Here is a 144,179-nt window from a genome sequence, read left to right on the forward strand (position 1 = left end):
GTCGAAATATTTTTCTATTCAGTTACGCATAGCTTGCCGCCAGCGGCCGGCAGATGACGATAGTAGTTGTAGTCCACGAAACCTGGACTTCAGATCTGGAGAGTGCATTCGTGTTGCAGGCAGCGTTTTTATCCTGGGTTGTTGCAGTCGTGTGAGCTCCACGTCTGTTGCTCCCCTCTTTTGCAGTCAGACTCGGATCCCCAAGCCGTGTGCCCAGAGCCCCTGCCTGTTAGTACAAGGGTTCCGGGGTACATTAGACGAATGTGTTCAATCCTCTCGAGATTGATTACTGCGTTCCTTGGTCTTGCATAGACTGACACTAATATTAGCGGTGTTCATCTGGGCGCCTGTGTACAGCAACGACTTCCTGCTCACTGTTACCCCACCTGCACAAATCAATATGTGTTTGAGAAATGTTGGCCCCTATATGTACAGCAGCTCTGACTGGCGTGTCCGTGTCTGCCCTTACTCGTTGATCAGGAATGGAAGGACACTGGTACTCAATATATCCTGCTAGGGCAAGCAACCGATTATGTTTATTTATTTATTTAGAGCGCACTGCAGGCCAAGTGAAGAGCCCTGGCATGGGGGGCACTAAAAGCACGAAACAAAAAGTACAAAGCAACACATGAACAAAAACAACAATCCAATGAACGGCATGTTTTAAGACATCAATGTAAGCTGCAGATGATGAATGGCGCGGGGTAAACAAAAAGTTGAATATATTTGCTCTGGGTATGTAGGCTTTTAACGATTCAGTGTACCTGTTTCTTGTGGACCTGGACGTTACCGGTTGAAGGTACAAACCGGTAGCCCCCCATTGACAATTCCTTCATACTATTAGAAAGATAAATTTTAACCTTTGTATTCTTTGGCAAGTTTGAAGGGACTGTCTATTGTGATAAACTATTAGAGCAGATGGTGAGTCAGTGGTGCGATATTTCGAAACTATAAACCGAATAGCTTGGCGCTGAATTCTTTCTGGGCTTTAATGTTAGTCTTTTCGTGAGGACCTCAGCAGAGCATGCATACTAAAGCTTTGGTCTAATCATGGTTTATATGCCAACTGCTTAAAGTTAGGATGAGCTTGTTTTAACTTGCGCCTTAGAAAAAGGATTACGAAACTAAGAAGGGCATACGTTGTCAGTATATTTATTGCAGCTAAGGGTATTTCTTAGTGTTACTCTTAGGTACTTGTATTCTCGCGTACTTGTAAAGGTGCCGGGTGGAAAAAGTTTGTGAAAAGGATCGACTGTATCTTTAAATAGCGATCTTCACAAATGCTGTCTTGTCAGCATTTTGTTTCATCCCCCATTTAACGGACCATTCATTAATATTATATAGGTTACAGTTAACTAAGCTCTGATCACCTGGTCGCTGGCCTTAAACGGCTAACGCATAAAACATGAAGGACGTCGCGTAGACAATACCAAGTTCGAAGTCAACAGCGCCATAGAGCAGTAAATTTTAGTGAGGGAAACATCGCAGAAGACAAGGACGTGACACTTTAACACAGGCGCTGAACTAACAACTCAGATTTATTGTCAGACAAGAAAGGTTTATAGGTCACACAAAACAGAAACAAAAGTGCGCCAGTCCGGCTACTATCAGCTGATAAAGAGCATGAAGGGAACCTTAAACGTGTCAGATAGCGTAGGAAACAGGTCCTTCTTTAGAACACAAGTGTGACACATGGACTGCAACCGGGAGTAAAATGGTAGTGCGCTGTGCGTCGTGCAATGACTTTCTTAGACCGGCGCAGCACAATAAGAACTTACAAAGAAAAGCGTACACGTGAGATATACGAGGCAATGTGCATTCACAACATCGGTCAAGATTGTGCCAGCACTCCGTCAATCGCACTGCGCAAGAAGGAACTTACCTAGACGACGTCCGCCCATGTTGACACTTTAATCTTTCGTTCTCTTCCGTCACCGTTACTGTACAACATGATGCACCATTGTTTATTGTTTCTCCCTCTTACTTTAGCTATAAATATCAGCTTTATCTTCGCTCATTCGTTCTAACTTCGTTTTCATACTCCATCTGGGACGTTACAGTTACCCTTCATGATCATTATCAGCTGATAGTAGCCCGACTGGCGCACTTTTTTTGTGCGTGACTTAGCTTTCCTTCAGTGTTTATTTGAAATCATGCACCAATTAGCGCGCCAAAAGCCCTATTGCGTTGATGGCAACTTTTTTCCGGTTGCATTCATGGTCCGTACTGCTGGCCGAAGGCAGAGTTCTGTGCGTGGCATGAAGCCCTGTCCTCGTCCTCAGAACCTCTCTGCGTCCTGTGCTTCACGTACGGCGGCCGGCGGCTCTTCGACGACGCCGAGCGAGGACGTCAGCGTCTCGCGCAGCAGGCAGAGACCCATCATGGCGCAGGCAACCAGTGCGGTTGCGTACGCCAGCGCCAGCACGGCGGGGCCCAGCACATCGCGGGCGAACGGCTCCAGAGACGCGGCCGCCCAGCTCAGGCACTGGAAGGCGCTCACGCCGAACGCGCGCAGCCCCGTCGGGTACGTCTCGTTCACGTGCAACAAGCACAGCAGCACCTGAAATGGCGGCGCAGTTCTAGAAAGAGCGACTCCGCCGAATGAGGATTCGCTGTCTCTACTAACAAGAGGCCATGAAAAGGCTACCAACCTTTCGGTCGTTTAGAGGAATCCGTACCACTCGACTGCTTGCACTGGATGGATGGATGGATGGATGGATGGATGGATGGATGGATGGATGGATGGATGGATGGATGGATGGATGGATGGTTGGATGGATGGATGGATGGATGGATGGATGGATGGATGGATGGATGGATGGATGGATGGTCGGTCGGTCGGTCGGTCGGTCGGTCGGTCGGTCGGTCGGTCGGTCGGTCGGTCGGTCGGTCGGTCGGTCGGTCGGTCGGTCGGTCGGTCGGTTGGTTGGTTGGTTGGTTGGTTGGTTGGTTGGATGGATGGATGGGTGGATGGATGGATGGATGGATGGATGGATGGATGGATGGACGGACGGACGGACGGACGGACGGACGGACGGACGGACGGACGGACGGACGGACGGACGGACGGACGGACGGATGGATGGATGGATGGATGGATGGATGGATGGATGGATGGATGGATGGATGGATGGATGGATAAGGCTGAACCCTTCAAATCGGGTAGTGGCTTAAGCTACCTAGCCATGACGTGTGAAATTTTACTCTTGTCTTGATTTTAGCCATATATCAGATAACCTACGCTTGGCTACTTCTGCCCGCTTAAAATCTACTTTCCCTTCACTGTCCTTAAACTCTAATGCCTTGGATAAATCAGCCTCGCTGTTCTCTACTGCAGGGTGAAGCCCTTTACAGAGAAGTATCAAGTGTTCAGCCATATCCTCCTCCTCTCCGCACGCAATGCATAACATTTCTATCTCGTGGTACCGGACTCTATATATCTTAGTCCGCAAAACTCCCGTCCTGGCCTCTAAGAACAACGAGCTTCCCCTACAATTATCATAGATATTTTCTTTGGCAATCTCCTGCTTAAAGATCCTGCATGTCTCCAGTGCCGATTTCGTCAGCAGCCCTGTTTTCCACACAGCTCTCTCTGTTTATTTAACCTTTTTCTTAACAGATAATTGCTCATTTGTCCCACGACTGCTGTCCATATATTTGCTTGTCAATTTTCTAGTTCGCTTTCTCCATTTCGCGCCAACATTCCTTATGTACAGATATATGAAAACTTTCCTAGCCCACTGCTTTTCCCCCGTATTTCTCAATCGCTCCTCAAATGCTATCTTACTGCTAGCTTCTCTCCTCTCGAACGACGCCCATCCCATATCACCTTGTACCCTCTGATTTGATGTATTGCCATGTGCTGCCAAAGCTAGCCTCCCTACGCCACGTTGTTTGATTTCTAACCTTGCTTGAACATCTGGTCTGCACAGGACCGCAATGCTGAAAATCACTTTAGAAGCCATCACCCCTTTCCAGATCCCTCTTACCACTTCATACCTTTTGTAATTCAACAGCCCTATTTTTCATGAGAGCTCCATTCCTACTAGCTTTATTCATTACATATTTTTTATGCTCTGTCAGATACTCCACACCGATATTTATCCACACCTCAGGATACTTCTACTCATCCACTACTTCTAGCGTGAACTCTTGTATTCTATGTTTGCATCACTCATCATTAAATACTATGACTGCAGATTTTTCTTTACTAATCTAAAATTGCGTACAGGTGGAAATAAAGTTCCGCACAGGTTGCACCTGGCGATGATTTCCCTTGTGCACTTAGTTTGGAAATGATACTTGCCTGATTAAAGAGAATGAATCGGAAGACAGCTTCGAATGGGGTAATGTCGCACAGCAAAAATAGTTAAGTATCTACGCTCTGCCACGTGCCGAGCTTTAATCGCATTTTGGTAACCCTTTCTGTGCTGCTCTGGCATGTTAACATTGGTCGTGCTGCTAGTACTGCGCTAATGTAGAAAAAGCAGGGAACATAATCTATTCTTTGTTTTGCGGCTGGTTGGTTGTTTAAGTCTGGAGTACATTGCCGGCACTGCACAGTTTTACAAGAAAATAAGAGCAGTCAAGGAAGACATTCAACACAATTAGGCGGTCACTACCAACTGAAGGTGAACTGTTGACATGAAGAAAAAGAAAAAGGATAGATAAAGAAGGATCACTCTATTACAAGAGGCAAGTCTAAGTACAACAGGTCGTTCTCGGAAACACTGTGTCTGATCTACGTTGAGGTTGTCATGTAAAACTCAGTGCACTTTTGAGAATGCATAGCCGAGAAAAAAATCTGCGCCCGTGCCTCAGAACATTTTGGGCGCCATGCGGGTTGTGCCACGTTCATCGTGTTATTAGTGCGCCTGCATTCGATAGATCAAACCTACCTTCTGCTCTTACTGCCCTGATTAAGCATCTGCATTTTATTCTTGCTGAGAGCCACTGACGGCACGCCGCCGCAGCTCTCTCTTGTCTTGACGTCATTCTGAAAGCTTCAATTATTTCCCTTTCCAAAGTGTTATTTTCTTTCTAGAAGATTGTTGTTTCTTCAAACCTAGCCAAGCAAAGTCTTTCGCGATGATTCGGCTCTGAGCCATCCTTCCCATTCCAAGAGCTATGGACTGCCAGGTTCCCGGGCGCATGCAAAGCATCACATGCATTCCTGTGCTCTCTTGATTGCTTGTTAGGCAGCGGCCACTTTGTCCCACGTATCACTTCCCACACGAAAGTGGGATTTTGTAGACGACTCCCACGCAGCAGTTTTCGAATCTCTCTTCATGCGGTACGCCGCAACGTTCCTTGGTATTGCACCTTGGGTTGACTTTTCGACATAGGCTCCTCAGTTTATTCGGTGGTGACTCCGCGACATTCAGGTCAAATCAGCAAGCGATTTCCTTGAACCTATCTGAAATCTCGTCTGTAAAGCAGGATCCCTAGCTGTCATTCTGTATTTAATTGGTGGACCCTGTACTTTGAGGACGCGAACTCTTCAAACTGCTCTCAGCTGCATACACCAAGAGGCCCTTTGGGTATCCAATACTGCGCATCCTTTCCATCTGCTGGTTGACGCTCGCACCCGTCAGGTAAGGACATGATTTGATTCAGCGCCTTCCGTAAACACAAGATTACTATTCCTTTTTGGTATAGTTTGGTATGACAGGAGTCAAAAGGGAGAAGGAATTTCTCCCCATGTGTCCTGTGGAGCCAACATGAGTCAACATCATCAGCCCGGCTACGCCCACTGCAGGGCAAAGGCCTCCCCCATGCCTCTCCGGTCAACACTATCCTTTTCCAGCTGCGGCCACTGTATCCTCGCAGTCTTCTTGATCTCATCCGCCCACCTAACTTTCTGCCGCCCCCTCCTAGGCTTGCCTTCTCTTAGAATTCACTTTGTCATCATTGAGAACCATGCTTATCTTCCCATCACATTACATGCACTGCCCGAGCCCATTTATTTCTCTTGATTTCGACTAGGATCCACGGTACTTCCCTGAACCACGCTGCACGTTTCCGGTCTCTTAACGTTACACTTATAAGTTTTCTTTCCATAGCTCACGGCGCTCACCTTTACTTGAGTTGAGCACTTTCTATTGGCCTCCTTGTTTCTGCCCTATAGCTGGCTAAGGGGAACATACTCTGCTGGGTAAGTGTAAGAGACTCGCACGCAGCAGCAGTGGACGACACTGGACAACACGCTTAAACTGCGTCTACTATCCTTCGCAGGCTGCACCTAGAAGCTCCGAAGTATTTCCAAGCGTAAAAACAAGTGCGCCGGCCTGATCATCTCTCAGGGATTCTGCGCATCGAGTGGTCTGCGCAGGCCAGGCGCCCATACGCAGCATTTAAAAGGAGGACGTCAGCGATCCGCCGGCACGCGCACGCAGCAGCAGTGGACGACACTGGACAACACGCTTAAACTGCGTCTACTATCCTTCGCAGGCTGCACCTAGGAGCTCCGAAGTATTTCCAAGCGTAAAAACAAGTGCGCCGGCCTGATCATCTCCCAATGATTCTGCGCATCGAGTGGTCGGCGCAGGTCAGGCCCCCATGCGCAGCATTTAAAAGGAGGACGCCAGCGATCTGTCGGCACTCGCACGCAGAAGCAGTGGACGACACTGGACAACACGCTTAAACTGCGTCTACTATCCTTCGCAGGCTGCACCTAGAAGCTCCGAAGTATTTCAAAGCGTAAAAACAAGTGCGCCGGTCTGATCATCTCCCAGGGATTCTGCGCATCGAGTGGTCTGCGCAGGCCAGGCCCCCATGCGCAGCATTTAAAAGGAGGACGTCAGCAATCTGTCGGCACTCGCACGCAGCAGCAGTGGACGACACTGGACAACACGCTTAAACTGCGTCTACTATCCTTCGCTGGCTGCACCTAGAAGCTCCGAAGTATTTCCAAGCGTAAAAACAAGTGCTCCGGCCTGATCATCTGCCAGGGATTCTGCGCATCGAGTGGTCTGCGCAGGCCAGGCCCCCATGCACAGCATTTAAAAGGAGGACATCAGCGATCCGCCGGCACGCGCACGCAGCAGCTGTGGGCGACACTGGACAACACGCTTAAACTGCGTCTACTATCTTTCGCAGGTAGGTGGCGTTTCACATCCTTTGTATAGCTAGTAACGTCTTTACGCCCATTGCTGCTGCTGCGGTTCACTGTTTTGCTCTGCGATAGATTGTATGGCATGTCACAACCCGGTTTTTTTTTTTAACTTGCGTCTCATCTGATTACCCGTACCACCACGAAAAATGTTCTGGTATAACGGCGAGGCGTCTCAAAAGCAAAGGAGAAGCACTTATGTCTACCTGGAATTGCCCAACCTGTGAGTCAGCTCATAAGCGGCAAGGAAATATGTCCGAACAAACGCAAGGATCTAATGTCGAGCTCAGGCTTACTGAGTTAAATGAAAAGTTCGCTTTCTTGCTTCCTCTTGTGGCTAAGGTCGACGCCCTTGCACAGCTAGTTGATAAAGTGAATGGCATTTAGGAAGCAGTACAAATCATCTTAAGGTACGAAACAGCGCAACTAACACGAAGAACAAGAAAAAGAAGAATACACGGACACGCGCTGACTTTCAACTGTCTGTTTTAATCGGAAAACCACATATTTTTAATGCCTAATCACCGCGTCATCACCACCAACTACAACCTAAACGGAAAGAAAAATAAGAATTGCGGAAACGTAAGCACCTACAGGCTCCAACGTTGTTTCATCAGCCATATCTCGCGCTTAGACAAGGCCATCGAAGTGCTGCTCACACACGAGACAGCTTCTGTGAAGGTATGATACGCCTCTACTACTTGTACTAGTTGCTCTTTATGACGATACAGCACCACAGTGTTGTCAAAGTACGGTGTGCACATGCAGGATTCGCAGTATGCAACCAACTTTGATGAACAAAAGCCTCCCAAAGAATTAGCATGTTCCAACAGGCGATCACTGAGGCACCTGCCAGTTTGGCCCACGTAGAAATGGCCGCACGAGAACGGAATCCTGTAAACCACTCCAATGCTGCCTTGCGCAAACTGAGTGCCATGGCGAACTCCACACCCTTCTTTGGTGTTACCAATTTCTTTGTTGCGTTTCACTAGCGCCAAAACCTTGCTCAATTTGTTTGGTGCAGAAAACAGGATCTTGCCACTAAACTTCTCCGCTATCTTCTTCCATCTGTGCGATAGGCGATGAACATATGTGATCACCGCCCCTTTGTTCTTACTGCATTTGCGCTCTTCAGCTCTTATTTCTTCTTTCTTTGCTTTCATTTTCCGGAGCAGCCTGTTGCACGCAGACACTAGTGCACTTGCCGGAAAATCTGCCGCTCTGCAACGAGACCATTGTGTGTCAAAGCTTGAACCAACTTCATACAAGCACGACTTCCTAATAGCCACTCCCAGGCACGCCAGGCACGCCAGAAGTGGATAAGGAACCATATAAACCTTTCTTCAGCGCATGCAAGGTAGTGGCCAAGCGTAGGTGTCGGGATGTTAGAGCGATAATAGAGGTAGATTTGTTCAGAAAAGCGGGTCCACCCTACGTCAGCGCACCATCTGTCTCATTGACTAAAAATGTAAAAATATTTTTCTGTGCGTCCACTTGAGGTCGGCAGTGCTGTCAGTTTGACGTTATGCAGCAAGGTGGATTTATAGTGCTTGTTTGTGAATAAATCTTCAGTTGGAAGTAAGTACTCGTGCTGTAGTAGAACTTTCTGACGGGCTAGTTGGTACATCTATTAAACGGCGTGCGCTAACAGGACGTACACAGGAAACTTGGAGAAAGAGGAAAGAAGCACAAAAGCCTATGTCTCCAAGTTTCCTGTGTACGTCCTGTTAGCGCACGCTGTTTAATAAGTACTCGCGTTGTCGAGTACTTCTTTGTCTGTTTTTTTGCAGTTATAGATGATTGCAATGCACCAACTAGCACCAAGCAGTCACTATAATTAGTGACTACAAGGTGACTATAAACAATTTCGCGCCGGGTATGATCTCCCAGGAGGCGGAACAAATCCTAAGACATCATGACTGGAAGAAAATAAAGGTGGAACTAATACGGGTGCCCGGACACTCCGGGAACAGGGGAAACGAGTTGGCTCACGGTATAGCTCGAAGTTATCTCAGCCGAGCAGTGAGCCGGGTTGAGTCCCCAAATTTCACGAGAGATGCATTCATATCCTTTCACGGCTACACCGGTCAGTTTAAACTGGAAAGGACGATCTATCCGCCACCAGACAAAAAGCTTGACGAAAGCCAGAGGGTAACGGGGCGTCGGCTCCAGACGCGAGCCTTCTTTAGCCCGTTGAGAGTAAAACTCAAGTATCCAACGCAATACAATCTGACTTGCAAAGAATGTGGCGAGATAGCCGGATACGACCACATTCTACGGAGCTGCAAAAGGGCGCCGCCACCGGCGGACCTACCACCAGTCCCTTCTCTAGCGCGGTGAGAGGCCATACTGGACAGCTCAGGTCCGTTGACGCAAGTCCGGGCCACTGAGTGAGCTCATAAGGTCGCCGAGAGCCATCTCGAGTCCATCTACTATAGTGCCCACTAGGGATCAGTGCTGACAATAAACGTTTTACAACCCAATCCTGTTCATGGACCTTAATAATCCCCTGCAGACTTCACCGTTGACTTTGGCGTGACTGACCATCGGGATGGCACCTTTGGAAGTTTTAGGCGTCAGTCCACGAGTGAGCACGTTCGCCGCATTGACATCGTGAGTGGTGGCGATGATCATAGTTTGGTCCCAGATGGGCCATATACCAAGAATGTCTACCGAAGAGGCATTTACATAGGCGGAGAGCAAGGCACTAAGTTCACAGTTCTGCAGGGCCGTATTCAGGGAGATCGTCACTCTGTGCTTCATGACGATCGTAGAATCTTCTTTTCTGAGTCGAGGAATAGCGGCGGGCCGCCATTTCGTCGATCCTACTGTTTGCGAGGGCTGATGGTTGGACCTTGCAGTATTCTAATGCATAGAAACAGCGGCACCCAAGCAGGTTCCTTTGACCGGCGATCTGTTCAGGCGCTGCTGGCGTTTAAAAAATGCCACCAACATGTAAAGGCCATCATCCACTATCTCCTTCGTCGGAGTGGAAGTTTCGGGCGATGATTGGACGTTTTCGTCGACTTCTGGCCATCCCATCGTCGGGAGTGTGCCCGCGGCGAGCGGAGGCGGCCATTGCATCCGCGCAGAACGCTGGAGACCGGCTACTTGGCTTTAGGCTTAGCTGGGACTGCCAAGGGGTGAACGCCTAAATGGGCTTAAAAGGCCGAAACATTTGCCCACCCGGTCGAAAGCAGTATTTTCAGGTTCCAGGTGATGTTATACGTTTAGTAGAAGCAAACTTTTAGCGACAGTATGGAATTTTTCGATATTCATGGCGAAAACTGCCCGAGTCGCAATGAGCTCACATCTCCATGGGGGCTCCTGCGTACGCGGCCGTTTCGCGGCCGAGGTACCTCGACCGCCGCTGCTTGACAACGCCAGGGGGACTTAAGTTCCGTCATGTCATGGTTAATGCCATGACAAACGATGTCCTCACCCAGGCGAAATTACTGGTTCTCCGCGCAGTCTGAATGGACGAACCGGTTGCATGAAGGATTCGCCTGCGTTGGTATCTCCAAACGTTACGGCGTTTGAGCTGGCTTCGTCGCCGTTTACGAAAGCCGCCCGGAAAACATAGAGTGTGAACAGAACATCGCAGCTGCTGAAAGAGTACTCGTTGCGTCGGGAGCCGTGTGACGTCAAGTGCGATGTAAGCGGAGGAGACGTGGCCATGCCTGCCTATATAATTCGCTCAGCACCACCCAGAAAGACAAAATATTTCACGGCCACGGCCTTTGAGCACGACGCTAGTGTTGACACTGCATCGCAGAAAAAATCGACCTCCCCCTCGTCATTTGCGAGGCTTTTAACGTCGACGCTAAGCAATCGCGGTGGTTCCCAAAGTTTATGCTCCAACTCCAAAGCGTTAAGACTGCCAACAACCACGCAAACGCCAGAAGCGCCGCTTTAATCTTTTCACGACACGTCCATGTCACCAGCATGAAGTACGTTTCGCACTTCAGCTATCACATGCCTTTATTCGCCGTCGTGGGCCACAACACAGAACGCACGCAAGGATAAAAGTGCTTTTTGTCAAAACCTTCTTTCTTTATAGCAACGAAACACAGGTCAGCACTTATGCATTCCTGCATTGGTGCAGTAAAGGTGTAGTACGGATTACGCCACTAATTTTTTGCAAGTTCAGTTAACATACGGTTGCATAATTGGTCCCCACGATATGTCGACTCCAGTGCGCAACAAACACGATGACTGCTTCAGCAACAGTAGTGGCTAAATTGTAGTTCACGATGCACGGTTCCAAAATGAGCGGCGGCACCCGAGAAAGGTGGCGGTGCTCATCGCATACGTCGGGTCTCTGCGCCATATCGAAGGTCCTGGGCACAAACTCAAGTACCACCGCAGCTAACCGACTTCACTAACCGATGAAGCAGCACAACGCCAAATTTAGCAGCGCCGCAAAGCCCCAGTGCACCTCACGAAAGCAGCAAAGGGGACCGGCGGCGGTTTCAACGGATCACGCTAAAAGACTACCGGAGGCACCAACTGATTAGCACCATCCGATTGAACTTTCCAGCTGCGTCGACAAAGTTATGTAAAGAATGTTGCTAACAGGCGTGAAATGATGCCTGGAGCGATGCGAAATATGTCTAAAATTTATATCCGGGTTTCGACTTGGACGCTCCTGCATCGACAATGTGCTTGACTTGGTAACGACCGTCCTGCACCAAAAAATTCTGAAAAGATTGACCGTGGCGTTGATTTTGGACATCAAGGGCGCCTACGGCTACGTAACACATCACGCCATTTTGGACGCTTTGAAAGGTGCTGAGATCAGAGGCCGCATGTACAGCTGGATACGCAGCTATTTATCGGACAGGTCGCTTTTGTCCAGACTGAGTATGGAGCAACGTATTTACATCGAACTTCGCGGGGAGTTCTAGAGGTTTGGGTGCTGAGCTGAAGTCTCTTCAAACTTGTCCTCGTCGGCCTGGTCGACTTACTGCCACAATCTGTTCAGATCTCCATCTACGTTAAGAGTTAGATATTGGGCTACTTAGTTTTTTGACAAAGTATTCATATTTAAAGCGCAAACACGACCGGACGCAGAAAGACTATATCTGTGTCCAGTCGTGTTTGCGCTCAAAAAATGAATACGCCGTCAACGCGGACGACATCTGTACTTGGTATTCAAGCGTGACTCGTCCCCATGTTCGTGCGGAACTTCAGAAGGTGGCATATATGTGGAAGTCTTACCTTCGAATGCAGGGCCTCAATATTTCTACCTAGTAGTGCTCACTTGTCGCATTCGCACGCAAAACACTACAATTTTACGCCATTTGCATCAATGCCAAGGCTGTCCCCTATCAGATAAGGCATCGTTTCCTTGGTGTAGTCATCGAGAGGAATCTCTCGTGGAGCCCACATCTACACAACATGACTAAGAGACTTGGCGATTGTCCATGTCCTCTCCTTCCTCGAGGGAAAGTCCTGGGGAGTATCAGTGCGCTCGACGCGACAAGTGTACAGTTCACTTTTCCTGGGCTACCTGCAGTAGAGCTTACTAACATTCAGTAATATTAGAAATACAAGCGTCCGTACTCTACAAAGTGTGCCAGAGCAAGCTCTGCATATTTGCCTTGGAATGCCTTAACGTGCCTCTCCCGCAGCAACTGTTGTCATCGCCCGGGAACATTCAATTACTACACACATTTCTGTGACACTATGAGAGTGCACGTTCGGCGCCTCACAAGTGTCCCCTGTCATCATCTCGCAACTCTTCCAGTCACTTGGCCACGTACTGCATTCGTCATTGTCATTGATGTTCACTACGCCTATCTTCCATCGCAGTTCACCCCTGCCTCAAGACCATGCTCGTCGTTAAAGAGTCTTTGTAAACCTCGTATTTACGTTTATATTCCTGGAATTGTGAAGATAGCTGATATATGATCGCTTGCTCTCAAACAGCTATACCACATTGTAAACTCTGAGTTTTAATCACAGTCATCGCATTTATATCTCAGTTAACTTGTTAACTCAACCAGTTCCGTGGGGTCTGTGGGGATACCGGCGAAGTTCATATCTTGATATCTTGATGAAGGTTAGGACAACCTACCACATTTTCGCAACTGGTGCGGATCACTTTAGCTGCCCTTCGGGCTGCAGGTGAGTTCATCATGCATAGAAAGCAGCCCTTCAACGGCCTATAAGCTGCTCTATGCCGTGGGTCGCATGAGCAACTGGTTCCAGAGATTCGTGAGGCGTATCACTGTGCCATATCAAAACGACATAATATCAAGTTTCAATGGCTGACAAGACACTACGGTATCAAAGGAAGCCACCACGAAGACGAGGTTGCCCAATCTGCCCACAATGACGGACTTCAACTCTCATGAAGCATGTGAACAATGCACGTTTACGCTCGAGCTCACACTTTCTGCAAGAAACATTGGCCAGTTTTTCAACCGTAACCTCATGGAATTGGGTCCTTGACTGCGCCTTCGCCTTCCCCATAATGTACCGCGTCGCGAAGAAATATTGCTGTGCCGTCTATGGCTCGGCGGTTCATTTACAAAGCAGTACACGTTCCGCATTGCCATTGTAGACTGCCCTGCTTGTGAAAGAGATGTGGCTGCGAAGAGACAATTCCACATTTCCTGTGTGAGTGTTCTGCTTTGGCGACCGAAAGACGTACGTTGCGTTATGCCTTGGACAGTTTCGATTCCCGCCATTTAACAGAGGATAGGATCCTGGGGCAGCGGCCGCAGCAATCGACTGCCCTCAAGGCCTACAACGTACTGTTTAGCTTCCTGAGGACGACTTACTTGAGGAACCAGTTGTGCCTTGTGCTCCTCGCTCCCTCTCTCTTCCCCTTCTCAATTACCCATCCCTCTTCCCCAGTGCAGGGTAGCCAACCAGAACATCCCTCTGCTAAGCACCCCTGCCTTCCCTCTACTTCTTAATCTATCTCTCTCTAAATTAGCAGGGACGGAAGTGACTCGTACGCTCTATCACCATCATCATCAGCCTGACTACACCCAATGCTGGGGAAAGGCCTCTCCCATGTTTCTCCAATTAACCCTCTCCTTTGCCAGCTGCGCCCACCCTATGCCTGCAAACTTCCTAATGTCATCCGCCCACCTAACCCTCCGCCGCCCCCTGCTACTCTTTCCTTCTCTTGGAATCCACACCGTTACCCTTAAGGACCAGCGGTTATCTTGCCTTCGCATTACATGCCCTGCCCCAGCCAATTTCTTCCTCTTGGTTTCGACTAGGATGCCATCAACAAGCGTTTGTTCCCTCACCCAGTCAGCCCGCTTCCGGTCTCTTAACGTTACACCTGTCATTTTTTATTTCCATAGCTCTCTGCGTTGTCTTTATGTTAAGCTGAACCCTTTTCGTTAGCCTCCACGTTTCTGCCCCGTAGGTGAGTACCGGTAAGATACAGCTGGTTTAGAGTTTTCTCTTTAGGGACATTGGTAAACTGCCATTCATGATCTGAGAGAACCTGCCATATGCGCTCCATCCCATTCTTATCCTTCTAGTTATTTCCCTCGCATGATCCGGATCAGCGGTCACTACCTGCCCTAACTATTCCTTTACCACTTCCAGCACATCGCTGCCAATTTTGAACTGCTGTTCCCTTGCTAGTTTCTTGAAGATTACTTTCGCTTTCGGCATGTTAAATTTTATAACCTCCATTCTGCTTTGTCTGTCTAATTCATTGATCACGATCTGCAGTTCATCTCCTGAGTGACGCAGCAAGGCAATCTTACTAGCAAATCGCAGATTATTTACGTATTCTTCATTAACTCTTATCCCCAACTGTCCCCAATTCAGTCCTCGGAACACCTCCTGTAAACAGGTGCTGAATAGCATTGACGAAGTCGTGTCTCCTTGCCTAACGCCCTTCTTTATTGGAATTTTATTGCTGACTTTATGCTGACTTTATGGAGGATCTGGTAGCTGCGCAGTTGCTATATATATCTTCCCGTATTTTGACATGAGGCACATCTACACCCTGATTCCGCAATGCCTGTATGACTGCTGAGGCTTCCATTGAGTCAATTGCTTTCTTGTTATCAATGAAGGCTATATATATATGGGGGCTGGTTAAATTCCGCGCACTTCTCTATCACCTGATTGATAGTGTGAATATGATCTGTTGTGGAATATACTTTACGAAAGCCTGCCTGAACATTTGGTTTTTTAAAGTCTAAGGTTGCCGTGACTCTTTTAGCGATCACCTTAGTAAATTCCTTGTAGGCAACCGACAGTAAGCTGATCGGTCTGTAATTTTCCAAGTCATTGCCGTCTCCTGTCTTATGAATTAAGATTGGGGTGGCGTTGTTGCAAGCTTCTGGTATGGTGGAGTTCATAACGCGTTGCGTATACAGGGTGGCTAGTTTTTCTAGCACAATCTCCTCTCCGTCCTCACAGATCTGCTGTTACCGGATCCTCACCAGCTGCTTTTACCCATTGCATTACTCCTAAGGCTTTCTTTACTTCCTCTTTCGTTACTGGCGGTATGACCCATTGCTGTGCGCTACTGTCTATATCATTAACGTTCTGATTACATTTGCTACTGTATAGATTTCTGTAGAACTCTTCGGCTACTTTAACTATCTTATCCATATTGCTAATGACATTGCCCTCCTTGTCTCTTAGCGCATACATCTGGTTTTCACCTATTCCTAGTTTCCTCTTCACCACTTTTAGGCTACCGCCGTTCTTTAGAGCATGCTCGAGTCTCTTCACATTAAACTTTCTCATGTCAGCTGCCTTGCACTTATTTATTAACTTCGCTAGCTCGGATAGTTCTATTCTGTCCATAAGGTTACACGCCTTCATGCTTTGACGTTTCTTAATCGAATCTTTCTTCTCCCGGGACAGCTTGCCGGTATCCTGTGGAATCGTCCTGCCGCCTACTTTTACTGCGCACTCCTTAATGATAGCTGGCAGAATATTTTTCACTGTATGAACATTAAGATCGTCTTTCTCAGTTAAAGCCGGATATCTGTTCTGCAGCGATATCTTGAATTCCTCTATTTGCTCTCTCAGCGCTAGCTCGTTAATGGACCTCTTCACTGGCTTCTTCCGTCCCATCTTCAAGTCTAAGCTAATTCGGTCGCTACAACACACCTTTCTGAGGACGTCCACATTTTGAACGATGCAGGTTGAGCCCATAGTATGAAGTCGATTTCATTTTTAGTCTCACCACATCCGCTTCCTGTTATCTCGTTTGCGGAAGGGGGCATTCATGTCCGCAAATTATTTCCTATGTGCGAACTCTTCTAATAGATCTCCCCTGCTATTCTTAGGACTTATCCGATAGGCACCTACCGCGTGGTCGCCAGCCTGCTTCTTGCCCACCTTCACATGGAAGTCACCCATAAGTGCAGTGTACTGTCATTTTACTTTGTTCATTGCATATATGATTCGAAAGAGTCATTTTTGGCTCTGCAGCCGCATAAGATGCCGACTTAACTGACTTAGGTCGCTGCGTCTTCCAATCGAAGTACGAAACGAAACTGGCTAGAGGTAGAGTTCAGAGTGTCGTGGGTGGCGAAATAGTCGCTCACCTGCGAACTGACGAGTCCCTTGACGAGCAACGCGGCGGCCAGCCGGAGCACGTAGCGCCCTAGAGCCAGTGCCAGCAGCGTGTGCGCGGCGGCCAGCGCCAACGCGAGCGCGGTGAGCGAGGGTTTCCGTGGGAGGCGGCTGGCAGCCGCGCAGCCCAGCAGGTTGCAGGTGAGTTCGGCGGCGTACAGCAGCGAGAAGTCAAGCTGCGGGCTGCTGCCGCCAATCTCGGTGCCGGTCAGCGATGAGGTGTAGTAGGACATGCCCAGCACTGTCGCCTGCATCACCGCATGAACACTTTCTAAGCGCTGCTGAGTTTCAAATATCGTTTATTTTAACGAATAAATCCGGCTCTCTGGAAGGGATCTTGCCACGTGCTATAAAATAAACCAGTTCTGAAATGAAAGCATCCTTTCTTCTTGCCCTGTGTTGCTCCTTCACCAACTACATCACGGTCACCGTCCACGCTCGCAGTCAGGGCAAGAAAGATTTCCGAAATGAGCGCATTGTCTCTCTAGACATCTCAGCTGCCAGCGAGCAGGTCCTTTTGGCAAAAGTTTGACGGCAGTATACGCGCCACGCTTGTGCGTGGAACCTCTGGTCGGGCATAACGAAGGCGCAAGACGTCCGCAGACATCCACGGCGGAATGTAAGAGCGTGGACCATTAGAGCCGGAAATTAGTTGGTACGCACAAGAGGAGGTAAGGACAACTGAGTACACAGGAGGTAAAGCGAAGAACCTGCCATATGCGCTCCACCTCATTCTTACCGCTCTCATTATCCGGATCAGTTGTCACTACCTGTCCTAAGTAGACGCATTCCTTTACCACTTCCAGCACCTCGCTGCCAATTGTGAGCTGTTGTTCCCTTCCTAGAATTTTGGACATTACTTTTGTTTTCTGCATAATAATTTTTAGACCCACCGTTCTCCTCTAACTCAATGATTGTGATTTGCAGATCAACTCCTTAGTGACTCATCAAGGCAATGTCGTCAGCGAATCGCAGATTATTTAGGTACTCTCTGTTAACTTTTATCCCCAACTGTTCTTAATTCAGGCCTCAGAAAACCTTTTGTAATTAGGCGGTGAATAGCATTGGCGAGATCGTGTCTCTTTGCCTGACGCCCTAATTTACTAGATTTTTGTTGCTGATTTTATGGACGACTGTGGTAGCTGTGCCGTTTTTTAAGCAAAATTTATTGCCCCAGGGCATCAATGGTGGATGAAGGTGTGATGAATGATGTAGAAGAGATTAAACGAATGGAAAAAGGTTAGCGGATTTGATGAAGTCCAGTAGAGAACGATGGTACGGTACTTGTGTCCAGGCAATGTATGAAGCAGGGTTGCTTGCAGAAAGACCTGCTACCATCAAGTGCCGGATCCTTGTAGGCTTGAGAGCTGGGCAGTCCCACAGTAAGTGATGTATGCCGGCTTCAATATCCTCGTGTTTACATATCGGACACCCTGGCCGAAGAAATAAATCTCGGTGCTGAGGCCACTTCCGAGAGACGGCTGGTATGAGGCCAACCCCGACCCGGATCCTCCTAAGCGCAACCTCCTCTGCACGGGTAAGACCGCGGGGGTGGGTTGCCGCGCACGGATTGATGAGAGCACGTGTGCGGCGCCGGAGCAGTTCCTTTCTTGATGAAAGGAGGGTGAAATTGTCCAAATGAAGGAGCCGAGGCGGTGATGAGCTTGTATTCGCAAGGCGGGTAGCTAATTATGCCTGGCTATGATAGGTCAGCAGATCCCGTGGGACCCATTCAATATGTACTAGCTGCAGGATGCGTGCCGCAAGCCGGTGGATGTCCTGACGTATCGTTGGACAGCGGCTAACACGTAGTAGCAACCGGAAAACTTGAAGGGCGTCAGTGCGGATGACAACGCGGGCCGCAGGGAGCATAGTTATGTCGGCCACAGAGAAGAGTGCTTCTTGAACTGCAACGAGCTCAGCACAAAATGACGAAGGGTGTTCCATTAGCTGAAACCAAGAGGTTTGATTCAGGGCAGGTCTTCACGGACAGTAGATAGCTGTTGTTGCTTTGCAGTCTTGTACGCTTGCGTCTGCGTAGACAACAATGGATCCTTCCGGCAGGCAATCATCTTGTTCCTCAAATTTCTGGCGAAGAAACGATGCCGATGAGCAACGAAGCAACGAATGAGCAGATGTTGGCCGGTGATTATCAGTTGGCTTGTTGTCGCTGAGCTGTACAAACTTCCATGGGGGAAGAACTAGCGTTGGCGACTGAAGAATGGAGTATAACGTTGCATAAGTCCTCAGTGCATACGTGGAGTGCGATAGACTGGCCGTAAGGCTGCGCGCTTCACGGCGCTGCTGCCCCAGCTCATCAATGGTATTGAGCTGAGGCATTCTCTTGTAAAGCTATCACCGGTGTGATGCGTGGAAGGCACGTAATGGTCCTCATAGCCTCTCAGTTCACGGTTTAAAGGCGATCCCATTGTGCTCTTGTAAGATTTTGAAACTGGGCTCGATAAACAATACATGGCTGCAGAACTGCCTTCACTAATTGCAGTGCAACCAACGAGCCGGCGCCACCAGTTTTAGGAGCAATTCTTCTAATCAAACCCAAAGTATGAATACCTTGCCTTTTTGCTTGAGAAAGCCATGCAGTCGCTGATCCTGATTGGTGACTCATTAAGCCAACGATTTTACACTCGGACTTTCCTGTAGTGGGGTGCCTGATAGACAAAGACGGATTGAACCTGCAGCAAGTTTACGGCGTCCCTAGCGGTTGGCGACTGACGTGTATGCTGGTTTATGCACGGATAGCTGAAGTCCGATGGATGATGCGTAATTACAGGTAACATACAAGGCAGATTGAAGGGCAGACTCCTGAATACGGATATCATGGTGAGTACTCCACACCGTGATGTCGTCAGCGTACTGAAGAAATTTTATGTCACGGATGTCATGTAAGCGCCAAGCCAGCGACATGAAAGCAATATTAAATAACGTCGGCGACAATAGTGATCCCTGGGGCACGCCGCAGAGAGGAACAAATGATCCGACTGCTTCGCCGCTGAGGCGTATTGCAAATTTTCTGCCTTCCATAAATGATTCGACAAAACTACGCACTCTTAGAGGGAGATGAAGCATGTCAATGGAGTTCAGAATGGCTGCATGACTGATGTTGTCATATGCCTTTTCAACGTCCATTGCTAAAACAGTATGCACATTGCGGCTGCGGGTAGACGACAAAACTTCAGATGCCAAGACAGCCAACCCGTCCTCTGTACGAATATATGGACGAAAGCCGATTTGTACAGGGTGATAAAAACCGTGCTGCTCTATCCACCATGGCAATCGCGTGGCCAGCATTTTCTCCGCCAGCTTGCACAGCGTAGGAGTTAAGGAGATAGGTCGCAAGTTGGCAAGGTCCGTTGGAGGTTTTCCTGGTTTCGGGATAAGAATCACGACAGCGGATTTCCAGCTCTCGATCACTACGCCATCCAACCATACTTTGTTTATGGTGTCTAGTTGTTGAGAGAGTGTAGCGCTAGTCAGGTTCTTGTACACCTCGTACAGAATATTCTCCGGGCCGGGAGCTGTTTTTCGTTTCGCATCATCTATTGCAGCCAGCAACTCAGGCGTAGAGAATGGGCACGCAATTCCATCTACGTCGACATCAGACGGCATTTGATATACATGCGCTGGGATGCCTGCCATATTTAAACTAGCGGCTGAAGAAGGCACAACATCGTATTTCGGAAAACACTTTCGCGCTGCTTCTTTGGCGAAATCACCTGGCGACCAGTTAGCCGCGAAGCATGCGGTTGCTGCTCCGTCAGTCGAACGGCGACCGCGTTCCATTGTACGGAATGTTCGCCAGAGAGATGCATTCGAGGATTTTGCAGAAAATTGTTCGTACCACGCATGCAACTGCCGTCAAGAGAAGTCGCGCTCATATTTACGTGCCTTAGCTGTAAGATATTGCAATCGTGTACGTGCCTGCGACGCAGAAAGGTCTCGCGTAGCAGCCAGCTCGGCTTGACGGCGTGCCGCCCACGTGTTAAGAAGGCCGCGGTCTGGTGCCGGTCGACCAACATCAGTCCAGGTGGTAGTTGTAGCACTGTTGAGCGCTGGTTATATGCGCTCAACAAGGATTGGTGAAGAGTCTGAGGATATATGGTCCATACAGGAGCGAAAACTGTCTCAGTTGATCAGAGAACATTTGTAGCGTAAAGGTCGTAAATAAGAGGCGTGAAGGCCGACGATGATAGGATGATGATCACTTCCCAGCTGTCTGGCTGCATGTGCCAGGAGGGAGCACCCGGACTGGACCACCACGTCAACTCTGGAGCATAGGAAGCACTGCGAGTTTGACGCACTGGCCGTCTTGCTGTCTCAGGATGGTTGTGCAGCACAAATTGGGCATCCGTGAAGGCGTCCCGCCCACGCCTGCCACGAGGGCTCGAAGTGGGGTACTCTCAATCCTGGTGAGGGGCTTTGAAGTCGCCTCCGACAAAAAACGAACGCCCGGGATATTTCAACGGACACTTGTTAATCAGCCAAGAATAATGCGGGAGGAAGCACCACCGGCTGGTCTAACGTAAAATGAAACGACCAGAACAGTTCTCTTCTTAAATTTTGCAGCCACTACAACTACCTCTTGATACGACGTGCACCAGTTTTCGATAGCAAGGGGTACATGCGAAAAACGTGAGTCCGCATACACCAGCAGTTTGTGCACGGCGGTCTATCATTGAAGGAGACATGTAAGCACTGAAGCCTGGAATCGATGGCAAGGCGTTTGTTTCCTGTAGCAACATGGCCCAAACCTGGAGCTTGTGAATTTGTGGTCGGGTCTTGAGCTCATCACCTTCGTGGAAATGCCTCTGCAGTTCCACTGCAGCACACCAGGCCGAGTGGAACTTGTCATTTCTAGTTACTAGCCCAAGCGCTGTGGAATCACGGACGTCAGGTTGGACAACTGGCTGACCATAAACCGGAGCAAAGAAGTCACATAATTGTCCAATGGCATTGCGGTAATCTGGGAGGAGGCGGAAGGAAATGACACTGGTGGGCGGCAGGAAGGCGATGTCGCTGTGCCATTGACAGATGTGGCAGACAATTATTCTGCCCGTCTACGTCGAGCGACAAGTTCACGGTGTTGCCGCAGCTTGGTGGCCGCTAAAAGACGTGCGATTTTTTCGTCGACTGCGGCCATATCGTCCTGCGGTAGTTCCGGCACACTGCGCTCCTTTGTTGGCTGTTTTCGGAGGCGTTCTGTTCGCACAGTATCGTTAAAAGGCTGCAGAGCTTAAGGATCATGCAAGGTGTGCTCAGGGAGCTCCAACCACTCGTCGTCATCCCACTGTAGAGCTGCGAACCGATTGGATGTCTGCAATGAAGTTATACTGTCATGTATTGGCCAGTGCTTAGTCATTCGACGACGAGCCTTTTGTGTTGCCTTTTGTTTTGTCGGATAGCTTGGAGATGTTATCTCGTGGTCGTGGATTTAGAAAGGCCACATCGATAAGCCACTTTCTCTTCCGATGTACTTCCACCGGCAGCAGTGAAGGGGCAGGATTAGCGCATATACCCCGGAAGGAAGTAGTTATAGCAGTATACCGCACTCGTTTTATATGGTCGAGGCCGTAAAATACAGCCATAATAGTACAGACGGGCTGGTTGTGTCAGAGGGTCTTGCGAGGTGACTATCAAGAGTGCCCCTTTCTCATGCGTCGGGCCTGGATGACACGGTGCGTGGGACAGTACAGCTCACGCTGGAGTGCAGTTTGATCCTCAGTGATATCGACGTTGTAGACGACGCAGAGCTGCAAGTCGGAACGTTCAACTAAGTACACTTGTACTGGCACTGAGATTTCGCTTGTTAGTGAAATACTGGTGAGCGTTTGCAGCCACTCTACGGCAGTCATAGTCGGAAGCCACACTGCAATGGTGTTGGGCTTTGTCCTGGCTGTGAGCTCCCGAAATCTTTTGGTTCCGAGGCACGCGTCCAAGTTAGCTTGTATAATCTTGTTCGGTATATCTGTGAGGATTTTGTTGGTTGGTCACTTTGTACGAAGACGATCCGGGTGTAGGCTCCACCGAGTTCTCGATCGTAAGACAAGTGCGCTTGGGAGCCATCACTTGCCGAAGATGGAATCGGTTGGCTGTCGTTTGAGGGACGCTTGTGGGTTGCACGAGGGCACTTTTGCACGGGTAGAGGAGCCGATAAGTCTATTGGAATGCCCGGTTCATGGTGTAGAGTTGATGGCCAATGGCCCTGGGGGCAGATAACTTACGAGCAGCTCGGCATTTCGGGAAGGCAGGAAGGGTGCATCTGCCGATGAACCGGGGGCACAAAGCTGGACCTGGCGCCGCGGATCAGGTGTCGACTGCGTGGCAGGTGCTGCCACGAGAGACGCCGGCAGAGCCACCTCCGCCAGCGTGGCAGCGGAGGCACTATAAGCCTAGCGTCAGTGCCCAGCTCAGCTGCATTCATGCAAGGTTTCCAGGAGGGCGCAGGAGGTGGGAGGACGTCCGGAGCTCTTCAGAAGGCGAGGATGAAGTTCTCTTCAAATAGGGCACGTATTTACGTGGATGGAGAGGTTTGTCTGAAGAGCGATCGGCAGCGCACTTTAGCAGGGACACACTTCTTGCAGCTGTGCAGTTCCTATATATATTTTGGCAATATTTTCACATCAGGCTCTTCTAAAGCCTCATTCCGCAACGCCTGTATGAGAGCTGAGCTTTCCAGTGAGTGAAATTCTCGTAATCAATGAAGGTGGTATATAGGGGTCGGTTATATATGTGAATTTTTCTGCCAGCTGATTGATAGTGTGAATATGATCTGTTGTGGAGTGTCTTTACCAAAGCCTGCCTAGTCATTTACTTGATTAAATTCTAACGTTGCCCTGACGCTATTAGCGATTTATTTATTTATTTAGCGAATTACTTACTTATTCATTTTTAAAATATTTATTACGGTCGCAAAGGCCCCATTAAAGAGGTATTTCATGGGGGAGTGCAGTTCAGGGCACATAGTTGATTCGACGGATGATTTGAATGAATATGGGTCGGAATGTAGTACGACGGCGTTGAGCAAGTCATTCCAGTCCTTTGCAGTGCGGACAAAAAATGATGACACATGAGCACTTTTCCGGGGACGGGGAGAGTAAACGGCCTTCTGTGGTTCGTGTGGCTGGAGATGCGGTGGGCAGGGCTGATGACAGACTTGATCATGGGGTGATAGTAAAATTTATGTAAAAGGTATAGTCTTGAAATAGTGCGGCGGACTGCCACGCTTGTAAGATGAGCATTACGTTACGATTACCTTTGTAATCGCTGCGGATAGCCGACAAGAGACAGTAAGCTCATCGGTCTTTTTTTTCAAGCCCTTGGGGTCTCCTTTCTTATCAATTAGGATAATATTTGCGTTCTTCCAAGCTTTCGGTACAATCGAGGTCACAAGGCATTGCGTGAACAGGGTGGCTAGTTTTTCTAGCACAATCTCCCCTCCGTCCTTCGAACTATCTGCTGTTATCTTAGCCTCACCAGCCGCTTTTCTCCTACATTTTCTCCTTGTATGCCTGTGCTGTACTTTCCTCTCTTCATCCTCTGTTCGCGCTGTTCCCTTCAATCATATTAAACCAACAACAGACTCAACAACAACCTCGTTTCTCCTTTTCATTGATCCTAAGGATTTCTTTGCTTCCTTTTTCTTTACTGGCGGGATGACGCATTGCTGTGCGCTACTTTCTCTCTCGTTAACATCCTGATTACATTGGCAACTGTATATATTTGTGTAGAACTGTTCGGCTACTTTAACTGTGCTATTCATGTTGCTGACTTTGCCCTCCTTGTCTCTTGACTGTAGGTCACTGTATATCTCATTTTGTACCGCTGTTAACAAAACGTCCTCGAACAAAAAATCCTTGGATTACACGTGAGGTTATTCATGCAAAACGACGAGTTAAACGGCTCAGGCAGAACATGAAATCCAAAGGAGTAACCGCACCTGAAACAAGTAAACTGGCGCATGCTACTTCAGACTTTAAGCAAAAAGCAAAAATGGCCAAACAACGGTACTTTCAGGTTACGCTTCCTAATTTCCTCACGAATAATCCGCGACGGTTCTGGAAACATTTTAGCACCAACAGAAATAATACTTCACACTTGCCAGTTGAAGAAAAGATTAAAAAAGCAAATGCTTATAATGATTACTTTCGTTCAGTTTTTACTGTAGATAACTGTGTTATACCCAGAGCAGACTTATGCAGTGGTTCGGAAATTGATCCTCTTAGCATTACCGACGCTGGTGTTTTCAATCTTCTGCTCGGTCTGGACAGTAAAAAAGCAAGTGGCCCAGATGAAATTCCAAACGCCTTTTTAAAACGATATGCCGAAACCTACAGCAGGTACCTAGGTCTAATCTACCGTAAATCCCTTGCCACTTGCAGACTACCAGACGACTGGAAAATCGCCAAGGTATTGCCGATCCATAAATCAGGCAATACTTCTTTGGTTTCCAACTTCAGGCCGATATCACTCACTAGTACCGCATGTAAAATACTAGAACGTATAATTTCAAAGCACCTAACAGAAAAACACTCTCCGGGGCATGCTGGTTCATAGCTAACAAGAATAAAAGCGCGACAACACGACACAAAGAAGGAGGAAACCGACAGGACAGGCGCCAACTTGCAACACTTTACTGTCTTCATAAACCGCCGCGTATATATCAACCACAGAGGGGGGGGGGGGGTAAAGACAGATAGGGGGGAACACAGTTGAAAGCACGTGCGTAGAAAACTCGAATATGGCCCAACAAGAACAGGTGATTCCACAGATACTATGCCATATCTAAAAACTGACATCTTTTTTATAAATCACGATCGACGGGGTGCTAACACATGCACTCCCACTCTTACATATTCTGTGCGCTTCTATCAATTCGCGTGCGATCGTGTCTTTACTTTTGCAGATCACACTTGTTTCCAGAAGTTTTGCTTCACATGCCTTCTTTCTTCCTTCTTCTTTCCAGCAATCCTTACAGTGAATCGGTAGATTTGACCCGGTCCCATTCTTTAATGACAGACTGTGTGCTCTCAAACGGTCATTAATACATCGCCGCGACAGATAGGGGGGAACACAGTTGAAAGCACGTGCGTAGAAAACTCGAATATGGCACAACAAGAACAGGTGATTCCGCAGATACTATGCCATATCTAAAAACTGACATTCTTTTTTATACATCACGATCGACGGGGTGCTAACACATGCACTCCCACTCTTACATATTCTGTGCGCTTCTATCAATTCGCGTGCGATTGTGTCTTTACTTTTGCAGATCACACTTGTTTCCAGAAGTTTTGCTCCACATGCCTTCTTTCTTCCTTCTTCTTTCCAGCAATCCTTACAGTGAATCGGTAGATTTGACCCGGTCTCATTGGCCGATGTAAGTTTTACCACACGTCAGTGGGATGCTATACACAACTCCAACCGCACAATCTACAAAAGGATTAGCATGTTTCGTTTGGCAAACTTTATTCTTGTCCTTATCCGGGTTAGTCATTCGGCACAATGCGGCGAGTTTCCTGGGAGCAGAAAAACCCACTGGCACCTTGTACTTGGAAGCAACATGCTTAAGATTATGTGCAACTTTATGCGAATACGGGATCGCAACTGGTCTAATTTTCTTTTCTGAGGTTCCACTTCCGTCTCTTTTTTCTTTTCGTACTTTCTTCACCTTTTTTTAGTAAAGCTTCGCTGACTGAGCTCAAGACCGAAGGTGGAAAGTCCCCGCCTGTTTTAGCTTCCGAATCTGGGCGTAAAAGCTTTCCTGCGCTTTGTGGCAACACGTCTTCTTTAGAGAGGATTCCAGGCACATCATGGCGACGGCGCGCTTTACCGTTTTCGAATGCGTAGAGCCGTACGGCAACAGTTCCTTGCGGGCACGGGGGCAATACTTCCAGCATGCGCTTTCGTCAGTAATGGTGATGTCAATATCTAAAAACTGCAAGCTATTTCCCTTCGGGAGCTCATAGGTAAAATCTAAGCATCCAGCGTGATTTTTAAAATCAGCTATAACTTCTTCCACGACCCGCTGGTAGGACAAAGATGATTGTTTCCTTAATACAATTAAAAAGTCGTCAACGTACCTAAAACTCTTCAAAACACTGCCGTCAACAAAAGCACCTGCCAAGGCTTTGTCAATACCCGCAAGAAAAATGTTGCACAGTATAGGTGCCACACACGAACCAATACATATTCCGTTCTTCTGCAAATAGACCCGATCCTGGAACGAGACAGTCATGGAACCCAAGTAAAATTCTAAAAGTGTCAGGAAGTTATCTACTGAAATGCCCGCGGAATTTTGGAAGGCAATTGGGCCATTTTCCTTAATGCAGAGCGAAACAGCCGCCAGCAACTCTGGTTGTGGAACGGAGTAAAAAAGATCAACAACGTCAACTGAAAAGATATCTTTTCAGTTGACGTTCATTCTTTCTTCCCGCTAGTAACAAGAGAATGGAACCGTCTAGACGAATCCATAACTAACGCCGATTCATTTTCAAATTTTTGTACCGAACTAGAAGCCGTGTTTTAAAACTATAGGAGTGGTTAGAAAGATTTTTCTGCATTTTTGTCTATTTTAAGGAGTACACGACGTGTTGTGCCCATGTTAATTGTTCATGTTTTCGAACGAGCATGTTTTTTCTTCAGTTACTTGAGCAAATCGGTCAACTTCTTTTGAATTTTTTTCTGTGATATGAACTGTCTAATTTATAGCTGTCTTTCGCACAGCCACTTTTAGAAATGTTATCCTCTGCTGTGATACGTGTTATGCCCACCTGCTAAGGTCTCAACTAGAGACTGGCAGTATTTGAAATAAATAATAAAAATATATTTGGTTTTTACTTAAGCCTAGTTTCCTCTTCACCGCTTTTAGGCTACCTCCGTCTTTTAGAGCATGCTCGATTCTTAAGTCGACTACCTTGATCTTGTTTATTATCTGGGATAGCTCTGCTAGTTATATTCTGTCTGTAGGGACGCCCTGATGCTTTGTCGTTTCTTAATCAGATCTTTAAAAAGGATCTGATTAGAGAGCCGGTATTAAATGGAATGTCATATGGCTAGTGAGGTTAGGAGAACAGATGTAGCGTAAGCGGTATTAAAGGGCGGGCACATACAATTGGCACGATCTGTGGTGTCGGGGATTAGCGGAAAGACAATCACTAGGTGTGGCATTCCTGATCATTATAGCTCGCAGAATACAGCAATTCTATAGCATTAGCGAGAGGGTTGCAGCTATTTTAAAAGCACGGAGAGTTGAGCTAGTTGGTGCATGGCAGGTTTGAACAGCGCACACAGGACGAGGACACAGGAATAAACGACAGTACACGAGCGCTGACTATAAACTGATTGATTTATTGGAGTAACATGTATATGTAGAAAAAAAAACAATCTGGCAACCAAGTGCACATGTTCCCAGATAAAATCACTGACATGAAGCAGTTTCGTCCAGATATGCGATTTCGCGGGGATGAATGATGACCGAAAGCTATTGTAATGAGGCTTAAGAAGAGGTACGAACTTAAGGTGTTACAGGCCTACGATCCTACATCTAGCTGTGTTGACCAGATCGTAGTTAGTGTTGCATGATATTGGTCAACAGCATTTAGAAACACGGACGGAACAAACACGAAGACATTTGCGCTTAACTTTTCCAGAATTTCGCCGAACCATTGCTTATATGCCTTCGCGACAAATGCCCGCCTGGGATAAGAATTTTAGCACATGTTACGGCAAACGCTGACAAGGCAAATGTAAAACAACAAAAATGGAAGGTGCCGAATCGAACAGCAAGCGAACCTCACTTATTATTACAAAACCGACAGGAAGAGGAAACCGGGACAAGGTGATAAAAAACATAGCAAACGCTTTTTTACAGCAGCCGAAAACTAACAGGGCGGATTGCTTCGACTGAAAGTTCTTTCATAAAAACAGGATCAACATGTTGAAAGCGAACAAGAACATATAGATAAAAAAAGCAAGAAAACATAAAGCATGGAAAACATGGAATGCACGAAGGCTTAAAAAGTGGTTAGCCTAATGAGGTACACAAACGAAGGAAACTTAGCATGGATAGCAATGCCGAACCCAAAAATTACCATGGCAAAAACTATGCTCCCCGAAGTTCGAAGTTTTAAAAAGTTTTTATAAAGTCACCAAACTGACACGCGAATTAGTGTAAGCAACTAAGATTTCAAGGCTGAAGAGTGAATCTGTAAGCGCACCCTCGGTATCGTTTCTGATTCTGAGTCTGATTTCTCTTTGGCTTTAGCGATGATTCTTCTCTTTCTTTTATGTTCCTTATTTTACCGCCCACTTTTTGTTTAGCTTTTAGTCTTCACAACATTGCTAATTGTCTACACATTTTACCATTCTTTTTACACTTTTAGCGTTTCATGCACGTCATCTTCTCACCGTTTAGCCATGTTAATTGCTCGCTTCACCAGTTTTACCCACGCGCATTTTTCTTCGTTTAAGTACCGAATCGTCCTAAGTACTTTTTATGCCTTCATACCAATTTATGTATTTACCGTCCATTTCGCGTTCCTAAGTTTTTTCGCTGTATGTTGATGTTTGGTTTCAACGTGTGGGCCCTGTTTCTTTAATTAATTTTGCAAAGTTAGTTTTTGGCTTTTGTAAAGGAGCGTTTGCTATTTCTTATCACCTTGTTCTGGTTCCCTCTCTTTGTCGGTTTTGTAACGAAAAGTGAGCTTCGCTTGCGGTCCAATCCAGTGTGGCATCCCGGAAGCGCCTTCCAGTTTTGTTGTTTCACCTTTTCCATATCACTGCTCGCCGCCAAATGCGTTAAATTTCTTTTCCCGGGTGCGCGTTAGTGTGGAGCGTATGAAGGCAGTGGTTCGGCGCACCTTCTGGAATAAAGTTCAAGTTAAGCGCTCATGTTGTCATGTTTTGTGTTGCCTCAATATGCGTAAACTCTTTTGACCAATCGGTAATGAGAAGAGTAAAAACACTGTACAGTCTACTGATTGGCAACTTCAATGACATGGTATGGGGGGAGCAGACTGAAGACCAGGCAGTAGGCGACTATGGCATGTGCTCTAGGAAAACAGGGTTGAATTACTAGTCGAGTTCGCAGAGAGGATTAATTTCTGGATCATTAATGCCTTCTTCCGCAAACGAGAAAACACGAAACAGACGTGGAAAGGCCCAATGGTAAGAACAAATTTTAAATAAACTTCACGGCGCTCAACTTGGCATCATACAGGGTGTTGAGGTCTTAGGAAAGGTGCATTGTAGCGACCACAGAATGGTAAGGTCTCGAATTACCCTCGACTTGAAAATGTACATAAGAAACTCTTTAAACGGAAGCCCATTAACGAGCTAGCGTCTAGGGGGAAGGTAGACGCAGTCAGGATATCGTTGCAGAACACATATTCGGCCTTAGCGCAGGAAGACAATCATAATGTACAAGAAATCAACGATAATATCGAAGCTGCCATTACAGAATCCCCCTAGAAGTAGGCGGTATGTTGGTTCGACAGGATACCGGCAAGCTATCTCAGCAGATGAAAGGGCTAATTAAGAAACGCCAAAGCATGAAGGCGTCTTACCCTGCAGACAGAATAGAACTGGCAGAGCTTTCAATGTTAATAAATAAGCGCAAGGTAGCCGACATAACTAAGTTTAACATCGGGAGAATCGAGCATGCTCTAAAGAACAGAAGTAGTCTCAACGCGGCGAAGAGAAAACTAGGCATAAATAAAAACCAGATGTATTCATTAAGAGACAAATGAGGCAATGTTAGCAATGCGTATCAGATAATTAAAATAGCCGAAGAGCTGTACACAATACTGTACAGTAGCGAATGTAATCAGAACGTTAATGAAAGAGGCAGTAGAACACAGCAATTCGGCATGCAATTGTTACGAAATAGGAAGGAAGCCTTAGGAGCAATCCAAAGCGGGAAAGCGGCTGGTAAGGACCAGGTCTACACAAATCTATACAGTAGCCATTGTAATCAGGACGTTAATGATCGAGGCAATACCGCAAAACACTGGGACATCACGCCAGAAACGAAAACAAAAAGGGAACTTCAGGAGCGTTGCAAAGGGGGAAAGCGGCTAGTGAAGCTCAGGTAACAGGAGATCTGTTAAAAGACGGAGCGGAGGTTGTGCTAGAAAAACTAGCCACCCTGTATAGGCAGTGCCTTATGACCTTGACCGTACCACAAGCTTAAAAGGACGCAAACGTTATCCTAATTCATAAGAAATGAGACGTCAAGGAATTGAAAAAATTACAGACTGATCAGCTTACTATCAGTTGCCTATAACGTTTTTACTAGAGTAATCGCTAAGGAAGTCAGGGCAACCTTAGGCTTCAATTAACCAATTGATCAGGCAGGCTCGACAATAGACCATATTCACAGTATTGAACATTAATTGCAATCCAAGAATTAAACAAAGTTTTATCTGCCGGTAAACAGACTGCTCCCGGCCCTGATGAAATACATTATGAAATGCTTGCACATCTATCCCAACCCTGTGCAGAAGCACTCCTGAAATTTTTTAACAAAATTTGCACATAAAGGTAAAATTGCGGAAGCTGGGAAAAAAGCCATTGTAGTGCCATTCCTAAAATCCGAAAAGTAGCCAACATCTCCTGTTAGTTACAGGCCAATAGTTCTCACCAGCTGCCTCGCCAAGTCTTTTGAAGGCGTCTTGAATATGTGGCTAACCTTCGAGCTTGAATCTCATGAACTCCCTGACATTCATCAGTGTTAGATTTAAATAGGCATGTTAAATAACATGCCATTTCGTTTGAAATTTTAAATTTATTGAAATTCAAACAAAATACAATTGTCTAGGTGCAGAGGGCTAAACGTGGCACATGCAGTAACCTGGCTAGGCCAAAAACACCCTCTATTCATACAGCACAGTGTGGACATAAAAGGCAGTTCAAAAAAATTCTGCAATATCGTAAGATATCAAGTACTTGAAAAAGATGAAGCGCAAAAGAGACAAGCACGGGAGGGAGACACGAAAAAGACGAACGCAACTAACAACTGGTAACAGATATCAATATATAGGTGCCCACATCGCATGCGCACTAGGGCGACTGTGGGCTTCTTGACAGAAAAAAAGAAAAAGAAAAAGAAAAAGAGAAAGAAGAAAAGAAGAAAAGTAAAAGAGAAAAGAAAAAAGAAAAAGAGCCCACAGCAGCCCAAGTGTCATGTGCGCATGCGATGTGTACACCTATATATTGATATCTGTTACGGAAAAGAAAGCCAGTTGTTAGTAGCGTTCGTCTTTGTCGTGTCTCCCCCCCGTGCTCGTCTCTTTTGCGCTAAATCTTTTTTCGAGGATGCGTCACCATCTCGCCCAGCATTATGTTTTATTGAACCATATATAAAGTACACCAAAAAAAACATTACAACAAAATTCTACAGGAATACCGTAGGATTCCACATGCCGCAATTATAACAGATTTCAAAAACACACCCTTGCTACAAGCAAAAGTAATTGAAAAAAAGAGAATAACCACAAATGTGTTCCCTTCCCTCCGTCTTCCTGACTTCACTCCAATTTATCTGGCTCAGTTATTAGCAGTATACTTAGCCTTACGAAAATTAGAAACTGCCGTTTACCAGGTCGTGGTTACGACAGACTATCTGTCCATTTGCTCTTCATTATCCTCACCCACTGAGTCTTGGGGATTACGCCTCTTCATGTTCCTGATCCCACGCCATCTAAATTCGGTAAGGTTGCTTTGGGTACCGAAGAATCTGGGCTTTCACTTAAATGAGGTAGCCGATTCCTCAGTGAGGGTCTTTCTGCGGCCCAATTATTAATGTCCTGCCAACCTGTGCATACACAACTGCTGTGAGGTTTCGCACCTACACTATATTTGAGGAATTTGCTGCCTCGGCACGAACTTACGCAGTTTCACCGCCTGGCTCGAAGGACTTTCCCACACCCGCACCCAGGGCTGAGCCGAGCGGAGGCGGTGCTGTTCAGACAATTACAGTCTGGTTCCTTACCAACCCCAGTGTTAATGAATCATCTGTACCCGAAAGTATATGTGATAGTATATGTGAAGGTATATGTGCCAGCGGGAAAGGGCCACCCTGACGCACATCCTATGGGATTGCACCAAGTTCCCCGACAAAGCTTCGACAAGTACAACGATTCCGCCGCGACTCACGGCTGCGGCGGAATGCTGTGACCACGAAATCCAAACCTGGGCCATCCAGCAGGTTTCAGTGGCTCTTGAAAGAAAAAGGCCGAGCGAAACCGACGGGACGTTGACCCTCAGGGCGACCGACCGCGGGAGTAACACGCGCTGGAGTAGAGTAGAAACCAATCGCTGAGAAGACATCAGGGCCCGCGTCGCAGCACCATTTAGGCATGATGTCGTTCTGCAGGCGACTAAATAAAGTTGTCTCCTCCTCCTGCCTCGGCTCTTACATCATCTTCCGAATATCGGCATCTTCGGCATCCTTGGAGTAGCAAAGACCGGAGCTCGCGAAGATTAGAGGTCTCTTTCACGCGTTTGTGTTGCCGGATTCTTCTGCTAAATTTCTACCTTCACAGATCTGGCCTCGCTATTTCACCATTGTGGCATTTTTGTGCCGAACCTGAGACAATAAATTACTTCTTGTTGTTCTGCTGCCGCTTCTGTTATTTGAGGAGGCGCCTATTGCAAATTCCGTTTCACCAGCTAGGTCTACCTGTGGTCTGCGGTTGTTCTTTCCATTGGCGCTTCTTTGCTTGGACGAAGCGACAGGAGTGTGCGCTCTGCTGTGCAAAATTTTCAAGAAACGCAGCGACTCCCTTTACAATTTTTTTTCTCCGTTCTCAGTCATTACGAAATTGAACCATTACAGGCATTGTATATGATTATGCACATTAAGCAATTGTCTCGTCTTCGATCTCCAAATTAATAGGAACCCTGTCTTTGCGTCTTGCAGTCTGTCAGCCTATATACTATTACTACTCCTTTCCCTATCAAAACATTCCTGTTTACAGAAATTAACCGCCAGTGTCTTGGCCACTATCTCGTAGTGGGTATGTGCCAGCTTCATTTCAGGCCAACAACCAACTGAAGGGCGTGCTGCTGAGCTGTAGGGTCCCTATCTTGTCACTAACACCTTGACAAATCTAGTGGAGGTGAGATCGATCCCATGTCCTGTACCCCAACGGTTAGCCGGACCTCCAGACCTATATCCATCACCGGCTCCGAGGCTCACCGCCCGAGCCTTCACCATCGGGCATGTCCACGGAACAACTCGGTGCCAACCCAATGCCTGGCGCGACCACCCCTACTTCACGCTCCAGAACCTCAGTTCTCTAGCTCCCTCCCTCCCCGCTCCCCAAACCCCCGTTCCAGAACCTCCGGAGCGACCGCTGTCCGCGAGGAGGTGCAGCAAGCGCTTCGGCCGTTCTTACCTGCCGATGAGCCTCGCCCATCCACTCCTCCTATGCCGCCTGAACGTTGTCCCACGTATGCCGAAGCCCTGCGACGGTTCGGCATCCTTCGTTCCGGCTCCTGCTGAGATGCCGCAGCTGCCTGCACCCGTGCTGATGTACGTGGAAGCTCCCCAACCGTCCGCGCGAAAAGGCGACGTGTGGCGCACCCCCGACCGACACCCACTATGCTTTCACAGCGGCGACTCCAGCAACTTCTATCGGCTCTGCCCTACCGCTGTCTTGGCCTCGAAGGGTTTCCCCCTGATTCTCCTTGATCGCGCCGTCGCGGATTTCCTTGAAGGTCAACACGGGCTTCAGTCTCATCATCCGCAGACGCGATCCCCGTAGCCCAGGAGTCATCTTCACCATCTACCACGAGTTTTTCCCGGGCGGCGCAGGGCCCGTCGCCTAGGCCCCGGTAAGGAAACTCGACCCACAAAGCTTAGGGGGTGGTCTCGCTGGGCATCGCTGTGCGGGAGACCCCCCATCGACTCGGAGAGGACATGACGACACCTCCACGATTCCTGCGTGCGCGGTCACCGCTCACTACAACACATCGACGCTCACTCGACATAACGACGCTTCAATGGTTACAATATCCGCAGTCCCCGATCGCTCTGACACGTCGACTCTCACACATTACGACGTATCGGCGGTTACGAGGCCCGCGCTTCCCAATCCCTCCGACGCACTGACGCCATTACATCGCACAAGCAACGCCGACGAATTACCGGTGGCATGGTCTGCAGACAACGACGCCTGTGCCCGAACACCGCCTACGCAGCCTCCAACTCTTGAGCTGCTTTCCTTGGACATACTTGTGATACCCGACGGTTGCCACGTTCAAGCGTTATTAGATATTAAGCAGATTCGATTCTAAGCAGCCAGCTCGCCGCCATTCCCCGAAAAGGTTCTCACGCTTTGGGCTGACACGCACATTCGCACGCCGGGCGTTCATCTTATTGCCCCTCTCGGCATGTGCAGCGCCCGAGTTCAAGTCCAGGAGTCGACATTTCTCGGCACCTGTCTCGTTCTGAATAACTTTTCGTGCGACCTTGTCTTAGGCATCGATTTACGGCGTGAATATGGGGCGATTATTCACCTTCGAGATTACAAGGTCGCGTTAGAAACTGAGAATGCTGTCGCCCTCAGCAATGCGGCTCGACCAAGCCAGGTGCTTCGTGTTTAGACGGACGCTGTTGCCCTGCCGCCTCTAACCAGCACCTTCATTACTTTCGAGTGTGAAGCACTTCAGGACGGGGACGCCACCACCGAAATCAACCTTTCATTACTACTGACGCAACGCATGTGCGTGGCCCGCACTCCGAACCATCTTCGCAGTGGCCAGTCACAGGTACTTGCTGCACAGTTTTACGCACTAGCGTAAACATCTTTTTCGCGGCACTTCCGCAGCATTTGCCGTACGCATCTACGATGTCTCCAAGTGCTTCTCCTTTAGAACCTATGTGGCCTCCCATGTCCCTCGAGAGCCTCGACGTCAACTCCGCGCTGTCAACCACTCAACAGAAACAGCCGCGGGCACTGTCGCTCGAATTCAGAGAGTGTTTCACTTCCTCGTCGAAAGTGCGTCAAACTACCATAACCAAGCACCATATCCTGATGTTCGATGACGTACACCCAATCCGTCAGCATCCCTATCGCGTATCGTTTACAGAGCGCGAAGTCATTAAGCCTCAAGTTAAGGAGTAGCTCAAATATGGCGTTATCCAGCCTTCCAACAGCCCGTGATCCTCGTAGGTCATCCTCATTAAAAATAAAGACTGCACGCTGTGTTTTTGGGTCGATTGCCACGTATTAACACGTATTGACGACTCTCTCGACCGCCTTCGGCGCACTAGGTAGTTTTCGCCCATCGACCTAAATTGTAGTTACTGGCAAATTGAGGTCGATTAACGAGACCGTGAGAAGGCGGCCTGAGCCACTCCCGACGGCCTTAATGAGTTTAAACTTCGACCTTTCGGTCTTTGTTCCGCGCCTGCCACAATTCAGCGGATTATGGACTCTATTCTCGCCGGTGTTCAATGGCAGTGTTGCGTAGTCTATCTCGACGACGTGGTGGTTTTCGCCAACTCGTTTAGTCAACATCTTGAACGCCTGCGGACGGTCCTCGAAGCCCCTCGTTCAGCTAACCAGGTGTTGAAGCCCCAAAAATTCCACTTCGGTTAGCAAGAGCTGAAATTTCTCGGCCATGTCGGCAGCACCGCCAGCGTGAAGCCCGACCTCGATAATCTTACAGCGGTAGCGGAATTTCCGACGCGACGTGGCAAGAAAGCTGTTCGCCGCTTTCTAGGACTCTACTGTTAATATCGACGTTTCAATAAACATTTCGATGACCTCGAAGAACCACTCACTCGCCTCACGCGCGACGTTACACCTTTTGTTTTGAGCCACGAGCAAGACGGTGCTTTCGCCGAGCTCCGCCTGCGTCTTCAGACGCCGCCCGTTCTTGCCCATTACACGCCAATACACACCGACGCAGCAACATCGGCCTCGGCGCTGTTTTCGTGCAACGCCAGGATGGCATTGAACGAGTCATCGCTTATGCATGCCGCACTCTTTCGCGCGCAGGGCTAAACTATTCCACGACAGAAACGAACGCATGAGGACGCCGACACGCTCTCTCGTGCGCCTGTGGAACTCGCAACCGCCGACACAGACGACAACATCCGTTCTTCTGGTTTGTAAACACAGCAGCGCACCGTCCCGAATTGCGACCCCTCATCGATTATATACTATGGTCAACTAGCCACCATTCTTAAATGTTTTTCTCGACACCTGTTGTCGTTTTCCCTTAAACGAGGCGTGCTATTTAAGGAGAACCCTGGTTCCAATTCGCTAGCTTACCTCCTCGTCGTGCCCACAACTCTTCGAGAGGAAATCCTTTCTGCATGCCACTACGAACCAAAGCTCTCTCTGTTTCCGTGTCTTCCTGTGTTTTTTCATTTGCGCCATTGAAATTTTTGACGAACCAATCTCTGGTCATTTCGGACACTCTCGCGCGCTTTCACGAATACTGCAGCTGTTCTACTGGCCCAAACTTGCCACTGTTGTTAAACGCTATGTCCAGAGCTGTCGGCAATGTCAGCACCGTAAAGCTCCGGCCTCCAAGACTCCGGGGCTCCTCCAACCTGCTGCACCGCCACGTGCCCCGTTCGATCAGGTCCCGTAGTCCTCGGGTCGCAACCGGCGCATCATCATTGCCACTGACTACCTCACTCAATATGCCGAGGCCAAAGCCCCGCCTCGTAGCCCAGCGACCGAGGTCGCGAATTTCCTTATAAATCAGATCGTACTCTGGCACGCCGCCTCGACCTACGTCATTAGCCACAGAAGGACCACCTTTTCTTCCCAGATGATGGCCGAATTTTTTCAACTCAGCGTTCGACCCATCTAAAACTACCGTTTACCAGCCGCAAGCAAACGGGCTGACCTAGCGGCTTAATAATAACATGGCGAACATGCTGGTGATGTACGTCGCTGTCCAGCACAGGACTTGGGACACGATCCCACGGTACATGACCTCTCGCCTATAATCTCCCGTTATTATCAACTCGAAGAAAGCTATCTCGCCTCTCACTTTTTCATAAAATATACCACCATAACTCAACGTTGCGCTCCTTGTGGATTCAACCCCCATCATACATTTCTTATCGCCGTAACCAGTCAAAAGGTCAACATTCCACACTCAAACACGGTTGCCCATTCTAACTCGTTTCTTCCCCGGACCTGTAATGATTGGAATAACGTATCTGCATCACTAACAAGTAGAACTGAAGAAGGAAACTTAAAATCCGCGTTGCAAAACTTCTTTTTTGCCTAGTGTTGCCCAGTGTTAAATCCCTTTTCATTTGTCTATATTCAATGTGTACTGTGTTCCTTGTTGAATTTTTAAATTTTTGTTATATTTTTGACACCAATGCTGCCATAAAAATTACATTTTGTACCTTGCTCTTTTTATTTCGTTTTATTTTGTTTTCTTTATGTGCTATCTTTACTTTGTATACATTTTATCTAAACCTTGTCTTGACTTTGTATAAACTGTATCCGTCCCTCCCCTCTTTAACGCTGCGAGTATCTTAAATGCTGCGAGTATCTTAAATAAATAAATAAAAATGGCCAGGCTTAGCTTGGTTAAGCCAAGAATGCGTTGCATATCTCGATGGAGTTCCGTGCTGCTACGTTGACTCGATAGGCTATTGACTCGATTGCCATTGAAACTGCCCGTGTAGCAGCGCTCGATCGCCTTTGAGTCGATAGACTATCGGTTCGAGGGCCCTCGAAATGCCCGTGTGACAGGGGTATAAGACTGTCCCGGCGAAGGAGCGCAGCTCTTTTATACATATGCCGTGACGTCAATCATAGCGCAGCGCCCCTAGCGGGAGGAGCGGGAGTCAGGTGGTGGCTGCGGCCGCGCGCGACCGCGCGAGTTGGGGCCCAGCTTTTCCTCCGTGACGTCACGCGCCGGCGCAGCACCCCTAGCGGGAGGAGCGGGAGTCAGGTGGTGGCTGCGGCCGCGCGCGACCGTGCGAGTTGGGGCCCAGTTTTTCCTCCGGCTGTCGTGACGTCACGTCACGCGGTTTGGTGGCTGCCCGGCCGCGCCCAAGGGCTGAACTGAGTGATGGCAATATGCAACGCATAATAAACAAATAAATAAAGAAGGAAAGAAATACAGTAGTTCAAAAGACGACCCGTTTCACAACGTTCTGCTTCCTCTACACTAGAGAGGTTCAGACGATGATCGACGCAATGCTGCCTTGCCCAACTGATGACCAGCTTTCTGATGACGCTGAGCTGTTTGCCCAACAAGCCGAGCAGGCTCGTCAGCTAGCAGGAATACAGATCGCACGGCAACAAGATAAATGCTCGAGCCGGTACAACCTTCGGCACAGACAAGTCTTCTACAATCCCGGCGACCAGGTTTGGGTGTGGATACCTGTTCGAGGCGAGGCTTGTCCGAAAAGCTCATTTGTCGCTATTTCGGTCCTTATAGAGTCTTGCGGCGCGTCACCGACTTTAATTACCTGGTACTCCCGGACGCGGCACTTTCACAGCGGAGAAGCCGTCGATTACCCCGTCAAGAGATCGTCCATGTTTTACGCATGAAGCCGTATTTTGCGCTGTGACCTCCCCGATTCTTCAAACCGTTCTTGTGTGTTTATGTGTGTTTATGTAGGCGCGTTCTTTCTTTAAGAGGGGAGGAATGCCAGGTGGCGCTCAGGCAAAAAGACGTTGACGCTGGTGGCGCTCCGATTCAAGGACGTTGAAGTTAATGTTCTCCCCTCCTCATGGACGTGCTGCCGAGCTGTCGGGTCCCTTTCTTGTCACAAACACCGTGACAATATAAAAATGCGAGAAAAGTGCAAATGACAATAAATAAATTAGCGACATGGGTAGACAGAAACGGATTCCAGTTCTCTCCTCAGAAAACAGTGGACGTCATATTCCCTCTCAAATGAAGCTTACAGAACAATCCCACCCTCCACCCAAGGGAAACCGAATTACCCGTAGCAGAACAACACCATTTTCTAGGTATAATTTTCGATAAAAATAGCTCACATTCTTTCCACAGATCAATCTGAAAAATAAAGCCTGCCGATCATATCAATGCCCTCAAAATGCTTTCAAGGAAACGGTTGAGGTCCGATAGCTAGACATGCCTTTTGCACATTTATTGCGCTCTAGTACGAGGCTGCCTAGATTACAGGCGGATCGTGTATGGGTCTGCGAGACCATCATACCTAAAACGCCTGTACTCCGAGGATTACCTTGGTTTACGTTTCGCAACTGGCGCATACAGAACATCCCCAAGCAGTCTGTATACCGAAATCATTGAGTCCGGAAATTCCGTTCCTTGAGAAAAGACATGGGTTATCCCATACTTTCTAAGTGCACCTGCAGAGCACTGTTCAACAGCAAACTCCAGTCAATCAGACCTCTGCTCCTCCGCTTCGAAGATATTTCCAAAGCGGGACTCACTGGATACTCTTCCTGAGGTTGCCTCAAGGCACGACCCACTACCCCACTGCAACAGAACTTCCCCCTCTATAAGACTTCGCATTAACAAACTTTAGGAAAAATATACACCACACGAACCCATATTACAGGAATACTTCACACTGCAAGGAAAATATGTGAACTACTTAGAATATTACACCGATGGCTCAAAAATAGCAGAATATGTGTGAAGCGCGGATGTACAAGGAAACTGGTAAAAATACTAAGGCTTTCTAACCGTGCATTCATATTCACTGCAGGATGTTATGCAGTCTCTATAGCTCTAGCAGAACGGTAAATAACAACATTCAAAACAGCATAATCTACACGGATAGAATTAGCGAGCACACGGCAGTACATTTCAAAAATGCAGTCGAACCATTATTAGGATATATATTTCGCAACATAGAAACAGTCACAACACAGGAACATATACTGAAATTCTGCTGGGGACCTAGCCACATTGGAATATGTGGCAATGAAAGAGCCGACAAATTTGCCCCGCAAACTAGCAGCCATGAAATAAAGGAAGTCAACATACCCTATAACGACGGCATGAGATTTTTACATATTAACCTCAAGACTAAATGGCAGGAAATCTGGGACAGTTAAGTAAATAATAAACAGCATTCGGTAAAGCCGTCTCTTCTAGACCCTGATTCTGCAATGCCTGCATGACTGCTGCGGTTTCCACTGACTCGAATGTTTTCTCGTAATCAATGAAGGCTATATATAGAGGTTGGTTAAATTCAGTGCATTTCTCCATCACCTGATTTATAAAGTGAACATTATCTAATGTGGAATATTCTTTAGGAAAGCATGTCTGATCATTTGGTTGATTTAAGTTTGAGGTTGCCTTAACTCTATTGGCGATTACCTTAGCAAATACCTTGTAGGCAACCGACAGTAAGCTTATCGGTCCGTAGTTTTCCAAGTCCTTGGCGTCTCATTTCTTACGCATTATTATGCTTGCATTTTTCCAAGCTTCAGGTACGGTAGAGGAAATAATGCATTGCGTGCACAGGGTGGCTAGTTTTTCAAGCACATTATCTCCTCCGTCCTTCAACAGATCTGCTGTTACCTGATCCTCACCAGCTTCTTTTACCCTTTGCATTGTTCCTAAAGCTTTCTTTACTTCCTCTTTCGTTACTGGCGGGATAGCGCATTGCTGTGCGCCACTGCCTCTATTATTAATGTTCTGATTACAGTGGCGACTGTATAGATTTGTGTACAATTCTTCGGCAACTTTAACTATCTTATCCATATTGCTAATGACATTGCCTCCTTTCTTTCTTAGGGCATACATCTGGTTTTTACCTACGCCTAGTTTCCTCTCCACTGCTTTTAGGCTACCTCCGTTCTTTAGAGCATGCTCTTTATATTAAACTGCCTAATATCGGCTACCTTCCGCTGATTTATTACCTTCAATAGCTCTGCCAGTTCTATTCTGTCCGTAGGGTTAGTCGGCCTCATGCTTTGACGTTTCTTAATCAGAACTTTCGTCTCCTCAGATAGCTTTCCGGTATCCTGTCGAACCATCTTACCGCCTGCTTCTACTGCGCATTCCGTAATGAAAGCTGTCAGATTATCGTTCATTGTATGAACATCAAGATCGTCTTCCTCAGTTAAAGCCGGATATCTGTTCTGCAGCGATATCGTGAATTCCTCTTTTTGCTCTCTTAGCGCTAGCTCGTTAAGCAAAGCAAACTCTTTAAGCAAAGGTCTAGTGCAGGACAAAGGATTGCCGCTTACTCTAACGATCCATGAAGTTGCCGGCCTTTAAATAATCGGGGATCGGCGCCGAGGGGACATCATTAGGATGCCCAGAGCCAACGAAGACAAGGATGGATTGCTCTGATGAAACTGCAGCTTTCCTGAGATCCGCATGCGTAGGTCAGTCGCCAGAAGTAGTTGCGAAGGTGATAGCCGTTGAAGATAGGAGCGACTTTCCAGCTTATACTGTCCCACGGCCTGCAGAGCCTACCAAAAGCGAAGCAAATGTTTAGTCTAGGACAAAGGTTTGTCGCCGACTGCCAACCTAGGTTTCGCTCTAAAAAATAAAAGTGCATTTCCGTGTTGAAGTCTCCGCTTACTGGCTTAGTAGCATTAATTAGTAAAGGACAAAGCATTGTGTATGCAAAGCTTCCTAGCTTTACCAAAAATGTTGAAGTGCGTAGATGTGCAGACATTTAAAGCGTGCATTGACAGCAAATTTTTCAGCAATGTGCAGCTGATGCACTCAGCCCTTGTGATAATGGCTGCAATGCCTAGCGTGGGGGTGTAGGCACGGTGTGTATATACGGCACCAGCAGAACAAACCTAATAAAACTCTAATTACCGCATAATCTCGTGTAAAGGCCTCAGCCGCAAATGGCCGCACCCTGTTATGAAATTGAGAAAAATGCGGTTATACGTTTTTTTTTAATTCGTGTATGGGTGGCAACTTCCAAATTCATACCTATTTTTAAGAAACTGTGACCTTGCACGAGTTTGTAAATTATAACTAAATTTTACGTGAACGTCAATTACTGACACACTGATTTTTCTTTCAATACAACAGCAGCTGCAGAAAGCCCTAATCGGGACCGCTGTGCATCACCGCGCATGCGTCGATTGGGCCGCTTTTCTTCTCTCTATCTTTTCGTTTTTCTATATATTTCCGAGCTGGGAACAAAGCGTCGTCTTTTTGGGCTGCGAATCGGCCTGGTTTTTTTTTCAAGCGATGTTTATTGCCTCAGGGCATGAAGGTTATAGAATGAGAGATGAGTAATATGCTTAAATAAATGAAAAAAGGCGGGCTGATCTAATGAGATCAAGTAGTGAACGATGATATGGACCCTGTGTCTAGGCAATATAGGAATCCAGATTGTCCGGTGAGACACCCGTGCAACGCCGCAGGTGCCGAATTCTCCTCGGCTCCAGCTCCGGGTATACCCAAAACACGTGGTGGATATCCGCCTCACAGTCTCTGATCTTGCAGATGGACACCCGGAGCGGGGATATAAATCTTTGAAATGCGGCCACCTGCGTGTCACAGCTGCAGTTAAGGCAACCCCGACCAGTATCCTTCGAAGCGCAACCTCCTCTTCACGGGTACGAATACGGGGGAGAGTCACCGCACACGGGGGGGATTAGAGCACGTGTGCGGAGCCGGAGGTGTTCCTTTCTTGTTCAAAGGCGGGTGGTGTCATCCAAAGTGAGGACTCGAGGCAAAGACGAGTTTGGGGTTGAAAGGCGGGTCTGCGGCTTGGTTTGCATCGCGTAACGGCCGACCTTTGGCCTGTAGATCGTAACAGTGGCGACGAGTATTCTGCTGCTGCAAGGAAGCCAGCATATATGCCCAAGCACGACAGCCAAGCAGAAGTAGCCCACCACCTGCCACGCCACACAGACTCTACCGGAATTTGAAGACGAAAAAGATAAGTGCCAGGCGTACCTAGTCAAGGTTGATCTATTTCGAGGCGAATGATGCTAAAGACGAGGCCAAGAAAAGAGCCCTGCTTGGTAGCGGCGCTTGGAACAAGGAAAATAGAAATTTTCAACGGGAAGGTAGCACCGGGAAGGCCTAACGACCTGACCTACAAAGAATTTGGGCAGCTACTACGTCCCAGCTACTACGACCCGGTAGCTAATGAAATTTCTTAAAATTTCAAGTTCTTCCAACACTGCCAGCAAGAAGGGGAATCTGTACATGCATTCATTGAGCAATACGGCAGATGACACACAACCGCAATTTTAGAACTATGCTAGATAGAATGATAAGAGACAGGTTGTGTGCGGCGTCAGATCCAAGAATCTGCAGAAGCAGCTGCTGCCAAGAAAGATCTGAATCTTGAAGAATCCGAGGCTTTTGCTCTTGCTGCAGAGAGCGCTAAACGCGATTCGCAAGGTATCGTTACGGACAAGCAAACGAGATTGCTAAACCTCTCTGGTCAATACGAGTCACGCACGAAGTCGCAGAGCGTGAAACAATGCAAATTTTACGGTGAGCTTGGTGGTAAGGCGAAGGCTTGTAGACTAATCAAGCTCAAATGCTTCAAGTGTGCACGGTAAGCGCATTTAGGGAGAATGTGTGCGGAAAATGGAACAAGCAGAATGCTAGCAGTAGCGGCACAGACGATAGAAACCGAACTGAGCGATAGCAGCGCCTCCAAAGCCTGGTCCTTGACCACCAGCGCTCTCTCATACCCCTCAGCAGATAATCATTTTCGTGGAATGGCATCGAAATAATGGACATCGATACCGACTCCTCTGTTTGCGTCATTCCCAAGAGCCTTTACAAATCGCACTCTCATCGATTGCCGCAGCTACAAAAGCAGTAAGTACAGCTTTCATGCTATCCCGGAAAGTTGCTGGTTCTCGGTACACTGACAATGCCAGTTTCTTATGAAGATACAACAGAGCAGTGCAGTTTGACTGCTTCAGACGGCAATGGCCCTAGTCTTTGCGGTCGGGACCTGCTAAAAAATTAACAGACGAATGCATTCAGTTGCTGAGCGTGTATTCGAAACTCCCGTGTCAAAACTAGCCAAGGAGGACGTGCCGACGCTGCTACAGCAGCACTCCGACCTTTTCATGGAGTGCGCTGGTCTTATGAATGGCCCGCCAGCCCGACACCACATCAAGGCCGGAGCAAACCCCAAGTTCTTCTGGGCAAGAAAAATTCCTTTTGCACTCGTGAAAATTAGACTGTGATCAGAGACTATGAGGCGGATATCCACCACCTGTTGTGGGTTTGCCCGGAGAAGAGTGCGCATTTGCGGGGACAACAAAGTTACACTAAACCCTGTGTTACATGAACAATAGTTCAGCTTATGTCCTGCAGCAACAGTTTATGTTCTTAGCTTTTTCCTTTAGTCAAGCATTCTGTACAGTTTGCAATGTGTATATTTCTTAGAGGTTATTTATTGCTGACTGGTTTTCGTGTCTGTATTTCTTCTTTTTATGACATTGGTGAGCATGTACTCTGTTTTGCAGGTGCAACATAGAGGCTTTTTGATACCACAGGAGCACGCGTCGCAGATGCCATCAAAAGGTGATTTATTCGCGGCGGACCAAGAAGAGGGGCCGGACCGCAAGTCGTCGCGCGGCCATAATGGCTACATCCAGCGCATTAAACGGCTCTTGTTTATAGAAAAATAAATGCATGAAGTGAATGTACTACCTGAATGTGGCTGTGTATTCTTTAGTGCTCATCTGTTGTGTGTTGAGTACAAAACAGTGTTCCTGAGAGATGTGCAGATATTCCTATGTGCAAAAATGTCAAGCATGGAAACATTACTACTGCAGGTATACAAGCTAATGAATTGCAAATCTAGGACTAGGCGGTTATGCCTTCCGTGTTCATACAGAATTGCAGCAAGTCTGCTTGCTTCTGGAACGTCAATATCTGCGACTGCCTGTGTGCAGGGCTGCTGAATGCACAGAGGTCTTTTCTGCCTTTCAATGGCTGCTGTTTGTCCTCTTCGTGTTTTTGTACCCAAGGTTTGGTAATTTTACATGGCGCCATTAAGTTTGATTACAGTTTTGCACAAATCTCTTTTCTCTAGTTTATCTAAAAAAACAACCTTCAGCGGCATACAAAACATCTCGTGAATTGTCTTGTCTTGCTCAAGTCGGTGCAGATTGCTGGCATTCAGTGCAGCAGTAAAATTACAAAATGCAACCGCGGCATAACATTCCAGCATGAAAAAACTGCACTTGCAAACTAAGTGTTCTAACAGTTCTTGAATTCACAGTTCCTCACCACATTTGAACAGTGCTGGGAATGCGAAGCAAAAAAGGGATGTGTATAGTCTTCGGTAGATTTACAAAAATGTTCTATTCTTCAGTCGACTGCTCCAAATAGTACATTGCACCCTTCTTTGCAGAATTATTTTGCAGCAATGCTATCAGGTGCTAATTACTGCATTTTACACCATCATGTCAAGTGGTGATATTGGTGTTTTGGAGCCAGTTATCTCCTAGAAGGAATTATATATATTTGAGATATTTGGTAATTAGTGGCCCCAAACTGCTTCTGTACAGTTAACAAATGTCACTGGATGGTTCAGGGAGCTCGAAGCAGCTACAGTTACTGAAAAAAGGTGCTAGGAAAAACTTAAATATTAATTCGCCATTATCATTGGCCTACAATGAAAGAAACTGCTTGGATTTAACATGGCGTTAGAGTGCAGACCATATGTTAGACCAAGGCATTTCCAACGATTCTCCATCTATGGCCTCCTTTAGAATGGCCAAAGGTTGCTTGTCATCCCATCCAAGCACAAACTTTGATTGATCTCTAGCATTTTCCTAATTATGGAATCACTGGCCACTGATGATTTGCCTTGCTCGGGGCAATACAATTCTGCTGCTTGTAACTTCTTGTAACTTAAGTTATATGAAGTTTTAACCGATGGCACCAGGGCCTCCTGTGACAGGAATGAAGGCACTATAGTGAGACACACACTTCAGGAGACCAGGCTTATTGCGATTTCACATTTCTTTTGTACGCACTATGTGGCGCGAAGACGCCTAATGTGACGCCTCACTTTGTCGAGGTAACCGAGATGCTGAGGCCTGCCTGAATGGAAAAGTCACACATTGGAGCCACGCAAGGCATTTCCTCTAGAAAATAAAATGCGTCTAACCTGTTGCGTGCGACACAGGCTTAGTCTTCGTAACTTGTATGGGAAGGAAAATTAGCTGCTCATCATCATCTTCATCATCACAGACATCGCTGCCATCACACTTATTATCATCTATCACAGGCTCACCAGCAGCAAGGCAGTTGTCATGCAGTAACTATGTGACCTCCTCGTCCAGGCCCATGGTGAATAGTGCGCTACTTCTGCAAGCACTTGAACCTTCCCTTCACCAATGCAGTGCTCAAGAACTGTACGCATTGAATGTGCACTTTTTTGTTTTCGGCCCCTGGTGATGGCGGTGAAATGTGGCCTGTCGCTGGAGATAGCACGCACAGCTCCAATGGGCAGCCTTAGTTGCCTGCACAGAAACAGCCGTTATGCTGGAGAAAATTGGGTGCAAAGAAGTAAATACTATTTCATTTCATTTAATTTTATTACCTTAAAGATTCCTCGAGGGGTATTACATAAGGGGTGGGTAGCAGAAAAGGCACAAAACAATGCCACTAGTGATCATGAACAAAAAATGTTGTTTAGATTGCTTGCAAATGATGAAGGACAGGTGATGTCGACGATATGCTGGGGAAGGCCGTTCCAATCTTTAGCTGCACGTGGGAAGAAGGAGGCTGAAAAAGTAACAGTTCGGGCACGTGGGCGAAAAACTTGAAGCGTGTGGCTAGTGCGATGAGAAATGTATGATGCTGGCGTGATGTAAGGGGCACGGTTAAGTGATGAGTAAAAGAACTTGTGGTACAGTGATAGTGTGGCTATGCGACGACGAACGGAAAGAGGCGATAGTGCTGATTTGGTTTTTAAGGCTGAAACACTGACGTCGTAGGAGTAAGAAGAATGAATGAACCTTGTAGCGCGGTATTGAACGGCTTCTAGATCGTTTACGAGGTTAATATGATGCGGGTCCCATATGGCGGATGCATATTCAAGTTTAGGTCTAATGAGTGACTTGTAGGCGAGCAATTTCACGTGATGTGAGGTGAGGCGAAGGTGACGTTTAAGAAATCCCAGAGTTTTGTTAGCCGATGATATCACGTTAGTAACATGTGCATTCCGTGTTAGGTCATTAGATAATGTGACGCCTAAGTATTTGAAAGATGATACAGATTCTACGGACTCGTTAGCGATTTTGTATTGGAAGGCATGAGTCTTTTTGCGACGGCTGATGGAAAGAAGCTTGCATTTGCTAGGGTTGAGGGTCATAAGCCAATCTGCGCACCACTGTTCAGTTTGGTTAAGGTCCTGCTGGAGGGCTTCATGATCAGTTATGTTTGTTACTTGGCGGTAAATTACGCAGTCGTCAGCGAACATTCGAATTTGGCAGGATACGTATTGAGGGAGATCATTAATATATATTAGAAACAATAGGGGTGCAAGAACAGAGCCTTGTGGGACGCCGGATGTTACAGGGAGAAGGTTGGATGACTGGTTATTTACAATGACTGACTGAAAGCGATTTCTTAAGAAGGCCTTGATCCAGTTTAGCACGTTAGGATGAATGTTTAGAATAGAAAGTTTTTGTATTAAACGTTGATGTGTAACTTTATCAAATGCTTTAGCGTAATCCAGAAAGACGGCGTCAACTTGAAGGTTAGCGTCCAGGTTAGTATGTAAGTCGTTGAGGAACATGGCTAGTTGTGTTTCGCATGAATACCCCTTGCGGAAACCATGCTGGGATGGATGGAAGAAATTGTTAGCGTCTAAGAAGTCCATTACCTGAGAGTATATGACATGTTCCATGATCTTGCAGGGGACGCTAGTTAAAGAAATAGGACAGTAGTTCAGATTGGAATTTTTGTCACCTGATTTGTAGAGTGGAACGACCTTCCCAACTTTCCAGTTTTCCGGAATGAGACCTGTAGAAAGTGATTGCGAAAACAATAATTCAAGATACACTGCACTGATACATTTTGTGTTTTTTAGTAGTTTAGTGTATCTCGTCGATGCCGGCTGACGAGGAAAGTTTCATTTTCTCGATTAAAGACGAGATGCCAGTTGAAGAAAAAGTTATTGCGTCCATCGGTGAGGTGGCATTAGTAGGAGGTATTCTTGGAGGCGGGTTGCGCTCCTGGGTTAAAATTGACGAGAACGCCGTATTGAAGATGTTAGCGCATTCTGTGTCGGAGGCTTGAATACCGGATGCATGAGTGAGAGTGACTGAGTGTGATGGTGCGGGATTGATAACGCGCCAAAATTTTTTGGGGTTATCACATAGCATGCGCGGTAGGTCGCTGTTAAAAAATGAGTGTTTAGCGTTGGTGACGGAAGTCAAGTATTCTTTTTCGGCTGAAAAGTATTTCTCCCACGCTTCGGAATTGCTTTTAAATTTGGCAGCGCGAAAAAGCCGCTTCTTTTTATTCTCCAGTCTTTTTAGTGTCTTAGAACACCAGGGTTTAGCGCGATTTTCACGAAAAGTTATTCTAGGGATAAATTTTTGTGTTAGTTCATGAAGCTTATTTTTAAATATTAGCCAATTCTCGTTAACAGATCTCTGGTTATAACCGGCTTCGAAGAGTGGGAAAAAAATGCTCAGTTCATGATTAATGGCATTGTAGTTACCCTTGTCATACAGGGTGATTGTTTTCTTTTGTGTTTCATGGCGCTCGGTGCGGAAGGAAAAATCGGCTTGAATGACTTTATGGTCGCTAATGGGCTCTAAGTATGTAATGGATGACAAACTGTCAGGATGAGAGCTTAGTATTAAGTCTAAAATGTTGCTCGAATCGCCTGCGGTGCGTGTTGGGCTGGTTACTAGTTGGTAAAGATTAAAGCTCCAACAAACATCTAGAAAATCCCTTGATTCTGCACTGATTGGCTGTGAATGAGAACGTTTGAGCCAGTTTATTCCTGGATAATTAAAATCACCAAACAGAAGAATATGCGCGTTCGGATAAGATATCATGAGCTGGTTTAGCATATTGTTAAGTTCACGAGAAAAGTTTGGGCTAGGATGCGGAGGCCTATAACACACGCCGATTATGACTGAATGCGGTGAAGTACGGCACAAAAGCCACAGTATCTCTAAGTTAGATGGGAGACGGATGGGTGAACAAGATAATTCTGGTCCAGCAGCGATCAGCACGCCACCCCCTCGAGAATCTGTGCGGTCCTTCCGATAAACAGAAAAATTCGGCAAATCGGCAATAACTTCAGCATCAGTGATATCATTAGTAAGCCAGGTTTCAGTTAGTAACAGCCTACTGCTGTTAGATGATATGACTAAGCTAGACACGCGTTCTCGTTTCGGCATAAGACTGCGAATATTAGTGTAGGTTACAGAGAACGAAAGATGATTGCTTGGTAAAGTGCGGGGACGGGTATTGATTACATTTGGGGGAGGTGACCGCTATGGTATCTCTTTAACCATCTGCGATGAGATATCGTACATGTAATGCTTAGCACCAATGTGCAATGTCTTGTAGCGAAGTGAAAATTTAGCTTTTTTGGCTTTGGCGAATGCTACAAGGTGGCTACGCGCGGTTTGGACGGAACGAGAGAAGTCTTCGCCGATGCTATAGGATGTGTTCTTTAGTTTCCAGGCATTTGAGAGAATATTGTCTTTAGTTTTGTAGGACGTGAATTTGGTTATTATTGGGCGGCAGCGGTCGTCAGAGTGGCGTCCAAGGCGATGTGCGCGTTCTATTTCTTTAGGGTCGATTGATATGTTAAGGCGATCCTGGCAGTGACGAATGATGATTTCTTCAGCCTCAGCATATGTTTCGGCCGCATTAGTGTCTTCAAGGCCATAAAATATTGGATTATTCCGCCGTGATCGATTTTCGGCGTCGTCTAGGCGTGTTTCTAGTGCAGAGACTAAGCTGGCTGTCTGGGCGGCGTTAGTTCGGACAGTATCAAGGTCTGCTTGTAAGGTTTTTAGGGTTTGGTAGTGGTTCTCGAGATCAGTCATTCTTTCGTTCAGATTGGAGATGGTTTGGTTTGTCGTTAGTAGTTGGTTTTTTAGTTCACCCACATCAGCGATGAGTTGAGATTGACTGGCTGAAATTTTTTGCAGCTCGGCAAGAATGGCGACAGAATCAGGACCGGGGTTAGTTTCAATATCACCGGATAACAACAACAGAAGAGAACGGGCAAAATCGGCAGCGATAGCACTCCGACACTGTGGGCTTGGTAGCTGCACTAAGAAGTAGTTACTAGTTTTCTTAGCGAACAGGCTGTATTGTTCACCAACCTGCATTGTCAGGAAGAGCGGATTAGTGGTCCTTGCCATGGCACAGCCACCAAGCCCACGAAGTGTCGTTGACGGATGCAGCGGTTTTATAGTTGAAGATGATGATGTCGACTGGGATGGGGCGATCCAGGAGGCAGCGAGGGTTGGGCAGATCCGTGGCGGCGTGTCGACGGCAGCGGTGACGTTGACGCAGCCAGCCCCAAATCCGCCGCAGCCAAGATAAATCGGTAGGGATGACGGATCCGACTGCGCAGTCGTCAGGCCAGGCAGAAATGCGACGATGATCGTGACAAGCACCTGCATTGTCAGGAAGAGCGGATTAGTGGTCCTTGCCATGGCACAGCCACCAAGCCCACGAAGTGTCGTTGACGGATGCAGCGGTTTTATAGTTGAAGATGATGATGTCGACTGTGATGGGGCGATCCAGGAGGCAGCGAGGGTTGGGCAGATCCGTGGCGGCGTGTCGACGGCAGCGGTGACGTTGACGCAGCCAGCCCCAAATCCGCCGCAGCCAAGATAAATCGGTAGGGATGACGAATCCGACTGCGCAGTCGTCAGGCCAGGCAGAAATGCGACGATAATCGTTTCAAGCACCTGCATTGTCAGGAAGAGCGGATTAGTGGTCTTTGCCATGGCACAGCCACCAAGCCCACATTGAAAGGACATATAGACATGCACATAATGTCATTGATTTTTTTAGCAGTCATAAAATTACTTTACTTCAGTGGCAGCGCAGGTAGAAAGAAGGGTCGAGATGGGACACAAGAGTGAAGAATGCTGCTCTCTTCACTCTTGTCTCTTATCTCGTCCCTTCTTTGCACTGCCTTCGCTGCACTGAAGGCATATGTTTAATCAACTATCCCAACTAGCATAGAACAAAACTACTTAACTTGCAAATTACACCAATCGCAAGCTGCACTAACAACTGAGTGTTTAATTCTTGCTCAAGAAGAATAAATGGCGGCAAGCAAGCAGTAAGCTGAAGGCACGCATCAGCGAGGGGCAAAAGTAAATTGAAACTATGCCATGCTCCTGCTGAACACAAGCAGAAAGCACAAATTGATCAACAATCAACATAACCATCAATGTCTTGTTGGCATTCAAAGTTTTGTTGGCACACTTCAGTGATGATTTCCCAGACGTTTTGGCTTCATTATGCACACGCTCAATCCTCAACAGTACACGGTGTAAAGTAAGCTGTCTTCAGATGTTAGACAGACATCATGTACCGTTGCCTGACGTCAAAATGCCCGTAATCGTCAAGTAAGCTCCCTAGGGATCGTAGAATCACTTTTCCGTCTGGAAGGTGCTTATTACGCTTGACGTTGAGCAAAAACAATTGCTGTTATTCCTGGTGGCACAATTCGTCTGCATAAAAATGGCGGATGACATGCTACCCAACTCCCTGTTCAGTGAAATATTATTTTCTGTGCTCCTTGTATGGCACAAAGAAAACAACTTACTTGTGAAAATGAGGTGCTAAATTAGACTGAAGCAGTGAAATCACTTCTAGGTGCAGCACACTCTCAGAAAAAGCTGCGAGTTCGCTTTGTACAAAGATGTGTACAAAGCGTCTGAAAGGGTTAAAGTAGTGTTTAGTCATATCTACAGTCCACTGCCTCGGCACTGGTTACTTAACATTGATGTCAATCAGCACAGCATCATGAGGTCTTTCGCTTGCTTCCTGCGGCGGCTCCAGCTACGCATGGGAAATTCGCCAAGCAAGTAGTCGCCGTCTTTAATAGAGCCCCAGCTCCATGTGCCGTCTTAGAGCAGACTTGCCCCAGATGTATGCATCGTGGCAAGAGCAAGGGAACCGGGAATCGATGCCCAGGTGCGCAGGTCAGCATCACATACCTACAGGAAAGTCTCAAATGTGAATCATGCCATACTAAAACAAATTACAAATATTGCATAAGCAAGGCGATTTGCCAAACAAGTGACATGAAAGACACTGTTTAAAAGCTACAATTTAAAAAGTATGCACGAAAACAAATTCGCCGGAAAAATCCACACATTCTAGAACATGAGGTAAAAAAAAAAGTGTCTGCATTGCCCCCATGTGAAACTGCTCAGTTACTGATAAATGGCAGTATTTTGTTGCTTTTAACGTCCCAAAGGGACTCAAACAAATAAAGAACGCCGTTGTGGAGGGCTACATATAATTTTGACCATGTGTAATTCGTTAACATGCACAGACATCCCACAGTACAAGGGCCCCTATAACTAATAGCTGTGACAACATTCCATCGACCATGTCAGGCATGTAAGCAAAAGGACAGCATACTTACAATCAAATGTGTTCAAGGCATATTAGGTCTTTTTTGTGAAATAGTCGGCCTTTACTACGTCTGTCTCGAAGGAGCCTTTACTCCAATGTATGGCCCATCGACGCATCCCACGACGTCTGCGATGCTGCCGCGCAAGAAGGAAGCGCTCTCTAACACACGCACGCTCGGCAGCAGTGTCGGGAAAAGCGAGCTACCGCTTCTGCACAGCCGCGTCGATGAGTGTGTGAAGACTTCCCTCAAACGGCGGCTCACTGTGGTCTGGTGGCATCCAGCGTACCGGTATGCGCCGACACTTCCATGGAAAATAGCCGCCGCGGTGGCTGAGTGGTTATGGCGCTCGGCTGCCGGCCCGAAAGACGCGGGTTCGATCCCGGCCGCGGCGGTCGAATTTCGATGGAGGCGAAATTCTAGAGGCCCGTGTACTGTGCGATGTCAGTGCACGTTAAAGAACCCCAGGTGGTCGAAATTTCCGGAGCCCTTCACTACGGCGTCTCTCATAGCCTGAGTCGCTTTGGGACGTTAAATCCCTATAAACCATAAACCAAACTTCCATGGAAACTCCTGGTAGCGTAGAACAGGAGGTCTCAGCGAACTTGTTCTTCGACCGAGAGCGAATGAGGCAGGTACGCACTACCCGCAGGCGTGAGTCGTGGCCTAGCTCGTTGCACAACCAGCGCATCAATGTTTCGGACAGGCAAAAAATACACTGGAATTCTTCGTCGGCGATGTCAGTAAGCGCTTTCAGATTGGCGCTCTGACGTTTGCCTACGCTGGAAGCGATGACACACTCTGCTGCTGCTGCTGCCGTCATGACGGTCCCGAGTTTAGTTCGCCACTCATGAATTTGGCCCTGAACTCGCCTGTCAGTCCAAACCACTGAAGCCTTATGCGCTTTCACTCTACGGCTGCTTAGTAATACTTTCTGGCGTGCTTGTTGGTGCATATTTTCGTAAAAAAGACTTAGCGCAAAAATAGAAAGTGCACAGTAAGAGAGACAGGACAAGCCTGTCCTGTGTTTCTTACTGTGTGCTTTCTGTTTGGGCGTTAAGTCTTTTTAAGAAAAATAAAAACGCTGCCAGTGGCCCACGCCCAACGTTCTTGCCGGCTAATGCTACGCTGGGCTGACAGACGGCGACGACGTTGACCGTCGAAATAAAACAGCACAACAGACGCCATCGCTGATGAATGTGAGCACCACTGTCAAATACACAGCGTGGCGACTGCCGCTGGTTTCTCCTCTTATATAGTAAGATAGCACAACACTCTAATCTGCATTGCAACCGTGTAGCACACAACAAAACGTTGTCGGCGCGTCACATCTGCTGGCAAGGCATTAGCCACGGAGCACGACGAAGCACTGCTGTAGAACACGCCCCATTGTCGGACAACATCGCATCACAGCTCGGAGATGGTTTGGCCATCCTGTCATCGGCGTTCAGTTTGAGCACCAGTGTTTTAAACACATCCGGCGTCGACAATCGGTCGCTGCTCTAGATCCAGAGCAATGCAACTTTCTAATGTTCACGACACAAAAACAGCGCGCTTAAAGCGGCATGACATGGTCGTTCTACACCAACTAATACTGGAGCATCTGATTCAAATTCCAAAATTTGGGTGCCGTAGTGAACAAAGGAGCCGTAGTGCTCCCGAAGCGTCTTTTCATCTTTTGACTGTGTCCAGTGACCAGCAATCTGCACCCCCAGAACGCGCTGTGTATTCCAAAAAATGCGATCGAAATTGATACCCGGAAACTCCTCCCAGCAGCAACGACCGCCATATTGAATGCTCTCGTGACGTCACAGGGGCATACACGGTGTGTAAAATAGGAGATGGTCCCGTAGCGACGGCTTAGCGCCACCAAGACGAGGAGCTGGCGCCCCGAGCCCTCCAGGTCACACCCGGGCCTGTCCAGGGCCACATGTTGCTCTTTCTCTTTTTCGCCCCAATACCAAGAACCGCTCGTGATGCACTCTTTGTTCCCCTACCCACTGCTCTTTATTTTATGCGTTTTGTGTTTTTATTTGGCTAGTGTAACTAAACATTAGTGTGAAAGTGAAAGTTACCGGAAGAGCGTCGTTTTTTTAGGCTACCTGCTCGCGCATCCCGGCCGCCCGAACGAGGCTTACGCGGAGTTTTTTTTTTATCAGTGCGGCTCAGTCGTTACTTGCCGCCGTGTTAACGGTCACAGTGACTAAGGTTTAAAAGCAGTAACATTTTTTCGGCGCAGAAATCTGGGTATGCTTAGTCAACAGTGGTCAGCAACGCCATGGAACGACTCCAGAAGAAGCAAGCCGCACTACAAGCGATCGACACGATCATCACATACTACAAGAGCTTGCAGTTCCCAGCGGTGAGCTGGAAAACAATCTGATCTGCTTGTCGAGCAATCAGAAGAGCTTAAAGCAGTTAATGTCAGTATCGAGAAGAGGGTTGACCTGCAGGAACTCGGCGCCGAATTAGAAGCCGTATCTGCCTGCAGTGAGAAAATCGGCGTCACAAAACTCGCATCAAATGAACCTTACTTAACCAAACATTGAGCTAAGACAGATCAGCAACCCCATCAGTAATGGGGGCCTTTCCCGAACCTAATTCGCAGTCTTCAGTCAACACCAGCATCACCACCGTCCAGCTACTGTCGGCAACTACCAAATTCCCGAAGCTCGAAATCGCCAGGTTTAGCGGAGATTTGCGGTCATTACAGAGATTTTGGAATTAGTTCGAATCAACAATTCACAAAAATGAAGTTTTCTCACAAATCGCTAAATTCTAGTACTTAACGAGTTACCTCACAGGAAAGGCGGTAGCGGCCACAGAAGCGCTATCCTAAGCAATGTAAACTACTCAGTATAGATCAAGACGCTGACGGAGAGATTCGTGAAAGAAGACGTCATAATCGAAGAACACATGTCACGGTTTATTTATTTATTTATTTACAATACCCCTAAGGGCCCTCGTGCGAGGGTATTACATAGGGGGGGGGGCGATACAAGCATAAAAATATGGCACAGGCATTAGAAACAAAATACACGTAATAATTAATTAAAAACTAGTAATGTACACAAATAACAACAACAAACAACGCAGAAGAAAATACTCAGTAAATGCACATAATACAACAAAAATACCAAATCTGTTAGTCCATGGTTTGTTTTAACGAATGCTGAAACGATTGTGGGTTAACCTCAGTAGCTATGTGTGATGGCAAGTTATTCCAATCTATTATAGTGCGAGGAATGAATGATTTCGAGTAGAGCAATGAACGGCATGTGACGCGTTTTATTTTGTTAACGTGGTCGCGGCGAGGAAAGACTGCAGGGTGTGGCAAAAAGAAGCCGTCGTGGAGGGTGGGATGGTGATACAGTTTGTGAAGCAAGGTTAGGCGAGCGAAATGGCGTCGACATGATAGCGGTTCCAACTCGGCACGTTGTTTTAATGCTGTGACACTGGTGAAGCGTGAATAATCTGAAAAGATGAAGCGAACAGCACGGTTTTGCAGGGATTCAAGATTGTTTATGATGTAAGCTTGATGAGGGTCCCATATGGCAGACGCATACTCAACTTTCGGGCGGATTAGCGTGATGTAAGCAAGTTTTTTTAAGTGTGAAGGCGCGTGTTTGAGATTACGCCTAAGAAGGCCGAGTGCGCGATTTGCTGATGCTAAGATTGTGTTAATATGGTAATGCCAAGTTAGGTCAGACTGAAAGTGAACTCCTAGGTACTTGTAAGTTGTTGTAAGTTCAACTTTATCGTTATTGAGGAAGTATGTTGTAGCAATTCGAGTGGAACGGTTAGTAAACGACATTAACTTTGTTTTAGATGCATTTAGAGACATTAGCCAGGAAGAACACCAAGCCGTTACAGCGTCAAGATCAGTTTGAAGTGATTGGCGGTCGGTTTCATTAGTAATATTACGATATATTACACAATCATCCGCGAATAACCTAATTTGAGACGATACACACTTGGGTAGATCGTTAATAAAAATTAAAAAGAGCAGAGGGCCAAGTACACTTCCCTGGGGGACTCCAGATGTTACGGGGACAGAAGACGAGTTAAAGCCGTTGACAGAGGTGAATTGTTTTCTGTTATCGAGGAATTGTTTTATCCATGAAATAACGCTGGGATGGAGATTTAGGTTTGTCAATTTGGTTAGAAGCCTGTGATGGGGAACGCGATCAAAAGCTTTAGAATAGTCTAAAAATACTGCGTCAACCTGTAAGCCAGCGTCTACTGCGGAAAATATGTCGTTAGTAAATCCAGTGAGTAGTGTGTCGCATGAATAACCCCTGCGAAAACCGTGCTGGTATTTGAAAATGATATCGTGCTCCTCTAGATAATTAATTACTTGAGTATGAATTATGTGTTCCAGGAGTTTACAGATGTTGCTGGTTAATGAGATAGGGCGATAGTTAAGTGGAATGGTGCGGTCTACGGATTTGAAAATGGGTATTACTTTCGCTGTACGCCAGTCGTCAGGAATTGTACCAGATGATAATGATTGTGAAAAAAGTGATGTCAATACTTGATAGAGGTTTAGAGAGGCATTCTTTAGTATTTTGTTATTAAATCCAAGGTGATCAGAGCTAGTAGTAACTTTGAGGTTATTCAAAAGGGCTAGAATTCCTGATTCGTTAATGATAATTTCTGGCATGGAAGTGACGGAAGATGACTGTAACATGGGCGAGGAAGTGGTATCTTCATGGGTGAACACTGAGACGAATGCGTCGTTAAGAAGCTGTGCACACTCAGTTTCAGTTACAGGATCACCGTCAGGATTAGTTAGTACGATTTCGGGGTGGGAACTCGGATTGATGACGCGCCAAAATCTATGACAGTTATTGGTTAACATGGTGGACAGGTCGTGACTGAAGAAATGATGACGAGTTGTATTAAGCAGTGACTGATATTCATGATCGCAATGCCTGTACTTTGTCCATGATGATGGAAGACCTGTTTTGACTGCTTGGCGGTACATGCGTTTTTTCTTATTATTAAGACGACGAAGGCGATTTGTGAACCATGGTGCATTTTTATGATATCTGATGGTGATGACCGGCACAAACTTGTCAACAAGATTAGTTAATGTGTCTTTAAGTGATTTCCAATTTGTTTCGATAGAGCGAGATGAACAGTGAGCTAGGAAGTCCTCCGAAAATGATTGCAGTGCAGAGTTAATCCCATCGAAATTAGCGCGGTTGTAGCAATGAATTCGCTTAGTGGATGTTTTCTTTCTACCAAATGGACGAGTGATGTACCCGGTGATGATTTCATGATCGGATAGGCCTTGTAAATGCAAGATATCGAAACAAACCTCAGGGTTATTTGTTAGGACGAGATCAAGAATATTTGCCGTTGTGGCGGAGCGGCGGGTAGGATCAGTGATAAGTTGAACAAGCGAAAAATCTAAGCAAGTATGAAGGAACATGTAGGTTTCCTGGTCACTGGGGTTAACCGTAAGATTAGGCCAATCAATGTTTGGGAAGTTAAAATCACCAAATACAAGGAAAATGGAGTTAGGAAAACGCACGTATAAGTCACTCAATATTCTATGAAATTCACCTGAAAATGTGGCAGTCATATCTGGCGGTCGGTAGAAGGCAGCAATAACAACATCAGCAATACCAATTTTGCATCGTATCCAAACACATTCAAGAAAAGTAGTGACAGTGATCGGGACAGCAGATATTTGTTTCTTTGTAGCAATAAGGACGCCACCCCCTTTTCTATTTTTTCTATCACAACGAAAAAAGCAAAATTCGGATTCACTGAGAAGAATGTTAGCATCCGGAATAGTATCGTCCAACCAAGTTTCAGTTAATATCAGAAGTGAAGCGCACGTTGAATCGACGAGGGAAGAAAGGGCAACAGATTTTGAAAGTACACTTCGGATATTAGTGAAAAGGAAACTACTGCTATTCTCTGAATTAAGACGAGTGTTCAACGAGCATAAAGACGCTGGAAAAGATGAGGTGGCCGTTGGAACCGGTCAGTCGGTCGTGGAAAGACTAACTGGCACCGCTCGGCCACTGGCGACATCCCACAGATACGTGTCCTTATTGATATGCAATTTATCGAAAGCCAAACGCACGCGGTCACCATCTTTTTTAATCGTTTTCGAGAACTGCAGCAGCTGTCGACGTTTGTTACGGACAGCAAGCGAATAATCACGTCCTATGCTAAAATTTGTTTCCTTTAGCTTGCGGCCGTTACTTAGAATGGCTTCAATTTCTTTATCGTTGATAAACTTCGCTATAATTGGCCGTGCCTTCTCGGTCGAGAAACGGCCCACACGATGCGCCCTAGCAACGGAAGTAACAGTGACTCCAAGCTTATCGAGGCAGAAGTCGTTGACAAGTTGCTCTGACGTCTCCCAACTTTCAGACGAGTCACTATCGGCGATACCATAAAACAGAACATTTGAACGGCGCGACCGGTTTTCTAAGTCATCAATTTTATTGACGATGTTAGATAACCCACTTTCGTGATTTGCAGAAGTACTAACAGATGAAGCCAATTCAAGTTTTGTTTCAAGTTCTTGAACACGTTTGGTTAGATTTTCAAGGTCTGTTTTGCTCGGTGTTCGCCGGTACACAACCTTCATGGCACGGAAAGGCTCAGGATCCTTTGTGATTAAATTCAGTTGGGAGTCCGACACCTCGAGATACTGGGAGTGACATCGAGTACGTATGGCGTGCTCTTGCTGACTGTCTTGTGAAAGAGCATTATTTGACAGTTGTGTCTTGAATACAGCCGAAGAAAGCCACCACTATAGCCAGTCCCCAAGACGACCTGTAAGACTTCCTCGATTACTAAACAATGGAAGTGGAGAGTAGAGAACGAGCACAGTACAGCAGCTGCTAGTCACAGAGCACGGGTGTCAAACCGAAGGAGTCAAGCCTAAAGGAAAACAGGACTTCTGCAGCAGTATTCGCTGTAAAGGGGAGTGAGTGGCAGTGCTCATTTTGGGGTGCAGAATATCACCTTCCGCGAGAATGTATGGTCTCTGTTCCACTGGAATTGAAGAAGGGGATAATGGCAGAAGAGAGACAGTGGCTCAAATAAGCTAAAAAAAAAACATCGGGCAACCGAATGCCGAACAGTAAAGTGGCTTAGGTGCGCGAAATGCTCCGTCCGGCACATATGGGCGTCTGCGGGTTAAACAAGTCGACACTATTTCATGCAAGAAATGTCCCTGCACCTATTGAGACTATCGAGCAGTCATCATTACAGATGGCATAGACTAACTGCACTCAGTGCGCACTCGTGCAGGCAGTACAAGCCTGGTCAGAACCGAAACAGAATCGCTCCCGGCGTCTCAAACTTGAAGTGGTGGGCTATGAACGGCTCGACACTCACACCTTTAGGACCACTAAGGCAAGCATCACAACATGCAACAGAGTCGGGTTGTGGCTGTGAAGCCGGCATAACGACAGTATAATTCAAGCCGAGGCCCTCGAGGTTCCCGTGATTTCCGGCGATCTCCTGCAACTACCAGATGCCTCCCCTACCAGCCTGACTGCTGACCAAGGGTCCCAGCTCGCTGATCTTGTTCCTGGCAACCATCAACAAAACACCAGAGCCTGTCACGACCAGAAATGGCAAGCATATCAGCGACAAGCTCGCTACGGTGGACATTACAAAGTACGGTGTCGAAAATAACGGACAGACGTGTTTAACGACAACCACCGGAGTCATAGGCGTCTTGACGACCACCCAGCATGACAACGAAGACCTATCCAGGCAACTAAAATCATTTTCAGAGCTGGAACAACTTTCAATATTTGACAGAGTAGCCACAAAGAAGGAAGACGAAATACTCACAGACTTCCAAGAAACCGTCACTTACAGAAATGGTAGTTATCAGATGGATCTTCCCTGGAAAGGCAATGCCTCAAATTTAGGTGACAACAAAGGGATATTTGTGCAGGGGCTTCGGTCATTAACGGTCAAGCCGATAAGAAGTGACGACGTCATGCAAGCTTAGGACCAAGCGCTGCGAGAATACCTGGTTGAGGGACACGCCGAGGAGGTCAACGAAAATGGTGAGCACCAAGAGACCTGTTTAATACCTCCCATAGCGAGGCGTTCTCAAACCGACAAGCGAGACAACCAAGCTGAGAGTTGTTTTCGACGCGTCCACGAGCGCACAAGGTCAGCTCTCGCTAAGCGATGTTCTGTTGGCGGGACAAAATTTGAATCCAAATCTCTCAGTCATCCTAATCAAGTTTCCAACCTACATCATCGCTATCGTGGCAGACATAGAAAGGCCTTCCTCCAGGTGCAGATCGCCGAACGTGACCACGATGCCCTGCGTTTTCTATGGCATGAACAAGCGCCCAAACAGTCGGAACCTTTTCCCCCTATCAAAGAGTACCGTGTGACGAGAGTGCGGTTCGGGTCCCTTTTTGCTTGCGGCAAATCTGAAACAACATATAGGGTTGATGCAAGACATCTATCCGATCTTTGCTTCCACGTAACTGCAGCGTGAAAAATTACGAGCACAAAAAAGGGGAGAAACACATACGACACGGACACGGTCCGTGTCGTATGTGTTTGTCCTTTTTTTTTGTGCTCGTAATTTTTCACGCTGCAGTTATGTGGAAGCAAAGTAACGAACTTGCCCAAAAGCTCGTTTTACTAAAACATCTATCCGAGCACTGCGAATGTCCTAAAAAATTATCTGTACGTGGACGATCTTGTGACGGGCGCTCACATCACATAGGAGGCGGTGCGTATCTGTGAAGAATCGCAGTGCATTATGAACAAGGCCGGCATGCATCTGCGCAAGGGTCGACCGATGCGGCAGAGCATGCAACGATCCTATCCTAAAGTGATAATGCACGAGACAGCTTGCCGCAGCTCACGGGAACAAAGTTCCTCGGTGTCGAATGGAGGCCTCACGCTGACGACTTCGGGTTTCAGATGAACACCGCAATAGATTTCTTGAGAACGCGGCAAGACACGAAGATATTTTTGCTGCAAGCGTCAGCGCGTATTTTCGACCCTTTCGGGTTCGTCGCCCCGATCTCCACTAAAGCGAAAATTTTGTTTCAATCCCTTTCGGACCGCGGTACAGACTTAGATGAGAAGCTGCCAAGAGACGTTTTAGAGAAACAGAAGTGTTGGTGCCAGCGGTTGCCTGACCTTCACTGCATTTCGGTACCTGGCAAAATCGCGTTGAAGCGAGAGCATGCCGAACCAGAGGTACACATTTTCTGTGATGCCAGCCTCAAAGCTTACGGTGCTGTCGCTATGTGAGTACAAAAAATGAAAACGTGAGCTTCACTGTATCCCCTTTGATGGCGAGGTCAAGGGTGGCTCCTTTAAAGCATTCGTCAATGCCGCGGTTGGAGCTAATGGGGCTCTATTTGATGCTCGGTTGGCCAAAACGCTTATTCAGCAGGTGAATGTGGCAGACTTTCAGTGCATTGCTGGAGGGACGCGACTGTTGCTCTGAGCTGAATAAAAAGCTCTGCTCTGAGTCGGAAACCCTCCGTTGCCTACCGAGATCAAGAGAGTCAATCTTTGACGGATCACTCATTTTGGAGGCATTGACCCGGAAAGGAAACACCGCTCACTTGTTGACAAAGGGCGCAATGCCCTCTCACTTGACCAATAGTAAAACTTGGTGGACTGGACCTGAATGGCTGAAGATTTCAGTAGCATACCCAACAGTTCTGCCACACATCGACAGCAATATTAGCGCAGAGGAAGACAGAGTCGTGGAGGTGCTCAATACAGTGACCTTCAGTGCACCGAGCTATTGCTAGATATTCAAAACAGCAGCTCCTTAACCAGAGTTCTTCGCTTAACAGCCCGAATTCAGCACTTTCTGCATAACTCTCGGAACCCATTACAGAAAGGAGACGGAGAGTTAACAGCAATAGAGCTGGCGGATGCCGAGAAGTACTGGTTTCTAAGCTTGTCACAAATCACAACCTTCTCGAAGGGAATAAGCGCACTTCAGTCGTCCACTCCAGTCGACAAGAGATTGCCCATCCTTGCTCTCAATTCCTCCCTCGATGCTGACAATTTACTCAGGCTTGACGGTAGACTTCAATATTGCGCCGAATTGGAAGGAACAGTGCATGTAGGTAGTAATCTCTTGCACACAGCGGCTCGCATTCTTGATCATCGCTCACCAGCACATGCGCTTGCTGCATGCCGGAGTGTAAGACACATTATGCCACCTCCGTGAGCGCTACTGGGTGCTGAGAGGAGGGCGCTGTGTACCATGCCAGCGACAACGTTGCCGACCCGCAGCTGAACCCTTAGCCCCCGCTCCACCTGAATGCGTCACAAAGGCTGACCCCTTCTAGATGGCAGGTGTCGATTTTGCGGGGCCACTAATATGGAGTGACAAAGCAACGTCAGGCAAGGCGTACATTGCTCCATATACGTGCGCGACAACGAGAGCAGTCCATCTCGAGCTCGTAAGAGACCTAAAATCCAACTCCTTCCTGACAGCTCTCAGGAGGTGTGTTTCTAGGCGCGGGATGTGCAAAGTAATCTACTCTGATAACGCTCTGACGTTTAAAAGAGTATCAATAAAGGGGATTCTTAGGTTGGTAGGTCGCACTGGGTGGAGGATTGGTAAGCGATAGAAAATAATGGGAATGCGCAGCCAAATAACTGTCTCCTTAAGTAGGGACCACCGCAACAAGACTGAGCGAAGGAGAGGGGTTAAAGAGAACTGTGAAAGGAATATAAAGACATTGCAGCGAGGTGTTGGGCAGCGAGGGAAACAGAAGTCCAGGCATATCTCAGCGAATACAGAATTCCCCGGAGATATATTGTGGAAAGAGCTGCATGGTGGGGTGGCTTCTGGGAAAGAATGGTCTGGACCGTCAAAACGTGCCTCCGCAAAACACTCCGAAGAAGCTGCCTGCATTTTGAGAACCTCCACACAGTTCTCACAAAGCTCGAGGTGGTCGTAAATTCACATCATCTCACATATGCCCGCTCGGATGTGGGGGAGCCAACTCCTCTAACACCACTCATTTCCTTGTTGGACGACAGCTAACAGCTTTGCCACCCACAACTGCAGCCACTTCTGCGAATTCAACGCGTGAACCGCTGCAGAAAAAATGGAAGTAGCGCTTCGCATTTATGGATTTGTTTTGGAAACGGTGCAGGCGCGAGAATCATTTAGAACTGAGGTCCGCTCACTAGGCCAGGCCTACACAGCAGCGAAGCATACAGGAAGGCGCTATTGTGCTGCTCGGCGACGGACGGAAGCCCCGCCAAATGTGGCCGACGGCGAGAGTTATGAAGACCTCAGGGAGGGAATGTAATGTGCGCGCTTGCAGGATTGTCCTCCCAAACAGAGGGGAGATCCGTCGACCAGTGCAGGCCCTCTTCCCTCTCGAACTAAAAGGTTGGGACGTGCCACGCTGCATAATGAGCTGGAGCTCATGCGGGGAGGATATGGAAACTGGGAGACGGTCCCGGAGGGACGAAACAGAGCCACCTAGACGAGGAGCTGGCGCCGCGAGCCTGCAACGCGACACCAGCCCGTGAGCCAGGCCTTAAAAAGGCCACAAAGGGCTCTCTCTCTCTCTTTCTCCCTAATGTCAACAACCGCTGGGAATGCACTGCTTGCCCTTCTTCCCACTGTTCTTTCTTGATATGTTTTGCGTTTATCTTTGACTAGTGTAAATAAACGGTCAGTGCAAAAGTCAAAGCCAGCGAGGGAGAGTCGTTTTTTAGGCTCCTGCGCGAACGGCCCCGCTACTAAAGAGTAAAGTTGTGCTTTATTAGTGTGGCTCAGACGTTTTTTGCCGCAGTGTTAACGTTCAGAGTGACTAAGGTATAGAAGAAATAACACACGGAGCAACGTCTTCTGCTATCGTTGCTGCAATGGGCACATTGAGGTCTCTTGTCCCCTGCGCCTCCACGGGCGATCGATGTAGCAGTCGTCCCTCATGTATAAGTGAATGGTGTAGCAAGCGGCATAAGAGTAGCGTAGTTTTTCTTCCGTGTAGGTAGGGTCCGGTCACACTAGGCCGATGCAACGCCTATCGACGGTCGGTGGGGTATGTAGATGCCATCACTGATGCACCGCTCTGACGCGCTAGACAGACGATTCCTGCACGACCAACGACCGCTTATCGTAGTAGTGTAAAGAGGGAGCTTAGTAAAAACCAGAAGGGTGTGATGGGGGCTAACTGGTATGACATTCTATAAACTTAAAAATTTCAAAACTTATTGCACATCATAGTAGCAACCATGACATACGCGACGTGAGTGCACCAGAGAAAATATGATTTCAGTCGGTGCCTGCGCATAGAACCCAGCAGCGAGGCAAAAAATACCGCACGACGGTGCAGCTCGTCGCTCGCCGCCGTCACCTGGGCTTGTGCGGACGAGCGAAAACATTACGCGCGGTGAGGCGATGGTCTGAAAAACTGCGTTTGTGAGTACACTATCCGCATGGAAAAAGCTAAACAAGGGGATGCAATTCATATCTTCACATTTTAGAATTAAACAGCGCAGATCTTTTGCCAGATTTCGGTCGACGGCGAACCGCTGGTACCTTTAGTGAGGGGGCCTAGCAATTGTCCGCATCTGGATTCGTATGTCCCATTTCGGCGATTGCGGAGAGTGAGTTCGCAAGTTTTAGCGCTTGCAAATAGCCGTCGAGCGTAGCTTTGGCTACAGTGGCCTCAAAGCGATGACTCCATTGATCACAGGACGCGCGTACAATAAGGGTGAAGTGCCGATGTGACCCGGTCTGCAGAGCATGTGCTGAAGGCAGCTGGCAGCAGTCGTCGGCGCCGACTGAAGACAGCGTGGCTCATTAATGCAAGTGCTGTACGAAAGGATTTTTAGGTAAATCGACTTGAAATCAAGTATTGGTTACAGGAAGCAGATACAACTGGCGGGAAGCGCTGGTACTACGCGAAGTGTTTTCCAAGCAGCGAAAGCATCATCGGCGCTTATTGCAGTGTTGTCGTAAACGAGTACACCTACAATTTCTGAGCAAGTGTAGATAATATTTCAGATAACGATTAGTTGGTTTAAATTTTTTTTTGAAAGGAAATGGCGCAGTATCTGTCTCACATATCGGCATACACCTGAACCCCGCCGTAAGGGAAGGTTAGCTCGCCTTGCGTTTCACGCCAAGCAAAACGAGCAATACTCTTTGTGCCCATCTTTCTAAACAACTTTAGCGTCGGGCGGCAGTTCACGTAATCGTCACCTTTCTGGGGGAAATTGTGCACACACAGTAAATCCTGATTGGTGTGCTATTATCTTGAAGCACTGCTTTAGGCGACGGCGACTATTCGTCGGTGCGGACAGATAAACGTTCGAGTCGCGTTAGGGTTCGCCAGCGGCTTGATTACGCAAAACGATTCTGCAATCCGAAACGATTGTATGTTCGACTTACAGACGCACACATTAAGCGGGAAAGCCGTCACATTGGGCACTTTTCTCTGCTCCTTTCACGGCGGAATCTCACTGTAGTGCGACCTAGTGATATTTTGAGTTTATTTATCGGGCCCACGAATATCGGGCAAGAACATGGCAGCCAGCGAGAGAATGCCACGGCTTTCACAGCGCACATCGGCGAAGACATGCACGGCATGTGCCGCATTTCACATACGGGAGCACTTGACAGCTCAAAAGAGGCCACACTAATAGCATACAAATAAAATGTGGCTAAATGTAAATAATAAAGCAGGGATGCATCGATTTCTCTTTCCTCAACAATGAGAAAATGATGATAACGAATTTTTATGGCGCAAGGACATCTGCGGCCATAGGGAGCCATTGCATAAGGTATTTTCGTCTGATCACGGTGGGTTCAAATACCCATTTCCCAAGCATTTCACCATGAATAAGCCGATCACCAGGCCAGGGGAGGACATTTTGTACCCACTGTTTCACCGTTCGGTACCCGGCGGCACTGGAGAATAAAGAATTTGAATTTGAACCCCGCACCTCCAGCATGCAAGGCGTGTGCTCGACCACTAGGCTAGCGCTGCTGTCGCCATTCAAGACACGGGCACCACTAGCAAGTTCACTTTCCCAAGGATTGCTTAGCTCTCGTACCAAGTTGTAGGCTTGCGAAAAGAGAAGGCAGGAAATGTTTTTATTTCGCTAAGCTAAAAAAAAGAACTTTTCAAGTGACCGCCGTCCACGCTTGTTACCTCTGCGATCGTAGTTTATCAAGACGTCTATCTACCGCACCGAATCAACTGAAACTTTTTGGAAATTGTAATTTTTCCTGTTGGAAATTTAATGCCGTAAGCAGGATATGCACGAAAATAGGCTGGCATGGCCCCTTCAACCAACGGAACATCTGCCCCATTCAAAAAACAATTTCATCATTCCAAACAAGGGCCCTTACTCCGATATTTAGTAAGGCAGAAACTTGGGCTAGTTGGATATTGTTTGAACTCATATTTTCTAGCGCTTAGTGAACACAAGGGACAAGAACACAAATACGCAGGACGTACGCTAGTCTTCAACTGTTGTTTAATCGAAAAAACATTCAATATAAGACATCTCAAATGCTGAGATTCACACACGCGCAGTAGCAACGCCACGTTTCAAGAACAACAATTCTTTTTTTGATAGATAAACAGATTGGGTGCTGACACATTTTGAACCTTCTTTATCAATGCACATAGCTTCGAAAATTTCCCGTTCCGATTGCGTTTTTAGTGTTCCTAGAATGCTTGTTTCATGCAAGATTGGTGTGCAGGGTACAGGGTCAGGGTCGCCAGGGTACCGTTCGATGAGACTGCGTTTGCAGTGCACCGCGAGATTCCCCCCCGCCGATATGGATTCTGTTGCCAAGCGGTGCTCTCTCAGCCTTTCATTAACGCATCTTCCTGATTGCCCGATATAAGCTTTGCCACATGAAACAAGCATTCTAGGAACACTAAAAACGCAATCGGAACGGGAAATTTTCGAAGCTATGTGCATTGATAAAGAAGGTTCAAAATGTGTCAGCACCCCATCTGTTTATCTATCAAAAAAAGAATTGTTGTTCTTGAAACATGGCGTTGCTACTGCGCGTGTGTGAATCTCAGCATTTGAGATGTCTTATATAGAATGTTTTTTCGATTAAATGACAGTTGAAGACTAGCGTACGTCCTGTGTATTTGTGTTCTTGTCCCTTGTGTTCACTAAGCGCTAGAAAATATGAGTCCTTACTCCGATACCCTGCGGCGATCGTTCCTATTTACCGGCAAAAACAGTCCACAAGACCCTCGAAGTGCGCAGTGCAAGCAAACACTGCGTTGATGCGCACCGCCACAGCTTTCAGTCAGCGTTTGATGACAAAGGATGAGTTGTGTCGCTGGGCAGCATGCTCTTGTCATTCGCAGTGCGTTCAAGAGGCCTCTCACACAACAGTCGTACTTAATGAATTACTGAATACAGTCTAACAGCTAAATACTCCATTTTCCTGAATGAATTTTCTTGACAGCGTTGAGCCTAGGCGTACGTGGAAAGAATGGTTTGAAAGGAAGTCATTCAGGCAGTTTAACATCCTACCGCATACACCTTGATCGCCTAGGTCGCGGAGGACCCCACCTCCCAAGTAGTATCGTATGCTTTCTCCATATCGATGAAGACGGCGAGACCGTCCTGTTTATGTATAAACGCTTCTCTAGTTGTGTTTTCGAGACGAACAAGGTGGTCTGTAGTTGAGAATGCTTTTTAAAGCCGCATTGATGGACGTTGAGAAGTTCGTGGGATTCAAGGACAAATGTTAGTCTTATATTTAAGACACTTTCGAAAGATTTTGCGAGACAGCTTTTAAGTACTATTGGTCTATAGCTTTCAGGTGAAGTTATTGGTTTCCCAGGTTTCAGGAATGGCACTATATTTAAGACACTTTCGAAAGATTTTGCGAGACAGCTTTTAAGTACTATTGGTCTATAGCTTTCAGGTGAAGTTATTGGTTTCCCAGGTTTAAGGAATGGCACTATGACGGCTCTTTTCTACTCCTGAGGTATTTTTCCTTCTATAAATATTTTTTACAGAATTTCAGGGCCGCCTCTACGGCAGGCTGGGAAAGATGGGCAAGCATTTGATACTATATCTGGTAAGGTCCTGGAGCAGTTTTTGTGCCGGCAGACAGTACTACATTGATTTCTTGGAGAGTGATTGAATTTTCGTATTCGTGGTTTGCCCCTCCACTTGTTGGAATTCTTTGTTTTTCGCCTATATTTTTGCATTTTAGGAATGACTGCGTATAGTGAGACGAACTCGAAACTGCAGCGAAGTGTTCCCCCAAAATGTCTGCCTGTTATTTTAATACCTGTTTGCGTGTCAGGTGTTGTCAGGACAGGAATTGTGAAAGGTGAAAAGGATACCGTTTAATTTTTGAACCTGTTCCCAAATTTTTTTATGTCGTTTGACTTTTTACAGAAGTAACATCGCTTTGCCATGCGATTTTCTCTGCACTGCGATGGACGTACCTACCTCTGGCTCTTGCCTTTTACAATGTACGAGGTTCTCTTGTGATGGGTACGAACGAAATTTACCCCAAGCTCTGTGTTAAAGTTTTTTGGCTACCTTGCAGTCTTTTGTCCCCCACACTTTGTGGTTTTGTCGGACCACTCCTGAAGATTGAGAAATAGCTAAATGTGCGGCTGTTATGATGCAATTCGTGAACTTTTCATTTATTTGATCAATGCTCAGATTTACTAAAACAATTTTTTCTACTGAGGCTTCCGCTCTAAAAAGTTCCCAGTCTGCTAAATGAAGTTTCCAACGACGCGGCTTTGTTCGGATGATTTCCAGTGAGGATATTAAACTGATTAATACAGGAAGATGACCGCTGCCATATGGGTAGTCCATGACAACCCAGTTAAAATATTTACAAACACAAGGTGAACAAAAAGATAAATCTAGGCAGCTCATTTTCCCACTGCTTGGAGAACAGTAAGCGTGTTTGCCCGTGTTCAGCAGGCATACATTGCCGCAGATAATAAAATCTTCCCGAATTCTGCCTCTCACGTCCATATGTTCACTTCCCCACAAGGAGGAGTGATCATTAAAATCCCCAACTAAAAGATATGGCTGCGGTAGTTGTATTAAAAGCGTTTCTAAATTGTGAAGTGTGATTGTTAGGTGGGGTTCAATGTGTATGGAGCATATTGTTATGGTTTTAAAATAGAGGACTGTCACAGCTACTGCCTCTATTCAGGTTTTAGGTCAATTTTTCGAGTAGTAACACCACCTTGGACAACAATAGCAGCGTTTCCAGAGAGCCTGCTTGAGTTCTGTCGGTCACAGCGAAAGACTTGACACCTTTTAAAAACGTTTTTTTTCTGTGGTCGTAGGTTAGTCTCCTGGATACACATTGCTACTGAGGAGAATGAATTTAAAATATCTGATATGTCAATGTAGTTCTTGAAATGTCCACGACAATTCCAGTGAAATAGAAATGTCATTGTTAAGACTAGTTGGGAATATGTTTAAAACTCTAGGTGAGTGGGTCTTTTGGACGTGTTATTGGGACTTTATCCCTTTTTTTTCGCTCGATAGAGCTTTGCCGCCGGTGCAGCAGAGGCGAGGGTATCCTCCATCGTATCCTCCGATACGATGGACGAACGTCCTGAACGCAAGGTTGTCTTCGTGTTCGGCCTCTCCGTGTGGGGAGGGGCCTTGGGGCCGGCTGACCTGGAGGCCCGCGCGGCCTGTTTTGTGGGTGGTGGCGCAGAACTAGCTGCGGCCACCAGGGGCACGGATGGCCCTGCTGCATGCTCGCTGTGTGTGAGCTGAGCAGGTGCCGAAGGCCGTTTTGGTTCAGTGCCCTGCTGCACCACAGCGGAGTAGCTTCGATTTTGCATTGAGAATCGTTTACGAGCTTCCCTGAATGACGTGTGTTGTTCTCAGGTATAGCTTTTTCCGTGTAGCGTGTTGGCAACCTGTTGAACTCATTTTTGTGCAAATAGCATTGTGTGGCCCCCTAGCGGAGGGTATATAAGCCGCTTACCTCAAATAAACGCTCTCTCTGTTTTTGTTCGCCGTTACCGGAGGTTCGGCTCCCTGCCTGGTGTCTTCTCTTGTTTTCGCGCCCTTTTCCTTCGGGTCGCGATACAACATAAATGGCGACGAGGTAAAACTGTGTACGGCACACGCCTGCCAGCATCGCCCAGAAGCTTAGTCAACCTCAAGGATGCTCCAGCATTCTCCGTCGCTCGCGACGTTGCGCTGGCGAGTTAGGCCTCGCAGCGCTGCCAGTGTCGCCCTGTTTTGTTGACGCCTGCGCTTCGCTCTACACCGGTAAGCCATGGCTGCCTTGCTCAGCCGCAACCCGCCGCCGCCTCCGTTTCTTGCTACACCGGGTCCGACATCAGTGCCATGAAAACAGTGGAAGCTTGCGTTCCTCAACTACTTAGAGGCAATCGGTGGTGAGGACCTCACGCATCGACGTAGAAAATCTATCCTACTGAATGCACTAGGCTTGGAGGGGCAGCTAACGTATTACAGTCCGGCACCACTTAACGTGTTGGAGCTCATCAACGTGAATGTCAAGACCGAGCCCGAAACCAATGTTTTCGATGAGGCACTTGCACTGCTTGAGAAGCATTTCGCTACAAGCGTCAACGCACTGATGGAGCGAGACCGCTTTCGGCAGCGTCGTCAACTGCCGGGTGAGCCCTTCGAAGCATATGCCGCTGCATTACGTGAGTTCGCCGTTAGCTGTGATTTCTGTGACAAAATCGAGAACGCCGTACGAGATCAGCTACATGTAGGAGCAACATCGCAACAAATACGTGAACAAGCCTTACGCTGAGCCGAGCTGTGGACCTGGGCAAACACATCGAGCAGACATGCCATGAACTAAAGGAGCTGTCAGCTGATTCAGTCGTGCAGAGAATAGTTGACAAGCAGGCACGTGGGAGCGCTAATAACTTTTCGGCGTGCTACCGTTGCGGGTCTACCAATCATCGTGCCACTGCAAGAGAATTCCGAGCAAAGAAGGCTAGATGTCGCCACTGCGATAAAGTCAGACACTTTGCATCTGTATGCCACTCAAGATGAAAGTCCTAGTAGTCTCCGGTCAACCGGGAAACCAAGACTACGTCGGAAGCGACGAATGCAATCTCCGTTCTTAACCTCCATCTGAAGTCATGCGCGGGATAGGTATTTACATCGACGTTAATGTGAGTAATGTTGCACTAAGCCTCTTCATCGACACTGGGTCGTCTGTCTCCCTGCTGAGTGAAGCATGTTTTGAAGAACACCTCTCCGGCTGTCCACTCACGGATGCAAAAGTGAGGCTGGGGGACTACTCGAAGCAACGGATATCGGTGAAGGGTTGCTTTCTGGTGAATGTAGCCTACAATCCGGTTTGTACTCGCGTTCTTTTTCACGTCGTGGAGTGTGGTACATCGCTTCTGATACTTCATGTCATACAGAATCTCCAACTTTGCATTGAAGTGGATACACTGTCTTGTCTACAAACAGAGTCGCAGTCTTCTTTGCTGCTGCCAGCCCGCCTGCGTGGTTAGTTTTCACATCTGTTCTCCGGTGAGCTTGGCCCGGCCAAAGGTTTCGTGAGCCAAGTAAAAGTTCGTCCTTCGGTGAAGCCTGTACCTGCCAAGCTACGAAGATTGCCGCTTGCCCTGCGTGAACGTATGTCTGCTGAGTTGCACAGACTGGTAGTGTTAGGCATCATAGAACGAGTGGATGCGTACGAATGAGTGCCTGCTATAGTCGTTGTGCAGAAGCCTAATGATACTATAAGCCTCTTTGTTGACCTACGAGAGGTGAACAAATCCATCATAGTGGATGGGTTCCCCCTCCCCCACACAGAGGAACTGCTGGATCAGCTGGTGGGTGCAGCCAGATTTTTGAAACTGGATTTGAAAGCACCGTGTCATCAGCTGGAACTGAAAAGTGAGAACAGTGAGTCCACAGCATTTGTAACGCACGAGGGCTTATTCAGGGTTAGGAGAGTGTGCTTTGGCCTTGCATCTGCACCTGCAGCTTTTCAGAAGTTGATGTCAGCTATACTTAAAGGGTGCCAAGGGGTACTTTGCTACATCGGCGGCGTCATAGTCGGGAGCAAGACTGCTCTCGAGCATGACGAAAATTTGTGAGAAGTTCTGGGATGGATCTCTAACGCAAGCCTCACATTGAACGAGAACAGTGTTTTGATGTCGAGAAGATATCCTTTTTGGGACACGAAGTCAGTAGTGAGGGCATTGCCACTATGCATTCAAAGGTGGAAGCAGTCACTCGGGCAGTGGTGCCAAAGGATGAGTCAGCGTTACGATCGTTCTTGAGAGCCGCCGATTACTATCCTCGTTTCGTGCCACATTATGCGGACTTGGTGGAGCCAATGAGAAGACGCTTGAGCAAAGAGCAAAGCATTGTCTGGGACGAAGCAGCGCAGCATAGCTTTCATGCACTCAGAGCAGCCTTATCGTCATGCAGTGTCATCCACATGTTTGATCCAGACTTTCCAGTGGTCATATCTACCGACGCATCCGACACAGGGCTCGGAGCTGTGCTGCAGCAGCAGGCCGGGAACGAGCTGCTAACTGTAGCCTTTGCATTCCGATCATTGACAGCTGCTGAACACAAGTACTCCGCGGGAGAAAAAGAGGCTCTTGCATGTCTCTTTGCGTGTGAACATTGGCATGTTTACTTGTGGGGCCGACGGATTGTTCTCCGAAATAATCATTAGGCACTGGTGACGTTGCTGTCGTCAGGAGGTGCTGGTAAGAGGCCGCTACGGATTGCAAGGTGGTTTTCCAGACTTCAGTACTACAACTTTGACATCGTGTACCACAAGGGAAGTGATAACGTAGTTGCTGATGCCTTGTCCAGGTTAGCAGTCATGTATACAGCTGAGCCGGAGTTGGGCGAAGGAGTGGTGTCTGTGGTGCTGTCTTGTATCACCAAAGAACTCCAAACAGCTACTGCTGAGGATGCTACCTTACAGGCTGTGTCTGAATACATTGTGTGACATTCCGTGTGTGCTACGAGGATCCACGTTCGACGGCGCGGCGTAGACGGAGACCCGTAACAGCGGCATCATCAATTACCCAGCCATGCTTTTTGAGTAACGACCAGAACAACCGGACCCGCCGCCGCCCCGGGGAAACAGGCTTTATCCTCCCCAATTTCCGGGCACATTCCAGGACAAGGGAGCTGTCAGCGGGCCAGAGCGCGCCGTACCACAGCCGACGCTATGCGCTACCGCGAAGACAACATTCTTTCCCTCCCCCCCCCCCCCCCTTTGTCGTGGGCTATCGCCGGGAAGGCACCCACAGCTTCCCAGAAGGGCCGTGACGGACACCTGTCATGGCGGACAGGCAGTACTCGCCAAGAATGTGGAAAGACAGGCGCTAGTGAATTAGCTCCGAAGAGAGAGCCTGTGTATACTCTCACTTGAGAGAGAGTGGTGGCGTTTTTGTTGTTTATTTAGTTTGTATTGTTAACAGACTGGGTTCGAGGCTAAGCCCAACCCAAGGGGTGGTCCCCATCTCGCATGTTATTTTGGATTGGAGAATTGATGCTTTGGGCGGGCCACTGGAAATGACCGCCCTTAGTCCTTTGTTAATCAAGTGCTTAAAAGCACATGTAAACGGATGCAGTCCAGTCTGAGCTGGGGCTCCATGCTTAGCACGTAATGTGATGCTACTTAGGCACTAACCTGCCCGGTCGATGAGTAAAGTAGTGCAAAGTTTGTTCTTTTGTAAATTCAGTTCTGCTTTTTCCAGTTTAACTCTCTATGTATGTATGTTGTAAAATTATGCTCTGCTGTCATCATCTACAAGCTCGCCTCCTGTTCATCTTCCAAGCCGAACGACACTAGAGGAAGGGTTTGTGAACCATCCTCGAAGAAACGGACGACTATTGAAATTCTACTGCAACGACGCTCAGGACGACATCGTTCGCCAAGAGGGCCTTCAGCGCCGAAGCCCGACGGCGTGCAGCTTCTGCCAGCAACCGCTCGAGCCCAACTCCGGAGCCACTCCATCGCCCCCATGAAGTCGTCGGCACGTAAGCTCGGACGCCCCAGCCTCTGATGTATAATCTTGATCATGTGTAATTATTGAATATACCTGTTTGTTTAAACTGAGCCATACGGTGTCTCTTTGCCTCTCCGTCCCGTGTGGACCTGCGCATTATGGGGGTCATCACAATTGCATCAGGATGGCCTGCCAAAAAGCTGTTAGTCTCAGAGCTAATGCCCTGCCATGAGGTGAAGGAGGAGCTCTCGGTAATAGACAGCATTGTCTTCAGATAGGAGAGAATTTTTGTGCCCGCAACCTTCACATCCGAGTTATTGTTCGCACATGACACGCACCCCGATCTAATGGAAGCCTAAAGGACTTCATTCAACTTTCTGCCTTGGAAGGCCAATGCATCCAGTCGACTGTAGTGGAGTATTTTTGGCCGTGTACCGGGCGACCCCGCGCGCTACTACAGGAGTCTCGCCAGCTGTGTTACTTCATCGCCGCCAGTCCAGAACCCGCCTCGACATTTTGGGCATACCATCGAGGGAGTTCTTCCAACAGCCTGCCTTGGCTATGCGCCGGCTGCGTGCCCGTATTCGGCAAAAGCAGACTTCGATGAAGACATATACTGACGAGAGGAGAGCGGCGAAGGCTCCGAAGTTCCGGGTGGGAAGTTATGTGCAAGTCCGTAACTCAGCGCGTACGGGAAAGGCAGGGCTATCCTACTGAAAGCCCTTGCGAATAAGAAAGCAGCTGGGTCCGAGTTATTTCCGACTTGAGGACGGCCGGACATGGGATGCATCCAACCTGGTGCCTGTTCCAGAGGAGTGCCTGACCGAGAGGAACCAGCAGTCGTGCCAGCTGCCTACTGGGGAGAGTGCAGACCCAGATGCTGTGGAAAACTCGAGACTGCCTCTGCAAGCTGCAACACCGCCTTCGAGATCACAGCCTGATGCTTCAGGTTCTTTTCAACCTCCTGCAAACGACATTTCTTCAGTAGAGAAATCAAGAGAACCGTCGACTAGGGACAGACGGATGCCGTCACGTTTCCGAGACTTCTACGTGTGACTTGTCGTTTTTTCTTTTTGCGAAGGGGATGATGTGGAGCTCTCAGGTATAGCTTTTTCTGTGTTGCGTCTTGGCAACCTGTTGAACTCATTTCCGTGCAGATAACATTGTGTGCCCCCTAGCAGAGGGTATATAAGCCGCTTACCTCAAATAAACGCTCTCTTTGTTTTTGTTCGCCGTTACCGGAGGGTCGGCTCCCTGTCTGTCTTCTCTTATTTTCGCGACCTTTTACTTCAGGCCGCGATACAACAGTATGTTTTTTTTTACCTTAAGTGTGATAATTCCTTTTTTATTTTTCCAGGCTAGATATAACTGTGAGTAAGCCGGATGGCTGCCCTCATTGTTTATGCAAAGGTGGGGTTCAACGTCACAGTTTTCAGCGGGGTGGTCGTGGGAAGCACATTTAGCGCAGGTCTGTTTGCCCCAGCAGCTGTGCGAACCGTGGCCGTACCTCTGGCATTCGTAGCATCGACGTGGATTTCGTATGTATGGTCTGAGTTTGAACTTTGTGTAGCCTACTTCGACAGAATCGGGCAGTATGCTAGAGGCAAAATTGAGAACAATGCGCTTCGTTGGTGTTTCGATGTTGTCGCGCCTTATTTTGATTCTGTACACATCGGTTACATTTTGTTCTTTAAGTTAGTCAAAGAGTTCTGTTAGGAATTTCAAGTCAGCATCAGAAATTACTCCGCAAACAGTGTTCATGATCGATGCTGGCTGATTGTCACTGGTATCTCACCAAACCCTCTGACCCCTCATAACTCCTCATACTGATGATTATAAAGGACTTACAACAGGAAATTGCCATTGGCAAGTTTCTAGATTTTGTAGCTGTAGGAGCTCAGCGGTAGCGGCGTCGCTTGAGGCGCAGGTGTCGCAGCTGACTAGAGCTGAATCTGAGACAGCAATGCTACAGTGGAGAGATTGCCATACGGCAGATCAGCTGGTGTGTACAGTGTCTGCGTCCTTTATTGTGAACAGAGCACTGAAACACGTCAAAAGTTTGCGACGCACGCCAAACCACGGCACGATCTTGGCGTGCCTTTGCCTATGCAGCCCGAGGGACTAGCGTCCAGCGTAAAGACGCTGCAGCAGTTGAGCACGCAAAGCATTAAGGCCTCAGAAAATATGGCTCTGTCCATAGTGAAGGCGCGTGGCCTGAGTGCGCTCACCGACAACGAGGGTCGTAAGTTGGATAGACAGCAGCGCAAACGGAATGTCACTGCGCTGACCGCCTGTGCCGCACCGATATTCGGTCGTAGACGGCGGGTGCGAGTGTTCGACCCGGGAGGACGCCGCTGAATCGTAGGCTGCGTTGGCCATGCCCACTCAACCTTTAACAGGCCTCGCCATGTCCCAACAAGGACCCGTGCGCAGGTATGCAACACGGCTAGCCTTGGTAGCACGTCTCGAGATGAAACAAAAGGCTCGAGTAAGCGCGGATGCAGTAGGTGGGTGTGGGGGATCCAGAGTTGGCAGGACTAAGTGTTCAGGAACTACAGACATGGGCATCAGCGAATGTTCTTGTGGAACCAGTTATGCTGATTTTACTTTGTGTGCTTCAAAGATTACGGACAGTGTGATATAAACTGCTCGGAACTGTCTTTGTTTGCATATTACAGATGTTTGAGTGCCCCGAGAATGATGTGCTGTCTTACTTACAAGATTGAGAGTATTTGTCATTGGCACTGTCATTAGCATTGTCATTAGCATTGTCTTTAACATTGTCCTCGGGATAGGTGTGAGTGTGTGAGGAAGGGTCGCAGCATGCGGGCTCGCAGGCTCCGGTTGCTTGGTCGTGCAGAGGTACTCAACCGCCACTTGCCGAACACTTTTTGTTGTTTGTTGTCTCGGGTTATCTCGGAATAGATTAGCCGAGTCTTGGGGGGAAGGTGTAGGGTTCGGCGCGCTGTCGCATCTTTTTGTACATGTGTTGCGAATATTCCGCGAGAGGGCAGTGACTTAGGCTGCGCGTCCGGTTTTGTTTTATTTTGTTTTGCTTTGGTGCACGCCGTTAGAAGGGGACTCATGCCTTTTTGGTTAGTCTCCCCATTCGTCCTTGCGGTTTCCTTCGCCGCTCCGGACGGCGGGGCTATCTGCCGGCCTCGACCTTGGACCCCTGTCCCCTTGGCGAAGGATTGCGAGACCACCTAGGGAGGCCTCGGGGGTAAGGGAAAACGCTGACCTTAGTTTTGAGCTTTCCTATTCGTCAAAACTGATGAGCCGCAGTTAGCAGTTTATTTTTACATGTGGAAAGGGGCGCGGGCATCTTCGGGGTGTACCCGCGAAGGGAGCCGCGCCCGTGTGCTTTTGTCTCTAGCGACTCCTATCTGGCAGGCGCTCGGTCTGGCCGAGTGCGGAGGGAGTGACCGTTGAGAGTTGGTGCGAGGCGCGCCAGTTTGACTGTTGGGACGCGGTGTCCCTCGCCTCTGTGCAGGCGGTCGGCTAGGCCGGCCGCGGATAGTTGTGGCCGTATACTTACTTTTGTTTGTACCCATCTGTAAATAGCCGGTATAAAAGTTCGTTTCTCACTAAATCACTTCGCCTGCAAGTCGTATCATCGAGAAGCCTTCAAGCGGTGCATCCAGTTTCTGGAAATCACCGGACCAACACCACTGGCAAACTTTTACTGTAGCCTTGTCCGATACTTTCAGCAGTTAGGGTTCTTGTTACGGTGAAGGGTGACACTTGTCGCGCAGTTGTGTCCGCGTGCTCGCTAGGGACCACGTGGAACCTCGTAAGTTGTTTGCGTTTATTTTAATTCGAAGTTACTTCGGTGCGCCCTCGTTTCGGAGGGCGTTCGATTGCAATAAAGGATGTAGCCATAACATACTTGCCTATTCAGCCGCGGAGGCAGCCACCCACCAAGGAGCCCAGCGAGGGGACAGGACAGGAACTTGTAACCAAGTCTTGCCCTCGCCAGCCACAAGGCTAACCCCAGACGCCCATAAAGAAGGAAAAAACAGGGAAACGAGGAGACAGGACCGTAGTCGGAAAGAAGATGGGAAAGAAATAGATGGATAGGAGGACAGAAAAAGGCGACTGCCGATTTCCCCCGGTCGGGCCAGGCCGGAGGTACAGAAAAAGGCGACTGCCGATTTCCCCCGGTCGGGCCAGGCCGGAGGTGCCGTCTACAGGAAGCAATGGCCAAACTGGTGTGTTGCTTCCGCCAAGGGGCCTTAACGGTCCAAACGCTCGGCATCGGCTCAACCACCAGGGTCCCCTTTTCTCCGGGCACGGCGATGCCACGCACGGCTAGGCGCGGGTTCTCGGGTCCGTGGTGATGCACTGTTCACCGTCATCCCCTTGCGAGGATGTCCCTGCGGATGCTCGGGAGCTTGTGGTGTCGCCACTCACCAACGTCTGCAAGCTGCAGACGCCCCCCGGCTGGGAGAGTCAGATGCCTGCCAGCTTTCATTGGCATATGCTTCACGAAACGTAGTTGTGAGAACGCGCGTGTGTGCACGTTGGCCTTCTTAACCCCAGTACCGCATGCTCTGGGTTTGTATGTACACGGCTGCGTGTCTCCCACGTAGGCTGCCCCAGAGCGCTTCAGGTCTGTACGAATCATAATAATGCAAGTATATATTTACAAACGCCTGCAGCTCCAGCCCGGCAGTTGCAGGTTCCTTCAATCACAGTTCCATTTGACGAGAGCACAGCAGCAGTGTTATATAATTTCGCAAAAGAGAACGATGCCTCCACGGTTGCTTTAACAAAAGTGGACCTATCAGCCTTGCAAATATGAGTACTGCGAACCATCTCTGATTTAAACATCCTGTATCCGATTACAGTATGCTTCTGAGCACCATGTGCATTCTAATGTGCCAAGATTTCTTGCTCTGAGAACATATCCAGCACGTTTTTTAACAGCTTTGTCAATGGTCCTTACGCAACCTTGCTTGAAGAAGAAGTGCATTATGATTATCTCGTAGTGGTACCTGCAACATGGTTTGGTTGCAGGTGGTTTGGTCTCCCTTGTGTGTTGTCCTAAGTGCGCTTTATATAATATTTGAAAATGAAAAACCAACTAGCTCAGATGTCAATTCTGCTTCAGTTTGGTTTTAAGTGGGCTTAACGTCCCGAAGCGACTGAGGCTATGAGAGACGCCGTAGTGAAGGTCTCCGGAAATTTCGACCACCTGGGGTTTTTTAACGTGCACCGACATCGCACAGCACACGGGCCTTTAGAATTTCACCTCCATCGAAATTCGACCGCCGCGGCCGAGATCGAAACCGCGTCTTTCGGGTCGGCAGCCCAGTGTCATAACCACTGAGCCACCTCGGCGGCTTACCTGCAACATGGGTATAAGGAAGTGTCAAAATGTTTTCTTCGGCACTCCACCTATATACAAAGCGTTGAAGCATACACAGCTAATTATGGGATCACTAATGCGATCTTGAAATAAAAGAGTATTCATACAATGTGTCTTGCTCACTTGTGGCAAGCATGCTTGAAAATAAACGCTGAACTCGTTTCTTTTACTACGCGCTGCCGTGAAGAATGTTGCACAAGGACGGGCTCGGTAAACCACTAGCTAACTTAAAACTCTGAGGCCGTCCTAGTACAAGGTAGTGGCGCGTCAATGTTTTCCAGGTTAGCCGAAATACCCGCCGCAGTTTTTTTTCGACCGCGTTCGCGTTACTTGCAGCCACCGAGGCACGTTCATATTTTGGCTGCGTGTATCTGCACTCCACGGTAGTAAGAAATGGACACCGCGACCGAGATCGTACGACCTGTCAAACTCGTTGAATATGGCATAAACAGCAACTGCTATCTGTATTGCGATGCTATGCTCAGCTACACAGAATGTAACAGTGCTAATAGAAGAGCGTGTTGGTTTTGTTTCGAACTTACTGCGCGCTATTAAAACAACACTGAGACAAGAAAATGCGCTGCACAAGCTAAGCGCCAACTAAGCTACTTATTTCTTGCAAGATGTAGTTTATGAAACGTATATGCTCTGTCCGTTTCTTTCGCCGATATACTTGTTTCAGACTCGTGCTTAGATTAAATAGCACGCTGTAACCAAAAGACTGAATGGCCAGTGCTCGATAACGAGGTATTTTGCTGAAATACACCGCATGCATTCTCATAAGAGCGTGTCGCTTTGTTGCAACCAACATGAATGTACTGTACGCTACGTACTACGCCTGCCGCCGCGACAGCTGCACAAACCTGGAACGTTCGCGACGGGCGACCAGTAACAAATAAATGCACTGTTAGCGCGTGCTCGCCGGCAAAACACGCCTGCTAGCCGTAGGATCGCGCTCGTACCTTCTGCAACATGGCTATAAAACGCTGAGAAAGGTGTTGCTATGCAACACAAGCTGAGAGCGCAAGACGCTGGCAGATATGCGCGCTTTTCGTGCGCTCACGTGCGAAAATACGCCCTTCGGGATCGTAGCATCGGCAGCATAACCACAAAAAGTTTTACGGCAATGTAACGATCACTTGTCTCTTGCGCGGTGGAAACATGCAACAAAAGTATTAAGAGCACTCCGAAAAAGGTTTTTTTTTTACCTGCTGTTGCGCGGCGTCCATTGCGTACCACTCCTGCGGCGGATCCTGCCCGGCAACATCGCTCACAATTCCCAGCCTGCTTTGCGGTGGTCGCTTAGGAGGCGCGCACAACTTTCCGATATGGTCAGTTCCACTCGGCCAGCTGTAGTTATCGCGTAACTCCAGGGTTAAGAAGAGCTAAACCACATCCATTTTTTCTTTTCAGTGGAACTGCTTTTAATGGTAGCGGAATGTCGTCACGACCCTGTAGACCATGCAATTAGAAAATCTCTAGTGACGTCTTCCTTGTGCTGTGTAATCGTTCTGTAGTGTTGTAATACCCGTGCGAGGAGATGTGGTTGTGATGTCGCGACCAATCCCGATGTTCTCGATACGCCACCGTCGACTACGGTGACTTCTCCGCTGACCCTTGACCCCGTCGCGTTACAGGACACCTTCATAAAATTCAACGAGCTCGTGTGTCCTCGTATACATAGGTTTTCTTCATTTGCTTCGCTTAAGGAAGTATAGACACCTAATTTTGATGGGCATGTTTTCTTCTTTACAATGATGTGGAAGGCACTAGTGCGCATGAATCACCGTGTGATATTTGCTTAAGACTCCTACATAATTTATAATCGAATTTTTTCTGTCATGCTGTTTCAGTTTCGGTTTCAACAGGCGAACAATGGCTGTGATGTCAAAGAGTGCTTTTATGTCACGTAAGGCATGGAAAAACGTCGATGCAATATCTGCTTCATCGTTTTTATTCCTACAGTGCTGAAGGCAGCCTTCCTCAAGAGCCGGAATGACACAGAATGTGGAAGCAGTGATTATATTGTGTTTTTTGTCTCACGTCACCTGTACGCACATGCTGACGTCACAGTCCTCATTGGGCCGTTGAAACCAAACCAGCACGAGAAAGAAATGCCATTGTAAATTATTAAGCTGTCGTAGGAAAAAACCAGGTGGTAATCCATGTATAATAATGCCTTGTACATCACTACAAATCACAAAACAAGCACCCAAAAGTTAAATTTCTCTACTCCTTTACGGCACGACCGCATCACGAGGTTGTTTCTTATCGACGGTTTGACGAAAAGTGTTGCTTACAACCGTTCAGCAAGAAAAGTAATAAACAACAGAGATTAGCAAGATATGCTTGCCTAATAAAAACCTTCAGCCCTTTCATTCTTTGCTGTTTTCCTTGAGGCCTTTATCGAAGAGTGTTTAACTTCAAACGTCTGTTAAACACAGTGCGTTGGGAATAACTCCTCGGCTTTCCCATGCTTCCGCGGAGCTTTCACCTTACAGCACGCGGAAACGGCAGAAGACGATAAATACTGCAGCAACGAACGAGAAGCATAGAAACCGTTCAAGTTTATTTGAATGTAGTCTAGTGCTCATAGACCAGTTCGCGGGAAGGACATTCGCTTTAAAAGAGGGTTTTACTACCCTGCTTGTTAAGCGATGCTTTCAACGTCACAATGGCTTCATTTAAATGCAGTTTTTACTAAACCAGGTGTGCCGACAGCGGACCTTAAAGAAACCGGAGAAATGCTTGCGACCGGAGTCGTTTAAAGCGTTTAAAATTCAGTTTTCTATATCAAATTGACTAAAAACGGCAGAAACCACAGAGAAATTTCCTACTTACCAAATCATATTGCCAGCTTCATTAATATTGGCGATATGAATGTTGTATCGAAGTATCGACCATACAGTGATGAGTATCTATACCGGAAATAAAACTTCGCTCGGTATCTTGTATCCGTGTCGAAGTACAATTTTTGGGAGTGTCGTTATGGAAGGTAATTTTTTCAAGTATCGTGCTCAGCCTTGTTTTGGATTAGGCAAAGACGGCTCAGCAGCAACTTTGATGCTTACCTGAAACCACATGAAGATTGTGTAAAATCGCAGCGTCCGCGAGCGGAACAGGTCGCAGAGTGGCCGCGCCGTTACAGATGCGCCATCCTTGGGCGCGTCGGCCGCCATGCCGAGAACGAGCCTTTGGACCTCTCCCTCGGGCAGGCCGTTGAAGCGGGCCGAGCTGGCTACCACTCGTTGGGCCTCGTCGAGACGGCCCCGGCTGAGAAGCCAGCGAGCCGACTCGTGCACCAGGCCCGAGCAGGCCAAGATCAGCGCCGCGTTGAGCAGCATGAGTGCATGCAGACCGCGCCAGCTGGGCAGTGCCGGGGAGAGCCAGGCGGCGCACACGGCCCCCAGGGAGAATCCTGCTGAGATGGCCACGCTGTCCACGTAGCGAAGGCGAGGCTCCAGGGACTCTACGAGCAGCACGTCGAGAGAGGGCGCCGAGGCGGCTCCTACAGAGGTCAGCAGCCGACACAGCGCGTAAACGGGAGCACTGGGGGCGGCCACGGAACCCAGGCAGCCAACGGCGTGCACTGCGGCCCCGCAGAGCAGAGCGCTCCGCCGGCCATTCCGGTCCGAGAGGCGACCGAAGGCCAGCGCACCCAGGGCCAGTCCAGCCATGGACAGGCACTGGCAAAGCGGGACCAGCCATCGACGCTCGCACACCAGGCCGAACTCGTGGACGGCCGTGCGCCGACCGTAGGCGTCCGAGGGCTCGAACTCGATCCGTCCGCAGGCACCCAGGTGGAGGGCTGTGCATGCGTTGCGATTCCAAGAATCTCCGCACCGGATGGGCAATCCTCCGGGCAGGACGAAGGCCGACCCGATGGTGTTGAACGCGAGGAAGAAGTTGCTGCTCGCCACCAAAAGGGCCAAAAGCCGCTGCATGGGCGCCAGACCCCACTCGGGAACAGACACCATCGCGTCTTTCACTCTGAGCCTCTGCTTCTCGAAGCCCCGAGAGCTGGATCTCCTGTGAACTTCGTGCGTGCTTTCGAAACGGCGTGCCTTGGCGGCATCGCGTAACAGTTTTGTGCAGCTGCAACTGGACACCCGACAGGTGGCGATTTTTTTGCGCTCCTCGCAAGCACTTTTGGAATGTCTTCCTCTCGTCTTTCCCAGTCGCCCAGCGTCAGCGCAGCGGCTTCGTACATGCACTGTTTCTAGGCGCGGTGCTTGCGCGACCACTGGTCATTTCTCACAGCGATTGCTCCTTGACAGAAAAACAAGTTCTATAACCATAAATGTGTTTAATGTCTAACTTATGCGTTGCTAGCTAAAAGCTTAGAGAATAAAACAATGACTTTGTTTGAGGTGACTGCTTGCAGCAGGCGTTTGGGAAAAACTACTGCACCATGAAGGGGTCTCTTTCTGCGTCATAAAAAGGAAATGTAGTATCGGGACGTTTAGAATGGTTTTCGGCTGCAGTGAATAGTTGTTTAGAACCGGTTCTATGAAAGAGGGCAAAAATGACGCCTATTAGAGGCTTCCCAGTTTCCCATCTAATTGATTGGACACAATCACATTTGGCTAGCCTAGCAGGGCTATTCGAGGAACTAGGGGGCATTAAATAGGATGTCATAGCGCTTAGTAAGTTAGGAGAACAGATGAGGCGCATACAGCACTAAAGGACAGGCACATACTGTGCTACCGCGGATTAACGGATAGACGAGAACTAGGTGTGGGATTCCTCATTAATCAGGATATGGCTGGCAACGTAGAGGAGTTCTATAGTATTTACGAGAGGGTGGCAGCTATCGCAATTAGACTCAATAGGAGGCACAAGCTAAAGGTGGTGCAGGCCTACGCGCCTACATCCAGTCATGATGACCAGGTCTTTGAGAGCCTCTATGAAGACGTGGAATTGGCAGTGAAGAAACTAAAATTACAGTACACTGTACTGACTGGCGACTTTGATGCGAAGATGGGCAAGAAGCAGGCTGGCGACTACGTGGTAGGCGACTATGGGATAGGCTCTAGGAATAGCAGGGGTCGAATTGGTCGAATTCGAAGAGAGAAATTATTTACTGATCATGAATACCTTCTTCCGCAAACGAGAGAAGAGGAAGTGGACCTAGACGAGCCCCAATGGTGCGATTAAAAATGAAATGGACTTGATACTCTACGCTCAACCTGGCATCGATCAGGATGTGGACATCTTATTAAAGGTGCGCTGTAGCCGCCATACAATGGAAAGGTCTCGAATTAGCTTAGAATTGAAGAGGGAACGGAAAAAGCTAGTGAAGAGGAAATCCATTAATGAGTTAGAGATAAGAGGGTAAATAGAGGAATATAGGATATTCCTGCAGAATAGATGTTCAGGTTTAACTGAGGAAGATGTTCATACAATGAACGATAATCTGACAGCTATCATTACGGAGTGCGCAGTAGAAACAGGCGGTCGGACGGTTCGACAGGATGCCGGCAAGCTACTACAGTAGACGAAACATCTGATTAAGAAACACCAAAGCATGAGGGCGTCTAACCCTCCAGACTGAATAGAACTAGCTGAGCTACTGAAGTTAATAAGCGCAAGGAGGGTAGCCGACATAAGGAAGTTTCATATGTAGAGAATCGAGCATGCTTTAAAGAAAGGAGGTAGCCTAAAAGCAGTGAACAGAAAACTAGGCATTTGTAAAAACTAGATGTATGCGTTAAGAGACAAGGAGGTCAATGTCATTAGCAATATGTAAAAGATAGTTAAAGTAGCCGAAGAGTTCTGCATAAATCTGTACAGCAGCAAATGTAATCAAAACATTAATGAAAGAGAGTAGCGCACAGCATTGCGTCATCCCACCAGTAACGAAAGAAGAATTAAAGACAGACTTAGGGAGCAATGCAAAGAGGAAACGCAATTGGTAGAGATCAGGTAACAGCAGATCTGTTGAAGGACGAAGAGGAAATTGTGCAAAAAAAATTAATGTGGATTAGCTCAGCTAACCCAGGATATACAAAGCAAAAGATGTCGGCATTCACTGTGTTCATTGGCGTTGGCGTTGACCGTGTTCTAGACGACGATGACTTTGAGCAAAGGAAGGGCGTATAACTGGCTCCCTGTATATACGGACGCCTCATTCGTGCTTTGATATATGTGGCGGTGGCGAGAAAGAGAGATGTGGCCTGAATGCATTAGCGCTGACAGCGTTGTGGCTAACATGCGGCACTGCAGCAATAGCTAGGCCGCCGCGTTCATTTGGTGATCAATCTCTCACCATCAATCATTAACTGCATGCCACCCCCCAGTGTGGCAGGGAGGGCGTGCTGCCTATCCAGTGTGCGGAACGCAATCAAAGCAGGCTTTTGCAGTTGGACACCAATGCCACGTACATGAAAGCGAGATTGAAATCTCCACTGACCCACGGAGCCCGTTGTGCGCCTTTCCTTTAGTGAAAATGAACGGCCTTTGCAAAGTTGTCAAAGCCAGTGAACTCTATGAACGCCGTCGGCTCACATGTTTTGAAGCGAAAAGCTTCATTACTTTAGTCAACACCGCGCTTCGCGCGAGCCGGCGTATGTAGGAGCACGAGTGACGTCACGCACGGCACAGTTTCTCTCTCTCTCTCTCTCGCTCCGTACTCACTAGTGCGCATGCGCCACTAGTAGCACCGAGCCACATGTGTTCCGCCGCTGCGCAGCCCCGCGCCTTTCCTCAAAATAAAACTTTCACTTTTCAGTTTTCTCTTTCCTTTTTCTCTCCCTCCTTTATCCCTTCCTTTACGACGCGGTTCGGGTATCCACCAAGATATGTGAGACGGTTACTGTGCCATTTACAATCCTGAAAAGCCAAACAAAACAAGTGAGTAAACGGCGTTCTTAGAGTTCATTGGCGTTTACAACTCTGCAAACAAAGTTCATTTTCAGGAAAGGAAAGGCGCACAACCGGCTCCCTGGGCCACTGGATACTTCAATCTCACTTTCTCTTGGTATACCCTAGATTAGCGGGTCTAATCCCCATTAATTTTGTTCGGTTTTTCAGGAAACGAAATGGCACAGTAACCGTCTCACATATCTCGGTGGAAACCCGAACCATGCCGTAAGTGAAGGTATAAAGGAGGGAGGGAAAGAAGAAAAAGAAAACTGAAAATTGAAATTTAGATTTTGAGGAAAGGCGCGGCGCTGCGCAGCGGCGGAACCCCTGTGGCTCAGTGCTACTAGTGGCGCATGTGCAGTAGTCAGTAGGGAACGAGAGAGAGAAATATCCGCGGCGAGGCGCGCGTTGTGACGTCATGTGCCTCCTCAGAGCGCCGCCATGGTGAAATTGCAAGTTCGCAGTAAAGCCTTCGCTTTGAAAACCACCCACCCTGTATGACCTATGCCTTATGACCTCGACCGTACCGGAAGGTTGGAAAAACGCAAACATTATGTTTATTCACAAGAAACGAGACGCCAAGGAATTGAAAAATGGTAGGTGTAACTACCCCGCCGCGCTGGCTCAGTGGTCAGGGCGCTCGGCTACAGATCCGGAGTTCCCTCGTTCGAACCCGACCGCGGAGGCTGCGCTTAGATGGAGGCGAAACGCTATGGTGCCCGTGTGCTGTGCGATGTCAGTGCACGTTAAAGATCCCCAGGTGGTCTTAATTATCCCGGAGCCCTCCACTACGGCACTTCTATCTTCCTTTCTTCTTTAACTCCCTTCTTTATCCCTTCCGTTACGGCGCGGTTCTGGTGTCCGCTGATATATGAGACAGATACTGGGCCATTTCATTTCCCCCAAAACCAATTTTTTTTAGGTGCAACGTTAAGAGACCGGAAGCCTGCAGAATGGGTGAGAGAACAAAAGTGGGTTAATGACATCCTAGTCAAAATCAAGAGGAAGAAATGGGCTTGATCCGCCGCGGTGACTCAGTGGTTAGGGCGCTCGACTACTGATCCGGATTTCCCGGGTTCGAACGCGACCGCGGTGGCTGTGTTTTTATGGACGAAAAACGCTAAGGCGCCCGTGTGCTGTGCGATGTCAGTGCACGATAAAGATCCCCAGGTGGTCGAAATTATTCCGGAGCCCTCCACTACGGTACCTCTTCTTCCTTTCTTCTTTCACTCTCTCCTCTATCCCTTCCCTTACGGCGCGGTTCGGGTGTCCAACGATATATGAGACAGATACTGCGCCATTTCCTTCCCCCCAAAACCAAATTATTATTAATATTAAATGGGCTTGGGCAGCGCATGTAATACGAAGGCAAGACAACCGCTGGTCCTTAAGGGTAACGGAATGGTTTCCAAGAGAAGGTAAACGTATCAGGGGGCCGCAGTAGTTTAGGTGGGCGGATGAAATTAATACGTGTGCTACACGGGCGTTTCGAATGCCTTCCAAACGAATGTCAGTTGACTCGACTGCCAATCCTGCGCTGCTACACGACGTTTTTGAACGGCATTCGGTTCACATGACAATCTAGTCGACGGAGCTCCACGGAGACATTCGAGATTTTGGAATGCCTTCGAGGCGCAAGCCCGACTACTCTCTACCGCAGCGTCTTCGCGCCATAGGTGGCAGCATAAGTTTTGAAGAGCAGATACGTTCTTTAAACGATGAAGTTCTAGATACTATTTATATACATACACGGATCATTTCCAGAAGTTTTGTTAGCAAGCAAATATTTACCGCATACTCTGGAACCCATCGTAGGAAAGAAAGGCAGCCATTTTGGCCCGGTGCCAGATTTTTCACTTTGTGCTGTTTCTTTTCCTGTGTTTTGTCTTTTTTATTTGGTGTGCGTGTGCGTCTGTGTGTACATTTTAAGTGAGCTTTTTTTTTATTCAGTGAAGTTTATTGCACTTTTTCCTTTTTGCGACACATGCAGATAGAGCCCATTGTAGCCAACAGACCGATCACAAAAAATGGCAGGGCTATGGGCTTGAGCCTTTGTTGGAAAAAAGGCGTTTAGTAATGAATAAATAGTAAAATTTATTAGAAATGACATATTACTTTTAAAAGTAGCAATTTTATAGTGGGCTGTGACTATGCAAATTATTTGGTTCTGCTATATTTGTTTAAAACACAACTTGACGGCAGCAGCGCCCCTGTAGCTTGGCGGCAGAATACTGAAACTTTCGAATGCTTTTGGAATAGTCGTGTAGCACCATGCGGGTCCGTTCAGTCCGAATGCCATTCCAAGTTTCGAATGCCGTTCGACTCGAATTTCATTTCAACGTACCCGTGTAGCAGAGGTATAAGAAGTTTGCAGGCATAGGGTAGGCGCAGCTGGCAAATAGAGCGTTAATTGGAGAGACATGGGAGAGGCCTTTGCCGTGCAGTGGGTGTAGTAAGGCAGATGATAATAATGATGAATCACATTTGGCACATTTCTGGGACGTGAACACTGGTAATTGTGTAAAATTTATTTTAGTGGCGCCACGGTAGATGCACTTTGTAGTGTTTATAATACGTACAAAATAACTAATTCCCCGTCTTTATCAATGGCAAAAAAGACGAACTGCGCAACAAGAACACGGACGAAAGGGAGGCAGACACACACTAACGCAGACTTACAACTTTACTAAAGGAAGGAATACAAGGCAAATATATATAGCGATCCCAACGCACTTCAAATCTGATCAATATGGCACGTGACAATCTGCCCAGGCGATAAACAGACCACACAAGAACCAACGCTTACAAGATAATCTTATACCGGGCCGGCCCTTTCTATGAAAACAAAAAGCAAAGGAACGCTTAGCGACAGTGCACTCTTGAGAATTACGCGTTCTCCAAAGTAAGAAAATTCAAAACAAAACCACACCACTGTAGCCATCTGATACCACTGAAGCTCGAACCGCTTACAAGCGCAGGTGCTGACACCAAAACCAAGAGACGAAGCACACCCCCTTTTGAAAGCAAACAAAACGGGAAACAAGAACAACCACATCGGTTATCGTCAAAATAAAAAAAACAGTGAAAAAAGGCACCAGGTCAAAAGGGTAAAAACACCAAGAATCAGCTCAAGAAGCTACGTCACAAAAACAGTGAAAATAGGCACCAAGTCATTTAAAAAACAAAAAGATGAAAGACGGGACAACAGTTTAAGACAACAACGGTTTTAAAAAAGGGGGAGGGGTGAATGAAATCCGAAAGAGCAAGGGAGCACCGGTTGAGCGTGGCAAACAACGATGGAGGGTTTTTGGCTAAGCATTGTGCGGACTGCACAAAAATGAAGCAACGGGACTGTGTACCATGGTTCGAAAAGACGGAATTTCTGGCCAGATTGAATGACAAATGGGAGCGTCTCGTCGTCGAAACTTTTTACATCGGCACCATGGACAACTGTATTAGCAAGGCTTCCATTTCCTTATCATCCAAAGAATTTTCGTTTTTGCGGGGGCATGTGTAGCCTAGTGGCCTGTTTGTGCCCTGGTGATTGAGCAGTGCCTCCTGATTGCGTTTGATGCTTTCGTTGTTCATTTGATTAGCGATCTCAGTTTTGTTTCGGTTCTGTCATGGTTTGAGATGTTTTCCTACGCTTCGGATTTCATTCACCCCTCCCCCTTTTCTAAAACCGTTGTTGTCTTAAACTGTTGTCCCGTCTTTCATCTTTTTGTTTTTTAAATGACTTGGTGCCTATTTTCACTGTTTTTGTGACGTAGCTTCTTGAGCTGATTCTTGGTGTTTTTACCCTTTAGACCTGGTGCCTTTTTTCACTGTTTTTTTTATTTTGACGATAACCGATGTGGTTGTTCTTGTTTCCCGTTTTGTTTGCTTTCAAAAGGGGGTGTGCTTCGTCTCTTGGTTTTGGTGTCAGCACCTGCGCTTGTAAGCGGTTCGAGCTTCAGTGGTATCAGATGGCTACAGTGGTGTGGTTTTGTTTTGAATTTTCTTACTTTGGAGAACGCGTAATTCTCAAGAGTGCACTGTCGCTAAGCGTTCCTTTGCTTTTTGTTTTCATAGAAAGGGCCGGCCCGGTATAAGATTATCTTGTAAGCGTTGGTTCTTGTGTGGTCTGTTTATCGCCTGGGCAGATTGTCACGTGCCATATTGATCAGATTTGAAGTGCGTTGGGATCGCTATATATATTTGCCTTGTATTCCTTCCTTTAGTAAAGTTGTAAGTCTGCGTTAGTGTGTGTCTGCCTCCCTTTCGTCCGTGTTCTTGTTGCGCAGTTCGTCTTTTTTGCATTATGATCAACCAACTAGCCCGACAAGTCCTGTTGTTTATCAATGGCGGCAAATAATATCACACCATTTTGTACGGCGCAACATTCTCCGCCTACATTTCCTCCGCCAACTAATCCATGGCAAACTTGGCATTTTTCTCGCCCCCTGCGTGCAGTCTTCAGAAATGCGTCGAACTCGTCATCACCGCGATCACAGCTTAGCGGCTTAGCGTCATACGTCGAGAAAACTAACGCTTTTAAGTTTTCTTGTCTTCCAATGGTGATTGCCGACCGGAATGCCCAGCCTGAGAGTGTGATATGGCTGGTCGCTTTTGAAGGAACTTCATGATGTATTAACGCGACAGCGTTAAGGAGCTCGTGTGGCACAAAATCCGGTGTCGGCGTATTCGGCATTGTAAAATGAGAACCTCCAAATCCAAAAATTTTGTGCGGATATCGAGTATCGAGCCCAGGCCTTTCAGATTACGAGGTGGACAGAACACGCCTATTTTTTTCTTTATCGCGCGCGCAGAACACGCTACGAAGGCTCGTTTGTTCGAAATGAATGAATGTGTGAATGAGTGGAGGTCTTTTACATGGAGTCAGTGGCAAACATGTGTCCTGGACTAAACCTTTGCTTCGCTTTTGGCAGGCTGTGCAGGCCGTGGGACAGTATCAGCTGAAATGCCGCCCGTGTCTTCAACGGCTATCAACGTCGCAACTGTTTCTGGTGGCTGCTCTACGCATGCGGACCTCAAGAAAGCTCCAGTTCCATCATACGTAGCCATGCTTGACATCATTGGCTCTGGACCTGCTAAAGATGTCCCCCTGGCGCCGTTCACCGATTATTTAAAGACCGGCAACTTCGTGAATCATTGCAGTCAGCGGCGAACCTGTGTCCTGGACAAAACCTTTGCTTCGCTTTTGGCAGGTGAGTGTGCATTTCACCTGTTGTTATTCATCCCTTTTCGGGTTTTGCCGCTGACAGCACCATGTCTTCTTTGTGCACTTCTTGCTCAAAAGCCATACCGAACGATGGGAAATTTATGACTTTCCCATGACTTGTTGTACCGGTGAGGGCGAATTTCACTTAGGGAAAAACTGCTCGGCACAGACTGAAAATGCCTACAAAAAGATGAGTACAGTAACACGCGAAACATGGAAGTGTCCTGCAAGCAAGGTTGATTCTAAGCAACCTGACAGAGCATCCAACCCTGGTGATGGCTCGTTCTCGCAGCACTTGTCTGCTCTGAATATGAAACTGGATTCTTTGACTAAAACGGTTTCAGCACAGATGGTGAAAATTGAAGAACTATTGTTGGTCAAGGAAACTAGTGAAAAGGTTGCTTCGGCAGTCGAGGACATACAGTCTGCTATTGCTTTGCTTTAGTCACGGTGTGACGCGGTGCTTGCTACAGCGACTACTAGTCATGCTAAGCTTGCAGACCTTCGATCATAAGTTCAATCACTCTGGTCAACAGTAGCTTCGAAGACACAGGTGATTGACAAGATCAGTGGGGAAATAAGAGATGTCGGACAATGCAGCAGTAGATGCAATGCATTTGAATCTTGTCCTCGACTCGGACATTGTATGTCCTCGACTGCCGAAGCAACTTTTTCACAAGTTTCCTTGACCAACAATAGTTCTGCAATTTTCATCATCTGTGCTGAAACCGTTTTTGGCAAAGAATTCAGTTTCATATTCAGAGCAGACAAGTGCTGCGAGAACGAACCATCACCAGGGTTGGATGCTCTGTCAGGTTTCTTAGAATCAACCTTGCTTGCAGGACACTTCCATGTTTCGCGTGTTACTTTACTCATCTTCTTGTAGGCGTTATCAGTCTCGGACGAGCAGTTTTTCCGTAAGTGAAATTCACCCTCACCGGTAAAACAAGTCATGGGAAAGTCATAAATTTCCCATTATTCGGTATGGCTTTTGAGCAAGAAGTGCACAAAGAAGACATGGTGCAGTCAGCGGCAAAAACCGAAAAGTGATAAATAACAACAGGTGCAATGCACACTCACCTGCCAAAAGCGAAGCAAAGGTTTTGTCCAGGACACAGGTCCGCCGCTGACTGCAACGATCCACGAAGTTGCCGGTCTTTAAATATTCGGTGACCGGCGCCAGGGGGACATCTTTGGCAGGTCCAGAGCGAATGATGTCAAGCATGGCTACGTATGATGAAACTGGAGCTTTCTTCAGGTCCGCATGCTTAGAGCAGCCACCAGAAACAGTAGCGACGTTGATAGCCGTTGAAGACACGAGCGGCATTTCAGCTGATACTGTCCCACGGCCTGCAGAGCCTGCCAAAAGCGAAGCAAAGGTTTAGGCCAGGACACAGGTTTGCCACTGACTCCATGTGAAAGACCACAACTTATTCACACATTCATTCATTTCGAACAAACGAGCCTTCGTAGCGTGTTCTGCGCGCGCGATAAAGAAAAAAAATAGGCGTGTTCTGTCCACCTCGTAATCTGAAAGGCCTGGGCTTGATACCCGATATCCGCACAAAAGTTTTGGATTTGGAGGTTCTCATTTTACAATGCCGAATACGCCGACACCGGCTTTAGTGCCACTCGAGCTCCTTAACGCTGTCGCGTTAATACGTCATGAAGTTCCTTCAAAAGCGACCAGCCATATCACACTCTCAGGCTGGGCATTCCTGTCGGCAATCACCAATGGAAGACAACAAAACTTAAAAGCGTTAGTTTTCTCGACGTATGACGCTAAGCCGCTAAGCTGTGATCGCGGTGATGACGAGTTCGACGCATTTCTGAAGACTGCACGCAGGGGGCGAGAAAAATGCCAAGTTTGGCATGGATTAGTTGGGGGAGGAAATGTAGGCGGAGAATGTTGCGCCGTACAAAATGGTGTGATATTATTTGCCGCCATTGATAAACACGGGGAATTAGTTATTTTGTACGTATTATAAACACTACAAAGTGCATCTACCGTGGGGCCACTAAAATAAATTTTACACAATTACCAGTGTTCACGTCCCAGAAATGTGCCAAATGTGATTCATCATTATCATCATCTGCCTTACTACACCCACTGCACGGCAAAGGCCTCTCCTATGTCTCTCCAATTAACGCTCTATTTGCCAGCTGCGCCTACCCTATGCCTGCAAACTTCTTAATTTCATCCGCACACCTAACCTTCTGCGGCCCCCTGATACGTTTACCTTCTCTTGCAAACCATTCCGTTACCCTTAATGACCAGCGGTTGTCTTGTCTTCGCATTACATGCGCTGCCCAAGCCCATTTAATAATAATAATAATTGTTTTTTGGGGGGTAGGAAATGGCGCAGTATCTGCCTCATATATCGTTGGACACCCGAGATTCTCGGCCTTCCCGTCAGCTATGATGAAAACCTGGACTCTTTTTAAGTACCTTGGCAGGCAAGCTAAACATAAGCAATTTTCAACAGCCAGATATGTCGACAATATATCGGTTGCCATCCAGTGGCGACTATATTCCACCGATTCTAGTGCAAACTCGGTCAATTTCTGTTAAGCAGAAGTGGCTCTGGGCTCGGAAGGGCCTTCCTGATTTGGTGCAAGACGATCTGTTTCCTCGGCTGTTTTTTAACGATAATCTGTCTCGGGTTAACCGTGAGATGCTCCGACTCGCAAGGTTCCGTGGCAAAGAAAACGGTTTTGAGTTCGTCTGGACTGAAATAGGAAGGTCCTCGCAAAACAGTCCGAACGCGCACCTCTCATTCGCATCAACAAGCTTTGGGATCTTAAACTAACATCACCCGCCGCGGTGGCTCAGTGGTTACGGCGCCCGGCTAGTGATCCGGAGTTCCTGGGTTCGAACCCGACCGCGGCGGCTGCGCTTTTATGGAGGCAAAACGCTAAGGCGCCTGTGTGCTGGGCGATGTCAGTGGACGTTAGAGACCCCAACGTGGTCGAAATTATTCCGGAGCCCTCACGACGGCACCTCTTTTTTCCTTTGTTCTTTAACTCCCTCCTTTATCCCTTCCCGTACGGCGCGTTTCAGGTGTCCAACAATATAAGAGACAGATACTGCGCCATTTCGTTTCCCCAAAAACCGATTTTATATAATATAACCATGTCTCCATTGGTTGCAGGAAGTATTCCGATTTTTCTGAAGTCCGTAAGTTCTTTTAGCATTACGCAGGCATTTTCATCTCAGTTTACTCATGTATTCGCTTATACGGTAACACTGGGATGAATTTTGTGCGCTAACTCACCCTTTTCATTCAAGTTTTGACGTTGTTGCTCTCACAGAAGTGAACGTTTCGTCAGATGTGTTATCATATTTCTCGCTCCCATGTTACCAGTCATATTCTTACACTCGTCTACAACGAGCAGGAGGAGGAATCGCAGTTTTTGTTAAAAATTATTGGTCTGTTTCTGAAATTAGTATTCCTTTCACTCAAGGAGAAGTAGTTGCGCTCCACCTGAGTACAAATTCGTTGTCGTTGCTTCTTCTCACAATTTACCGCCCTCCGTGTTGTAACGGTCGCATCTTTAACTGAGCTTGATTCTGCAATATCATTATTTTCCCGTGAAGAACACGTGCGCATTATTGGTGATATGAATATCGATATTCTACGCCCCACTGTGCCAACAGTCGCAAATTATCTGGACACTTTACCAAAGTGGAGACTAGAGACTAAAATTCAAAGCCCTGCATGTGAAGAATACTTATCTGGGCATCTGGTCGCGTCTTGCTTCGACCACATAAACGTGCGTCTTCAAAATCTGTCGGTACAGTCTGCTGTGGTTGAGGTCAAGCTTGCAGACCACAATTTCGTTTGCTGCTCGTTAACTGATGGTTTCAACGACCTTGCATCTATGCGCAGCCAGCAAAAGGTATCAGTACTTTATTATAAGCGTCTTGATAAAAGACTAGCAAAGCATGATTGGGATTCTTTTATTGACAGTGTGTCCCCTGCGGACTTATATGACAGTTTCGTCAACGTTTTTCGTTCACACGAAGCTGAACCTTCACGCATGATGATAGTTAAGCATCGAAATTTATGCAATAAGTGAATGTCGCCCGCAATGTTGCAAGCCATTAAGAGAAATATTTCTCTGGGCTCGATCAAGACGTGTCCCAAACTGTTCTGAACTACGACTGCAATTTAAACGTGAACGAAACCGTGTGAACGCCATGATCCGTCTGGCGAAGCGCAACCACTTAAAATCGATGTTTAACGAACCAAATTTTAACAGCAAGAAAACATAGCCGTTGGTAAATAATCTGAAAGGAGTGAGTGCTGCTGTTTATAATGATGCATATTTTATCTCGAATTTTCATAATTATGAACCAAGCCTAGCGAATGACTTTAACAACCTATTCTTTCTGGACTCTGGTACATCTCGGACCCCGCCCATTGACTGTCCTATGCCTCCCAGTGTGATGGAATTTGATTTCCTTCCTGATATTACCGAAAGTGACTTAAGGTTTAATATTTGCAGTCCTAAACGTAGCAAATCTCCTGGTCATGACGGCCTCCCGGTTTCTGAATTGTGCAGGAATTTTGAATAGATTAAAGGTGTACAAGAAGCTATACTTAACGGTATCATTTCCAGGGGTATAATACCGACTTCAATGAAAACTGCTAAGTTATGCCTTTGTACAATTGTGGCTCCAGAAATATTATGAGTAATTACCGACCTATCTCGACTCTTCCATGCATCGGTCAAGTTTTTGAAAAGCATCTACTACTTACTATGACGAATTTTTTTAAAACTCACAGTGCTCTATCACCTTGTCAGTACGGCTTCATACCAGGAAAAGGAACAACAGTCCTTCTTGAATAATTCTCTGGCGTGCTCAGTTCAGCTTTCGGTAAGAATCAAGTCGGATGTTCTCTTTTTCTTGACGTAAGCAAGGCTTTTGATAGCATCTGCCACGTTCTTTTGCTACATAAACTTTCTGCACTTGGATTTCAAGAATAATTTTTGCAACTGCTTACTAACTTTTTACAAGACAGGCGCCAATGTATGTTGATTTCAAAATTCCATAGCGATTTCACGGCGATTACATCCGAAGTCCCGCAAGGTTCTATATTAAGTCATTTGCTATTAAATCTATACCTTAATGATCTTGCTAACAATACGCCTCTTTTATTGTTCCAATATGCTGACGACATTGTTATCGTTTCACGCGTAAAGAATTACACTAATGCAGTTACAGCATTACTGATGGCAGCTATTAAAGCCATGGACTGGTTTAAGTCTAACGTTTTCAATGTTAACACTTCTAAAACGCAACTTATATGTTTTCACAACCCATTAAAACAACTCGAGTTGAGTCATCCTGTTTATTTGCATACTTCCTCCTGTCTTCATTGTAACTGTGTACCAGTAAAATATGCGCAGTCGGTAAAATATCTTGGCCTGATCTGCGACAGTGATGTCTCTTCGAACTCACACCTTTCTTTTGTTTGCCAAAGACTTCCTGCTGTATCCTGTGTGCTGTGTGGCGTCGGGTGTCACGAAAGCCGTTTTCTCGCGGTCTCGCTCGTCCACCTCGATCTGCCAATATCCGCTTTTCAGATCCAAGGAAGAGAAGAACCTGGCGTCCCGGAGTCGGTCAAGGGCATCATCGATCCTCGGGAGTGGGTATACGTCCTTTTTGGTAACATTATTCAGTTTCCTGTAATCAACACAGAATCGCAACGTGTTGTCTTTCTTTTTCACCAGGACCACCGGCGACGCCCACGGACTTGTTGACGGCTGTATAACGTCATCTGCAAGCATTTCATCGACTTGCGTCCTAATAACTTCGCGCTCTTTAGGCGAAACGCGGTATGGACGCTGACAAACTGGTGGCGTCGCCGAATCGGTGACAATGCGATGCTTGGCTACCGGCGTACGTCCGACCTTGGAGCTCGCCGCGAAGCAGTCTTTAAAATCAAGTAGCAGCGACGAGAGAAGGTTCTTCTGATGAGGTGACAACTCCGGGTTGATTTTAACCTTCTGAAAGGCGTTACTTGGTGCGGCATCGTCGTGAAGATTCACCTGTACGGGGCACAGATTCGGCAACCTATCCACGTCGTCGAGGAAGGCGACAGCCGTTCTCTTGGCGAGGTGCTGAATTTCGTTCGTGAAATTCGTCAGAAACACTGTCGCACAGCCGTCATTCAGTTCAACAAGACCGAGTGCGATAGCCACACCCTTCTCGAGCAACAGCGAAGGGTGACCGTCCGCAATACCTTCGTAGTCGTGAAACGAGTCGTTCCTCACTAACACCAGCACACTGGACCGTGGTGGCAGCATTACGTCGTCTTCGACTATATGCACAGCGTTGACTCCTGGGCCTTCTGTGTTACTGTGCGCCACGGCTTGCTTCGTCGAAAATGTGACTCGCGCCTCGTGTAGATCGATCACAGCACCGTTTGACTGTAGAACGTCGAGGCCCAGGATCAAATCTCTCGAACACTCGCTCAACACGTCGAATTCACCCACGTAGACGAAACCGCGGATGCCGACTCGGGCTGTGCACCTTCCGGCCGGGCTAATGAGGTGACCTCAAGCCGTGCGAATGCAAGGGCCCAGCCATGGTGTCAAAACTTTGCTCAATTCCTAGGCGAGGGTGTGGCTCATCACGGAATAGTCAGCCCCAGTATCAATTAAAGCGATGGTGTCAGTTCCGTTAATCGTCACACGCAAATCAGAAGTAGCGCGTCGGATGCTGTCGCTACCCTGCCCGGTGAGGAATCAGCGTATCGGTATATCGGCGGCGGAGGATCTTCAGTTTTCCCGACAGCAGCGGCCTTGCCTCCGGAGACCGCTGGAATTAGTTTTCCCGGCGTGGACTGGGAGAACGCCGCTCAGGGTAGCCGGCGTCTCGGCGAGGGCTTGGGGAACGGTAACGCAGCGGAGATGACGACCTAGGATCGTAGCGACCGTATGTCCCAGGCCTCTGACGGGCCGACAGATGAGCTTCAATTTCGAATGGTCGTTCACCATTCCGGGGGCAAGGGTCGTCGGGCACGAAACCACGCAGACCCACTCGGCGGTACAGGCAGGCCCTGTAAAGATGTCCCGCCTCACCACAGTGGTAGCAAAGGGGCCGCCGGTCCGGTGCACGCCACACTTCACACTTCCGTGGCCGCTGATAAGCTGGTCGAGCAGGCACACGGGAAAGACCAGACTGCTGCGCTGCGTGAGTCGCGGTATTCACGTCGTAGCCTGGCGTTGGGGCCCGGCAGAGGACAGATGCATAGGTTGGTCTGACCTCAGTCTGTCTTGGGATCTCAGGCAGTTGTTGCTGCTGTGCTGCTAGGCGCACCTCGTCCCGGACGACTTCAGACAGCGATGTAACAGACGGCGCGCTGGGAGGCAGCTGGAGGGCTTGTAATTCCTCCCTGACGATCGACCTGATTAGGTCCCGTAAAACGGCCGCATCACTCCCTAGCGGCATCGAAGAAACAGCGGGTCCAAGCGTGCTTACATCCCGATTGTATTGCCGGGCTCGTTGCAGGAGCGTCGTCTCTATGGTAGTCGCTTCCGTGAGGAATTCGGCAACAGTACGCGGTGGACTGCGCACAAGACCGCCGAAAAGTTCCTGCTTGACCCCGCGCATGAGGTGGCGAAGCTTCGTTTCCTCCGCCATGGATGGGTCAGCACGCTTGAAGAGGCGCGTCATGTCCTCTACATACATGCGGACGCTTTCGTTAGTCCACTGGTTACGGGAGCGAAGCGCATCTTCAACTTTCTCCCGGCGGTCTGCGTTGGGGAATGTAACTATGAGATTTTGGCGAAATGTCTCCCAGGTGGACAGGTTGCTCTCGTGGTTCTCGTACCATGTCCTAGCGGAGTCCTCGAGCTCAAAATACACATTATGGAGCTTACGGTCGTCACTCCAACCGTTGCAGCGGGCGACCCGATCGAAGGTGTCCAGCCAGTCTTCCGCATCTTCGTACACGTCGCCGTGAAAAGATGGCGGTGTTCGCGGCGTGTGGTAGAGGATGGGCGCCGGGAACCTACTGTCTGCGGCCATTTCCGGTGGGACCGTCGGTCGAGGCTGCGTCTTCCTCGTCGGGTTGTCAAGAGGACCGAACTCAGGTCTCTCACCGCGGAGGCGGCGGCTTGGGCGCTGATGGACCGGTGTGAGTGCCGTCTTTACCTCGTAGGCGTACGCAGGTCGGGAAGCGCACCCAGCACCTCCACCACATGTGTAACAGTTCTTACACTGAAAAGGAACTGCAGCGGCTGAACGAGGGCACCAGAGAAACGGACCTACTCTTCAGCGCCTTCTACTTCTAGAGGCTGCGATCTCTTTCTTCTTCTACTTCCAATCCTCGTGTCACTATTAGATAATTTATGCCTTTTCTGTCCGTAAATGTGTTACACATGCTCTAGCCTGTAGTGTTCATAGAGATGGCGTCACTGCTTATGGTCACTGCACGGTTCTCTGGCAGCACAGGGTGAATTCACTTCTGCGTTTCCTTCTAAAGAATATTGCCTACGACTTTTCTATTGATAATCACATTGATATTTTTACAAGATTAAAGCTTACATATTTTAACGCCTTGATGACAGAAACTATTGTGCTAAATCATTTCTGGTGCAGTCATTTCGCTATTCCATTTGTTCCTGCGCGCGATTTAAGACCAAAATACCGTTTCTGCATTCCTCGCTCCTCAATCCGGTATGGAAAGCGCACACGTCAAAACCATGTACCTGCCTGTTTCAATAATTTTCCACCTAGCGTATTCCGCAGGAAAACTAAACACAACCTAAAAAAAATTTGTGGTTTGGCTTTACGTTGCTTCCTGCCCCACAATTACGCCATCTAATGTTGCTATCTTATTTTTCAAATTACTGTCTCTCTCTTGTTGGTGTAATACGTTATTACTCTACATTTGTCTCTCTGCGTTGTTAATGTTTTTTTATAGTTGTCAAGTTCGTTGCAACGTCTCTACTTTTTTCCAATGTTCGCTGTCTGCCAGGCGCTGCCACTCAAGCCCTTTGAGGCTTTGGTAGGCCTGATTCATGCTGTATGTAAATCGACACGAATAAAAGTGACATCCATCCATCCACCCACCCAACCTGCCTACCAACCTACCTACCTACTCTGTGAAGTGTATTTGTGTACTGATGTCATCATCATCATCATCATCATCAGCCTTACTACACCCACTGCAGGGCAAAGGCCTCTCCCATGTCTCTCCAATTAACCCTATCCTTTGCCAGCTGCATCCACCCTTTGCCTGCAAACTTCTTAATCTCATCCGCCCACATAACCTTCTGCCGCCCCCTGCTACGCTTCCTTTCTCTTGGAGCCCACTCCGTTACCCTTAAGGACCAGCGGTTATCTTGCCTTCGCATTACATGTCCGGCCCAAGCCCATTTCTTTCTCTTCATTTCGACTAGGATGTCATTAACCCGTGCTTGTTCCCTCACCCACTCTGCCCGCTTCCAATCTCTTAACGTTACACCTACCATTTTTCTTTCCATGGCTCGCTGCGTTGTCCTTAACTTAAGCTGAACTCTTTTCGTTAGCCTCCACGTTTCTGCCCCGCAGGTAAGTACCGGTAAGATTATGCTGTTGTACACTTTCCTCTTGAAGGAAATTGGTAAACTGCCACTCATGATCTGCGAGAATTTGCCATATGCACTTCACCCCATTCTTATCCTTCTAGTTATTTCCCTCTCATGATCCGGATCAGCTGTCACTACCTGCCGTAAGTAGACGTATTCCGTCTAAATTTCTAGTCTCTCGCTGCCAATTGTGAACTGTTGTTTCCTTGCTAGGCTGTTGAACATTACCTTGGTTTTCTGCATGTTAATTTTTAGACCCATCGATCTGCTCTGCCTGTGTAACTCATTGATCATGATTTGCAGTTCACCTCATGAGTGACTTGGCAAGCCAATGTCATCAGCAAATCGCAGATTATTTAGGTATTCTTTATTTATTCTTATTCCCAACTGTTCCCAATTCAGGCCTCGAAATACATCCTGTAAACATGTGGTGAACAGATTGGCGAGATCGTGTCTCCTTGCCTGACGCCCTTCCTTATTGGAATTTTATTGCTGACTTTATGGAGGATTATAGTAGCTGTGCAGTTGCTATATATATATCTTCCAGTATTTTGACATAAGGCTCTTCTACCCCCTAATAACGCAATGCATGTATGACTGCTGAGGTTTCCACTGAGTCGAATGCTTTCTCGTAATCAATGAAAGCTATATATAGAGGTTGGTTATATTCTGCGCATTTCTCTATCACCTGATTGATAGTGTGAATATCATCTATTGTGGAATATTCTTTACGAAAGACTACCTGATCATTTGGTTGATTAAAGTCTAACGTTGCCCTGACTCTATTAGCGATTACCTTAGTAAATACTTTGTAGGCAACGGATAGTAAGCTGTTAAAAGAGTAGAAAACTGAGCTAGTTGGTTCATTCTTCTTGGTGGGAACAGCCGAAAAAAACCAAAACGCAGACACAGAAAGGAACACACAGAACGTAGACGAGGCTGACTGTCAACTAAAATTTTTATTGGAAAATCCGCGCGTTTTGTTTCCTTGTCAAAAAGATCTTGCTTTTATCTCCCGTGGAGCTCGTTCAAGAAGGAATTTTCTTTTCTTGATAGAGAGATGGATGGTGTGCTGACGCACCGCGGTCCTGTTTCCCGTATCGCCAATGCTCAAGGATCTCACGTGTCAATTTGTCTGCATACCTTTTCATGACTTGAACTTCATGCAACTTGGGCTCTCACTTGCGCACTTGTTTGCCTTTTTTGTTTTCTTTACAATCTCTGCAATGCAGGGCTAGATTGCTGCTTGGGGCACCTGATAGCGATAATGCATGTTCTCTTATCTTATCATTAAGGCACCTTCCCGTCTGTCCTATATATTGTTTTCCACAGGCCAGAGGGATATTATAAACCACACCTTTGACACACTCGCTGAATCTTGTTCGGTGTGCGATCTGGCATTGCTGCTTCTTTTGCCTGTTGACTCGAGCACACATGCTCATTGCCTTGTTCGGTGCAGAGCAAACAACCCGGACCCCGTGCCTCTTGCCAATCTTCATGAGGTTGTGGGTCAATCCATGAACATACGGAACCACAGCTAATTTCTCCCTTTCAATGCCTTCTTCATGTCCACCTTTCCTTTCTTGCACTCCTTTCACTTTCCGCAGCAAGCTTTCAGCTACGCTGCTAAGCATCAGAACGGGATAGTCCGCATTTTTTAGCCTTTCGATCTGCCGCCGAAAACTTGTCTCCATCTGATGCTCACACGATTTCTTCAGAGCTGAAAAGAGCGCGGCACTCCATATTGCCCTTTTCACGGTCTTTGAATGGCTTGATGAAAAAGGGAGAAACTGTTTCTTCGCCCTAGGCTCGTACCTCCAACATAAGTGTCCGGGTTGGAATTCAAGGCGTAAGTCCAGGAATTGCAGCGAATCCTTGGCTGGAAGCTCGTGGGTGAATTTCAACTCTGGGCAGGTTTTGCGAAAGGTCTCCAGTACACTATCCTTGAGTCGCTCAAAGTCTGTTGAATCCTCTGTTCTGCACAGAACCAAGAAATCATCAACATAACGAAAAATCCGTGTGACGCTATTTTCTTTCACAGATTCTTGTATTCTCTTGTCGCATGCGGCCAGGTACAAGTCACTGAGTAGGGGTGCTACCTTAGAGCCGATGCTGACGCCTCTTTTTTGGACGAACAAGGAATCCCCATGAGCGACGATCGTAGAGCCAAGATAAGCGCGCAGCAGCTCTAGGAACCCTTCCACCGACACTCCGGCCGAGTTTTGAAATGATATAACTCCCTGCTCTTGAATGGTTTCTCTAAGTATGGTCATCAGTTTCTTGTGCGGAATTGAATAATACATTTCTTCGATGTCAATCGAGAACCCGTAGATTTCGGTCGTTTTGAACCGTTTTATCTCAGACGTTACTTCTTCAGACTTCCAGATTCTAAGAGGATCTTCTACCCTCAACAGGGAAAGTTGCTTGAACAAGTGCTCTGACACCAGCTTCTGCCACGTGTCTGCTTCTGAAACGATGGCGCGGAAGGGGGTACCGATTTTGTGTGTTTTTGCGTTGAAAAACACCGACAAGGTGCAAATCTTGGTAGATTCTACCTTGGAATACAAACGGCTCATATTATTCTGTTCAAGAAGCACCTTGACTCTTCTTTTAGCTTGCTTCAGTTCTTTCTTCTCGACCTTGCGGAAATTTTTGTTGATGGCTTCTAATGCTCTTGTGTTGTGGCTACCGGAATCGAGCACTACAAAGCCGCCCTCTTTATTTGAAAGACATAACTTTAAGCTATTCTCCTTAAGCTCTTTTACGGTCTTTTTAAAACTATGCTTACAATGTCCGCGTTCCTTTGAACGGGCCAAGACGTCAACACCTTCAGCCACAACCCGGCTAACGTCCTCTTCATTCGCTCTTGTTGCGACATGCCTGATAATGGCGAGCATCCGCAAGGTCGAGAACAAAGAACTGAAGCAAGCTAAAAGAAGAGTCAAGGTGCTTCTTGAACAGAATAATATGAGCCGTTTGTATTCCAAGGTAGAATCGACCAAGATTTGCACCTTGTCGGTGCTTTTCAACGCAAAAACACACAAAATCGGTACCCCCTTCCGCGCCATCGTTTCAGAAGCAGACACGTGGCAGAAGCTGGCGTCAGAGCACTTGTTCAAGCAACTTTCCCTGTTGAGGGTAGAAGATCCTTTCAGAATCTGGAAGTCTGAAGAAGTAACGTCTGAGATAAAAGGGTTCAAAACGACCGAAATGTACGGGTTCTCGATTGACATCGAAGAAATGTATTATTCAATTCCGCACAAGAAACTGATGGCCATACTTAGAGAAACCATTGAAGAGCAAGGAGTTATTTCATTTCAAAACTCGGCCGGAGTGTCGGTGGAAGGGTTCCTAGAGCTGCTGCGCGCTTATCTTGGCTCTACGATCGTCGCTCATGGGGATTCCTTGTTCGTCCAAAAAAGAGGCGTCAGCATCGGCTCTAAGGTAGCACCACTACTCAGTGACTTGTACCTGGCCGCATGCGACAAGAGAATACAAGAATCTGTTAAAGAAAATAGCGTCACACGGATTTTTCGTTATGTGGATGATTTCTTGGTTTTGTGCAGAACAGAGGATTCAACAGACTTTGAGCGACTCAAGGATAGTGTACTGGAGACCTTTCGCAAAACCTGCCCAGAGTTGAAATTCACCCACGAGCTTCCAGCCAAGGATTCGCTGCAATTCCTGGACTTACGCCTTGAATTCCAACCCGGACACTTATGTTGGAGGTATGAGCCTTGGGCGAAGAAACAGTTTCTCCCTTTTTCATCAAGCCATTCAAAGACCGTGAAAAGGGCAATATCGAGTGCCGCGCTCTTTTCAGCTCTGAAGAAATCGTGTGAGCATCAGATGGAGACAAGTTTTCGGCGGCAGATCGAAAGGCTAATAAATGCGGACTATCCCGTTCTGATGCTTAGCAGCGTAGCTGAAAGCTTGCTGCGGAAAGTGAAAGGAGTGCAAGAAAGGAAAGGTGGACATGAAGAAGGCATTGAAAGGGAGAAGTATGCTGTGGTTCCGTATGTTCATGGATTGACCCACAACCTCATGAAGATTGGCAAGAGGCACGGGGTCCGTATTGTTTGCTCTGCACCGAACAAGGCAATGAGCATGTGTGCTCGAGTCAACAGGCAAAAGAAGCAGCAATGCCAGATCGCACACCGAACAAGATTCAGCGAGTGTGTCAAAGGTGTGGTTTATAATATCCCTCTGGCCTGTGGAAAACAATATATAGGACAGACGGGAAGGTGCCTTAATGATAGGATAAGAGAACATGCATCATCGCTATCAGGTGCCCCAAGCAGCAATCTAGCCCTGCATTGCAGAGATTGTAAAGAAAACAAAAAAGGCAAACAAGTGCGCAAGTGTGAGCCCAAGCTGCATGAAGTTCAAGTCATGAAAAGGTATGCAGACAAATTAACACGTGAGATCCTTGAGGCATTGGCGATACGGGAAACAGGACAGCGGTGCGTCAGCACACCATCCATCTCTCTATCAAGAAAAGAAAATTCCTTCTTGAACGAACCCCACGGGAGATAAAAGCAAGATATTTTTGACAAGGAAACAAAAAGCGCGGATTTTCCAATAAAAATTTTAGTTGACAGTCAGCCTCGTCTACGTTCTGTGTGTTCCTTTCTGTCTCTGCGTTTTGGTTTTTTTCGGCTGTTCCCACCAAGATAGTAAGCTGATCGGCCGGTAATTTTTCAAGACCCTGGCGTCTCCCTTCTTATGAATTAAGATAATGTTTGCATTCTTCCAAGCTTCTGGTACAGTCGAGGTCATGAGGCATTGCGTATACAGGGTGGCTAGTTTTTCTAGCACGATGTCCCCTCCATCCTTTAACAGATCTGCTGTTACCTGATCCTCCCCAGCAGCTTTTCCCCTTTTGAGTGCTTCTTAGGCTTTCTTTACTTCATCTTTCGTTACTGGCGGGATGACGCATTGCTGTGCACTGCTGTCTTTCTCATTAACGCTCTGATTACATTGGCTACTGTACAGGTCTGTGTAGAACTCTTCGGCTACGTTAACTATCTTATCCATATTGCTAATGACATTGCCCTGCTTGTCTCCTAATGCATACATCTGGTTTTTACCCATGCCTAGTTTCCTCTTCACTGTTTTTAGGCTACCTCCGTTCTTTATAGCATGCTCGATTCACTCCATATTAAACTTCCTTATGTCGGCTACCTTGCGCTTATTTATTAACTTTCATAGCTCCGTTAGTTCTATTCTATCGGTAGGGTTAGATGCCCTTATGTTTTGGCGCTTCTCAATCAGATCTTTCGTCACCTGAGATAGCTTCCCGGTATTCTTTCGAGCTGTCCTACCACCTACTTCTACTGCGTACTCCGTAATTATTGATGTCAGATTATCGTGCATTGAATGAACATTAAGATCATCTTCCTCAGTTAAGGCCGAATATCTGTTTTGCAGCGCTATCCTAAACTCCTGTGCTTTCCCTCTTACGGCTAACTCGTTAATGGTCTTCTTCTTCGCTAGCTTCTTCCGTTCCCTCTTCAGGTCTAGGCTAATTCTAGACCTTACCATTCTGTGGTCGCTACAACGCACCTTTCCGAGGACGGCCACATCCTGAATGATGCCAGGTTGAGCGCATAGTATGAAGTCGATTTCATTTTTAATCTCACCATTGGGGCTCTTCCAGGTCCACTTCCTGTTTTCTCGTTTGCGGAAGAAGGTATTCATGATCCGTAAATTATTTCTATTCGCGAATAACTCTCCCCTGCTATTCTAGAGCGTATCCCATAGCCACCTACCGCGTGGTCGCCAGCCTGCTTCTTGCCAACCTTCGCTTTGAAGTCACCCATCAGTACAGTGTGCTGCGATTTTGCCTTATTAATTGCTGATTATACGTCCTCATAGAAACTTTCAATGGTCTGGTCATCATGGCTGGATGTCGGTGCGTAGGCCTGCACCACTTTCAGCTTGTAGTTCCTATTCAGCCTAATTGCTATAGCTGCTACCCTCTCGTTAATACTGTAGAGCTCCTCTACGTTGCCAGCTATATCCTTATTAATGAGGAATCCCACACCTAGTTCTCGTCTATCCTCTAGCCCGCGATAGCACAGTATGTGTCCGTCCTTTAGTACTGTATACGCCTCACCTGTCCTCCTAACTTCGCTAAGCCCTATCACATCCCATTTGATTCCCGCTAGTTCCTCAAACAGCACTGCTAGGCTGGCCTCACTAGCTAAAGTTCTAGCGTTAAACGTTGCCAGGTTCAGATTCCAATGGCGGCCTGTCCGGAGCCAGAGATTCTTAGCACCCTCCGCTGCGTCACAGGTCTGACCGTCGCCGTGATGAGTTGCTCTGCAGTCGGTGGGGACTGAGGGCCGAGGGTGAATTGGTTTGATCGTAGAAGGTTGTGGCCAAGTACTACACCAGGGTGGCCGAATCCTGCTCTGGTGAGTGAGTGCGTTGTCGGTTCTGGTCACCGGTTCTGGCCGCACTCCAGGCCTGGTTTTGCAATTCCATCGACACGCGGATTTTTTTTAAACCCGGTGGAGAATTGCGCGGCACCAGGATTTGAACCCCGGTCCTCTCGCACGCGAGGCGGATGTTCTACCTCTACGCCATCGCTGCATTCCGCCATCGCTGCATTGTACTGATGTGTACATGTGTAATACGCTGCCAGCGCTGCAACACGCTGTCACGCTACACTCTTAAAGGCAAAGCTAAAGCGTCCTCCGATTTTTTTTTATACTGTATTACCATTTTCTTAAGTTTTATTTGTGATGCATGTTTTTACTGCTGACTGACTGCTCTTGTATGTTATACCTTTGTGCCCTCCCCGCTTGGGTCTAAGAAAAAGGTCTTCAGTATTGTGTAAGTAAATAAAAATGAGGTGACCGCCATCGCCCCCCCCCCACGGTGGTTTTGTGCTGTGTCGTCACACGCATGCGCTGCTGACGCTCTAACAGAGATGAAGCTTACAGCATTGTTTTGCTTGAACTGTCAAACGTTTCACCTTCGGTTCCCACGGAGAAGAAACCAGGCGAAAAGTGCATAAACACGTCAAGTATGTTCACGCTTCTCTCCACACTGCGATGCGTGAACGCGAACAGCAGAATACAGAGCGACATTATGAAATGATTTTATTACAAATATTGATGAACACGGTCTGACATCCGCTGTCATTAGTCTCAAGATTAGCGACCACTTGCCCATGTTTCCATCTATCAGCGAAGCACTCAGTCTTGAGAGGATTTCAAAACGATATATATAGTTGTCGAGATACAACTGATCTACGCTAACTTTAGTGAGCATATATCGAGAGTAGACTGGAGCTAAACATTAGCAGAATAAACTCCTGAAGCAGTCCAGGCAGTGAGGGAGATAGCGAAATGTTTTTTTTTTCAAGAAAACTATTCACTGGGCTGACCGGGGCCCACAATGGACTCAATGACTCAGCGAAAGCAACAAGCGTGCTCGGCTGTCGTCGAACAGCATTCCCGCCCCTCTCGGCCGTGCTCAATTTAAAGCTGATAGTGAACTTTCGAGATAAGTAGATTGTGTTGTCCGGCTGGTTTGCGCAATAGTTCAGACGCGGTAGTTGCACGAAACACAAAGACACAAGACATGGTACTGGACGAGCGTCTCTCTGTTCTTCGCGTCGCTGGTCCCGGACCCGCTCTTGTGTGCGTGTGTTTAGTGCAACTACCATGTCTTAAGTTTCGAGATACCGCGTGCGAAGTTACAACATTGTGGAACAACGTGGAATTGGCTCCGCCTGGTAGAGATTAGTCTAAATAAATAAGTTCCCGTCTTGCACAGCAAACAAAGCGAAAAAGCGGCGTGCCGGCAGAATAAACAAACACTACAAAGTTTCGCGGCAATATTTACTTTACCATATTTCTACTAATAACTCTCTCTTGCTATTCCTAGAGCAAATATGCCAATGATGCATGCATAGTCGCCTGCTGCCTGATCTCCAGCCTGCTTCTTTCGCGCCTTGGCATTGATGTCGCCCGTCAGTACAGCTTTCCTTCGTAGCCGTATGGCCGCGTTTGTGTGGATGCGTAATTCCTCCCGTATTACAAATGTTCTCTACCTTCGGGATTCTCTTAAATACTTGACGAGTACAGGTACTTCTTCTTACTTTGCTCATTGCCAATTTCAAGTCCTCATAGAAGCTTTCTACGATCTGAGCATCGTAGCTAGATGTAGGCGCTGTAAGGGTTCTGGCGACAGCCCGTCTGGTTCAGCTGCGTAGTGGGCCAGGAACACCTGCAGCCGGGGTCTCTGCACGGCGATAGGGATCTTGATTCCCACGGCCTGTCCCCGCTTGGGTTATTGGATTCGAGATGGAGGACTCTGCTGCTGCTTGTAAACAACATTGTTACCGGAAGATCGACCGTGCGGTACGGAGGCAGTTAGCGACCGCCGACCCGAGCAGGGGTAGTTCACGCATTCTACTGTGCCATCTCGCCGGCGCCTCGCCCATTCGGACTTCTCGGAAGACGTGTTCGGCTTGACAGCGTGAGAACTGTCGTTCGGACGCGAAGACAATGCTCTCTATGGTGGGGGCGATTGTCCAGCGGCACCCTCTCTCTCCGGCGAGACATGTGACGGGGGCGTGTCCCTTTGTGAAGTGGTCTGTGTGTATGTGCGTACGACAGCGCAACTTAGGCCACGCCCAACCTGGCGAAGACCTCCTCGAACTTGGGGTATCCTAGGGACCAGACCCTTTTAAAACCGGACGACGAGTGCCGTGAGAAGGAATCCTCGATCATCCTCAGATCTCAGATCCTCCGACCTTCCCCGATCACCTTATAATAAGTTCCTAAATCTTGTAAATAATGTAAAATAACCCACCTGTACAGTTTCCTTCATAACCAAACCCGACAACGTCATTCGTAGAAGGGACCTGCGGCGGTGAAAGAATCAGCTCACCCAAGGAACCCTCACCTCGAACAACTGGTTGGCAACGGCTGGGATCGACCGTGCGACATCGTGCTTTCTCAACCGGTAAGCGTCTCGGCATTGTGCTATAGGATTCGCCAGGCTTCATATTTTGAGAAAATAATCTAGAATCACTGGGAAGTGTACTTAAATTGAGAAAGAGTAATCTCACGACATTTTACAGATAGCATTGCCAAAGCGGAGAAAGCGTTGTCGTGGACCTTATGAAATTGTCGAAGTCGGACTTGCTGTTGTTATACGAGGAACTGTCAATAGAAGTACAGGGCTAAATTACAAAACCTGAAATATGCAAGACAATTCAAAAACATGTAGAAGACGATCAGCTGGTAGATCCGTGGAATCTGGTACAGGAGGAAAAAAGAAAAAGGGAAGCGGAATGGGAAAAAGAGAAAGATCGGCAAAAGAGGGAAGCTGAAAAAGAAGAAAGAATTCTAAAGCGATTGCAGCTTGAAAGCGAGAATCGAAAAAAGGCGACAGTACGAGAGCTGGGTCTCCTGATAGAGCAAGTGATGTACAATCATATATAATGAACAGATTCATGCAGCCCTATGAAAGTGGAAGGGATATAGGATTGTGCCTGGGAAACTTTGGGAGAACTTGCGAATGGGAGAACTTTACTCGCAGTACATGGCCACAACGGCTTCTGACACTCTTGCCATGTGAAGTAGCTGAAGTCATAGCGAGACTTAGCACACAAGACGCAGCTGACTACGAAAAAGTCAAAGCCAGCCTGCTTAAAAGGTACCGGCTGTCAGCCGAAGCTTTCCGACAGCGCTTCAGGAACACAATGAAAAACGATACCGAGGGCTATCCGGATTTCGCGTATGGCCAAAAGAAGAATCTGCTAGAGTGGCGAAAAGGAGCCGATGTTTATGAAAGCAGAGACAAAATCATCGAGTGTTTTTGCCTTGAGCAATTTTACCGAAGCATTCCCCAAGTGGTGAAACTGTCAGTTCAAGACAGGGAAAAAGTCGACACAGTTGAAAGGGCCGCTGAGCTAGCAGAGGAGTGCGTTTCGCGCAAAAGGTTGAGCACTGTAGAGGGTGCGTCACACGCCCGAAACGCGATGCGAGATAAAGGGCCTAGCAGAAATACGCGAAGGGCTAGAAGTTCGGAGCAATCGGAGGCAACGAAAGTAGCGCCAGAAAAGCCTGAAGAACAAGCATAGAGACAGGGAGTAGTCAAAGCCGCGAAAAAAGTGTTTGAGGCTAGTAGGCCATTTCGTTGCTACAACTGCAAGCGTGTCGGGCACTTTGCAGCCAAGTGTACAAAGTAACGTTTGGTGTTCTCGTGCGTCGAGGATAACGCCGAGAATAAGGCGCTGCTTAAGCCATACCTGCATGAGCTGCAGGTTAACGGGAAGCCGTGCAGGGTGCTTCGTGATAGCGCTGCGACGATGGACGTTGTCCATCCGTCTTACGTTTCCGCGGACGATTTTATGGCAGAAGTCTCGTGGATAAAACAGGCAGTAGAAGAACAAAGTGTATGCCTTCCCACAGCCAGAGTAAAAATTTGTGGACCGTTTGGAGACCTAATCACTGAGGCCGCAGTTTCGAAGGCCGTGTCACTTCAATATCCTCCTCTTCTCGAATCAATCAGACCAATTGCTGCGCGACAGAGGCCAGAAGCTCGGAAGCGGGGTGATACAAGCTTTGACAAGGTCGAAAACTCGTCAGCTCGCATCTCAACTAAGTCAGATACCCGAACCTCAGGTAACCTGAGACGCACCAGCCAGCATATCGTTGCAAACAAATGAGGAGGGAAGGGAACCAACGAGGAATGAAACCCAGATAGCTGACCGAGCAGATGAGCGACCAGGGACTTCAACCACTAAGTCGGTAGAGGAGGCAGAAAACGCTGAAGGATCCGTTTTCTCTCCAACATCGCGTAGTTTTGATTGCCTTCTGCAGGTGAACAGGGAGTCCTTAATAAAAAAAATGGAAGCAGTATCCCACTTTGGAAAGACTGCACCTTACAGCTAAAGAGGGCATCGCGAGACGCAACATAACGATGCATGAGAAGGGAGGCTGACTATACCGACACCACTAGGACAGAAAAGGCAAAACATTTGAGCAGCTGGTCGTGCCCGAAAAATACAGAGCGGACATTCTGAGTCTCTGCCACGGAAATGGCTGGGCAGGACATCTGGGAATCAATAAAACAAAGGAGCGGCTATTAATGGAGTATTATTGGCCGGGTTGTTTCAAAGATGCAGAACGCTAAGTAAAATGATGCGATGCGTGCCAGCGCGTGGGCAAGCTGGGAGAGACATGGAAGGCTCCACTGAAAATTGGTCCATTGATTTCGGAACCCTTCCGCCGGCTTGTAATAGACACAGTAGGCCCTTTGCCTAAAACGAAATCAGGCTATAAGTACTTGCTTGCTATGTCCCGCCGCAAAATTTCCCGAAGCAATTCCGTTGAAGGACTTGAGCTCCACAGAAATAGTTGACGCCCTTTTGTCAGTGTTCGCGAGAATAGGATTTCCGGCCGAAATCCAAGCCGATCAGGCGACGGTCTTTACAAGCGCCTTGACGACCACATTCCTAGAAAGATGCGGAATAAAACTGTTACACAGCTCGGTGTATCATCCGCAGTCCAACAGCGTAGAGAAATGGCATTCGGTGCTGAAGCGGGTGCTACGCGCTCTTTGTTATGAGCATAAAGCAGACTGGGAGGATTATCTGCCGGCCACACTTTTCGCTTTACGAACAGTCCCCCACGAAGCTACAGGGTTTACGCCAGCAACTCGTGTACGGAAGAGCCCTCCGCTCTCCCCTCCGAATGCTGAGAGAAATGTGGGAAGGGACAGGAGGGAACCCGACAGTGCTTGAGTACGTGCTTCAGCTACTGGACCGCCTTAACAACACGAGGGAATTACTAAACCGAAATATGAAAGCTGCCCAAGAGGCCGCCAAGGTCTATTCTGACAAAAACGCGCGCCTTCGAGGTTTCACCGCGGGCGATCGCGTGATGATCCTCCGGCCATCGAGAAAAAACAAGCTGGAAGTTCACTGGCATGGTCCAGTGGAAGTGTTGCAAAAACTTTCGGAGAAGAATTACGCCCTAAGGGTTCCAGGCAGGGCAAAGCAGGTGAGAATCTATAACTGCAATTTGATGAAGCCGTTCGTGGATCGTAGCGGGATAGCCAATCTGACTCTAAATGAACCAGAAGAGCTGGACAGCGAGAGTCATGTTTAAAAGGGAGGTGTGGACGCTAGTGACAACGTGGAGAACATACTGGCTCTCTCCGTGAATGCAGATTTCATAAGCGGAACCCAGGTCGACACGCTAAAGCAGTTGAGCGAATTTGCTGACGAATTCGCGAATTCGCTGATTTAACAGTCGCCCGGGAAAGACACACCTCCTGACACACGAAATCGAGCTCACCTCTGATGAGCCGGTACGGTCGAAACCTTACAGGGTATCACGGCGGCAAAAAGAAATGGACGCGGAAATTCAGCGCATGTTGGAGTTAGGGTTTGTACAGCCAGCGGAAAGTTACTATACCTCACCGCTAATTCTTGTTGAGGCCCCAGGGAAGGATCCTCGTCCCTGCGTGGATTATAGAAAACTGAATGCAATTACCAGGGATATGCTATACCCGATTCCCAACACAGAGGAAAGGATAGAAAGGGTGAGTCGCGAGGAATTAATTTCCATCCTCGATCTCGTACGGGGATATTGGCAAGTTCCCCTCTCAGAAAGCGCGAGCAGGTATGCCCCAGCGGGCACTTTTCGACCCTTAATGCTTAGTTTGGGGTTGAAGATTGCCCCCTACAGCTTCTCGAAACTCATGGACATCGTACTGAAGGACATGCAGTGCTTTGAACTCCCTTATTTAGACGATGTGGCTATTTTTTCGGAAACTTGGCAAGAGCATCTAGAACACCTAAAGACCGCGTTTTCCAGTTTACGACAGGCTGGACTGACACTGAAGGCAGAAAAGTGTAGATTTGGTTGCGCTCAGGTGACGTACTTGGGCCACATTGTAGGCCAGGGAACTAGGAGCCCATCCGAGCTAAAGATTGCCCCGATCGCAGCATTTTCGCAACCAAAGACGAAAACGGACATTCGCTCCTTTTTGGGACTAGTTGGGTACTACCAGCGATATATTCCTAGCTTCTCACAGCGGACTAGTCCCTTAACTGAGGCCTTGCGAAAGGGAGCACCTACTAACGTAAGTTGGGATAACCAAAAAGAAAACGCCTTCAAAAGCTTGAAGGAAGCACTTGTGTTCCGACCCTTGCTCTGGACCTCTGACTATGGGAAAGAGTTTATAGTCCAGTGTGATGCCAGCGATAGAGGGCTGGGTGCTGTCTTAAGCCAAGTTGACTACGACCATGAAGAACACCCAGTTCTGTACATCAGCCGCAAACTGACCAGTAGAGAGGAAGCGTACAGCGCTCCCGAAAAAGAGTGCGCGTATTTAGTTTGGGCAGCGCAGAAGTTGTGGTGTTACCTGTACGGAGCAAAGTTTGTATTTGAGACTGATCATTGTCTTTTAACGTAGCTGCGACAGATGTCCCCTAAAAATGGTCGCTTGCTCAGATTAAATTCAATTGAATTCCCTTATTTTACCATATAAATTGAAGGAGCTCTTGGGCAAAAAGCTGCTCGAGGCAGCTTGACTGGGCCCAAGAGACCACCACAAGCTAGGGCAGCGTGAAGTTCACTCAATGTACATTGCAAATACAGGAGAGACACTACTTGAAAATTCAGTATGGGGCGCAGAATTTCAATATCATGTCGAACAATCAATATAGGAAAACATATTACATACATGGAAACGACAAACAAGGAAAAATAGTTTATACACGAATAAAAAGTAACAGTAACATCAAACACAACAAAATCAATATCTTAAGTAACAATATGCAAGGCAATAATGTTTAAGTGTTGATCTTATAATATATTAAGGAACTGCTGCCTCAACTGGTTTATCGTAGGCTTGGTATGAAATATGGGTGTGTTTAGAACTGAAGGGAGATTATGTTTTAGTGACTGATGTTTGTAATTAGTACGAAATCTCGGAATGTACCAGTCATTGGTGCTTCTGGTAGAAACGATATGTTCGTGACGCTGTAGTGATGCGGTTGAAATGAGAAATTCATGAAATGGGCTATTTGAAGAATAAAACGTACGTAAAACCCTGAAGTCGTACAAAGATGTCACGGGAATTATTTTCTGGGTTGTAAACAAGTGGCCAGTGTATGAGAGGTATGGGTGATTTCCGATGTAGTGGATGATTCTTTTCTGAATTCTAGGAATTTTATGCTTGTTTGTAGCTTTAGTGGTGGCCCAGACAAGACTGCAATAATTGATGTGGGACGCAAATAATGCGTGATAGAGCTGGATTTTTACTTGCGTCGGTAGGAACGTTCGGCAGCGTGAGATCGCCCAAGCTGTTGTGGAAATTTTCTTGCATATGTTCTCAACATGTAAGTCCCAGTTCAAGTTACTATTAAACATGACTGCAAGTATTTTATGCGATTCAACGCTTTCAATATTCTGGGCTTCATAAGCTATTCGGTGATGAACCTGAAATGTTTAATTCTAGCTCTGAAAACATTAATTTTGGTTTTAGATGGACTAAGTTTCAATCCGTTGGATTATGTCCATAAGGATCATTTTAAAAGAAAGTTTTTACATTGTTTTATTAACATAGCTGCATCTGGCCCCGGCATCAGTATTGAGCAATCATCGGCGTATATGATAAACTTTGCTGATTTGTCAATGAGGACAATATCATTGATGAAAACATTAAAGGAAAGAGGGTCTAATATGCTTCCTTGTAGAACTTTGTTATTAATGGGTAAAAAGCTTTATTTGTGGTTTCCCAAGCATACCATTTTTGTTCTCTTGCTTAAATACGATTTATTCAATTCTAGGGGTATAGATGGAGTCTGGCTCTCCAACAGTACAATTTCTTGGTGCGTTATAAGAAGGGGAAACTGTACGGAAATGCTGATGGCTTGAGCAGAGTGATGTAAGCGGGAGAACATAGAGGAATCTCCTCCTTTGTGAGTGTTTTTTTTTTTGCTTTGTTCCGAGTAATCCGGCTGTGGCAGTTTCAAAAGGGGATGTTTCGCGATCAGTCGGCACAAAATTAACCCAAATTTAAGCACAATTTTTTATTTAAAGTATTGTTGTCAATCGAAGAAGCCTGGTGATTCTTTAGAGAATTCCGAGCGCTTGTGGGTGGGGTAGTGCTTTGCTGTTTGGAACGTCCCACCTGCGCTTTCCTTTGTTGGTGGTGCTTTGGGTTCTGCCTTGAGGGCGCTGATATTGCAACCCAGGGGACCAACACGGACGCCATCTCATCTCTTCCTGCCCAGCGGTCGTCAACACTGGACATTCGAGATTTTTCAGGCCGCGGAGGAGCTGTAAGGTTTCTGGCCACAGCCCGTCTGGTTCAGCTGCGTAGTTGGCCCGGGACACCTGCAGCCGGGGTCTCTGCACGGCGGCAGGCATCTTGATTCCCACGGCCTGTCCCCGCTCGAGTTATTGGATTCGAGACGGAGGACTCTGCTGCTGCTTGTAAACAACATTGTTCCCGGAAGATCGACCGTGCGGTACGGAGGCAGTTAGCGACCGCCGACAAGAGCAGGGGTAGCTCACGCATTCTACTGTGCCATCTCGCCGGCGCCTCGCCCATTCGGACTTCCCGGAAGACGTGTTCGGCTTGACAGCGTGAGAACTGTCGTTCGAAGGCGAAGACAACGCTCTCTCTGGTGGGGGCGATTGTCCAGCGGCACCCTCTCTCTCCGGCGAGACATGTGACGGGGGCGTGTCCCTATGTGAAGTGGTGTGTGTGTGTGTGTGTGTGTGTGTGTGTGTGTGTGTGTGTGTGTGCGTACGACAGCGCAAGTTAGGCCATGCCCAACCTGGCGAAGACCTCCTCTAACTTGGGGAATCCTAGGGACCAGACCCTTTTAAAACCGGACGACGAGTGCTGTGAGAAGGAATCCTCGACCATCCTCAGATCTTCTCAGATCCTCCAACCTTCCCACATCAGCCTGCAATGGGTTTCTAAATTTTGTAAATAATGTAAAATAAACCTCCTGTACAGCTTCCTTCATAACCAAGTCCGACAACGTCATTCGTAGAAGGGACCTGCGGCGCTGAAAGAGTCAGCTCACCCAAGGACTCCTCACCTCTAACAAAGCGTAGACCTGCAGCACCTTCAGTCTGTACCTCTTATTAAGCCTTATTACAATGGCTGCCACAATCTCGGTAATCGTCTTTTTTGTCCAAGGAATCTCCTGTCTTATGACGACACCACTGAAGCCTTCTTCTATGCCTATTAACATAAGCCGCTGTGTATATGAATCGGATGCAAGCAGGCGAGAAGCAGAGCAAATTTGCAGCGCTTGAGAACCAGTATGAGTTATGTACTGAATTCCTGCCCCATGGTACAAATGACGCAACCAGCGGGGAAGTCTTCTAACAACACAATGCAAGTGCATATTTACTCCCTAAATGAAAATTCGCTTTTCAATTAAGTTGGGTGACATAAAAGTAGAGAACGCTAGAGTGAACCACTTGAGCATCTTATGGATACCCTTTGTCCCATCTTGTTCGCTTCTTTCTGAGCTGGCAGTTTGCTCTGCAGGGTGTTTTTATCTGTTTACTTTTCGTGTAGCACTGTGTGTCAACCACGTTATTGTCGAAATACGTTTTTTACCTTCATCTTATGTTATATGGTCGGAGACATTTGAACAGAATTGTCTGACCGATAGAAGATTAATCACGGGAAAGTTGTAAACATTTTTTATCAAAGTGTTAATTAATATTTTGGCATCGACTAAACAACGTTTAAGTCTACTGGTCCGGCGTCTGCACGTTAGCAACACTGACATAGGAGAAAACAACCTAGTCCGCATAATTACGACGCCTCCAGTATCCCCTCTATTATGGATTCCTCGTTACTATAATAAATTTCATTAAAGCTTAAAAACGAACATTTGTTTGCGAAGAGCGCCTCAAAAATCATTTCAGTGCAAAGCCGACGCGGTGGCTGAGTGGTCATAGCGCTCGGCTGCTGGCCCGAAAGACGCGGGTTCGATCCAGCCCGCGGCGGTCGAATACCGATGAAGGTGAAATTCTAGAGGTCCGTGTACTGTACGATGGCATTGCACGTTGAAGAACCCTAGGTGGTCGAAATTTCCGGAGCCCTTCACTATGGCGTCTCTCATAGCCTGAGTGATTTTGGGACGTTAATCCCATATAAACCAAACTTTCAGTGCAGTGATATTTTATAGCACAGTATACGACGGAATTTTGTCTGACATTCTCTACGATCAATTTTTTTAGAGAATCTCGGCGCTCGGGACACGAAGCTCTGCTCAAATGTTTAGATTTCCTTATACCGAGTTTTTCACATAACATGTTGGACACCCTACAACAATTTTTTTTCCCGTGCTAGAGGAGCGGATTTTTGGCATAACATTGTCAGCGGTGATGTGCACCAGACGGCCATTAAGGCGTTCTCTCTAGTAGACTCGTTAAGTAATCTTGAGAGTAAACAGTTTAATTATTGTCACGGAGTGGTCGCAGATCGACAGACTGAGGAGCAGATCGACGACTAAGATGGCGTCTAAACAAAATTTCATTTGGGCTGACTTGCGCCCATGATGGACTGAATAACACGCAGGCGGCGCAGCAACAAGTGTGCTCGGCGGTTGTCGAGCATAATTCCCGCCGCTGCGGCCGTGCTCAATTTAAAACTGCTAGCGAACTTTCGAGATACGACGTGCAGAGTTCCCACAACAGTCTGGAACAACATAAAATCACTCCAGCATGGCTGCGATCATTCGAGATAGATCTGGTAGCGTCTTGCGTCGCAAACAAAGCGAAGTGTTGTGGCGGCAGATTTGAAGAATGAACAAACACTACAAAGATTCGCGGCATTATTCCCCTCTCAAAGAAGCATCGACCCTATGCATCAAAACAAATGAGCTGACTAGAAACGTATGAAACGGAGTGGGCACAATAAACACCGAGAGTGGAAACAAACCTTACTTCAGCGCCCATAATAGAATTAGAAGACGACACGGACAACTGCAATAGTACGTGGCGTCGCTAGGATGCAGTCATTTTCTCAGGAGGTACTCCATAGCACAGTTCACATAGCCGACGAGGAACCTTGTACGGTCCGAAATAGCAACGCAAAAGCTTTTCACTCAATCCACGGCGGCAAACGGCCGTCCAAACCCAGACTCGTTCTCCTGGCTTGTATTCCGCGTTGCGTCTTCGTAGGTTGTAGCGTCTGGCCTCTGTCCGCCGCTGTTTGATCCCTAATCGGGTAAGTCTTCGGATTTCTTCTGCGCTGAAGGTAGGCAGCGACGTCGGCGTTATCTTCTTCAGTAACATTGGGCAGCATATGACGTCTCGCGAGATCGTGGACTCCCTGCCATGGATGAGCCTAACGAGCCTCATCTGGGTGGTCTCCTGTACTGCGGTGTGGTAGGCGAAGACGACGCAAGGCAGGATGACATCCCAGATTTTGTGTTCGGCATCGACATACATGGCGAGCACTTCAGCGATAGTTTTTTTTCATGCGCTCCGCCAGTTCGATGGTCTGGGAATGTACATATGCAGGTGCCCTCCGGCGGCTTGCGTCACTTCCGCAGTAAACGCAGTTCCTCCGTCCGTGATGAGCACATCGAGAGCGCCGTGTCGCAGAAGAATTCACTCAACGAAAGATTTGGTGACTTCTGCTCCATTTTCGTTTAGTAGGGCTGTAGCCTCAGAGTAGCGAGTCAGGGAGTCGGCCGCTATGATGACGCGGTTATTTTCAGACGCTGACTTCGGGAAAAGGTCAAGCCGGTCCTTGCCGACCTGCTGAGAGTCTTGAGTGAGGTTCAGTAGGCTTCAGAAATCCTGCTGGTCGGGTGAGAGGGGTCCTTCGTCCCTGAAAATCTCGGCAGGTTCTTCTCAAACAGCGCAACGGCTCGACGCCAAACCAGGAAGGGACGCAATAAGGAAGGCTTGGCTTCGAGCCGTTGCGGTGTTTTAGAAGAACCATGTGTAACAAACTCGCCCACCAGTTCATGTTGTACAGCTTTAAATATCGGCAGGGTTTCACATAGTATGCGAAATGGGCAGTCACTCGGGGCTAGTAACAATTGTCTTGAATGCGGCGGAAGGTGCGAGAAAACCCGAGATGTCCAGCGGTCGGCTCGTCGTGTGATGCCTGAAAAACTTCTTTGCTCAGACCTACACGTACAACGTATTGTTCGCTGCGAAATCCTCTTGAAGAAGGCATCACTCTGTGCACAGAACGAAGACAATCCTCGCTTGGTCGAGGCGGAGGGTGAAGAAAGCCTGCCTTCCAAGTACTCGATGAGGTGCTTTAGGTCGGGGTGCGAGCGTTGCTGCTGTGCAAAAGAGCTAGAGCTGATGGGCCCCGGAAAGCGTACTCATCTTCGTCTGGCGGAGGTGCATCTACAGTGACTCGTGAAAGGGAGTAGCCGTCAGAGTGCTTGTGCCCGGACTACTGGAGGCGCTTGATTCATCCAACGAGGTGGCCGGAGGAGTTCTTAAAACTTGGAAGCCAGCACAGTGCGTGGTGATCACTGACCACTTTGAACACGGTCTTCCGTACAGGTATACGGGAGGAATTTCGACGTAGCCGAGATGATGACGAGGCACTCCTTCTAAATTGTCGAATGGTCAGCCTCGGTCTTGGAAAGGAATAATGGTTAGGAAAGGGAACAGGTAGCGCATGCGATTACTTTCTCTAGTCCGTCAGTTTCCTGAACGAGGACGGCGCCTAGGCCTACGCTGCTTCCATCGGTATGAATTTCAGTCACGACGTTTTCATAAAAGTGCACAAGCATCGTTGGGGGACTGTAAACGACGCTGAAGTTCCTTGAAGGCTTCTCCTTGCGGTGCTTCCCTTTTAAATGTCACGTCTGCCTTTGTCAAGTGGATCAGAAGCTCGGCGATGCGCGAAAAGCTCTTGACAAATCGTCCGTGATACGCGCACAGTCCGAGGAATTTGCGCACAGCTTACCTATCGGCCGGCAGTGGAAACAGTGCGATAGCAGCTGTTTGCAGCGGGTCTTGGCGTACTCCCACCTTGCTAACTATGTGACCTAGAAACAGCAGCGCTTCATAGGCAAAGTGGAACTTCTCTGCTTTCAAGGTTATGCCGGACGACTTTATGGCGCCTAGTACTGTTGGAAGTCTTTTTAGATGGTCTTCAATGTTCGAGGCAAAGACAACGACGTCATCTAAACATAACAGACAAATTTGCCACTTCATGCCTTCCAGCACTGTATCCATTACTCGCTGAAACTTTTATGGTGCGCAACAAAGACCAAATGGCATCACTTTGAACTCAAAGAGGCCACCCGGAGTGATGAATGCGCCCTTCTCGAGAACTCTTTCATCGGCCTCAATTTGCCAGTAGCCGCTCTTGAGCTCCATCGATGAGAAATACCTGGTGTTGCAGAGCGGATCCAGTGTATCGTCCCTGCTGGGGAGGGAGTAGACGTCTTTCTTCGTTATGTTGTTTAAGCGGCGGTAATCGACGCATAATCGAAGTGCGCTATCTTTTTTCGTCACTAGAACAGCCGGTGCCGCCCAGGGTTTCTTTGATGATTGCAAGACGTTGTCGGGAATCATTTCTTCCACTTGGTCCCGGATGGGCTTCGGAGGAGAGGTCGCGCGTGTTGGTCGGTCACAATTCGATGCTTGGCAATCGGCGTTTGTCGATCTTTAGGGGCTGACGAGAAGCACTTCCTGTAGCATCGAAGCATATTGCGAATTTGGTCTTGTTCGTTTCGGAGCAGGGCTGGGTTAATGTCGAAGACGTAATTGTGATCACTATTAGGTGAATTTTCTGAGGCTGCATCGGAGAGAGCGAAGGTGTAACGAGCGTCGGATAGCTCATCGAAGAAAGGAATTGTCGTTACTTTGTTAACATCCCGGTATTTTTCGCTGAAGTTCGTCACCAGCACTTAAGCTTGGCTATTGCGAAAATGTGCAGTGCCCCTTGCGATGCAGATCTAGAAGCAACTTTGTGTTCCGCTCGATGAGAGCTTTCATGTTCTTAGCATCCGTGGCACGTACGCTGACCATGGCGCTTGATAGGGGTGAGACGCTCTCTTCTTCATCCATTCATCTTGTTCATTAGGGCAACATGATGCTCTATTTTCGTCATTAAAGGGATGGCTTCATCCGTCAAAAGCGTGATGAGCTTGGAACGCAGGTAAATGATCGCCTGATACTCCTTAACGAAATCGATGCCATCGCAGGAAAATTGCTGCAACACAGCGGTCACAGGTTAGGTATGTCTTTTGACGGTAACTCGCGTTGTGCATCGTCTTGATGGCGTGATGAGGTGACCTCCTGTAGCGTGAATTTTAGGGTCATCCCAAGACGTAACGACGTTCCTTGACTACGCGGCGAATGTTCCGTTCATCACTGAGCAATCGGCTCCTGTGTCGACTAGAGCGGCAACTTTGCGTCCGACAGCCGCTTCTAAGTGCATTGCACGCCATCCTAGGCGTCCGGTCGCGGCTTTCGCAGGCAAGTGTATCGCCAGAAGTTGCCACACCAGCCTGGAAATATGTATTATCATTTAAAGAGACAGTGAAGAGACTCTATTATTTTTTTTTTTACCAAAATCTTATAGTTCGGTATTTCATAGCTTTGTTGTCGCTTGTCCGGGAGCGAAAGATTGATTTATTTCTAAGAGATCTGGATTCGAAGTTCAAAAGTTTTTCCCGCCAATCTGATTCAAACTTGGCACTCTCTTATGATGTCCTAGGACTAAGTGACGTGAAATATGACGTAAACGCAGACTCCGTGATTTCTGGGAGCTAGCGCTGTGCTCTAGCAGCAGCCGAAATGAAAGCTACCGCCGACCGCGCGTTGAAGGCGTCTACCGACTGTCGCTACCGTCGTTTCGTTTGTTTACACCGGCGTTTTGCCAGCGTTACGATGGATCCCGTCCCTGAGCACGATAACGAAGTTTTCGCAAAGAACATCGGCCTGCACCTCAGCGACCTCAGCCCCACAGAGCGTGCGATGCTCTTGAGGGCTGAAGCGGCTCGTGTGACCGGATATCACGAATGTGCATGTGCCGAGGAGCCGGCATTGTCGGCAGCAGATGCGGGAGTAGTCATCACCGAGCCGCCGTCACGACCGATGAGTAAAGGCTGGCGCGAGCAGACATATGTGAATTTTGTAATAATAGTCATCCAAGTGCGTAGTGCTGCCCAGCGTCTTGGTACGTTTACTAACGCGCCGAGCGGTGCGTTTGCGAATATCGAGGATCGCGCAACATTAGCAAGCCAGAAGCGTTTTCTTCTTCCTTCTCCGAAGCATATGGCTGCAACGTGCACCAAAGCAACGTTTAAAAGCTGGCAGGTATGTCGCCTATCGTCACGAGGTGCTGTATTATTGAATCCTCTTATTCATTTACCGGCTGAACGCTAGGCTCACGAGGTAGATTTGCATTGCTGCTGCAGATAACCGTACCCAGTCAGCTTTTTTTTTCTTGCACCGTAACTTTGCGGTTGCTTCAGGTCCAGATGTGGACAGTGTCAGGATCTGTCGAACTTCGAGGAGCTCAAGTGTGTATGCTGCCTTGAGATAGACCGCGTCGTAGAGGCCCAGCCGGAGGTCTCCATCACAGAGCACCCGGAATTCTGCTTTCCATTCCTCAACATCGCCGTGCTCCGCGTTGCTTACTTCGAGCTAAGCGCACAGAAGGAAACTATGAGAGACGATATGCACAAATGAGGTTCTCTTCTCGTTTGATGCCGCGTTAGGCTGCGCATACGGTACAACGTTGCATTCCAGGGCATTCATCCCCGAATGTTATTTTACAGTAGATTATAGTTCAGTTATTTTTATGCATAAATGTTTTATGCCACGCGCTCTGTAAAAAAGTCAATTTCCGGCTCACTGCATTGCGTCTGAAAAAAATCTACTTAGCATTCCTACTTAGTCTACTTAGCCCTAGAATAGGGCAACAATCTCTGAATGTTCGTATTTTACACTCGTTCATAGTGAAGCTATCTTTTTATGCGGAAACGTTTCATGCTACATGCACTGCAAAAAAATACATTTCAGCTGCACTGCATTGCTCATTAAAAAGTCTTGTAGCATGTTGAGTTTCAACAACTATGTGACTTTATTCATCCTTTGGTGTCTAACATGCATGCACTTGTGTATTGTCATCACAGTGCATGATTCACTAAGAGCTTTTGATGTTTATTCCAAGAAGGCATCGGTACACAGCATACCGACAGTTTGTTCGGTGGCTTGTTCGTCCCTGAGGAAAAACATCGCCTCATCTTGCCAGCCTGTGTTGTGGCGAAGCATGTGCATCTTAATTCGTCAGTTGCTCAAAGAGCACATTCTTGCATCAATTCATCATTATAATCAGGCCAAATGCCTCTGCCATAATTCTACAATGAAGCCTGGCCTACGCCAGCTGTGGCCACTCTATCCCAGAAAACCTCTTGAACTCCTCCACCCGCCTAACTTTGTGCCGGTCCCTGCGGCGCATGCCCTTTCTTGGCATCCGGAAGCCAATTACTCTTGAGGACCAACGATTATCTTCTCTTCGCATTACTTACCGTGTCCTAGCTTATTCTTTATTTTGACTAAAATGTCATTAACCCGTGTTTGTTCTCTAACGCACTCTTCTATCTTCCTGCTTGATCATTTGGTTACTTTAAGTCAATGGTTTAGGGGGTTTAACGTCCCAAAGCGACTCAGACTATGAGGGACGCCGTAGTGAAGGGCTCAGGGAATTTCGACCACCTGGGGTTCTTTAACGTGCACTGACATCGCACAGCACACGGGCCTCTAGAATTTTGCCTCCATCGAAATGCGAACGCCGCGGCCGGGATCGAGCCCGCGTCTTTCGGGCCAGCAGCCGAGCACCATAACCAATCAGCCACCGCGGCGGCTAGGTTACTTGAAGTCTAAGGTAGTAGTGACTTTTCTCGATCAAGGGCGATGCGGTAAAGGATGCTCAGAAGACTTTTTCTCGGCCTTATACAATGTTATCGAATTTTTACTGATGCACGAGCTACCTTTCTTTCTGATGTATGATGCTTCAATCAGTTCCCAGGCTACTGTGTTTTTACGTCTGGAAAGAAATAGCATGCCAGCTAAGCATGGCTACAAAAGTCTGAAAGGCAAGCTCTGAAGTGCTTTGTTAAGCTTCGGCCTTTTTTATTTTGTTGGTAGTTTTGTTCATATTCTCTGAGATTAGCTCGTTTCCACAGTTCCCGATTTATCCTCCACAGGAAAGACCGCTTGAGGGGGCGATTTCATATACTACCCCTGAGGTGCACCTCATGAAAGGTCACCCACGCTTGGCGCCGCATCCCCTTTTTCTTTTTCCCTCCTTTTCTGAAATCAGAGCAAAGGCCTCCGAGCTTCCTCTCAGCTGAAAAGACGAGCAGTATGCCATGCTTGCTAGCAAAGTTCTTCAAATTGAGGGTCAACTTGTTCACATACGCATTGTGCGCTTCCACCCGGTCTGCCTTAGATGGCCTGGACTGCCCAGTTTTTGCTTACGCAGGTCAAACTTTCGGTTCGGTGTGTTCTATGGCATCCCTGAAGCTAGGATACCAAGAACACCGCTCGCTTACCTTGCTTTGTAGGTCCTCTGCATACCCTGCAATAGACAAGACAAACATTGGTCTCTCAGTGATTGACTTCATGTGCATTTTGCTTCCACAGTCTGCGGAAACTAGAGCCTGACATGTGGGACCGAAGAAACTTCGTGAACGAGTCGTGAATGCTGATGTCTTGATTTGCAACTAATGTCAATTAAAGGGTCCCTTTACCAAATACTCACCTTTGCTTTTATGAGACCAACGGCATTGTGCATTCTTTACAAGATGAAGACTGGTGGTAGTTTTATTATATGCTTTGAACAAGAAACGGTTGTTTCCTATGCTTTTTACACACAACCACGAACTACACTGGAATAAAATATGCAAATTACAGCGGCTTGCCAAATGTTGGCGCTGTCTTCTGTGGGGTGACGAATGTGGCACCATGCCTGGCTTTTGCGGTCTTTACGGGCCACATTGGTGTGCCATCGCTTGTTACCGCTTGGTCACTGTTGCCATTCTCATTAAAATGAAGATCACACAGGAGTGTGCTTTACGGGTAAACAGGTATGATCAGACTTTTCGACATCATTACCTTGTTGAAAAAAAATCAATTTTGCTTTACGTGCTGCATTCCTCTGACATGATGGATAATATTCTGCATGCATCCTTATGCAGACTCACTGAGTCCTCGTGCCTTCGAATGTAAATGCGGTAGATTTGGGGACGAACCCATTCAACACACTGTGGAGCGACTTCAGGCCATATTTCTGTACTCGTGGTGACAGCCGCTGAATATCATTTAGAAGCACTGCGGCTTTTAGTATTTCTTTCATTTCTTTATTTGGAAGGGAACCTGGAAAAAAAGCCCACGCAAATTTTTTCGCTGTTCTGGAACTGCACAAAAACATTCTGCATGATGTGATAACTCTAATGGAATAGTATAGGTTAACAGTGGCATTATTTTTTCACTACTTTCGGTAGGCGCACAAGGTCTCTACTGGTAAACTATTGTCGTTATAAAAGCCCACTGAAGTCCTCAGAAAGCTGAGTAATGGAGTTAACTGCGCTTACCAACACTGAACCATGCAGAGCTTCTCAAAGGCACATGCAGACTCTTCAGATAGAGTTGGAAGTTGTGCCCTTCATGGATGCTGATGATATGGTTCGAGAGTGTTGAGTTGAGGTGTGGAAAGCTACAGGTGGGGATAGCCTTGCTTGATATGCGGGCAATTGCTCCACCGTAGCGTTCCTTCTATATTAACAATGTCCCAAAAGCCTGTCGCATCTACCCCGCTATGCGCACAGTCTCTTATAATAGCACACATTCTCTCCTGCAGTCAACATCTAAGCACACAATCAAACCACACTGTCCACATCACAGTCCACTCCAGATGTCACCATCCATGCACATATTCAGTAACAGTAGAACATAGGCCAATGTAGTGCCACAATCCATACACACATTCACTCACAGTATGACGTAGTCCACTCCGGAAGACACCATCTACGCACACATTCAATCACAGTAGACCATAGTCCGTTCCTGCTGTCACCATTTAGAAACAGGATCCGTGTCCTGCAGAAATGTTAAAAGAAGGCGTGCAGCCTCACTTCTGCATGTCTGCTTTCCACTGGGGTAGACAATGTCTTGAAATGTGCTGTGACGGGTTCCTGTCTTCTTGAAGGAAGCGAACATCACATGCCCTTCCGCGTTGTACTCTGGGCAGTAGATAATATGTTCGATATCCCCGCACACACCACATAAAGAGCAGAGCGGAGACGATGCTATGCCCGTCTTATGCATCCATGCAGGAGTGCCAGCAGAGGCTGTTCGAATTCGATGTAGAAGGGTCGCCTGAGATCTCCTTAGTCCCTTGGTCACACATGGCTTGTGAGACGCACTCCACAGGGTACTGAAGTGATCGAGCACCGTTTTCCTGTAGAGACTTTTTCCATCTTGAGACAAGGCGCAGGGAATCCGCGCTCTAACCTCTGAAGGGCAGATTTTGAATCAGTTAGGATGACAACAGGTTGAGCCAGACAAGACCCTAACTTCTGTAAAGCCGCCTCAATAGCGACACTTTGAGCCGTTGTGGAGGATACGACAGCAGTAAAGCGTACGGACCACTTACAGTCCAAAGAAGGAATGTGAAAAGCCGCTGCGCTAGCTTGTTTGACCTTGTCCACAGAACCATCCGTGAAAATTTGAAGATTGCGGGCATACTCTGTTTCCAAGTGCTCAAGTACAAGCGAACGCGTTGCTTCCGAAGGAGAGCTGCGCTTTGCGCTCACATGCGGAACTGTGACCTTACAGTCGAGGGTCGAAAAAGACCAGGGGGGTTTCAACCGTTTCCTTTGCCTTCGGACATTAATGCCTAAAGAACGAAGAGTATTGAGTGCCAAGTAAGCCTTCGACTCATATCTCTTCCAGAGCCGCTGGAGAAGCTATCGTCTCTCCTAAGCGGTCAAGATGCATTAATAGTCTCTGAGAAGCGATAAGGCTAAGAGGTTTCGATAGGGACTCATGAAGTACTGCCTTATTCGCAGCCGCCTGGGGAACTCTAATGGCTCTACTTAGGCCTTTTCTATAGACAACTTCGAGACTTTCAAGTTGTGATGCCGAGGGGGGAAATTAAAGGTAATTGATACATTACGCGACTAACCACGAGGGCTTCATGAAGTTTGACCATTGAAGAAGGATGGTTTCCCCATTGCTCACGTGCAATTCTACGGATGGCATTGAGACGAGAAGATATAGATGAAACAATCGCGTCTACAGCTTTTCGCCACTGTAGACGGGAGCCAATAATGACGCCAAGGAAACGTGTGTGGTTGAATTGACGGATGCACGAGTGACCGAGGTCTATCTTCAACCGCGCTTGACGTCTTCCTACACCTGGGAATAGAACAAATCCGGATTTTTCCACTGACAGAGAGAACCCCACACCCTGAAGGTAAGCTTGTGCCGAAAGTAGAACCTGTCGAGCTATCAGGGCTAATCGCTTGTGTTGGTTGTCAGTAATCCAAATACAGATGTCGTCAGCAAAAAGTGACATACGCACTTGCCTGCAACTTTTTTTCAACGAATAGTGAAGGCCAGCCATTACGACGTTAAAGAGCTTGGGAGAAAGAACACTTCCTTGAGGCACACCTCGTGATAGAGCCCTTTCGGTGCTTAACGTACTCCCTAACCGTACACGAACGGCGCGATCACTCATAAACTTGTAAATGAATCTTAACATGTGACCCTGTATGCCGATGCCTTGCAAAATGGTTAGAATTGAGCTCTGAAGAACGCTGTCGTAAGCTTTTGCAACGTCAAGAAAAATGGCTATGGCGGAAGGGCCGAAAGCTCTCTGGTGTTCATTGTGACTCACCAAGTCTATGACGCTATCTTGGGCCCTAAGACCTCGGCGGAATCCTGTCATACATGTTGGCAGTGCCTTGCTGTCCTCAAGCCACCACGATAAGCGTTCATTTACCAGCTTCTCCATGAACTTAGCTACACAGGAGGTCCATGACACAGGGCGATACGAGGCAAGTTCTGTCATGTCTTTGCCAGGCTTCAGTTTATGAACTACGTGTGCCACCTTCCATGACGGAGGAACATCGCAAGTCTCCCAAACTCGACTGATGAAGTTGAGGAGCTCATTTTCAAGTATCAAGGGCAGATTATTCAGCATTTGATTGGTGATGCCGTCGGGACCGGGTGCACACCTACGCCGCAGGCCACTGAGCGCAGTCTGAAGTTCACGAAGCGTGAATGGGACGTCCATGATAGACCTGGAGGAAGCTGGTGGTGTATATATATCTATTCCAGGATCAGCGCGTACGAGTGCGTCTGCAAATTCCTCTGCCAAGCACGCAATAGGTTTTTCCTTGCGTATTGCACGAGCTTCAAAAGGCTTCGAAGGGCGACATTCTCCAGCAAGGCTGCCAATAACTCGCCATATTCTCGTCATCGGTGAGAACACAGTTAAACAAGCGCAGAATGAGGCCCATTGCGACCTGTAAAGCCAATTCGTGTGCCGTCTAATAGCAGAATTCAGCCTATTGAAGGTCGTCTCCAGTGGCCTGCCGTCCTTCTTCCGCACGAGTTGGCTCTCCGCCGTTCTTCTCGCTGCGCAAAGGTTCCCGAGTTTCAAATCCGGGGCCGGAAAATGATCAGGTAACTTGACCGCCGTAGTTGCTGCTAGCTTACTAGAAATCTTTTTGTCAACAACTTCACCAGAAACACGTTCTAGGTGCTCTCTGTACTTGTCCCAGTTGACCACATTGCTAATTTTAGGACCATGCATACGAAAGTCGGCAGCAAACACAAAAATCGGATAGTGATCACTTCCCATGCGGTCAGGCGCTGTTGACCAACTAACGCGGACGTCAGGTGAATGCAGTGTCAGGTCTATAGCTGTCGCTGAGGCTGGAGGGCGGAAGAAAGTGGGGCTTCCGTCACTGGCAGTACACAGGTCCAAACTATCAATAACCTCTACGAGTTTGCGTCCACGGGAGTCCGTGTTCCTGTCACCCCAAACTACATTATGGGTGTTGAAATCACCGCAGAAGATTCTATGATTCTAGGAGCTTGGCAGCGGTCGCAGAGCTGATGTAAAAACAAATCCAATGCAACCTTCTTCCGCGGAGACACGTACACGGATGCAATAGAAAGGATTCGAGAGCCGAGCTGTATTCTCACAGCCGCTACCTCAATGTCATCCATGCAAAGATCGGCAACGCTCAGAGAAACATGTGGAATTTCTCTTCTTATGTAAAGCGCAGCACTTCCTGCAGGAAATAACTCTATGCTGCAGTTTTTATGGGCGACATGTCCAGTCAAACTTATCCCGCTTGGCAGGCCAGCTTCTGACAGGGCCAATACTGGAACGCAAGTCTCAAGAATAGTTTTAGTTCAGCTGACCGACTTAAAATCCCAGCGCAGTTCCACTGCAATATAAACGGCACTTTCAGTGCATATGAGATCCACGAGGTTTGACCTAATCCATATTAGATCGCAAGGAAGTTTGCAGCGAAGGTGGTGACTAGGCACTCAAAAGAAAGCACCAGCTGTAGGAAGTTCTTCAGGTTACCAGGCGCCATCGCTGAAACGTGTGAACGCAGGGCATCAAACAAAACATGAAGAAGGTCAGAGATACCTTGATTTTTGAGCTCCTTATTTTGCGCAACGCACTCACATACAACATCGACAAAACATGCCGACGGGGACACACTCTTGGCCGCAGTAGCTGGTTTCTTTGTCACTTGTGCATATGAGGGTCCCCCTTGCCGTGGAGTCTGGCTGTGATCCGGCCGCTCAAGAACATGGACACTTTTTGCTGGAGGTCGAACAGCCGACTCGCGCGCACTGGGCCTTGGCGTCTTGCTGGACTCAGGTCTCGTAGGGTCATTGTTGGGTAACGCAACAACATCATTCTCTAACACTGGGAACTCGTCTAATCCTGGGACAGGCGTCTCAGTCGGTTGGGTTTTGGGACCATCAAAATAAAGGATATCCGTCGGTGCAGAGCGCGCACACGGAAGGGGCAACCTCCGAAACTCGCTGGATGATCACCACCGCAATTGGCACAAGCCAAATCTGCCTTGCAGATTTTAAAGTCGTGGTCGCCTCCGCACCGCTTACAGCGTCGATCCTTTGTGCAAACTTTGGCCGCGTGCTCAAACAGTTGGCATCTAAAACACCTTGGAGGAGCTTCAGTGAAATCTGCAACAGCCTGTTTTGTGAACCCCAGATAATTTTTTTCGGGGTGCTCTGAGTTGACAGCGAATGTCAACACGATAGAGTTGGTAGGTTTCGCAGCCCATTCTTTTCCTGGAGACTCCACACGACGCACAAGTCGTTTGACGTGCCGTAAACCTTGTGGTTTCAGATAATCAAGTAGGTCCCGTTCTGAATACCACTTTAGTACACCCTTAATAACACAGGTGTCCTTCATGTAAGAATGGGGAAACCGCACGTTAACTGTGATGCCAAAAATCTGAGAGCTCTGCAGGAGCTTGTCAACCTGCTCTACCGTCGACACATCCAGCTGAAGAGCCCCATGCATGGTGAACCGATTTCGAATCGGAGCTGATCGCAGCAGTGACCGCGAAAAGTAAGATGGGATTCTTCTCTCTTAAATCAACCCCTTTTTCTGTGGGCTCCACCACTACCGGGATCCCTACCCTTCGTTGCTTGCGATGACTCACCAAATTGAAGCCCTCGTTGTCCACGTCAGCCATAGCGGCCACTGACTCGTCACCGTCCACGATCGTTGACTCATCACCACTAAGCGATGAGGCCTCGCTGGACGGGTGGTCGTGTCCATGTTCTGGTCGCTCCACAGCCTGGGAAGCCATGGCCGCCTCTTCCGAGTCAGCCTCCTTTGAATGGCGTGGTCCCTTAAGGCTTGCCGGCGCCGGAGCAGCCGTACTATTCCCATAGGGACAGTACCACCTTTATGGTGCTGCCGTCCTCGAAGATTCAAATAAATCTAGGTAAATTAGAGAAAATTAGGTAAATAAACAGAGCTGAGGCAACAGGAGATCGAACAACGTCTTCGTCTTCCTCTTCTTCCTCATGGTTCGAGAGACTCTGCCATGCTGCCGCAAGCAGCTCGCCATCCCCACCACTAGGCCAAGCACACCAGTACAATTGATTGATAATCGCCTGCTTCCATTCTCTATATGACTGCCGCCAGATTTTTTTTCAAGCGGTGACCAAATGTTTCGTGATCCCTGAAAAACCGTCCAAAATTTCTCTTTAGTAGGACTAAGGTAAGGGTGCGGGCTAGTTGGTATTCCATGAATAAAATATGTGGAGCGCAACTTAAAACAGAAAAGCACAAAGACGAGAGCAGATACACGAGCGCCTACTTCCAACTGATGTTTATTGACAGGAACAGTTACTTATATGCTAAGACCAAACAAACCAAAAGACATGAGACACATGGGCCTTAACTCTTCGAAAATTGCAATTCAGCTTCTGTCAGGGCAACCGGGATCTGCATCAGCTCTCAGCGACTTCGGTTCTCAGCGACTTCTTCCTATCGCGGAAGGACAAAAGCCAGTCCTCTCTTCTGCACTCCTGTTCTGTAGGAACAGGAGTGCAGTCTTGGTCATGGCGATCATAGGGACCTTCAAGCAATGCCTCAAGCCACTGCAAGTAACCAATGAGGTTCCCCTACAAGGCTCCTTCCGGTTTCTAGACCTCCGTCTCGTGTTCTCCGAGCGCCAAACATGCTGGAAATATCGCCGGTACAATGCACGTTTTAATGTGGTGTCTACGGCGAGAGTTTGGCCCGGCCAGCGTTGTTCACATCAAAAATATCCGAAAAAGGTTCAAGAAGGGCACGAAGTTGGGCAGTTTAGTCGGGACGGAGGCTGGTGGCCATCATGGTTGTGATGGCGTCTGTAAACAGTGGAGACTGCCGGCGCGGAGCGGCAGTGTCTTGAAAAGGGGTGGCGGCCAGCGTAGCGACGTGGCAAGGAGCGGGATTGATAGCGTAGCCACGCATATGCCGGACGGGAGAAGTTCAGAAGAGATGCCGAAGTTGAGGAAAGGCAGAGAGTGGGCGTTGACGTGGACGGTGGCGATGGTATGAGGTAGGGCAACGTTACAGGTCAGCAGGATGTCAAGATTGGGCGTAACGAGATTGTCGCCATCGGGAACTGGGCGGGATGGGCTCAGTGTTAACGAAAGACGCCGTTCGGGATGACAAGCGAGCATATTCGGTACAGAACAATCACTGTGATACATCGACCGGTCTGAATTCAACTGCGGAACTTCTAGGTGTAGGACACCCTGCGAGCAGTCGGCGAGGGCCGAACGCTCAGTCAAAAAACCAAGCCGAGAATAAGGTAATGGGCACAGGTGAACTGAACCGGTATACTCTGGCCGGCAAAAGTAACGCGCGCGGAACACATACCGTCGACAGCATTCGTGCCACCATCCGCGGCATGAACACGGGGTGTTGCAGGCGTAAGGTTTTTGCGGAGGCGACGGCAGAGGGCAGCACTCATCACTGATACATGAGCGCCGGTGTCAATCGGGGCGCGCAAAGGAATACGGTCACTAGTGACGTCCAGGATATTCAGTCGAGTGTTCGATAGAGAATCTGTGGTGCGGGTCGTTTATGCAGCATAACCTCCAGGAGCTGCATAACATAGTCTTTGAAATGGGAGCGGCTGTTGGACAGCGACTGTGGGGAACGAGAGAGGAGCCCTTGCGGTGACGGAAAGGTGGAGAATCGGCGTGGAGGGGGGAAAGCTGCTTCAGACAGTTCGGACGGGGCTTGGGGCGAGAAGTTGCGGGGCGAGGCAGGACTATAGGAGGGGAAGACGTTGCGAAGCGGTGAAGACTGCGGCAATGGCGGGTGATGTGGCCAATGCGAGAGCACCGGAAGCCGACGGGGTGGTAGTCTGCCGTGTGGCACTCATTGGGATTGCGGTAACGGGTTGGAGAATAATAGGTGCGACGAAAAAAAGAGAGAGGTGGCTGGGGTGGGTGTCCGGGCTTCTGATGGCACACATTAACACCTCTTTTTGTGCTAGTTGGTGCATACTTGAACTAGGAAAAACTAGCGCCAAACCATGCAAACCTTAAGAGAAGAACGAAGGCGATACACAACCGCTTACTCACAACTGAATTACATTGAAGCCAGGATGCAGTTTATATAGGGTGAAGATTCGAGGGGAGAGAAGGATTACAAGGAGGAGAAGGTGAACAAAGGGAACATCGTTTCTGTAAAACAGGCAGGCAGCCAAAAATCTCACAAGATAAAGAACAGTTACATGTTAACTGAATCTAAAAATAAAGATTCGAAGGCAAAAGGAAATAAAGAAGGAGTACTGACACACCTACAGCCAAATTGTTTTATGTAGAAAGCCTCCAGACTAACACGTGCCGTTTTATATGTGCTCTTGCCAAGAATCTTCGCCTAATTCAACCGCACCTCGCACCCGTCGCAGCTCATTACGTGCGCAACCAAATGTGCGTACTTATCTTTCAAGTGTGATAAATTTCGGGCATGGTCGGGACGCCTCACTTTCGGGACGCCTCACTTTGTCGAGGTAACCGAGACGCTGAGGCCTGCCTGAATGGAAAAGTCACACATTGGAGCCACGCAAAGCATTTCCTCTAGAAAATAAAATGCGTCTAACCTGTTGCGTACGATACAAGCTTAGTCTTCGTAACTTGTATGGGAAGGGAAATTAGCTGCTCATCTTCATCTTCATCATCACAGACATCGCTGCCATGACACTTATTATCATCTATCACAGGCTCACCAGCAGCAAGGCAGTTGTCATGCAGTAACTATGTGACCTGCTCGTCCAGGCCCATGGTGAATAGTGCGCTACTTCTGCAAGCACCTGAACCTTCCCTTCACCAATGCAGTGCTCAAGAACTGTACGCATTGAATGTGCACTTTTTTGTTTTCGGCCCCTGTAGATGGCGGTGAAATGTGGCCTGTCGCTGGAGATAGCAGGCACAGCTCCAATGGGCAGCCTTAGTTGCCTGCACAGAAACAGCCGTTATGCTGCAGAAAATTGGGTACAAAGAAGTAAATACTATTGAAAGGACATATAAACATGCACATAATGTCACTGATTTCTTTGGCAATCATAAAATTACTTTACTTCAGTGGCAGCGCCGGTAGAAAGAAGGGACGAGATGAGACACAAGAGTGAAGAGTGCTGCTCTCTTCACTCTTGTCTCTTATCTCGTCCCTTCTTTGCTCTGCCTTCGCTGCACTGAAGGCATATGCTTAATCAACTATCCCAACCAGCATAGAACAAAACTACTTAACTTGCAAATGACACCAATCACAAGCTGCACTAACAACTGAGTGTTTAATTCTTGCTCAAGAAGAATAAATGGCGGCAAGCAAGCAGTAAGCTGAAGGCACGCATCAGCGAGGGGCAAAAGTAAATTGAAACTATGCCATGCTCCTGCTGAACACAAGCAGAAAGCACAAATTGATCAACAATCAACATAACCATCAATGTCTTGTTGGCAATCAAAATTTTGTTGGCACACTTCAGTGATGATTTCCCAGATGTTTTGGCTTCATTATGCACACGCTCAATCCTCAACAGTACACGTTGTAAAGTGAACTGTCTTCAGATGTTAGACAGACATCATGTACCGTTGCCTGACATCAAAATGCCCATAATCGTCAAGTAAGCGCCCTAGAGATCGTAGAATCACTTTTCAGTCTTGAAGGTGCTTATTACGCTTGACGTTGAGCAAAAACAATTGCTGCTATTCCTGGTGGCACAATTCGTCTGCATAAAAACTCCCTGTGCAGTGAAATATTATTTTCTGTGCTCGTTGTTTGGCACAAAGAAAACAACTTACTTGTGAAAATGAGGTGCTAAATTAGACTGAAGCAGTGAAATCACTCGTAGGTGCAGCACACTCTCATAAAAAGCTGTGAGTTCGCTTTGTACAAAGATGTGTACAAAGCGTCTGAAAGGGTAAAGTAGTTTTTAATCGTATACACAATCCACTGCCTCGGCACTGGTTACGTAACATTGATGTCAATCAGCACAGCATCATGAGGTCTTTCGCTTGCTTCCTGCGGCGGCTCCAGCTACGCATGGGAAATTTGCCAAGCAAGTAGTCGCCGTCTTTAATAGAGCCCCAGCTCCATGTGCCGCCTTAGAGCAGACTTTCCCCAGACGTATGCATCGTGGCAGGAGCCAGGGAACCGGGAGTCGATGCCCAGGTGCGCAGATCAGCATCATATACCTACAGGAAAGTCTGAAATGTGATTCATGCCATACTAAATCAAATTACAATTATTGCATAAGCAAGGCGATTTGCCAAACAAGTGACATGAAAGACACTGTTTAAAAGCTACAATTTAAAAAGTATGCACGAAAACAAATTCGCCGGAAAAATCCACACATTCTAGAACATGAGGTAAAAAAAAAGTGTCTACATTGTCCCCTTGTGAAACTGCTCAGTTACTGATAAATGGCAGTATTTTGTTGCTTTTAACGTCCCAAAGGGACTCAAACAAATAAAGGACGCCGTAGTGGAGGGCTGCATATAATTTTGACCATGTGTAAGTCGTTAACATGCACTGACATCCCACAGTACAAGGGCCCCTATAACTAATAGCTGTGACAACATTCCATCGACCATGTCAGGCATGAAAGCAAAAGGACAGCGTTCTTACAATCAAATGTGTCCAAGGCATATTGGGTCTTTCTTGTGAAATAGTTGGCCTTGACTACGTCTGTCTCGAAGGAGCCTTTACTCCAATGTATGGCCCATCAACGCACCCCACGACGTCTGCGATGCTGCCGCGCAAGGAGGGAGCGTTCCCTAACACACGCACGCTAGGCAGCAGTGTTGCGTAAAGCGAGCTACCGCTTCTGCCCAGCCGCGTCGATGAGTGTGTGAAGACTTCCCTCAGACGGCGGCTCACTGTGGTCTGGTGGAATCCAGTATGCCGGTATGCGCCGACACTTCCATGGAAACTCTTGGTTGCGTAGAACAGGAGGTCTCAGCGAACTTCTTCTTTGACCGAGAGCGAATGAGGCAGGTACGCACTCCCCGCAGGCGTGAGTCGTGGCCTAGCTCGTTGCACAGCCAGCGCATCAATGTTTCGGACAGGCAAAAGATACGCTGGAATTCTTCGTCGGCGATGTCAGTAAGCGGTTTCAGATTGGCGCACTGACGTTTTCCTACGCTGGAAGCGATGGCCCAGGCTGCTGCTGCTGCCGCCATGACGGTCCCGATTGCCTTATGCGCTTTCCCGCTACGGCTGCTTAGTAATATTTTCTGGCGTGCTTGTTGGTGCATATTTTCGTAAAAAAGACAGCGCAAAAATAGAAAGCGCACAGTAAGAGAGACAGGACAAGCCTGTCCTGTGTCTCTTACTGTGTGCTTTCTGTTTGGGCGTTAAGCCTTTTAAAGAAAAATAAAAACGCTGCGAGTGGCCCACGCCCAACGTTCTTGCCGGCTAATGCTACGCTGTGCTGACAGACAGCGACGACGTTGACCGTCGAAATACAACAGCACAACAGACGCCATCGGTGATGAATGTGAGCACCACTGTCAAATACACAGCGTGGCGACTGCCGCTGGTTTCTCCTCTTATATAGTAAGATAGCACAACACTATAATCTGCATTGCAACCGTGTAGCACACAACAAAACGTTGTCGGGGCGTCACATCTGCTGGCAAGGCATTAGCCACGGAGCACGACGACGAAGCACTGCTGTGGAACACGCCCCATTGTCTAACAACATCGCATCACAGCTGCAGATGGTTTGGCCATCCTGTCATCGGCGTTCAGATTGAACACCAGTGTTTTAAACACATCCGGCGTCGACAATAGGTCGCTGCTCTAGAACTAGAGCAATGCAACTTTCTAATGTTCACGACACAAAAACAGCGCGCTTAAAGGGGCCATGACATGGTCGTTCTACACCAACTAATACTGGAGCATCTGATTCAAATTCCAAAATTTGGGTGCCGTAGTGAACAAAGGAGCCGTAGTGCTCCCGAAACGTCTTTTCATCTTTTGACTTCGGCCAGTGACTAGCAATCTGCACCCCCTGAACGCGCTGTGTATTCGAAAAAATGCGATCGAAATTGATACCCCGAAACTCCTCCCAGCAGCAACGACCGCCATATTGAATGCTCTCGTGACGTCACAGGGGCATAAACGGTGTGTAAAATAGGAGATGGTCCCGGAGCGACGGCTTAGCGCCACCAAGACGAGGAGCTGGCGCCCCGAGCCCGCCAGGTCACACCCGGGCCTGACCAGGGCCACACGTTGCTCTCTCTCTTTTTCGCCCCAATACCAAGAACCGCTCGCGATGCACTCTTTGTGCCCCTTCCCACTGCTCTTTATTGTATGCGTTTTGTGTTTATATTTGGCTGGTGTAAATAAACATTAGTGTGAAAGTGGAAGTCACCGGAAGAGCATCGTTTTTTTTTAGGCTCCTGCGCGCGCGGCCCGGCCGCCCGAACGAGGCTTACGCGGAGTTTTTCCTTATCAGTGCGGCTCAGTCGTTACTTGCCGCGGTGTTAACGGTCACAGTGACTGAAGTTTAAAAGCAGTAACATATTTTCGGCGCCGAAATCTGGGAATACTTAGTCAACAGTGATCAGCAACGCCATGGAACGACTCCAGAAGAAGCAAGTCGCACTACAAGCGATAGACACGATCATCACATACTACAAGAGCTTGCAGTTCCCAGCGGTGAGCTGGAAAACAATCTGATCTGCTTGTCGAGCAATCAGAAGAGCTGAAAGCAGTTAATGTCAGTATCGAGAAGAGGGTAGACCTGCAGGAACTCGGCGCCGAATTAGAGGCCGTATCTGCCTGCAGTGAGAAAATTGGCGTCACAAAATTCGCATCAAAAGAACCCTACTTAACCAAACATTGAGCTAAGACAGATCAGCAACCCCATCAGTAATGGGGGCCTTTCGCGAACCTAATTCGCAGTCTTCAGTCAACACCAGCATCACCACCGTCCAGCTACTGTCGGCAACTACCGAACTCCCGAAGCTCGAAATCACCAGGTTTAGCGGAGATTTGCGGTCATGACAGAGATTTTGGAATTAGTTCGATCAACAATTCACAAAAATGAAGTTTTTTCACAAATAGGTAAACTCTAGTACTTTACGAATTACCTCACCGGAAAGGCGGTCGCGGCCACAGATGCACTATCCTAAGCAATGTAAACTACTTAGTATAGATCAAGACCTTGACGGAGAGATTAGTGGAAGAAGACGTCATAATCGAAGAACACATATCACGGTTGCTCAGTGTTCGCCCGATACACAATCTTCATGGCACGGAAAGGCTCAGGACCCTTTGTGATTAAATTCAGCAGGGAGTCCGACGCCTCGAGACACTGGGAGTGACATCGAGTACGTATGGCGTGCTCTTGCTGACTGTCTTAAGAAAGAGCATTATTTGTCAGTTGTGTCTTGAATACAACCGAAGAAAACCACCACTATAACCAGTCCCCAAGACGACCTGTAAGACTTCCTCGATTACTAAACAATGGAAGTGGAGAGCCGAGAACGAGCACAGCACAGCAGCCGCTAGTCAAGAGCACGGGTGTCAAACCGAAGGAGTCAAGCCTAAAGGAAAACAGGACTTCTGCAGCAGTATTCGCTGTAAAGGGGAGTGAGTCGCAGTGCTCATTTTGTGGTGCAGAATATCACCTTCCGCGAGAATGTGTGGTCTCGGTTCCACTGGGATTGAAGAAGGGAATAATGGCAAAAGAGAGACAGTGCTTCAAATAAGCTAAAAGAAACCATCGGGCAACCGAATGCCGAACAGTAAAGTGGCTTAGGTGCGCGAAATGCTCCGTCCGGCACATATGGGCGTCGGCGGGTTAAACAAGTCGACACTGTCTCATGCAAGGAATGTCCCTGCACCTATTGAGACTATCGAGCAGTCATCATTACAGATGGCATAGACTAACTGCACTCCGTGCGCACTCGTGCAGGCAGTACAAGCCTGGTCAGAAGCGAAACAGAATCGCGCCTTGGTGACAATCCTGATCTACAGTGGCAGACAATAAACCTTCATAAAAGAAGATGTCTCCCGGCGTCTCAAACTTGAAGTGGTAAGCAAAGAACGGTTCGACACTGACACCTTTGGGACCACTAAGGCAAGCATCACAACATGCAACAGAGTCGGGCTGTAGCTGTGAAGCCGGCATAACGACAGTATAATTCAAGCCGAGGCCCTCGAGATTCCCGTGATTTCCGGCGATCTCCTGCAACCACCGGATGCTTCCGATACCAGCCTGGCTGCTGACCAAGGGTCCCAGCTCGCTGATCTTGTTCCTGTCAACCATCAACAAACACCAGAGCCTGTCACAACCAGAAATGGCAAGCATATCAGCTACAAGCTCGCTAAGGTGGACATTACAAAGTACAGTGTCGAAAATAACGGCAACGCCGTGTTTAACGACAACCACCGGAGTCATAGGCGTCTTAACGACCACCCAGCATGACAACGAAGACCTATCCAGGCAACTAAAATCATTTTCCGAGCCGGAACAACTTTCAATAGTTGACGGAGTAGCCACAAAGAAGGAAGACGAATTACTTACATTCTTCCAAGAAACCGTCACTTACAGAAATGGTAGTTATCAGATGGCCCTTCCCTGGAAAGGCAATGCCTCAAATTTAGGTGACAACAAAGGGATATTTGTGCAGGGGCTTCGGTCATTAACGGTCAAGCCGATAAGAAGTGACGACGTCATGCAAGCTTAGGACCAAGCGCTGCGAGAATACCTGGTTGAGGGACACGCCGAGGAGGTCAACGAAAATGGTGAGTACCAAGAGACCTGTTTAATACCTCCCATAGCGAGGCGTTCTCAAACCGACAAGCGAGACAACCAAGCTGAGAGTTGTTATCGACGCGTGCACGAGCGCACAAGGTCAGATCTCGCTAAGCGATGTTCTGTTGGCGGGACAAAATTTGAATCCAAATCTCTCAGTCATCCTAATCAAGTTTCCAACCCACATCATCGCTATCGTGGCAGACATATAAAGGCCTTCCTCCAGGTGCAGATCGCCGAAAGTGACCACGATGCCATGCGTTTTCTATGGCATGAACAAGCGCCCAAACAGTCGGAACATTTTCCCCCTATCAAAGAGTACCGTGTGACGAGACTGCTGTTCGGGGCTACATAAAGTCCCTTTTTGCATGCGGCAAATCTGAAACACCATATAGGGTTTATGCAAGACATCTATCCGAGCACTGCGAATGTCCTAAAAAATGATCTGTAAGTGGACGATCTAGTGACGGGCGCGCACAACACATAGGAGGCGGTGCGTATATGTGAAGAATCGCAGTGCATTATGAACAAGGCCGGCATGCATCTGCGCAAGGGGCGATCGATGGGGCAGAGCATGAAACGATCTTATCCTAAAGTGATAATGCACGAGACAGCTTGCCGCAGCTCACGGGAACAAAGTTCCTCGGTGTCGAATGGAGGCCTCACGCTGACGACTTCGGGTTTCAGATGAACACCGCAATAGATTTCTTGAGAACGCGGCAAGACACAAAAATATTTTTGCTGCAAGCGTCAGCGCGTATTTTCGACCCTTTCGGGATCCTCGCCCCGACCTCCACTAAAGCGAAAATTTTGTATCAACCCCTTGGGCCCGCGGTACAGACTGAGATGAGAAGCTGCCAAGAGACGTTTTAGAGAAACAGAAGAGTTGGTGCCAGCGGCTGCCTGACCACTGCATTTCGGTACCTGGCAAAATCGCGTTGAAGCGAGAGCATGCCGAACCAGAGCTACACATTTTCTGTGATGCCAGCCTCAAAGCTTACGGTGCTGTCGCTATGTGAGTACAAAAATTTAACACGTGAGCTTCACTGTATCCCCTTTGATGGCGAGGTCAAGGGTGGCTCCGTTAAAGCATTCGTCAATGCCGCGGTTGGAGCTAATGGGGCTCCAGTTGATGCTCGGTTAGCCAAAACGCTTATTAAGCAGTTGAATGTGGCAGACTTTCAGTGCATTGCTGGAGTGACGCGACTGTTGCTCTGAGTTGAATAAAAAGCTCTGCTCTGAGGCGGAAACCCTCCGTTGCCTACCGAGTGCAAGAGAGTCAATCTTTAACGGATTATTCATTTTGGAGGCATTGCCCCGGAAAGGAAAACACCGCTCACTTGTTGACAAAGGGCGCAATGCCCTCTCACTTGACCAATAGTAAAACTTGGTGGACTGGACCTGAATGGCTGAAGATTTCATTAGCATACCCAACAGTTCTGCCACACATCGACAGCAATATTAGCGCAGAGGAAGACAGAGTCGTGGAGGTGCTCAATACAGTGACCTGCAGTGCACCGAGCTATTGCTAGATATTCAAAACAGCAGCTCCTTAACCAGAGTTCTTCGGGTAACAGCTCGGATTCAGCACTTTCTGCATAACTCTCGAAACCCATTACAGAAAGGAGACGGAGAGTTAACACCAATAGACCTGGCGGACGCCGAGAAGTACTGGTTTCTAAGCTTGTCACCAATCACAACCTTCTCGAAGGAAATGAGCGCACTTCAGTCATCCACTCCACTCGACAAGAGAATGCCCATCCTAGCTTTCAATTCCTCCCTCGATGCTGACAATATACTCAGGCTTGACGGTAGACTTAAATATAGCGCCGAATTGGAAGGAACAATGCATGTAGGTAGTAATCTGTTGCACACAGCGGCTCGCATTCTTGATCATCGCTCGCCAGCACATGCACTTGCTGCATGCCGGAGTGTGAGACACATTATGCCACCTCCGTGAGCGCTACTGGGTGCTGAGAGGAGGGCGCTGTGTACCATGCCAGCGACAACGTTGCCGACCCGCAGCTGAACCCTTAGCCCCTGTTCCACCTGAATGCGTCACAAAGGCTGACCCCTTCTAGAT

General features: G+C 47.8%; 2 protein-coding genes across 3 annotated transcripts in view; both read right to left on the reverse strand.

Annotated features, from left to right (window-relative positions):
* Positions 1-1,573: 1,573 nt before the first annotated feature.
* On the reverse strand, positions 1,574-84,580 carry LOC144134574 (organic anion transporter 3-like). Its single transcript, XM_077667471.1, has 3 exons — positions 83,648-84,580; positions 16,657-16,932; positions 1,574-2,560 (listed from the first exon to the last, which is right to left on the reverse strand). Exons 1-3 carry the CDS (start codon positions 84,551-84,553, stop codon positions 2,279-2,281), a joined length of 1,464 nt encoding a protein of 487 aa, XP_077523597.1. The 5' UTR covers positions 84,554-84,580; the 3' UTR covers positions 1,574-2,278.
* Positions 84,581-137,341: 52,761 nt separating this feature from the next.
* Positions 137,342-144,179, reverse strand: part of LOC144134575 (solute carrier family 22 member 7-like) — a 10,334-nt gene continuing 3,496 nt past the window's right edge. For both annotated transcript variants that reach the window (XR_013315152.1, XM_077667472.1), the window contains exon 2: positions 137,342-137,522. Coding sequence is in view for 1 of the 2 variants with exons in the window: in XM_077667472.1 (XP_077523598.1) it covers positions 137,433-137,522 (90 nt within the window). In the remaining variant the exon portion in view is untranslated. The remainder of the gene's footprint in view (positions 137,523-144,179) is intronic.

Source organism: Amblyomma americanum, chromosome 5 (genome assembly GCF_052857255.1).
Source record: "Amblyomma americanum isolate KBUSLIRL-KWMA chromosome 5, ASM5285725v1, whole genome shotgun sequence".
Taxonomy (NCBI): Eukaryota; Metazoa; Arthropoda; class Arachnida; order Ixodida; family Ixodidae; genus Amblyomma; species Amblyomma americanum.

Excerpts from the sequence above, each read along its gene's own strand:
- LOC144134574 (XM_077667471.1), bottom strand. The coding sequence starts at position 84,553 with ATGGTGTCTGTTCCCGAGTGGGGTCTGGCGCCCATGCAGCGGCTTTTG. Across the intron at positions 16,933-83,647 it reads CAATCTTCATGTGGTTTCAG|GCGACAGTGCTGGGCATGTC; the intron begins GTAAGCATCAAA and ends GCGGTGATGCAG. Across the intron at positions 2,561-16,656 it reads AGGGACTCGTCAGTTCGCAG|GTGCTGCTGTGCTTGTTGCA; the intron begins GTGAGCGACTAT and ends CCGCCATTTCAG.